The sequence below is a fragment of the Astatotilapia calliptera genome, chromosome 12 (genome assembly GCF_964374335.1).
Source record: "Astatotilapia calliptera chromosome 12, fAstCal68.1, whole genome shotgun sequence".
Classification (NCBI taxonomy): Eukaryota; Metazoa; Chordata; class Actinopteri; order Cichliformes; family Cichlidae; genus Astatotilapia; species Astatotilapia calliptera.
Window position 1 is genome coordinate 12469219 of NC_137433.1, and position 144179 is coordinate 12613397.

A 144179-nucleotide genomic window follows, 5' to 3' on the forward strand; every position below is an offset into this window, starting at 1 on the left:
CGGGCGTTTTTCATACATATTTCTAATAATATTTAATGTTTGTCATGTATTATTATATTGTTGGAATTACCTCTTTATTTTATTTAATCAATTGAGGTACTTAAACTGCAACACAGAAGTACTGTAGACGGTGTATCGCTTGTGTCTTGTCTCCAGCTGTGCAATGCAAAGAGCGCAGTATGAGAGTTGGTGCTGCTGTGGAAGGCAGCGAGAGCCGGGAATCGACCAGACCTAATTGTCCTGCATCAAGATGAAAAGTAACTACCGGAATTCCGTCTATTTGACTTTCAAAATTAAAGTTGAATGACGTTTTTGGGAGGCTTTTTAATGCGCAGAAACCTAGCATAAACGTTGAACGAAGATATGTAGAGAATATAAGCTGAACATGTCATGTGAAAAAAGTGAATGACTCAATAAAATCCACAATTTTTCCAGGTGAAGACAAGGTGCGCCCCCCCCCCCCCCCCCCACACACACACACAAATGCATTGAAGCTCAGCTAAAAGTCTAGGTATAAGCGTAGTCAAAGCTATGCATAGTACCTGCCCTGAACATAACAACGTGACGTTTGCTCCCCGCTGTTGCTGCACTAGCACCCCGCTCCCAACTCCTCTTTTTATCATTTCTAAGAGGTCTCAAAGGGGGTCTTAGTCGACCTTCCTGGGTAATAACCAGCAGTAATAACGATCCCTGTTTAGTGTAGTCCAGTAAATGTACCCAGCACATCTTTTTGATACCAGTACCAAGCAACCGCATCTACTTTATGTGAAACGTTGCCGCTTTGGGCTTTTAGTTTCTCAACAGCAGACCGGAAGTTCTTAGTGTACTGTGTGCAGTTTTGACAATGTTCCGGAGGATACGCATATTCTCTGATTTAAGGGGGGAGGTGTGGAACTGCTCGGACTCTCGTTGTTTAGCCGTACCTCTCCGCCGGGAACGGTCGAAATACTTTCTAGGATTGATTTAAGCGCCGTTCTTTTGTATAAAAATAAATATATGTATAAGACTGGAGGATATTTCGTGTTCGGATATTGTGTTAGAGCGAGTTGAACAACTTTAGGACAGTTTTCTGAAGTGGGGAGACTGAATTTCATCGCAAGCGAAGCCTTTTGGGATAAAGGGACTGCTGGAAACTGCTGCATAGCCTGCGCTCTCGTAGTTTCTTCGGACGTGTTTACCCAGGTAAGAAAGGGAGAAAAGACGTTAGAAGTTAAAACTTCACAATTTAACACCATTTAAGAAGTTTTTCCGCTCAATTGATTATCTTTCTCTCTCTCTTTCTTCTTTTTTTTAGTTGAACTTTTTTCCCCTTCTTCTGTCGGAAAGTTTGTTTAAAAGAAGAAGAAGGGCGCAAAATATGCGCAAACCTGTTAGCTAAACGTCGAGCTTCGTTAGTGGGATAAGTCTGGATAAACAGTTTTCGGGGAGGTTTTCCTCCATCCAATCTCAGCTCATGAGTCTTCCTTATCTCACCGAGGCTGGCTGTTTCACGGCTCCCCGCCAGTAAGGTGAGCTGGTCGTTTTATTCCTTCACTCCTTGATTTAGCTTCATTTTACTACTTGTTTACGTGCTAAAAGGGGGCTTAGCTGTTGTTTGCTATTGCGCTGTTTTAACGTTATTGGAGGACCCTGAGTGGAAGTTAATTAAAGAACTGGGCAAGCAGACATTTAACCACATGTTACACTTGAGTAAATGGTCTTTGGGCAATAATTTAGTGTTTTGTGTTTTGTTTTTTGTAGGCATGTTTCTCTTTGGTTTTCATGGGGTGCGACACCCACAAAATCTCCAACCATGCTTTAAAATGTGAGAGTACAAGCGTTAAAAGAGCCAAAACGTTGCCTAGAGGCCTGCTAAAACTGGTTTGGGTTTCTGTCTACAGCCACAGCAGGCGCCTTTAATCACATTAGATAAGTTTCTTGGATAAATTCTAACTACATCAAGGAGAACCCTTAAAAAAACAACAACAGCAAATGCTCAAACTACATGTGATGCTATTATTCCTATTTAACGCGTCGAGTTTGGTTTAGCGGATACATCATAACACTTCAGTGTAATCTCCAACATTTGTTTGTTTCTTTCCTTTATTGAAAAAAGGTGTGACTTATTTAGAAATGTTGTTTGATTACTTTTTATTGTTTTATTTCATTTTTTTTAAATTTTAAGGTTTTGCCCGTCATTACTTTTTCTGTCATGAAGGCTGGATCTGAAGGGGCCAATTAGATGCAGCGTGGTGCTCGAAATGTTATAAAAGCAGAGGGAGAAGATGGATGGTTTAGTCCACAGGGACTTCACCAGGGTGGAAAAGTTTTTTTTTGTTTTTTTTTTTCCAGAGCCCTTTAATTTACTAGGCTGCTGCTCTCCCTGGCAGAATTATTGTCACCTGAGCTGTATGTTTGTATTTGCCATAAATAAATTTGGTTGAGGGATTGCAGTGTTTACCTTGAAACATTTTTTTTTAAACAGTGACTTGCTCAACATCTTGTGTGGAATCTGTTGTACTCATGCTGCCATGGTTAGGAGTTTTGTTTCTTAAAATGTGTGTATGTGGAGGGGGTGGCAGAGAAGATAAACAGTCACACATACTGAGCAGCCCTGAGAAGCAGTTTGGGTTAAAGTGTTAACCAAATGGCAGTGTCAGATTCAAATGGTCTTTACTTTTGACTGTAATCTCGTGACACCTGATCTCTCGCCATGGTGGAGAACCTGTGAGTCAGATTGCATGGCTGCACAGAAAATGACGACGACGACAACAACAACAACAGCAAAAAAAAGGCAGTCTGTGTTTTTGTGAAAACGGTAGCTTTAGGGTAATGGTCTGATGCTCGTCTTCCCCTGAATTTGCGACCATGTGCAGACTGGCCTGCTGCTGACTGGAAGTGCACACTAAACTGGAAGGGGGGCTACAGAATTTGGGAGCTGAGGAATTTTCTGCATGGATGGACAGTGAAATGTAATTATGGTGTGGGTCATGTTTTTAGGTTTGCCTGAAACCTTTGTCTTAATATAATGAGAAAAGCTGTCTCGTGTGTGTTTTTAATTTGTTTAGTGTAAGTTCTCTCTGCGCTGCCAGTGTTCAGGGAAATGCTTTTATCTTTTAAGAGTGGATAAATCAGTTGGTGAACAAACATTTGGATATGTGCCTTTTCTGTAATGCCAGTTCTCTGGCTGTATTTATTTCCCAAGCAGTCCTTGTTTACAAGCTAAATGTCTTTCTGCACTCCTTTTGAATTTTGGCCTCAAAAGGTATAAAAACTGGTTATTGAATTAAAAGGACCTATGTAAAACCAAATTATTAGACAAGTACTGGTCTTTGCGTGTCAGTTAAATGCTGCTACTACCAAAGAGTGGAGATTTGCATTTCAATCTTGATGTAAGATTTTAAAAAGATGTTTATACACTTTCATCCACCCCAACTATTAGGCGAGTTTTAGTTGCAACAGTACAGGACTTTAGTGTTTGAGAGTTAGTTATTTGATAGGTGTTTTCTTCATTTAGCCCATTGTGCCATCATTAAGATGGAGTTCTTCATTTTTATTTATTAAATGGGGGAATAATTGACATGAATACACTCAATGTGTTCAAATCAACTTTATTTTTACCTGGAAATGATAATTTCTTCATTTTCAAATGTAAATGACATGGGCTGCTTTTTTTCTTTTTTTTTTCTCTTTGTAGACAAATGTCATGTTTTTCATTCTAGTGTGCACTCTAATATGTAACTAGCTCTTTTAAAATATTCACATACCAGATACAAAGTTTATTATTTGTGCTATTTATAAAATATAGTACCAGATGAATTGAAAAAGCACAAAATTGATGGATGAAATTTTTCAAAGGAGGAAAAAAAAATGAGGTGGCATATTTTCCTATTGAGTAATAAACTGAAAATGGTGACTTTGAGTCATTATTGTCAGGCTGCCAGTGTGTGGTTCAGTCTCAAATCGCAAGTTCAAGACCAGCATGCCTTCGGTGTGCGTAGTAAGACAGTGCATGTCTGACTAGTGCTCCCAAGGGCACGGACTATGACAAAGTGTCCTGTCACACTTTGAAAAAGCGATTTCCTCCTCCTTCCAAATATTGTCGTAGTGACGAGGGGGCTGGGGAACATGGTCGGCTGCTTGTTGCGGTTCCTTCTGTCCGGCAGCAGAAGCATTTTCTTGGAGGCATCCCAAACACTGACTCACAGCTTGGAGTAGAGATGACCAAGCTTCTTTATCCCTCTTGGACCCCCCCCTGACCCAGCTCAGCTGCTGGAACACTAGGCCATTCTTGGAAAGTGAAATTGAATTGGTTTTAGGAGAACACAATGACTGCTTCAGTCAGGGAACACTCATACAAGTGATTACCCCTTAAAGAAAATCACAGCTGCTTCTGTGCTGGACTTTGTGAAAATATTAACCAAGCTTCTTTTTCTCTTTTTTCATCTCTTTGTGTTTTTACAGAACGATTGGTTTTTAAAGTTGGCAAAGTCTGTCATCCAAGTCTTGTCTTTGACACTTATTAGCAGGTTATGCGAGCAAATTGCTGTAGCGGGTGTCATTCCGGGTTTGGGAAATAAAACCAACTGTTGGGTGATAGATCTTCTGTTTCCCTCTCTGGAAATGATGGCCTGACAGTCTTTCTCAATAAGGGTGTCACATAACAGGCTGTAGTATGTTGGATCTTTTTTTTTTTTCTTCTCCCTGTTGTCTTTAACAAATTCTGTGAAGCTGATTATGAGCAAGTGTTAATCTGTGTGGCCAGATGCTGCAGAGGCAATGATTTAAGCAGATGTGCATAAAGGGGGTACAATACAAGCACCTAAAATGACAAACCTTGCTATGGTGTTGTCGGGGTGCAATGACAATCTTTAAGATTTCAAGACTTAAATTGCTACTTCGAATTGAAAACATCAAAGGCATTACATTCCTGTGAACTGAGCATGACACATCCAACATTTAAGTTATCAGTGGGAGTCTGGAGCACTGCAGTTTCTTATCATGGTTTTCTGCAAGCAGGCCTAAATACTGAATTATCTACCTCAAACCTCTTAAACATACAGAATATTCTCTACTTTTTTTTTTTTTTTTTTTCTTTGTGGTCATGGAAATTCCTTGTCAACAAACATTTAATGTGTTAGTTTATTTTGCTGTTCTCACATCAGGTTTTGCTAGTTCAGTTTAGCTTCCTGAATTGTTTTACACTGAAATATCTTGGACAATGAACTGATTTTGATACATTTAAAATAAATAAATATTATTACTGAGAACAAACTTGTGAAGAGTTAAAGCTTGATAATGTCATAAATTTATATATGTATTTAATTATTATTAATTTTATTTTTTTAAGCTGTGGACTGTGGATGCACTGCTGCTGATGTCCCAAACACCTGAATGGAGTTCCAGTCGCACAAAAGCCAACAGTCGTAGCTCCCTCAGCAGGATGCTGATGAGGCCAAGTATACTTCTGTTTCTGGCTTTATTTGCTCAAGTTTTAAGGACCCAGTGCCGGCCTGCCAGCACTGATGAAGGTAAGATGCCTTACTAAATTAAAGCTAGTTAGTCTTGGGTTTTCTGAAGTTCTGGGTGTAGTATTATTAAAGATTGTGTAACTGTTTGAACTTTATAAACTTATTAAGTGTGACTTTTCCTGACTCTTGGCTTGAGAAGCAGTTCATTGATAAGCCAAAGCTTTGTTCTTTGTACAGGAATGTAATCCTAACACACTCCAGACTTTTGTGAAGCCTGTCCTTTACAGCGTCAGTGCTCCCTCACCACCCCCGTTTGCCTGAGTTTGAGTTGTTTAATCGCTCTCTACTGCGTCATGTGTAATACAACTGTTTCTTACTAATTTATTACTAATGCCTTTTTCTGCCTATTCAAACCAGTTCCTTCAATGTTTTTAGAAGTGGATTCACAAAAAAAAATCTTACACACCACACTTAAAATGGCACACACAAAAACAATCTAAACTGGAAACTATTACCATGAGACTTTCTGTGAAGAATTTAGCCCAGTCTTGCGGTTACACAAGCTCTGTTCTGAAAAGGGGAAAGAGGCACTGAAATCAAATCCTTAAAAATGTGTTTCTTGGACACAGTCCAGCGGTGTAATAGCTGCCTCGACTTGTGGGTAAATGGGTTTGGATGTTTACACTCTGAAGTCGGAAGTAGAGAGCAGCAAAAGAATATGATAAAGCCTAGCATTATAATGGAAGTAATTACGCACAAGGGTCTCTTTGGGGTTTTAAGCCCTAAAATAAACCTGGTGTTTCTATGTTTAAGCTAGCAATGGGACAGTGAGGACTAAATGACTTCCATCTGTATTCCAAGGGCAGCTCTACTACCTAGCAGTCCTCCTTTGTAATGAAAAGGTATTTGTTGTCACTGAAAGAGGAGTTAACTGCCAGGGAACTATAAATTAGCCTGTTTTTGAAAAAAGATGCTATGCTACATGAAACCCTTAAGGATGGGCTTTTGGGGAGCATGTTTTTCTTCCAAGGTGAGCCATAAATTTCCACCAGGGTGTGGGGGGTTTGTCTTTCATTTACACTCCACCCATTCTTGATCACCAAATGGCCAGGTACTATCTATGCACCGCATTGCTTCTCCTCTTGCTCACCCACTGACTTTTGCTTGGGTTTGCCCCCCCCCCCCCCCCCCCCCCCCCCCCCCCCGTTTCCCTGCTGGGTTAGGGATGGCTTCAGCTGTCGACGAACAATCACAGCAGAGGCATTTGGTTGCATTCCTCTTGTCTGGGGTGGAGAAACAAAATAGTTATATGGAAATGTTCTGTTTTTTTTTTTTTTTTTGTTTTGTTTTGTTTTTTTTAAATGTATGCTCCATTGTTTGTCTTATTGTGTTTTGCTGGGTGTTGTTCACATAAGAATAGAGTATTCCCTGAACAAACTAAGTTCCTTGAATTTCTCAGGAGGTCATGTGAAGGACTTAAACTTTCCTTCATTTTGAGCACTTGAAGCAACTTTTACTGTTTTGTTTATGTTTTTACACCATCTTTAAAATCATTTGGATCTTATGTTTGTTTAATTGCTCTCTTTCTGACAGTTCACTGTCTGGAAGTTATGTCTTTCTCTGTGGATTTGTTTGACTCCATCTTGTGCTGTCTGTCAGAGTAGAAAAGCACTGACTCTTTAGCTTTTATAAACCAGAGCTGCCACAGTCTTGAGTAAGACTCTTTTCAGACAGAAATGAAAGCCCAGAGGAGCAAAGCTCTGCTGACGCTAGAGTAAGACTAAAGACCAGTTTTCGTGTGAAGTCGCTTTGCATTCATATCAGACTTTTTAGGTATTCTGTTGAGACTGCTGTTCACACAGGAAGTTTAAGGCTACTTCCACACTTGGCACCATTTTCAGTTGAATGTGTATATTTTGTTTGTTAAATAAAGAGCACTTGTACTGTTTCAGAAATGATCTGGCTCCATACTAAGAAGCCTCAAAAAGATCACGTGGTTGTTCATGTACATGCCTCTTGCTCATATAGACAATAGTAGCATGGTCAAATGCTGGATTTAAACAGCACAACAGCCACTAGCATACACTAATCCTGCCAGGCTTTGCCATCCATGTGTCATTAACCAATTTAGGTTGGTTTAGAAACTTGCCAATTACAACTAACATCAATAAAGCTGTGTTGGAAAAAATTAAACCTGTACTAACATTTACAAAATGTTCTGACTAAAAGTATACCTTCATTCAGCTTTCTTCCATAGAGCACTGCTGTGTGTAATGCAGATAAATTTAGGATGGTGTGATTTACCGGGGAAAATAACTATGTAGGGCTGCTCAATTAATCGAATTTTAATCACGATTACGATCTGGGCTTTCAACGATCATTAGAAATGACTGAGCCGATTATTAGCCCCTCCCTCATTTATCCGCGACACCTTAAAGGCCGGTCCGTGAAAATATTGTCGGGCATAAACCGGTCCGTGGCGCAAAAAAGGTTGGAGACCGCTGATTAAGAGGACCCGAGGGAAGCTCGGAAAGCTAAGCAGAAGTTATTTGGAGAGGAGAGTGACTGCCGTTGGCTGAAAAGAGAGGTAAAAAAAAACTTCAGTGGTGTTGCACACTATTTTATATAATTTTTTTAAAGTCATTGTTAACCCTTTAAAGCCGGTCAGAGCAGCACGCTCCATTTTGTGTAACTATTTTTAAATCCCTGTAGAACCTGAACCGTGTAAGCTAGCGCAATAATTTGTTTTGCATATGAAACCGGAGGAGTTGTACTTACATCTTATGCCATCAGCTTGTCCTCGGCCACGGTTTCCTTCCACATAAAGCTTTGCAAATATTGCATAAAAAGTGCTTGCAGGAACAAAAACATAATATTCCAGAAACACGCTTTGCCGATCCGATCAGCTGTTTGTAGCACTTCCCACAGTGAAACAGACGTCAGCGCGAACTATCACATGTCTGCAATTTGCTGGCCGAAACCGGAAGTGACTCATTTTCACGGAAATGTAGTTTTTTACTTGTAGGCCTTAAAAACAAAAACCTATACTGGTCATGTTTGACTTTTCTGAATAGTTGCTGGGATGCTTAGAACTCGAATTGCACTGCTGGAAATAGTTTATTTTGATGCACCTGCTGTTTTCTTTGCAAATTTGCATCATATGATTGGTTTTGTTTTTTTTTTTTTTTCCTGCAGTATATAAAAATTGGTGTATCTCCTCCAAAATAAAACTATGAAGACACTCAAAATAAATTTCCTGTTGTTGTAAACTATTTTTTGCAACTTTTTTTGTATTTAAAGTTTTGAGGGATAAACCTCTTAAATTTCTCCAAGTAGAAATATATATGTTAAAAAAACGATTTTCAATTGTTTTGTAGTTTATTGCACTTTTTTGCAATTAATGTAGTTACTATGGACTTAATGCATACATATTATTAAAATATGGGCTATAACAGTTGTATAGCAACTTGAAATGCTCCCACAAATGGCACTACAACATGTAAAAAAAATAATATAAGCTCTGGCGGACTTGGTTCTATGGTACGTCTTAAAGGGTTAAATAAATATCGTCAAACAATCGAGATCTCAATTTCAGTGAAAATAATCGTGATTATCATTTTTGCCATAATCGAGCAGCCCTAGAACTATGTAACTAAATAACTGGACTTAAAATTGGCACCACTCAGTTTGTTTTATACAGTTGGATTTGGTAACTGGAATTTCAATGTAAAATGAGAAAAATGGATAAAAGCATGATCTTATTTCTATGTAAAGATGGTAACTGTTAAATAGCCCAGTCCAACTTACCCTAATAAACCTCACATAAGAAATGTTTGTGGCCTTCAATACTTGACTGAAGTGTAATAAATAATTTTTCTATTCAGTATTGTATCTTGATCTGCTTGTTTGGGTTTTGTTTTTCTCTCTCCCAGTTGGGATTTAAAAAACTTGAGCTTTCTTATTACATGAAGTTGGGGAAAATGCCAGGGCAGTTAAGTTCACATGCAGCATCTACTGGAAACCCTAAAAGTTGATTCTTTTCATCTGGATGTAGCATTTTCAGTGGATGAGTGACGAAACGTTTCTCCCACTGAAAATGCTACGTCCAGACAGTAATTTTGGGAATACTTGCCTGGATTAAGCATGCATCAAGACATCTACTGGAAATACTAGAATTATAGTTTAGGAGAGGGTACTGACTGTGTAGCACGCGCAGTGGCTGTCCACTCACTAGCAGTGAATTTTTCAGATTGTCAGCTGTGCTATAGATGGACATCACACACACTGGGGAGCTGGCAGGTTAAACAATGTCTGAGCTTAATGTCAGACATTACCTCTGTAGGGTAATGTCTGAGGAAAGCAGTGATTCTGTGAGATTGCTTTTGACCTGAGTAAATTCATAGTGTTTTTTGTTTGGTTTTGTTTTTCCTACCAAGAGGAATTTTTGCTTCCCCCAAAAAGGCTTCAGCCACCCCCATTTTCTGACACAAATTATTCGTTGAGAATATAAAATAAGCCAGTCATATCCTCTCCAGCAGTTTATCAAGCAAGTACTGAGCATATAAAACACTGACACAAATAAAAATTTTTTGACTTCTAGCAGTAAGTTCCCCCTCTCATCCACAGCTACTATATTTTAGCCACAAGATATGATATACTTGATAAGCTGCATTATTTTCTCAAGGCCTGAACTGTGAAGTTGGCGCCTGTGGAGTCTTTTATAATCCAACGTGAGGCAGTGCTGGAATTTCCCTGCGGTTTCAAAGGCAATCTCTTAATTGTAGTTTTCTTTCTGAGCTAAAACATTTGACTTCTTTGCTGATGTTTGGTGATAATGGTTTTGGATTAGATGCTAAAACAACAATGTCAGTCTTTTAGTCTCTTTTGCCTGCATGTACCCCCAATCCTGTTTTATCATGTAGAACTTGTGTAGTCTAGTTAATCAGTCAAGCATGAAAGGAAAATGAATAGATCTCTCCAATGGGGGGGGGGAGAGAAAAGTTATGAAACCAGGGCTGAGTTGTTTTCTTTTTTTTCTTTTTTCTTTTTCTTTTTTTAAAGGAAAATGGTTAAATCCAAACCACTGATAAAAGACAGAACTGTGATATAGGAGAAAAGTAATACTCCTACAAATGGGGGAACACAGCCTCCTTGCGTTTACTGTACATGGACTAATCATGCTCACTTGTTTTGCATGGTCACCCCCCAAAAGGCCCCTTTTAGAGCTATGGAAAGCCCCGCAAAATCTTTCAACACCAATAGTAAAACACAGAACATAGCTAGGTTCTTTTGAGATCTTGGGGTTTTGTGTTTTTCTCCTTTAAAGACAATATGAGGCTAAATGTAGCTGAACTAATTTGAATGACACTGCACCAACTTTGCTTTGCACACAGTAACCCTTGTAGCCCCCCACCGTCAATCCATGCTGATTGCCAATGGTTCATTTAAGAATGAAGAGGTCCTCCACTGGAGTGCTTTAAGGAAGGACACTCACTCTTTGGGAGCTTGCTAATGGGCATTGTCCTATTCTTTTGCTTCCTGCCAGAGCTACTATTGTCTCTTATCAGTTCCCTCTCTACATCACCCACCCTTTCGCTCTGGTGTGGTCAAATCAGCAAAGGAAACTTACATAGCCATTTCTGTCTGCCACTGCAGAACCTCAACTAGTCTGACTTTCCTGCATTCAACCATCACTTCAGTGAGAGCAGGAAATCCCAGAAGTCATTCACGCGGCATATTGCTTCCTATGTTGTAGTCAGAGAAAGTTCCACAGACTGGCGCCAACTCGCCCCTTTTAGTTAGTTTTGCATGTTCGGGCTAGTGAGCTTTCCGCCCCTTGTTTAAACGCCTCTCACTATGTTCTTCTTGACCAGAATTCCTTTCATAATTTGTGTAATTAGGCTGATTTTAAATGATGTCAGTCAATTTTTCCAGTTGGGTAAAAGAACCCATGGATGTCTTTTCCAGGTGGGTTGCTTTCTGAAACTATGGCGCTTGATCCTTTTTAATCCAATCATAGTTGCAGGCAGATTAACTGAGATGAAACATCTGCAAATCCAGAGGTACTTACCTCTGCATGAAGAATTGAAACAATATTTTGTGATAGAAGTTCAGCTATGTGGCAGCAAGGCATTTACACAGGAAAATAATGTTGGCTCTGACTTTATTCTTAGAAAACGATTGGGTTCGTTTGCTAAAAACGCGTTTACATGATTAGTTTTGAGATGGTTGGCAAAGAAGCACACACTGTCCTGACCGTGCCCTACAATAAAACGAGTAAATTTTACAGCTTTATGGGTGTTTTACGATGTCTGCAGTCACATTAACAACTGGGATGTTGACAGTCTTATCAGTGGCATCTCCGTTTGGAGGGCAGGGACAGAAACGTCACTGTGCAGAAACATTGTGTCCATGTGCAAAGCTATAGCTGGTCACTATCACTGTGTCCATATCAAACAGTTTCCTCAGCTTTAATCTTTTATGCAACCTAAACATCAAAATCTGTCTGTTTACAACACTGAATATTTTTCAAACATCAAAGACAACTTTCTGCCTGTTTCTTGGTGCACGAGCATACACATAACGTTCATTTAAACTGACTGGGACACGGCATCTAGAGATGCTTTTCTTTTTCTCTCGCCATTTTAGATTTATAGAAGGTAAACAGCTGGTGCCAATAACCTGGATTATAAAATCTGTATTGCATCAGTACTGTAGTGTCCTAACATGTCATGTTTCTGGTCTGTAATCTGGCTTTATACTTTTTCAGAAAAATGTGATCAAATTTGTTTGTAAAACACAGGACTGTGGTTGAAAAGCAGAGGAGCACACTTAACATAGGTGCAGTGGACTCTTGGCAGAGTAATGCACTGTGTGATGTTGGGTCTCAGACAGGCATTAGATAATGACAGTGGTAAAGCGTAGCTGCACACATATTTGTGTTGGTTTTTATCAGGCAACCTCCCAATTATGAAATGATTATGTTAGCTGTGCCCTAATACATACTTGCTATGATGCAGTTTAAGATAAGAAGTGCTATTTGTCCATGTTCAGTTTTGTCACTATAGAGAGGAGTCTCTACAGATCAACCTCAAATCACTTAAGGCAGGGCTCCAGCACATGAAAACGTGCATAAACGTGCTTCTTTCCAATGTTGCAGTTGCTGAGTTTTCAGTAAGTTAGACATGTGACTTTCTTGTGTATAGATGGCTGAAAACAAGATGGTTTATAACCAGATGTTGTTTAGCTAATATTATGCAACACTTGCCAGCGGAAAAGTTCTGGAAATCCTCAAGTCTCCTTAGTGTTTCTGTCATTTTTGAGTGAGCTTTATTTCATTGATTTGTCTCCTTTCACAAAGTTTTACAGTCTCCTTCAGAATAAGTAGTTGTGGACGCCTTACACCCAGCATTATGAGCTAAATGGTGATCTGACAGCCTATCCTCAATAGATGAATGCTGGTTAACATATTTTATTCCTGATTTATTGCTAAATGTCTTTGTTAAAATATACTGTGTACACAAACTAGTTATGGTGTAAAGAGGGTTAAAGGTCATTTTCTAAACTAGGCAGTTTATGAAGAAGAAAAAGTTAGCTACTTTGGGGTCGTTCACATGACTCGTTGAGTGCGTGCCACCATTGACTAGCCAGTTGTGGCATAAAGTCTGGCGTTAAATTTTCAGATGATCTCAGCTAGCTTGGAACCTCGGCCGAGCAGGTACTTGATAAGTAACTGATACCAGGAACTACCCCTAATAGAAAATGCTAAAAGTTGAGTCAAGCTGAACCGAGTAGGTACCAGTGGAAAAGAGGCATAATTCCTCTAAATCAGGGACAAGCAGTACATTAAAAAAAGATCAAATATTCATCTCACTGCTACTTTCATAAATGACATCACAGTAATTTGCCACATATGACCAAATAAGCAGAAACTATCTTTGTTCTCTCTACTAGCGTTTTGCTCTCTGAGATCTACACTTACATTAACTTGCATCGTTTTTTGTTTGCTCAATCGGATTATGGTCAAAGCTGCACTTATGTCACTGTGAGAGTCTAGATCCCACAATGCAGTGGAAACTGGCTGAAGCAGCTACATCGTTACTGTAGGGGAAATGCGACTAATGTGAAAGCTAATAGTTCTCACATGAAAACAGCATTTTCAGATTTAGCACGAGCTTAATGTGGACGTAATCTAAATTTCTCCTCTGCTTTCCCCACTTCAGTTTTGTTTTTGAGGAGAAAGTTGATCCTACCCCCTGGCCCCTTTTCCTGCTGGGATTAAGAGCCTGTCAGACATATGTGATCCAGGAAATACCTTAACTAGGCCCAAGTGGGGTCACCATAGCAACTGGCACTAGAACCTGCCATTGCAGGCCCTCTCTTGCTCGCTCCTGTGCACATGCTCACTAGCCTGCTCTCTCTGCTCCCTCTTCCCCTTTATTGTTTGGAGTCTTTTGTTATGCTGGGAGGGATTAGTCAGGTTAGCTGATGTTGTCCTGAGGTTATTTTGTGTAGACGTGCTTCCTGTTTTGATCAGTAGGTAGTGTTTATAAAACAGTGTGCATTGAGAGGTGTAGAATCATCACGTCTTGAGGCGGGGGTCTTTCACCACTCTGGGATAATTCAGTTTCTGTCATAATGCGGAAGGGACTATGTAGAAAATGGAGAAGCAGGACAAGCATGATTACTGTCGTTTAAGCTTTTATTCTTCCTTAGATGGAAGGAGATGCTAATTAGAGATGCAGTGATTGGTCAGTTGTTCGATTAGTCAATTTACATGAATTTAAAAGTATTTAAATAACTTAATGATTTTAATTTGTTTCACATAAAGAAAGATGGTAAGATATCATTTTAGGCTTTGAAAAACTGGTATTTACTGACACTGACTCTGTGGATGTGAGAGGCTCAAATAATAAAGTTAACCATTTCACTTAGATAATTTTGCTAGTGTACCTTTTGGCCAGGAAGTGTGATTCTAAAGTACGTTGGTCAGTGACGAGCTTTACCGCTATAACTAGACGGACAACACCACATGATGGACAACATGTCAGCATAATTGGGTTACCTCCCTCCTCCTTGTGTACTATGTAGTCATTTAGAACAGGGGGGCTCAGGTGCCTTGCTTCATGACACCTCCCCTCCCTTCATTCCTCTAATTGAATTTCACCTTCCTCTTCCGAAGTAGCTCCTTGCCTGCCTCAAGATAGGGCCTTGACTGGGATGCAATTTAATTTGGGAGAGCAGTTGCGGAGATGCTATGATGGAAGAAAATCAACTGGTTGTATTTCTGAAGTTTACAGTACAGAGATGGTCCTTTTTTTTTTTTTTTTTTCTTTTTTTTTTTCTCCCCAATCGAAATAAACCATTGTTTTTGATTGGTTTTGGGGGTTTCAGGTGACAGTTTTATTTGTTTTTCCCTCTTTTCCCCTCTGTTCATGAATCTGTATGATTGAATGACTGAAAGCATAAAGTCACAGTGTTGTATAGCTGCTAAGTAGAACTTCCTTCATTCCTCTGTAGTATCTGTGGAAACGCAAGCCGAGCTGTACACCCTTTCCATTGGGGATCGTCTCGATCTCAGTTGCTCTGCCAAGGACTACCTCCATGCTGTCAACTGGACCAAAGACCATGTGGCTGTAGTGGATGGAGAACATACACGTATCCGCAATGGCCAGCTGGAGATCGAGTCTGTGGAGCTTACTGACTCCGGCCTGTACATATGCACCACCTTTGGCAACCACAGCATCTACTTCAACGTGACAGGTAAGGTTACCATTGTTCTGTGCAGAACGATGGAATAAATGCCCCCTTGATATGATAGTACTTTGGTGGCTATGTCACAACAGCTAAATGACCAGCAAGCAATTAATCTGTTTTTGCAATATTTTGTTTCAAGAGTTTTGTGCTGTTACATTTTACTACAGTGTAACATGTAGTGTTGAGTCACAGAGCAACAAAGCCAGGTTTCATTTGCTATGACTAGCAGATGATGTGTGACTTATGTCTTCATTAGGAACCCCTGGTGTTTATTCGGCATATGGCACTTTCACATGCTTTTACAATGTATGATATTAATACTATATATTAAAATTACAATCAAATCACAAGAAAGAACTGATTTTATAACAAAGTGAAGTGTTGTACCACTTACTGATGCTACTTGGCATATGCTTTGTTTAGTGTAAACTGTACCCATCATTCCCTCGGTCTGTTAATTCATAAATGTGACATTTTTGAAAAATGTTTTAAATGTTTAATTGCTGCTGAAGTGTTGTGATTAAGAATAAATTGAGTTGTTCTTAAATTACTTCCTGTTTAATAGTTCATATCTCGGCTTCATCTGAGGACGATGACGATGGTGAAGAGTCCTCATCGGAGGAAAACAAACTGCTGGGCAGTCAAAAGCTGATGCGTAAGTGTGCTGAGCTCTTTAGGTGAATCAGCAGTGACCATTTGTTGCAGCAGCATTAGCTACATAAAGTCACAAGCGTATGAGTAATCACCTGAAATGGTCAGTGATTTGAGAGCTTTAAAATTCAATTATCGTACCGCCATGTGTGTGGGTCACATCTGGGCAAATGATTTCACTCTGAATCAGAGGGTTTTTACTACCTCAGTGACAGCTTTTACACAAAAAATAGTCTCTGGTGACTAATCTTGGTTAACCTCAGATGTCCTCCAATTTGTCTATAGAGTAATTAAGACACTCTGGCTTCATTTTTTTGCTGCTGCTGCTTGCTCTGCCCACAAAGAATGCAGCAGCCTCGAAGCGTGACAAGCATGCTGACCTTATTTTGTACTCTTGTCTCCAAGAGCTTTATCTCCCAATGCAATTTGCACATTGTGGTGTAACAGAGGCAAGAAAAATCATTTAGGATTAAGAGTATCAAGACTATTTTTAGATAATTTTTCAAATAATACAATTCCTGCTAACTTTTTTCTCCTCCTTTTTTGTCTTAGCAATGGCTCCACAATGGGCTCATCCAGAAAAAATGGAAAAGAAGCTTCATGCTGTTCCAGCCAGCAAAACTGTAAAGTTTAAATGCCAGGCCAGTGGCAACCCAACTCCAACTTTGAAATGGTACAAGAATGGGAAGGAGTTCAAAAGGGACCATCGTATTGGAGGGTTCAAGGTTAGTAATTAAAGAATTTGGTGAATAGCTATTTCATGTCGATACTGCTCTACACAGTCCTTAATATTTCTTAATTTCTGCATACTCACTCAATACAAATGGAGGTTTCTTTAATTTTTTTTTTCCAGTGATATCATCTTCACATTAGATCACCACCCTGTCCCTTGTACTTAAGCTTTTTCTGCTAGTAAAAAGGAGAGACAGGTTTTCATATCTTGACCCGAGAAACAATACAGGATGAAACCTTATGCTACAATAGGAACTTTTTGTCATAGCAATACTTGGTGGGGAATCCTAGACACCCGTTAGGATATAGGAAAACATTGCCTGTCCTAATTCTGGGTATCATGATCTCAGACTGGCAAAAAAAAAGTTCTTCTTATAAAACATCACTGAAAATAGTTTTAATTACAAACTATGGTATTATTTAATTACATGTCTTGCCTGATATGATTTCATTTTAAATATTTTCATGGTAAATTGTAATTTTATGGGATTACAGTTCCTTTTTAGATTACAGTGTTGGATTCTCTGTGAATAACTGCATTCAGTGGCAGTTTCCCTCACAGGTGTGGAATGTGTGCATGTTCAGACACTAAGAAACAGCCCTCCTCCTGTCCTACATCTGCTCTTCCCATCAAGGTGTGGGCTAGTCCAGCCTTGTCTTGTGCTTCCCTTGCACATCTCCCTCTCCAGCTGGGGCACATTTAGGAGTTTCCTCTCAGCTGCCTGCTGCCATGGTCAGCCCCACCCCAAGTCCCCCACCTAGCCAAGCAGCACATTTAACCATAGGACTGCCATGCTGGGTTTTTTTTTGTGTGTTTTGGGGTTTTTTTTTTTGTTTCCCCCCCCCCCCCCCCCTCCTTTCTTCCTTTTCAGTCAAGGTGCAAAGGTCTGCATCTGCGATTGGGGACGTCTACCATATCTCCCACACTTCTTAATTTTATGGTCGGGCTTCTATTGTTCATATCGTCTGCATGGCGACGTGCAGGAGGGAGGAAATAATGTAGACCACATGTGTATGAACCCAAGCACAACACATCTGGCAGCAGGCAGCTGGACTCCCTCACCACTTTTTTTTTTTTTTTTTTTTTTTTTTTTTTTTTTTTGCTAAATAGGGGAAACAGTCTGTATACATGCATGTTTGATGTTGCCATTGCCTTAGAGGTTTGTTGGCTAATCACACACTGCCGGTCTTGGCAGATTTATGTAGGGAAAAATTATAACACGTCTAAGGAAAAAAAGGAGCCAGACATCATTTGGCGCTAATAAGACATGTTGGGGCAAAAAATATACACACAACCATTTCCAATGGCAGCTGTTGGGTAGGACAAAGATCTGCTGCATTAAAACTTTGTCACAGGAAGAGGGTGTAGTGTTATCTTATTATCATCACATCACACCTCATTATTAGCTATTGCTTTAAAATGAAAAAAAAAAAAAGTGATTTATGATCATTCATATTGGGAGAGAACAGATGGGGATTCAGATGAATGTTTTCCTGATCAACATCTCTGTTGCCTCATTTGTAATAACATTTTATTGAATATTTGAGTTTTGAAGTCACATCTTAGAAATTGTGGGATATCACATTATTTTAAGGTATTTTATGGTGGGCTGAAACTAAATCAAGCATTTACTGCAAATTAAAGAATCGCCACCCAGATCTAATGTTTCAGTTACTGACTCATAAAGTTACTACTTCCTTCAGATTTACATTTTAGCCATCAAGTGCTATTTTATAGACATTAAACTAACTTCTTTTTTTTCTCTAAATCACTTTTAGGTCCGTGACCATATGTGGACCATCATCATGGAATCTGTAGTGCCCTCTGACAAGGGAAACTATACCTGTGTGGTGGAAAACAAGTATGGCAGCATTAATCACACCTATCAGCTAGATGTAGTCGGTAAGATTCGTAGAAATTGTTAATTGTATGTAACTTTCCAGTAAAACTGCAATTGTTGTTTTAGTCACCTGTTGAACATTTGTGAATCTCAAGTTGGTGAGCACTTAGTTTTCTAACTACTTATCTGGACCGTATTCCACTTGACATTGGGTGTTCCCTGGACTCGTTGCCCAGTCCGTCAAACCACCAGGCACAAGGAGATCATGCAAACTTAACAATTGTTGTCTCAATATAAAAATAAAAAATAAAAAAAATCATAGGACTCATGAATGGCAGCAGGGTCTACAAATATTCCCTGCAGAAGTCTAAAACAGGCATTACTTGTGGCAGAAGTGATGGGTACAAGTAGAAGAGAGAAGTGATTACTCCTCTAGGGCCTACTCTTTGACTCGCTCTTGCACCATTGGGCTTTATAAATCATGGTTCCACTTCCTCCACCACTGGTGTCCCCTGGGCTTTTCCTAGCCTCAGGCATCTGAGCCTGATGAACATTAAGATTGTTCTACAGTGTGGAGAAAGCACTGTCACAAGTGCTTTCAAAGTCCCCCATGGATGTCTCGGTAAGGAAATCCTCCACAGCTGATATCCTGCCAGGTTCTTGGCCTGCAAGTTTACTTTGGAGAGTTATTAGTCATCAAAATGGGTCTGCAAGAACATTTCACTTCACCGTAACTGCACCAGAGGAGGCATTTAACTTGCTTTCCTGCCTGATAACTCTTAATAATTACACAACCAGCATATAGCTGAGGATGCACTCACATTAAATCTCCATTATGGTGTGTAATTTAGAAAGTGTAGCCTGAAAATACAGCGTCAAACCAAATGAGTGAGCCTTCAGTCCCAGTCATTTTCCAGTAATAAAGCAGGTGACAGTAGTTATCAGCTTTTGTTTGAAAATCAGTCACATTTTTGTACACACAGCTTTTTTATATTATGCGCTTGCTTTACTGATGACCAAATGTCAAAGTAACATTTGTCTGTTTTTTCCGGTTTTGTTGCAGAGCGCTCTCCACACAGGCCCATCCTGCAGGCTGGCCTGCCAGCTAATCGCACTGCAGTAGTAGGAAGTGATGTGGAGTTTGAGTGCAAGGTGTTCAGCGACCCTCAGCCCCACATTCAGTGGTTAAAACACATCGAGGTCAATGGGAGCCGTACTGGTCCAGATGGGTTACCTTACGTCCGCGTCCTCAAGGTAGGAGATTAGTCTGTCATCCTGAAGCAACAGGCCAAATTCATCACTTAAAAAATAAAAAGTGAAGTTCCTTAGCGTGGAGTAATTTGTATGTTACTTTCTGTAATACTTTTTTATTTCCTCCAGTCGTTTTCTATAACTGTTAAGAACTGTCTGTGAAGTTTTATTGTTTGCCATTTTAACTGTGAAATAACCCACACAAACCCCTCAGATATCCTGTGTCGACCTCCTTTTATTCTGTGTTGCACATAACTTGTTTTTGTTTCCAGCATTCTGGGGTCAATAGCTCGGACGCTCAGGTGCTGACCCTCTACAATGTGACAGAGGAGGAGAGCGGAGAGTATATATGTAAAGTGTCCAATTATATAGGAGGGGTCAGTCAGTCGGCCTGGCTGACTGTCATCAGATATGAACCCACAGGTAACCACCACGCTGTAGCACAGGACGACACAGTGGAGGCGCTTCTAGGACCACCTGGAAAAACTAGACCCGCATAACTTGAGACAACCTCAGCTGTTTCTCTCCTCCCTCCCTTCCTCTATCCTTGGTGCTCCTGACTGTAAATGACGCTATGGAAAATTCCCAGCAGAACAGTTGAAAGTGTTTAGTCTCAGGTTTATGTTGGACCAATTCTCATTCCTGCCCCAATCCTGTGCTATGCCCTCCTAATAAGGGCCTCTCTTGCCATCTTCCATTACTCTTGCTCCCTTGCCCTTCAAAGTCCTCCGTACATGGTTCACCCCCTCCCCACCCCACCCCCAAATGTTTATAGTTTGTGTGACTGTGAATTTGTAGCTTGATTTATAGTCCTCTTTTAAATCTACGCTGTCTCTGCAGTGTAGTAGAAAACCATATTGTTATCCTGCAGGCACTGCCACATAATGTAACTACATGTTGGGGTAATGTAGTTCATAATATCTGTGATTGGTATGCTTGGCAGCAATGCACTTTGTAAACACAGCGTATTGATCTGCAACAAGATACTGCTGTGAAGCAGACTATATGTAATGGGCTGTAGCTATATCTGGCAATCAGTTCTGATGACTTTTCCGTACTGCAGTAATTTCAGTTAAAGTACCATTGTTATTTTTATTAGTGCCAAATTGAGCACTAGTTTTGGCAGTTGTAGAGTAAAGCAGTCGCACCAGTCAACAGGTATATATTCCCACAATGTTGCTGCAGCGAAGTAAACTATAACATAACATGGATTCAACACAGGGCTATAAATACATTGTAAGTGTGGTCTGTTCTGCTGTGGAGTTTCCATGCCCATCTCTTGCATGTAGAGATGAGACTAAGGTATTTGATGTGGTGATGGTGTGGCCCTGTGTGGGGTTCCACAGTACAAACTTAACATAACCGTCTTTCCACTAACAGATACAGGAGGGCTCTCTCTGAGCAGTCCTCTGCAGGGGCTTTAGGTGTTACCTTTTTGGGCAGATGGTGTTGGATCAAGGAGGAGAACGCTCCTCCATCCACTTTCGCTTTCAGAATCCTTTACTCGTGGTCCCTTTTTCCTTCTTGGGCCTCTTATTGGGTGTGCTTCCTTTGTTATTTTCTAGACCGCTGGCGTTAACACCACGGACAAGGAAATGGAAGTCCTTCAACTGAGAAATGTGTCTTTTGATGACGCTGGGGAGTATACCTGCTTGGCAGGCAATTCTATCGGGTTCTCTCATCACTCTGCATGGTTGACCGTTTTTGAAGGTACCAGTGGTTCTGTCTCTCCTCTATATTCCCATTCCTTCCCTTTTTCAACGCAAGCCTGGCTGTCCACCTTCACATTTTTACCAGTTCTGGTAAAAGTGTAAGGGGAAGCCAGGGCACATTACAAATACTAAAAAAAAAAAAACTTTGCTCTCTCTCTGTGCTCAGCATGGTTCCTGCTCCATCTAAATTCTTTAGATGGGCGAATATGAATCATGCTCTGTTTCTTAAATGATATCAGAACATGCCAAACAATCAAAGCACTGTCCAGGGCCAAAGGTTTTTTGTTTTTTCGTCTTCCAGGCAGGAATACATTTAATGATCACTTTTTTTTTTTTTTTTTTTTTTTTTTTTTAAAAGAAGGGTTGTTTGGCAGCTCTGATAAGATTTCACTTCAAACTGTCTCTTCCGTTCTTCCCTTTAATTGGTGTTTGCATTTGGTTTGCTGTTAAGCTGATTTTCTTTGACAAGCTCTACAAATGACATGTTTTGCTGATGTCATTTCCTGCTGTGAGCGCAGCAGCTGGTTTTGATAATTGGCTGTAGTGGATGGTCTCATTCCTAAGGACTGGAATGGACATTTGTCCAATTATCAAGCTGCTTGTCAGTCAACTTCTTCACACAAGTGTAGCTCTCTTGTGTTGCTGGTGTTGGCTAGGGATGTAACTGTACACTTCAGTCGGTATGGCATCTTTGGTTTGAGATGTACGGTTTAACATATGGCGCAGATTATTTGGAGTGGGGTTTTTTTGTTTTGTTTTCCCCTCCTCCTAGCTAGGCAGGAGGCGGCATTTTTCATAGGTAATTCTTAACTTATCCGAATATAAATATTCATCTAAAATACAAAATTAAGCAATTTGGGTAGACGATGGGAAACTAGAGTAAGTCTTTCATGAATTTATATCCACTATGATGAAGCTCTTATTTTGAAAAAATAAAATCTGACATTAAATTGGCCCTTATTTTTATATTTATATTTCTGTTCTTTTATTCTACTAGAGCAACTTTTCGTGCTGTAGCCCCTGAGTTCATCCTCTGCCTTAATCAAGCTATTTTAGCTTTCCCTTTAAAGGCCACCACTATTTTAAGCCAGCTGTATTTTGATTGGCTGTCCTCTGCAAATATCAGCCAACGCTGCATGCCTGAGGTGACCATAGTAAGGATATCCCTCAAATATAAAGAGCCAAAGCAGTTTGAAGCGCAGGTTTTGGCTCCTAGAATTTTCTCCTATAAGAAAAACAAACTCGGAACAAATATCCCTAATGTCCAGCTCCTAACTATAAAGCTACATTCCAAACCAATGTATGATCAAACCGTTTTTTTCTCCTACTAAAACTGGAATCCATTACACCCCTATTTACTGGTATGACTAAAAGTTGGTGTTTTCACAGTTTGGGAGGAAAAAAACAAGATCTGAACCATAAAATTTGTTTAGGTTTTGCCTTTTATCTATTTATTTGCAATGTTTTTCTTTTCTTTTTTTCTGTAAAAAAGTTGTCACAAATACATTTTGTATCGATCAAGTGAAGCAGTTAAATTACCGCACTGAGCTCATGCTTTGTGGTTTGCTGCTTTAAGCCTACAAATAGAAACAGACTTTTTGATGTCGAAATGTTCTGAAACATTATGTGTGAAGTGCTCTACTCTGTGTGAAAGTCCGAGTCTTTGTCACCGTTACTCTTACATAGTCATTAATACAAAATGGTTCCCAGCTAAATTTCTGCACTGCAATTTATGGTATATCCTCAATACACAAAGTATTTAAAGTAACACCCTGAGTTTGGGGGCGTTCAATTCCCATATGCCTTGGTGTGTAAGGCTCTGACTTTTAGACATAGACGTGTGGGTGGGTGGGTGGGTGCGTGTTTGAGTAGACTGTTTTTAATTTGTGATAAATGGGTGTGTTTGAGTATGCAGTCAGTTTATTGATGACAGCTGACCTTTTCCCTCCCTGCTCCTTGTCACCCTGCCCCCTTAAACCTAGCGCCCCCACATTACTCTCCAGCCAGCCACACCTACCTGGAGGTGGTCATCTACTGTGTGGGCTTCTTTTTCATAGCCGTTATGATTGCAATTGCAATTATTGTCAAGATTCGCACCACCTCCTCAAAGAAGAGTGACTTCAACAGTCAGCTAGCCGTCCACAAGCTGGCCAAAAGCATCCCTCTGCGCAGACAGGTAACAGAAAGTAGATAGGGGGTTTGGAATATTTATACTTAGCCACCGTATATGTGTGTATGTGTGTATGGATGGATGGATGGATGGATGGATCGATCGATGGATGGATGGATCATTGTAGATCCTTGACTTCCTGTACATCAGGTAAGTTTATTTATTTAAGGAGTGCTTAGACTCTGGACCTGGCATGGTACACAATGCCTGGACCACAAGGGTGGTTTTTACATGGTACCTTTTATTGTTTGTTTGTGTTTTTTTTTTTTTTTATCCTGTTCTCTGCTATACAAACTCCTAAAAGTGTTGGTTCCACTGTGAGAGGAGTAATGTCTCTGTTTCTTACCTCAGGTGTCTGTGGACTCAAGTTCTTCCATCCACTCTGGAGTGATGCTAGTCCGTCCCTCCCGCCTCTCTTCCAGTGGCTCTCCGATGTTGTCTGGAGTGTCCGAGTGTGAGCTGCCGCAAGATCCTCGCTGGGAGCTTCCTCGGGACAGGTACGTCTAGGGCTAAACATTCAAAGATCAGGAACATGGAGTAAAGTAAAGTTGCAGCATTCACATGGATAGGGATGGGTACCGGTGTTCTGACATAAACGGTAGTAACCAGACCGAAAAGCAGCGCACATTTCGGTGCTTTATTTCGGTGCTTTTTTTTCCTGAGCTGTGATAGACTTCTAGCCAATCATTTTACGTTTCCCAGGATAGTAGGCGGGGCCAGGTACGTACATTCAGTTAGAGCAGAGCTACAGATTAAAAATGCCCAAGGCGAAGCGGTCAAAAGTCTGGTTGTACTTCACAGCAAAATATGCAAACTCAGCAGCCTGCAACAAGTGCTTTAAGCTGATACTGTGATACTGTCAAAGGAGGTAACACCTCGAAACTGATGAAACACCTGGCGACGCATAGCGTTTTTTTTTAAAAGCCGAGAAATGCGCTGTATTTGATAGCTTGCTGCGAGATCTCACACTGTGCACGTTGGGTGGGTTGCCAGTTATCGGACCCGGAGCAACATCCCCCAAAAACCCGAAGAATAGAGTCCTGGCCCCTAGCCCTGCCAGTGTAGCAGAAATGATGAGGATGCAGCAGCAGCCGTTCTTCTCTGCGTGAGTCGCTTAATGTTGTTCGAGTGTAATTTACGTTGAGTAGGCTAACCACGTTATTACATTAATGCATGTAAGGTGAACTAGCAAACATCATCATAGCTACATGCGGCTATCTTCTTGTTTGATGGCAGATACTCCCTTCACCCTGGCCAAAAAGGCTAAAATGACCAAAGAAAAAGTGGGAAACAGCTGAACATGAGAGGTTTTTGGACAAAGTTTGTGTTCTCCATTCTTTAAGCACCGGTTCGAGCACCGTTTAAGCACCGGCACCGTTTCAAAAGTACCGATTTGGCACCGGTATCGGATAAAACCTAAACGATACCCATCCCTACACATGGACAAAAAAAAAGTTGCTGTCAAGGTAATCTTATGCAACACACTTAAACTGCAGGCCTCAGTTGAGGCAAGAGTTTATCTCACACACAGTCGATTTGGAGGCAAACTGCACTGTGTGTGAAAAACTGTCTGGTGCCTCTTCTCCCCGTAGACTTGTTCTTGGGAAGCCACTGGGAGAAGGATGCTTTGGCCAGGTGGTAATGGGGGAAGCGGTTGGTCTGGACAAAGAAAAGCCAAACCGTGTTACCAAGGTTGCAGTCAAAATGTTGAAAGGTAAGTAAATTGTTCTTCAGTGGGTACACAGTAGCTTGAGGAGAGTGATTTGCTCAACTGGAATAAGTTCTTCACTGTAGAGTTATCAATTTAACTCAAGTCCAGGCAACAGGAATGAGAAGGCTTGAACAAAGTGATTAACAGATTCTGCCACTGGATTCCAGCCATTGTACAAATTGGAAAGTGAAGTAAAAAATTTATTAGGACCCTTGACATCCTATATAAAATAGTGTGAAGATTCAGAGAAAGTATTGTTTATTCTCTCGCACTTTAAGTGCTTTTCCCCAGGGAGTATTTCACAGGCGGCAGCCAACTCCTTACGAGCTCCAGTGTTGGTGTATATACTTTGCAAGGTGATTATTGTGAGGCCTTTTTGGCCTTTTCGCAAACAGAACATGGACTAATCATTGAAATTTATTTCCCTCATCTTACAGCTGATGCAACAGAGAAAGATTTGTCAGACCTTATTTCAGAGATGGAGATGATGAAGATCATTGGGAAGCACAAGAACATCATTAATCTGCTGGGAGCCTGCACACAGGATGGTAGGTCCAGTTAGGGGGCTGCAGCCAACCTGCCCTGTTCTGCTCACACTCACCCCTCAGATAACAATGTTGCTGTGAACCTTACTCTGAGGGATGTGTAGAAAAGCATGCATAAATGATTCTGACACCAGCTTCCGAGCTCACAGTTTGAATCGACCGCAGCTGCTGTCATTTCTGTCCAATCATCCCTGACGAAAAACTAAAGGAAACTAGTCTCTAATGACCATGCTGTGCACATCGCTCTGTTGCCTTCACACTGCTACACAAAGCTCTTTGTTCATTTTACTCAACTTATCTCATGCTATAAATACACACTCTTGCGCATGTAGTTTATATTGTCCTTACTGCCCTTGCTGTCGTTAGTGTCGCTATAATTTCTGTTGTGAAATCTTCGTCTATAATTGAATAATGCATGGCATCGTTTTATGAATTTAATGATTATGTTTCCTTGTACAGGGAAGCTGTATGAACTGACCCTGCATAAAATCTGACTTGCGCTTGGATTTCTTCCAATCATTTTAGGTCCTCTATATGTGATAGTTGAATATGCATCCAAGGGCAACTTGCGTGAGTATCTACGAGCTCGCCGACCGCCGGGTATGGAGTACTGCTACAACCCTGACCAAGTTCCTGTGGAGAATGTGTCTATCAAAGATCTGGTGTCCTTTGCTTACCAAGTGGCCCGGGGCATGGAGTATTTGGCTTCCAAAAAGGTAACCACAACTATTAATGCTCACCTTTTCAGAAATGAATAAATCTATTTAAAAATATTTATTGTCTACTTTTATCATTGCAGTGCATCCACAGAGACCTTGCAGCTCGCAATGTTTTGGTAACTGATGACAATGTGATGAAAATAGCTGACTTTGGCCTAGCAAGAGATATCCACCACATCGACTATTATAAGAAGACCACCAATGTGAGTGGCCTTATTTGTTTCATGTTATATGCACATTACTTTGCCATTTACAAAAACAAATATGTTCATATGTGAATGTTTCCTAAAGGGTCGTTTGCCAGTGAAGTGGATGGCTCCAGAGGCTCTGTTTGACCGAATATACACACACCAAAGTGATGTGTGAGTATCTTGTGCCATACTCTGCTAATTCAACCTTGATGGAAAGTGAAGTTAACATTTAGTTGTGCAGAAAACTAAAATGGCCCCGCCTATTTCCTCCTCCAGCTGGTCATTTGGGGTGCTGCTTTGGGAAATCTTCACACTAGGAGGCTCTCCATATCCTGGCGTTCCAGTGGAAGAGCTGTTCAAGCTGCTGAAGGAAGGTCACCGTATGGACAAGCCTTCAACATGTACACATGAGCTGTAAGGAATCACCACACACAGAAAACCAGAATGTTCTGCAGACTTTTCTAGCATTTTCATATTTGAAAAGGTAAACCAAACAGGGAAATGTGAAATGGCACATTTATTTTATTTTCTTTAAATTAATAAATCTAAACTATAAAAATCACTACCTTCTTCCAGATTATAGCCCATAAATGTAACAAGGATCTGAGCTACGCTGTATCTGATCAATGTTATTCATGTATCAGTAGCGTAGCGACTGAGGACTGTGGGTTGTTTGCATTGCATTTTGTCCAATTTGCTTTGTCATTTAAAAGTCAAAGCCACTGATAAGTAATGCCTTTTAGTACAGGAAGGTGGGTGTTTAACATGTCTCTCTCACAGCGACTATACCTGCCACAGTCGCCCAAGTGCATTTTGCAGTTTTTATTTTTATCCACATTAAATAATAATAATAATAATTTAATAAACTAGTGGATGATTCCCTCACTCTTATTTTGAAATTTCAGTCATAGCTAACCAGCCAGCACTGGCCCTTCCCATCTCATGTTTCCCTACCGGTGGATGCATTTAGTACCCAATTAGACTCTCTCCCCACGATCGAACAGAAAACCCCAACATTGTAAGCTACTGTTGGTCACAATAGTCTACATTCTGCTTTTCTAGAACCCACAGAACGTGGAACTGATTCATAGCAGAAAGAATGCTGTTTGGTATTTGGTAAAGTGGCGCAAAAGTGCCTCCTTTTGCATGTAAGTAACAGTGCATATAAATGGACAAATGTAGTGTAATTGTGTGGGAAATGATGTTTAAAATAAACACCCTCTAACACTTTCCATGCTTGGTTTAAACAGTTAGGATTTATATTTACATTACCCACATTTTTGTATATCGGAAAAATCCTGGCGTGCCGTTTGCAATGATGCTTTGTGACTTTTTATTTATTCTTTTGCTGTGCTGGTGAAATGAAACTCTTAAACACTGAATTATCTCCAGCTAAAACATGTTGTCCAGCTGCGATGGACTGTCAGCTGCAGCTGAGTTTCAGTTAAATTGAATGAATTTTCAGTCCTTAAAGGTTTAAAATTCAATCTCTGATTTGGAGTTTAAGAATGTAAGGAGAAATGACAGACGGCTAGAACGATAAAACCAAGCGGTGTCATTTTTAAAATGTATATATTTTGCTGATTTCCACAGGTATATGATGATGAGGGATTGCTGGCATGCTGTGCCTTCTCAGAGACCCACATTCAAACAACTAGTAGAGGACCTGGATCGTGCTCTAGCTATGACATCCAACCAGGTCAGTAGTGGTCCTCCCCTCAGCAAGCACTGAACCAGTAGATATGTCTGGGGGGGGGGGGAGTGCAATGCTTAATTTTTTTTATTTTTTTCCTCCCTCTTACTGCAGGAGTATTTGGAGCTTTCAGTACCTTTGGACCAATATTCGCCCAGCTACCCGGACACCCGGAGCTCCACCTGCTCGTCTGGAGAGGACTCGGTTTTCTCGCATGATGCCGGAGTGGAGGAGCCATGCCTGCCCAAGTTCCCTCCTCACTCCAATGGGGCAGCCATCAAGAAACGCTGATACCTCCTGTTCTTTCAGACCAACACTGACACTTTCTCCACTCCCTGCCTCACGGGGTTGGACTCCTCCCCATATTCCCAGAGATGAAGCTAAAAAGAAAAGAAATAATTTTTTTTTTTTTTTTTTTTTTTTTTTTAAACCCACTGGTGCTTTGCGGAGAGGGAGTTCGGAGACACCTTGTTGAACTTGCTTGGATCACATGAACTGCAGATTGCAGCCATTTCCCACTTCTTGTTGGTGACTGTGTTCATGAGCACTTTGTATTACTGGCTCACAGCACCAGAAAAGAGACTGACTTTTCTCATCACTCTGGGCATTCTGAAGTCGGGCAGGAGGATTGAAGGGACCGATTATGTTGGGGTTTTATATGTTTGGGTTTATTTGTTTGTCAATGTGTGTTTGATCAGAGGTGAAGGGCAGCACTCTGCTTTTCAGACCAAATCAGAGAAGATGCTACAGAGAGATGTGCAGCACCGTGGTCCACTGCACCACTCATTATCATCTTGTACATACAGTTAGGAATTTATGAATACAAATATATATTTACACTGTATTCTTATTTTTATTACCATAATTGATGTACTTTATTTTGTACAAGGATGCTTCTGCTTGATCCATTTTTGACTTTAGTCTTTAGGGGCAGTTGTTCCATGAGGGTATTTTAAAAATTGATAACAATTACATGGCCATTTTTCTTGCTCACTGTGTCACAGCTCTGAGTTACACACACTGTGTGTGTGTGTGTGTGTGTGTGTGTGTGTGTGTGTGTGTGTGTGTGTGTGTGTGTGTGTGTGTGTGTGTGTGTGTGTGTGAGAGAGAGAATGGTCTTTTCATTTAACTTCAAGGATGGTCACAACTGTAAATATTTCTGGTTGTATGCCATGCTTGTTAATATCAGAACAGTTTGCTTCAGTCATGGACTTCCACCGTGCGTACCTTCTCATGTGATGAACTTGTTTCCTACTGTAAATGTTTTAACAGGGGTTACATTTGCTGCCATATAACTTCTGACAAAAGGGTTGCAGAACACGTATGTCATCGTAAAAAAGAATTACATTAAATAAAAATGCTGTTGATAAACAAACTAGCGGTGCTTTCAGTGGTTGAACTCTACTCCATAAAGTGCTCTATAAATATCAACATTTTTATGCTGGTGATGTAAATTATGTTTACAGAGATGGAACGATGGCCACTTCAATCTCCCACCCAGTTAACACGGGTTGCTAAGGTCTGATTAGATATGATAATGCGCTGCTGACATCAGAAGAAATGTTGGAAAGTGCAGAGAGCCCACAGCCAGCAGTAAACATGTTATTTATGGCGGTGTGAATGGCTTGGCAAGTGCTGTTGCTGGTCTTCCATCCATCAGCCACACCAACCTTGGTGCCCGTGTCTGCCTCTGGCTTCCTGCCACTGGCTGATGCATCACCTGGATTGCAGTCTCCATGCAACAGGCTAAAATCGGCAGCACGGCACGGCTCATTCGAGCCTTTTTAAAAGCCTGCTCTTACAGCTCGGGTCACTGCTGTTAGCCTCCATGGCAATACTGTGCTACTGCAAAAATGTAGAGCAGTTTATTTGGTAATGGATTAAAAATCTATATTAGTTTTATTCAGATGCTTATTAACAGTTGAACTGAAATGCTGCCATTTATGATGGCTTTCAAGGATACCACCTCATCTTCCTGGTGACGAGGTAGTATCCTTGTGCCCACTTCAAGGATTCAAACACCTCATTGTTTTTCTGACAAATTTCATTCACTCCTGGAAACCTGTCCTTGTATCCATGTGCTTTGGCTGAGGTGATCCTGAAGAGCTGCATTTAAGAATATAAAGAACGTGCAAGGATTGTCATTATAACCTTCTAATGGTGCTGAGTAAGGAGCAGGGGTGCCATTAGGTGAAGGGCATTATCGCGTTCTAACAGATGGCACAGGAAGAGTTTTGGTAAATCATCCATACTCTGGTAAAGCAACAGTTAAACTCTTCAGCGGATGACTGTGATTTACGATCGCCATTAGAGCGTGTCCATATTTTGCTCTAATGACACACGGGAAGATGTTTACCGCTAGTGTCACATTCTCCAGTCATAACAGCTAACATCTAATTAAATGGCTTCTGAGATGAGTGAAGAAGGGGTTTGCTATATCCTGTGTTTGCCTTCGCGGACTGATTTGGGGGGGGGCAATACAAACTGATTTGGGAATACCGGAATTTAAACCATCCGAGCACTGCCCAGCTGGAACTGGCATGTTAAAACTCCAGCAACACTGTTGCACAATTCTGGACAGCCTGATGAAATGCCTCCAGTTACACCAGCTGCTTATTTTGAAGACTTTTTGCTGCAAACATCCTGTCCTTCCAAAAACAGGTTAAGTACTCATTTACACTAACTGCCCTCCTCATTAGGTATACCTGCTCGGTCACTGATTAACACAAATGTTTAGCCAATCACATGACAGCAACTCGATGCATTTAGCCACGTAGGTCAAGACAACCTGGTAAAATTCAAACAAAGCATTTGAATGAGGAAGAAAGGTGATGTAAGCGACTCTTACATCACCTTAGCCAATTTTTCCTGCACAACCTCTCAATCTCTATGGTTTATAAAGGATGGTCCGAAAAAGAGAAAATATCCCAACTCTGGGAGAAAATGCTTTGATGAGGTCAGAGGAGAATAGCCAGACTGCTCCAAGGTGGAAGGTAACAGTAGCTTAAATAACCACTACATACAGCCAAGGTATGAAGAAGAGCATCTCTGAATACACAACATGTGGGCTACAGCAGAAGAAGACCACACGGTGTCTGGTAAGAACGGGCAGCTACGGCTACATTTCACACAGGTTCACCAGAATTGTACTATAGAAGATTCAAAAAAATATTGGCTGCTAGAATAAATCTTGATTTCTACTGCAAGATGGGGATGTTAGGGTCAGAATTTACCCTAAATGATATGAAATCATGGATCCATCCTGCCACGTATCAGTGGTTTAGGCTGGTGGTTGTGGTGTAGTGGGGTGTTTTCTTGGCACACCTTGGGCCCCTTAGTACCAAATGACCATCATTTAAACACCACAGCCCTATCTGAGTATTGTTGCTGACCATAACCATCCCCTTATGAGGACAGTGTACCCATCTTCTGATGGCTGATGCCATAACGCACCTTGCCACAAAGGTCAAATAATCTCAAACTGGTTTCTCGAACGTGACAGTGAGTTCTTTGTGCTCACGTGGCCTCCACAGTCACCATATCTCAGTCCAATAGAGAGCCTTTGAGATGGTGAGCGGGAGATTCGCAAGTCAAGTCTGCTGCAACTGTGTCATGTCAATATAGACCAAAATCTCTGACAAAATGTTTTCAATGCCAAGTATTAGCACTACCACCCATTAGCCATGTGTTAGTCGAGTTACTAAACTAAAACAAGATTTAACCCATTAGCCTTATAAGGTAAATCTAACTTTTTAAAACTGTGAACTTTAAATTTGATTCATTTTTAAAAACTGCAGACTCTGTCTGCTCAGAACCTCTTTGGAACATTACATTTCTTTTACTTAGCTGAATACTTCAGTTAACAGCATACAGACACAATAATGTGTGGGCCTTTGTGAACATAGCCATCACATCTTGAAACTGTATACATTCTCTGAAAGTCAGTAATATAAGCAAGATGACTTTTGCGCATATTCCCTTGGTGGCCTGTTAGATGAATTGCACCGCGCTCTTGTTTACCAGAGACGGTTTGATTTATTCCAGCTCGGGATTATCATCAGCAGGAGTGGGGGGGGGCGGGGGGGAGTCTGATCATCGCCATTAATCTCCACCCTGTGTGTCCCTTCAGCAGAGACAGATGACCTGCCCTTCACCTCTCCGCCACCTTTGCGGAAGAGGAGATGCCATGTCGATCAGATCATTTCTCAGCTTTGCAGGGTTGGGTAAGAGGGTCCTGGGACTCATGGCCCTGATGATGCATGTGTGTGTTTCTGCTTTCTTAAGCCTCTGGGAAACAAGGGACTGTGACACATCAGGTTCTTCTCAAATGAATTGATTATTTATGGGAGCTGTCAATGCACACGAAAAAAAAAGACTGATAGAGGGGTTGAGCAGTACAGTACTGGAACTCATGAATATCATTCTGGCCAGCATCCATATGCAAGGTGAAGGAGACGTGTCTCTTGTCCTGACATTCCTCCTTATGCCAAGTACATAAAAAAAGGAGCTAAGACAGTTCAGGCACTAAGTGTGTGGGTAACCGCAGCAGACAGGCTTAGCTCCAGAGCACCACAGATTGATTTCAACATGGACATGGATTTTAAATTTTCTTGTTGTTTGCTCGCTGTGACAGATTCCCCACCCTTGGAAACAATAGTGAAGATGGTGTACAGCTGTTTTGGGTCTTTATGTGACCGCTGTGGTTTCGGGTGTTGTTTGCTTTTTTCTGCAGAATCAGAAATCTAATATTGATGTAAATATTTTGTCAACAGATTGTGAAAGCACGTAAGCCTTCTGCTGGCCTTCTCAAGTAGAAATGACAGTCAGAGTCCTCATCCGTGCACTTTGGTTGTTGATGTTCCAGTATCCACGGAGGATCGGGGCCTCTGTTTGTGAGAAGACTTGTCTTTATGACAGGTCCCCGGTGCCCCAGCCGCTCTCGGGGACAGACATGACAGACGGGGGTGAGCCCAGGGCACGCCCTGTCACTCACTGCGTGTTTCACTATTTTCTGTCTCTACATCATAAAAAACATTAGGAAAAAAAAGGTTCATGGGGAAGTATCTGTTTCCTATGTGGTAATTACAGTTATAATTATGTACTGCAAGGTATCATTAAAAAACTATTTCTCATCTGGTATAATAAACACAGGGAGAATGTCTAAAGGCTGTTTTTGTGTTTTGACTTTTCATTTAGTAACTAAGCATTCCTACTAGTACTAAAAAAGAAGGAAAACTGGGATAATATTTAGACAGGGCTTTTTAATAGCATCAGTTATTATTTAAATACTGTTACACTTGAAATACTTAAATGTTGGCTAAATGGATGAATGGATTGATAGATGGACAGAGAAGGAAATGATAAAAATAATAATATAATAAGAAAAATAAGTTAGAACAAAAAAAAAATGCTGGAAAGTTTTCAAATGTCAATAAAATGGCTTAATGATTTGTACTATGTACAAATGGTACCATATACACAGAAAGACACAGCATAGAGATGTTTTATATGTAAATGAAGTGAGAATGATGATATGTATTTCATAGCTGGTATTTATCATATGTGGATATTTTACAGTCTGAACAGGTACACCCATTTAACTGCTTGTTAACACAGTCCTCTAATTCGCCATGTACAGCATTTCGGTGCATTTAGGCATGCAAACACATCAAGACAGCCTGCTGAAGCTCAAACAGAGCATCAGAATATTGAATGTGTATCCTAAAACTGTGAAACGTCCTTTCAAACCCAGATTAAGACTATTTGAAATACTAGCACCTTTGGGATGTGGTGGAAAGGAAGATTTGCATCATGGATGTGCAGCCAGCAAACCTGCAGCAACTGTGGGAAATCTCTGAGGAATGTTTCCAGCTCAATGTTGAATTTTTGCCACAAAGAATTAAGACAGCTCTGGAGGCAAAAGACAGTCCAACCCAGCACTAGCACTAAAGTGTCTGGTGATTGTAGGTCTGTTGCCTCCTGCTCTTTAAGTATCTAAATGTCCTGATAACTCTGGAGAAATACGCCTATAACAGCACTTTCCTGCAATTTCCAGTCTGACCTTTTGAACCAGCATTGTTTACATAAATGACCCAACATACACACTGCTGCATGTAAAATGACAGCAACACACTGTATTTAAACAAAAAATGTAAAACACTGACAGTATTCATTTAGGATCTGCTACAGTGTTTTTACTATATCTATATATTTCATCTATTTTTAACAGCTTCCTGATATTATTTTTAACTGCACACAGGCTGTAAAATAAAACCAGTCTCCTGTTAGCCCATTTTTCAAAGCAGTTATAAAGTGCTCCGTGTGTGGGCTACAGCACTTTATAATAATGCCGGTGATTTACAGTATCACTTTGATGTATGGATCGGGTACTTACTTAGTCCTTGGCGGTTGTTACTGGTACTTAAATGTAGGTGCAGAGGATCACAACAAGACTAATGGCAACAAGTGGATGAGCGCAGGGTTTTAAAGGTAAGGAGAGAGAATGTTGTACACTCAAAAAAATAACTCTTCAAATGAACATAAAAAAATCATGGAAAGAATTTCCACGTGATTAAATTGCTTTATTTTAGCACTATGCAATTCTGTTACTCCAACTTAATGCACTCATGTTGGACCAACTTAATTAAAGATTGATGAATCAACGTATTTACTGCATTTTGATCCAATATATTTCAATAGTGTTGATCCAACTTGAAGAGTTTTGTTCCAACTCAATTCAGTAGGTTTTCTCCAACTAATTTACTAAATTTGGTCCCAGCTTAAGTTAATTGAGTTGAACCAACTCATACAAATTAAGTTATTCCAACACAAGTCTTTAATGCTAATAGAAAGCAATTTAAGCACATGGAAATTCTTTCCATGATTATTTTAAGTTAATTTAAAGAGTAATTTTTTGGAGCATTTAACAAAGTCTAGAGTCTGGTTAACATAGATTTCACTATTACATCTAAAAATTTGTCATACACATCTTTTTGTTTTCTCCAATTTATTGAATTTAGAGCAAATTTCACATAACGTATAGTTCGTGTGCATCTAATTCCATAAGAATCTTCTGCAGGACCTCAAAGGTGTACCTGAGTTCCAGAGGGTAGCTCAGGTTCAGTGAATAGACCAGACCAAGCAACATTGTCACTGCAAAAACTACATTGCCCAACTCACCCATCACTTCCACCCCCTCTAGAACAATGATAACATCCTGAGGGTCATCGCCAGGCTCCGCACCCTCTGATCGAAAGACACAGATGCTAAAGACTGTCTCTGCTATGGCAGTGGCGATGCTTTTATCAACTTCCTGTAACAATAAAACAAACAAAAAAAAAAGATAAGGATTTCTCACTAATATCCATTGCAAACCGTTTTAAAAGTACATATCTGTTTTACATTAATGTAAAATACCTAAAAGCTTTATTCATTCAAGCTTTATAATAATGTAAATGTAATCAAAAATGACTGCCCGATATTTTTCCTGACTCAAGAGAAGTTCATTCAATACCTCAACAATGCCCTGTCTTTCAAAATCTTGTGATAGGGGTGACTGTGGCACAGGAGATAGAGCAAGTTGTCTACTGGTTTAATCCCTGGCTTCTCTAATCTGATACTAAAACTATCAATGGGTAACATACTGAACCCCAAGTTGCTCCTGATACATCCATTGAAGTGTAAATGTTACATAAAAATCTTGTATGAATGTGTGTATGAATGAGGTTATTATAATGATATTATAATAAGGTTAGTATAAAACACTCAAGAATGGTGCGTGTAGTATCCAGTGAGAAACATAAAGCTCTTACTTTTCCTATTTTAAAAGGTCATTTTTTACAGCCACCGGTAATTTACAGGAAAACCCCATCCCCTGAAACTTTTTGTATGTAGTTCAAGCTTATCTTTGATCGTCTCCTTAGTTAAGGATACAGGCAAGTTAACATACCAGGTAATCCTTCACCAGCTTCTCAGGATCTTCATTCAGGTACACGCAAAGACCTTTGGCGATGTATTCTCTTCTGATTTCAACAGCATCAGTCTTTATACACAGAGGGGGAAAAAAACAAATATATACGGAAATCCATCTCAACGACCTAGCAGTGGGATTAAAGAACTTTTAGTTGAATTACCAGGAATTTGTGAGAAATACAGAGGCTATTGTTTTACAGTCTTAATCTTTTCAAATAGTATTTATGCATTTTAGACAAGTCTGTCATTTTAATATTGTTTTTTACTTTGTGTATTAATTTAATCAAGCCATACCCCCAATTCAAGAAAGTTTAGATGATGTGTACATAAAATCAGAATGCAATGTTTTCTTGGTCTCAAAACTACATGTCACTTACAAATGAATACATTTGTAAGTGACATAACATGGGAATGTGATCATTTTTAAGAAAAATATTAGCTCACCTTGAATTTGATGAACTGGCCTGCCAGCTCTCCAGACCTTTCACCACCTGATAAGATTAAACATTTATTATCTTTACAGGAGGGAACTGCAAGTCTGCAAGTTTATTAAGTAGAAAAATATTTAATTTCAAAAAAATTAAAAAACAGGAAAACATATCTGTTCATGTTTTGTCTTTCCTCCTCAGTGTACTAAAAACACATAAATTGTTAAATAAACCACTGTCCATCAGTTGCAACTTACAAACTTACAAATTTCAACAACCCACACGTAAAATGTAAATTTATCACAACAGTCTCTGTGGTAGAGCCAAACTAGCTTATGTGCAGAGGTTAAGTTATAAACAATATCTATATTTGGAGTAGCTAAGTCTTTCATATTAGGCTATCATGCTAGCATGACATTGTGCTATATTCTTCCAATAACGTGTTAGCTAGCTAGAATGGCATAAACGAACAGATATTTGTTGTTGTTTTTTAAAAACAAAAAAACAAATGTGAATAAATAGAACTGAAAAGAATCGACAAACTAATGATACCTTTGTGCAAAAAGTATTTTCATCAAGATGGATGAAGATAGATTCACTCTTACCTTTCCAAGATGACCACGAAGCAAACCATGTGCTTTCCTGCCTCTTGTTGTTTAGAATCTCACATCGCAAGTCTTTAAGGCAGCTAACCACTCTTGTTAGATTTTATCATGTCATATCAACAAGAATAAATTTAAGAGGTGCTAAGTTGGTAAATTTCATGTAGATCCTATATGATTTTATTACGTTCACCTTAGAAACATAAATTCATTGTGTTTAAATTACATGTTAGAGTCTTGTAAATGCAATAACCACCAAATTTCATTTTTTTGAGTGTAAGTACCAGGTATGCCTGCACTATGTGACAGAAAGCTGGGAAGCATTATTAGTAGTTTTTCAAGTGTAAGCGTTAAAGTCACTATGATTTGAGTGACTTTAGTCATAGTGTATACTTTACCAAATAAAGCCTGCATTAAAAAAAACTGAAAACAAACAAACAAAATGCAGTCTTTTGTATGTCTGTCATGATTTGTCCAAAGAATATTCATGGCGTCTTGAGGCACAGGTGTGGTCAGGTAAATGAGATGGGTGAGTGTGTTTGTTTGGTGTTAAGCTTGCAGAGGGGTGGAGAGGGGGTAGTGGCAGTGGTGCCTGCCTGACAAGGTGTGTGTGTGTGTGTTGGCGTCCATAGAAAAACTGACGCCTACAGGCATGGTCCCGCCTCTTTCCCACCAGATCGACTTTCTTCAGCACAGGAATGAGACACAGACACCTCCTCCAGGCTGAGACATATAATCTGGGCCTGTCAGGGCCTTTATCAAGCGAGATCAACTGGCGTGCCGGGTCTTCCTCCACAGTCCCCACAGGCGGCAGGATACCTGCACACGCATTCCTCCGACACATCCCTGTCCCAAGAGGCGTATCGCTTGTCTTTTATGGCAGCTCCGCTCGAAGGGCGGGGGTACGGGGTACAGTTGCTCCTCTGCATTGTGAGGAATGGAAACCAAGACAGTAGCACAGTCTTGAGTTTAAGAGGATTTTCCTGACGCTCAAGGTCTCAATATGACAGACTGATGATAAACTGAAAAATATGTAGCATTTTCTTGTCTGCAGCCGGTTTCCAGTGAGAAGACAATGACAACATGACGAGCTGATTGTAGGAGGTTAGCTCAGCAAGCCTTTTACGGGTCCACCTGGGAGAGCTTAGTTGTTTCAGCACCAAATACCCCCCCCCACACACACACACACACTCACACTGTGAGTGACCAAATGAAAGAGGGTATGAATCAAAGCTGCGGCGTCCTCGTGCAGAAGACTCTAATCATATCACTTGCCCCTGAGCCATATGTCTTTGTACTCTCTTTAATTGAATTGAGCCTAGGATGAGATGGGCTGACATACCTTCCAGCGACTGTGCCTCACTTAGAGATAGCAGGGCAAGGAATTAGAGCAATTTGGAATGGTTGTTTTCTTGGCACAGTTTGGGAGGAAACCTTGAAAGTATCCAGCCTGCTTGTGCTCTGTCCCTTGCTTTCCATTTCACTGGCTTAGTTGGAGTAGTAACACCTGACTGAGAGCTCTAGCTTTATTGTCTTATATAAAATGATTATCAGTTTTACTGGCATGTTTGCGACTCTGCGATTGGCCGTCGAAGACAGGTTCAAACGTGATATATTCGTGTGGCCTGTTGTGACAGACACTTACTAACTTATTGAATTTTTGGTCACGTGTGAATGCATCAATGGCTCCTGACTCACCAGGCCTGACGTCAGCTTGTCCTCAAATTCAGCCAACTCAGTTACTGGCATGAATCGGCCGACGGCCTCATGGAGACACCTGAAGATGAAGTTAATGATTTAATGCCTCAGAATCCCCTGTTTATTTGTGCCCTTGTCTATCTCTGTTAATCAACTCGTGTAAAGAATTCCAGAGGAAGTGCACACGCTGCGCCGTGTCTGCGTGTGCGCACGTTTGACTGAAGCCTTGACAGTTTTGTGAATCCGCTGCCTGGAGCGGCTCTGATTTTCCCTGAAAAGAACTGAGGTGAAGCAAATTTCACCTCTCCTCCTACTCAGTTTTTTTTCTCTTTGCCTTTTCCTGAACAGTCACCATGCCAAACTATGAAAACCAAACAGAAATTGAAACAGAGTGACAGAGAGGTCTTTTCAGGCTGCTTGGCACATAATCAGAATGGGATGTGGGTTTGAAACGGAGGAGAACGGGGACGCTGTTCAAGTTGTGACGTAAAGTTCCAGTTGTCCAAATAGGGTTGATTCCCGGTAAGGCAGGGCTTTGGGGAGAAGAGGTGAAAAGTCTGGACTTTAGAACACCTTCGTGCCAGACAGCAGAGGATATAATGGGATGGTGAGAGTTTGGCAGACGAGAACACTTGTAATGTTCAATGACTAATTTTTGCCAAACTCAGCAAGTGTTCCTCTTAATGTTGAGCTCTCAGAGTGAGTGGTAACTTGGCTGAACTTTCCTTGATTGCCCGAAGGGCTGATATGAAACAAAGCAGTTCAAAAGGCACAGCTGTTAATTCCATATAATTCCTGACTGAGAGATGTGCTAAGGGTGCACTGCCTGTAGAAGCACAGTCCTCGAAGTTTATCCTCGGGGCTGTTAATGCAGTTACAGAATAAGCCTTGGATTATTCATGTTCTACTCGTCTTATGAGAAAAAATATCAAATTATTTATTTCTGCTGGCTATAACTAACTAATTGAAACAAAACTATGAAGAATTAAAAGTGAAAATGATGCGACAGTGTGCAACTTTTTTCTGTTTAATAGTGTTTTATAGACAGTTTTTGCTCAGTGTTTGCTATATAGGCCACAAATGTTATGCACAGCTTCATTTGAACTGCTTTAATCGCAGCCAGAAACAAGCAGACAGGGATATATTCCTCTGGAATAGGCAGAGACCAAAAGGAGGGCTAAAAATGGGTAGAGATGTGATATTAAACAAATGATGACACACACACAAAAGCTGTAGTATTATTTGCTTCTTGTTGAGATTCACAGTGCTGTGTAACACTCTTGACCCACCCCTCGTTTCTTTATATTTTGCTAGGGAAATAGGAAGTAGGTGCGGCAGTTTACTGAAACATGCAAACATACACGGATTTCCATGTATGTATACAGTATATATGTGAAAAAACAGAGTTTGCAAAGTTCTAATAAGCTTGAAAGTCAATATTAGGTATGACCACAGTTATTCTTCAACACAGCCACACTGCTTCAATAATACGTGTGTGTATTTTTCTATAGGTATGCTTTTCCTGCATTAGCAGTATGTTGGGATGATTAGCATGCTGAAGGATGAAATCACTGCCAATCTGACACTTATTGGTACTACATGGTTACCGGTAATCAAAATCTGACTGCACAAACTATGACAGAGCCTCCACTGTGTTTTACATATGGCTGTAGACACTGCTGTACCTCTCCCCTGACCTCCTCTGTAAATACTGCTGACAATTTGAATGTTTTAAAAACACACTGCACTCCACCCTAAAATCCCGAGCCACGTTTCTGGCTAATATGTCCTCGTGAGTAATCTTGTTGATAAGAAAATAATATTTTAAAGCTGTCAGACTGTGTTATCTTTGGCATTTTTTTCATGGATTAAACTAAAGAATTTGGAATAAATAATTTAGTCTGCTAACAACAAAGATACAATTTAAATTAGCTTCTTTGCCAATCCCTTGATTTAGGTGCCTTTTTTAAATGCTTGATTGAGCCACAGGTCAGTGTTAAGTGGCTTGACAAACAAAAAAGATTCCTTTGAGAAAGGGTCAGATACAAGGACTGGACTCACAATGAGTGAAAAAGCAGCCAATATCCAAAGATCAACTTTGCAGTACACCTGGAGAACTATTGCTCAACATCACTTCTCAAAGCAAAATATAAAGAAATGAGGGGCGACATTTTTTTTTGCACAGTACTGTAGATTGTAAGCTCGGTGCCACTTTGATGCACTTCTAAAACTGAGTGATACTTTGTTCTAAGCCGAACTAAAAGCCTGCTGTGGGTACACTCACATCATGACTAAAGCTGACTGGAAGACTTCTCATCTATGTCTTGGCAAACAAAGCAATTCAGTGTTTAATTTTTTAAGGGTTCATTGTTTAAGACACTGAAATCATGCATGCTCTGATGTCATGATCGACTGAATTCACACAGCACATTTTTCCAAAACAGTATTTAAAACCGAGACCTATGATTTACTAAGTACACTTGTATGGGGAGAATTTTGTGGATTAAGCTCAGCGGCATTTCAGATTCCTCCGCATGGGCCATGTTAGGGTTTCCAGCTGCTGTTTCATGCTCCCTTCTTTATGCCATGCAATTATGCTGGTTCCCACCGGAGGTTTCGGATTGGGTGGAGCTCTGCAAGGACTTAACTGCTCCTGACTTGGCATAACTTGCATAAATCTACAAATACAGTTAGCACAAAAAAAATGAGACAAGTGCAAACACGCCACATGGAGTACAAAAGAAAATAAACAATAAAAATAGCTAATGTACAGGAAATGGCATTCCTAAACTGGATGAGGCACAAAAGAGACACCACCCAACTTTGTAACTGCTTCTCGAAAGCTGTTGCTGCAGCTTCACAAGTTTGAAGATTTTCAAAAACACTACACTCTTTAGAAGCTGCTCATAGATATGAATCAGACTGTCCCAAGGCAAAACAAATATATGCCCCATTCAGACATTTTTTGGTATTTTCTGCTTTTGGACATCAAGTAATGGGTTTGATTGTGTTTCACACAGTAAATCAGAAGAGAATATGGGACTGAAAAAACAAAAGCAAAATCACACTTTTGGTTACATGTGTCTGTTAAGAGTTACCCTCTACTTAAAAAAAAAAGTACAAAGAGCTGCTGCTTTGAATCAGATGATTAAAACCACATGCTGTGCGTCTGGGTTGGGAACAATGTGCTGAGACCTGGACAGACAGCACGTCGCAGGGTCTCTGCACTTGTGACAACAGAGTCGTTGTGCAGGAAAGCTGGTAATGCCTGGCACTGAGGTTGCAGCCCCTGCCACCAGCTACTTGGCCACAGTGCAGCTGACAGCCCTAAACATGCTGTACATTTTATTGACAACAGCACCACCTGGTGTCTGGAGGCAGTACTGCGTTTGACAGGGATTGCGTCTAATTCACGCTGGCAATCTGATGTTTATCAGATATTAGATGATTATCTTCATAATCCTGTTGCTACTTCTTTTGATAAACAAAATGAAAATATTCTAGAGAAAAAAATATTTGTTTTTGTAGAAAGGCACAAAGAGAGACTCTTACAGCTCCCATTGTGCATTTTATTGCATTTAGCAGCATGTGTTTTACAACATTTAAGCAATCAAGATTTCAATTTATTATTTAATTGAAAACGCTTTTTTGAACATCTAAAGCTCACCTAAAAAATTAGGTGATGGAACTTACTTTTAGGGTAATTGCTGTGTAGACAGTGGTTTTAGTTGTGTCAACACAAATAAATAGTACACTTTTCTTATATTTGTAATTGCACATTTGTTTATTCTGATCCCCATTACCTGCATTATGTATTTGAATATATTAAAGCAACGTGTATCACCATATAAACAATCTGTAGCAATAACACACAAAAAACAAGGGTTTGTTTTTCAGCCATTGTTGTTACTGATTACACTTTTTCCTGTTTACTTACACATTTGACTGCCGAGATTGAGAAACTCATTTCAGATTATTTCATAACATAATAATACACTTCTGTATATTGGGTAGCATTCATATTCTCCTTCTCACTTTTTTCTTCCTTCTTTTTGAGTCATGTTTATTTTAATACCTTCAAAATAAGAGAAATCTCAGCACTGGCTGCTGTTTAGAAGCAGACAGAATAAAAACACCCTCCCACACATACAACCACTGACACATGAAGTCATGCACGCACATATTGCCTGTGTCTTTGATGCCTCCTTGTCTGCTCTCCTGACTGCAGAAGCTTGACAGGATTCTGCACCTGATGAGACGTCTTCTACAAGACCCTCTCATCTTTATCCCGTCTCTCCCTGCTGCTGCCGCTGTTTTAGAGGTTTTCTGCATGCGTAATAGTAAATAATTCACTGTCAGCGGCACTGCAAACAGGTCCTGGTGGAGAGAAAGCAGCCTCGCTCATCATTCCTGCAGTGTGCATCCTGGCAGCAGCTCCTGACAGAGACACAGAAAAAGACTGCACAGATCCAGGGAGGCTGCAGAGCACCCACGCCCACCGAGGATACACAGGCTTACCCTTATTCGCCCTCCTTTCTACCTTCCTTTCCTCTCTCACCCACATCCCATCTTATCTCTCTCTCTCTCTTTCTCTGTCTTTTGTGCGCTTGTGTTGTAGGCAGGCTGACCACCGCCTCTCAAACACGCCACTTGCTACTGATCTAAAACTTTAAGAAGAAGCTCACTCAGACAGCTCCCCTTTCCTCCCGACCAACGATGCTGGAAATCGGACCAAGATGGGTGAGGCTAGCCTGCTTGTCGGTTCTGTGTCTGTTTCTCTGCCTGCCGGGGCAGTCAGACAGCAGGAGAGCCCCAAAGATACCCCGCTGCCCTGCAACCTGTTCCTGCACCAAAGACAGTGCCTTCTGTGTGGATACCAAGGCTATCCCCAAGAGTTTCCCCCCTGGAATCATCTCTCTGTGAGTTCTCTGTTTATATGTTTCCCTCTCGCTCAGCAGAAGCATCTTTATCTTAACCTGTGTGAAATCTCGGCAGTCTGCAGGCTGGCACCGACGGCTACATCACTGATGTCACCCTGCGTTATGTAATGATGCATGAAAAACCCCTCGCTTGCCTTTTAGTTACTTTAAAGTGAACAAAGGTGCGTCTCCTGCTGATGTTTTCACAATGCAGCTCGCCTCTGCATTGGCAGTATTATGTAACAGTGACAATAATGTCCCTTTACGGCGAAGGCATGGTAAACTTAGTTGAGGGAGCATGGCAGTAAAAATCCTATCAAGCTCCAGGGAGGAATACTAACAATAGCTCCCCTCTCTCACTGCAGGAGACCTGCTTCTCCTCTGAGAGATTTAATCTTGAAGAGGGCACAGAGAGCTGCTCGGTAAATGGAGCACAAATAATGAGGAGTGAAAGCTTGACTGGGGCAAGGTTATGTTTCACCGAAAAGGTTACAAGGCGCTGATGATGTTAACCCCCATCACTGGTGTTTGACTGTTGGGTCAAGGGAATTGAAGAGCACGGGCTGGTGGTGGTGCCCTCATTTAGTAAGAGAAAAAAGTAAAGTTCTGTTGGCCTATCGAATGATGCAGCCACGACTGCAATTCAAGCTGCAAGCACATGACAGGCAAAGATGACAGGCTTATAAAATGACAAAGAAATATTAAAAATCTGGTGTTTTCAACCCTTAGACACAAACATGGCGTGTGACACATCTGATGACATCTGCTGTTGTTTGTCTACACAGGACAATGGTGAACGCAGCCTTCACTACGATCCCTGAGGGAGCCTTCTCACACCTTCACTTGCTGCAGTTCCTGTGAGTTGCCTGACCACGCTACACCCTTAAAACTGCACAACATTGCAAACTTTTGACTCACAAGCTCTCAAGCAACCAGTGTACAGCTATTACCCCCTTTATAAAACGCACACACGCTGTCACGGCGCTTTGTCACACAGGTACGCTTTCATACAGCACGCGGGCATCTTTTGTTTAGCAGGGACAATGAAAGGACTTGAGCCACTGTACTAGAAATGAATGGTTATTGAAAACAGTGGTGACAGCGCAAGTAATAAGGGTTAAGTGGCTCTGTATCAGTGTCATTGCCAATGACTGACTCCCTTCACTTGTGCTCTTCTAAACAAAAGGGCCTTTATGTCCTCAGATGCAATCATAAGTAAGGCGCTCGTGTGCACATCTGCATTTGTGCGTCTCCTTATAGTCCTAATGTGTTATTGTTCAAAACATTTGCCTTGCATTGAGATTTACACACTGAAATTGTGACAAATCGTTTTAGGATAGCAGGACATTGGCTTTTTTTGGTTGTTTTTTTTTAACACTTTAAATGGCAACCAGCTGCTTTGTGTCTTCTGTTGTTGGACATGTAGAACTCTAACAGTAAGGTGATTTAACTTTTCCTTCTTTGCGCAGACTCTTGAATTCCAACACCTTCACTACTATAGCTGATGATGCTTTTGCTGGTCTGGCTCACCTGCAGTACCTGTGAGTGTCTCACTTTCCTCATTTGCAAATTACTTTTATTTTATTAATTTAGTCTTTAAAGCAATAAAATTCATTGTAGTATCATATTTCAGTTTACTGTCTTATATGCACTGATAACAAAAATGGTATCTTTGGTTTTTGTTTTAAAACAAGAGTTTGTATAGTAAAATCTCCAGTCACCCCTCATTTCTGTATATTTTGCTTCCAGATTTTCTTGTGATTTCCCAAAGTGGTCTTGATCAATAGTTCTCCAGGCTTTCTGAAAGTCTTTTGAAAGTTTCTTTGTTTTTTTTGGACATTGGCTGCTTTTTCTCTCATTTTCAGTTCAGTCCTTGTACCTGAAATATTTTGTTTTCTTTGTTTAGTGTTTTATTACCAAACTCACTAAACAATTTTGCTGACCTATATGTAGTTACTCACAGATATAATTTTAATATTAATCTTAATAAAGCTATTGATGCTTCTGGACAAGATTTTATTTTCACCCTGGATAGCTTCAATCTTTGTTAGATCTGTTTGAAAATGTGTTCATCTTCCTGCCCACATTAAGGGCTATATGCTCGATTTAGTCTGCCGTTCTGGGGTCACACCTTTTCATTTTAATGCTGTGGAGTTTCCCATCTCAGATCAAAGCTTACCCTCTGTGACAATATTTTGCCTCTAAAAAATCTCAACAGAAACATGACACTTCCCCCTCAAAAGCATTAATCTCACCACACTCACCAGTTTAATTATTTCCTCACCCTTTATTTCTGCTGCTGCTTTGGTAAATGACTATGATTACAGTTTAACCTGTGCATTCAACTCGCTGGATCTATTTAAAACCCGCACTGTCAGAGTCTTCTTCATGATCAACCTCTGAGCTCTGCCAGCCTAAACCAGTAGGATGACTCAAAAGGCTGTCTAAGAAAATTGAATTGCCTGTGCATGTAGATTGGCTCAATACTTACAGATACTGCCTAATCAACAAATTACTCAGCTTGGATGAGACAAATGGAATAACCTTATATTCAATAACCTCAAACAGCTCTTGTTAAAATCACTGGTGACCTCTTTTTTGGATTAGATCCCATGCTTCTCATCATCCTCATCCTCCTTGACATTCAGTCCCAATTTTGATATAATTCTCCATCCTCTGTTAGAATGACTGCCAGCATTGGAATCCAGGACACAGGACTACAATGGTTCACATCCTACTTTTCTAACAGGAAACAGTTTGTTCAAGGCTCTCTATCAGCCTCATTCACACATGGTGTCCCTCAGAGATGCTGGGACTCATAATTTGTAATACTTTCATAATTTATTCAGAATTTATTTATAATTTATTATTTCTAATTTTGGAATACAGTTTTATTTCTATGCTGATGAAACACAACTTTATGTTTCCAAAAACCCAACACATACGTTCCCCCTTTTATCCCCACCACCTGCCTATAAGCCATCACCACTTGGATGGCAATCAATCAGGTCAAACTAAATGGCAATAAAAGTGAAGTTATCCTTATTGGCTCAAAGTAATCTCTTTCAAAAATCTACCCTTTTGTTGTCTCTATAGATAGTTGTTGGGTCCACACTTGTGCAAGTGTCAAAAGTCTTGGATTCATCTTGGACAATACTCTCTCGTTTGCTGCCCACCTCAGTGATTATTTACTGTCAGCCTTCTTCCACCTGTGTGACATTTCCAGACTACGCCTTTTTCTTTGGATTATTTTTAATGCCATTCTCGTCGGTCTACTTAAAAAACTCATTCATCAGCTCCAAATGGTACACAACTCTGCAGAACAGATCATCACTAAGTCTAAATTTAATGGATTGCCATTGAACTAAGCGAAAAAAAATATTTTGCTCATTACTTTCAAAGCTCACAGTCAGTTGGTATCCCAAAATCTCTCAGACCTCCTTTTTCTCACAAACCTTTCTATATTCTACTTTCCTGACTGGTCCCTGTGTCAGTCATAACACTGTGTGTTTCCAGTCATAGCAGACAGTTCAGAAAAGAATTAATTTCAAAATATGACACTTCCAATGCAGTGAAAACATACCTGGACAGGTAAAAGATACTGCAACAGTATCGGTCATGGATTGGCCACCACTGAACCTCAACCTTATTGAATCAGCATGGGATCATGGTGACAGAGATCAGAACAAAAGGCAGCAAACATCCAAAGAAGAACTTTGAATGTCTTTCAAGAAGCCTGGAGAACTATTATCATACCAAATATTGATTTTTCATTGTATAAATATATATTGTGTTTTCCTTATATACTCCATTTCCATATTTCTTTTATGTTTGCCCATTTCAATAAATCGCTGCCCCTCCCATTTCTTGGTAAAACATAAAGAAATGAGGAGTTTTGCACAGCGCTGTATTTTTTAAATAGAAATAACATATTTTCCAAACTAATAAACTGAATCTTACTGTGCTACTGTTACATTATGTTTAAAAATAATTATTTCATTGGAGCTGTCAGGGATTCATTAAACTATGTCTATAAAGTAAGTCTTTTATATGGAGGACCACAACGGCAAAACTAACAAATAAATAAATAATTTTAAAAACCCAACATAAAATGTAGGAGACATTAGCAGGTTTGTTTCAGTTTGTGTCTATATTTCTTTATATTTGTATTCATTTCCATATTTATTTTCACACTTTGATTAAAGAATTCATTTTTCTCTTTAGATAGCAAAGCAAAAGTGTAAAAATAAAACACAGAAATACGTTTTATTAACAGTTTTGGGGAAATAAAAAGGCAATGTGAAAATAGTACTTAAGTAGCTACGTAAACAAATTACTTTTAGATAATAATTTGATGGATAAAAGTCAATGGAAAAAAATATATAGCTAAATAAATACAGAAGCAGTTTCAATGTTATACAATAATTAACTAATTCAATCCCAAATATATTCATTTAGTCAGTAACGGTCCTCCATAGAGGGCATCTTATTTCTCAGTGAAGTGCATAACAGTAATCTGCACAGAATTCCGCAGTATTGCAAAGAATGCCAAAAGTAAACCAGAAAATAAATTTGCCCGCGACAGCAAGTGTTTTGCTTCTGCAGTGTGATCAAGCTGAATATGCCATCTGTGAATCGATGAGCTTTAGAGAGTCGTTAGCTGATGCTCTGGGGTGTGCAGCTTTCCATGATGGCTATGCCTCAGGCTGCTGGCCTGCATCAGTGCCAGTACCATCGCTACCCGCTGTGAATTCTAATAAAGTAATAATATCATATCCAGCCAGAGAGTCTGCATATGATGTACAGCATGTCCTCGGATATCAATAGACAAAGACAGAACAGGATCAAATGATGCTGAACACAGAGCTCTCTGTAAGACTGTGGGTTTTAATCAGATAAAGCTAAGACGGAAATATATTTTTTAACATTTAGTGTTTCAATTCCTTGCAGTTAATACAAGGACCATTCAATAAGAATACATCCAATACAAAAAATACAACACAAAAGAAAAAGTCAGCCCTTGAAAAAAATTGACTAATCCCTGAAAACCCTGCTGCTGCTACAGCCTCCGTCCAATGACGAATGGCTGAATTTCAGAGTTTAACATCACTGTGTGACATATGAATAATTTGTTCCCTCCTCAGGTTCATTGAGAACAACGACATCCAGGCTCTCTCGAAGCATACCTTCAGAGGACTCAAATCTCTGACTCATCTGTGAGTACTTTTCTGGTAACGCTTTCCAATAAAGAACCTGTTACTTAGCAACACGACCGAGCTAATAATCTATGCATTTATGCAACTAACGCAGCCAACTGCTTACTACAAATCACGACACGATGACAACTGTTTTTTCAGCTCTCTCTCAAACAACAACCTGCAGCAGCTGCCCAGAGATCTCTTCAAACATCTAGACATCCTCACAGATCTGTAAGTGCGCCCACACTGAAATCTGCCTCAACATCTCGAGTGCTTTGACCCTACAGTCTGTCACTATGAACAGTGGTTTGCTCAGATTCCCCCAAGGCCTCAGTGGAGCGCCACACTGCAGCCAAATGGTCCACAGAGCTGTCTGACTGGAGCATGAGCTTTGTTTCTATTTCGGTTCTTGTTTGAAACACACACGTGTTTTTAAAAAATGAACTGTTTGATTTGCACTCTTTGCTGAAAGATTTAAGTTTGAGCTTTCAAGACTGAACTTCACATGTTTTCCCTGATCCCCACCTGCTACTTAGAGACCTGCGTGGGAACTCTTTCCGCTGTGACTGTAAAATCAAGTGGCTTGTAGACTGGATGGAGAAGACCAACACTTCTGTTCCCGCCATCTACTGCGCCAGCCCCTTTGAATTCCAAGGACGCAGAATCCGCGACCTTACACCACGAGACTTCAACTGCATCAGTGCAGGTTTAACCTTAATCTTTTATTAGACTACTAAGACTGAACTCCTGACTGACTACTTAGACTTCTCTTATGTCTCTGGCCATGACGCTGCCTCTGGTTTCTCCTCCTACAGATTTTGCAGTGTACGAAACCTTCCCTTTCCACTCTGTGTCAGTTGAGTCCTATGAGTTCAATGGAGATCAGTTTGTGGCCTTTGCTCAGCCTGATTCGGGGTTCTGCACCCTGTATATATGGGATCACGTGGAAATGGTTTTCAGGAGGTTTCACAACATTACCTGTAAGTTGCTGAGGATGAAGGCATATGAGTGTGTACAGCGCTGTGTTAAGGAACGGGTCCTGATGTTTTTTGACTTCCGTGTGTCTCTCTTGAAGCTCGTTCCGCCGTGTACTGCAAACCCGTGGTGATTAACAACACACTTTACATGGTCGTGGCTCAACTTTTCGGTGGATCTCACATATACAAGTAAGATTTGTTAGTTATTTCTCACATACCACTGGTGACCTGTAAAATGTCTCCAGTATATTAAATATGAGCAGCTAAGTACATAGTGCCTTATTTCCCTTTATTTTTGAGAGAGTAACTCCACTCTAATATCTGCTGGGTAAATTTGAAGCTTGAGTAAATACAGGGAAACAGGGAGAATCAGTGGAGCTTTAAATAGTGCAGGAACGCCACAGATCCACACACACAGGTCAATATTGTCTTTAGAACTTTATGCCAGGTTTTTCTGACACTTGGTTAAGAGTGTGAATGGGGTCTGTTTTAGCCCAAACAATGATTCTTTCTTAACCCTAACCAATAGTTTTGTTGCCTAAACTTATCCAAGTACTTTTGGTTCTTAAACTGTGTCTGAAAACTGAAACACAGATCTTTTGAAAAAAAAATCAACACTAAATTTAGGTTTACTGTGGAATTCAAACCCGCATTTGCCATTTATCCACTATTATGTCATTCTAATGTGGGCACGTTTGTCTCTTTATGTACTACCTCTCCTGTCTTGGCAAAGCCTTTCTGGCAGAAAGCCTTCACACAAGTGAAAAAGATTTCTGAGAGGTAGGTACAAGGATGAAGCTTGACCAAGTTCAGAGTGCAAATGGAGTAGCTCAGGCTCCATTCATTAGACTCTGCAGTCCGCAACACTTGCCAAGAGGAGCAAACAGCTGACCCACCTCTCAATAGCCACACTGCACCCTAGCTAAGGCTGCGGTTAGTGGCTTGTGGCAAGAAGCAGTCGTGTTAGCAGTAAGCTGTCAGTTACAGTGAGCGTTCAGCAGTACAAGCTGCAGTTTGTTTGAAAAATAAATACTGCTTGGCAGGTGTATTTTTACCTTTATAATGTAAAACAGACTCGTCAGATCTGTGATCTGCTGCCAGATGAAGCAACCAGTCACACAAGGTTTTATCAAAATATTTTCACCTCATAGCCTAAAATTACTGATGCTTTGCAGCTTTTCTGCAAGGCTAAGCTGACCTGCTGCTCTTACCTTTATCAAAGATGTGATAAAAGAGTCAGTGAACCACTCATCTAACTTTTTGAGCTAATTGTTTAAAGTTTTGGGAATGCACTGACAGCATTTCTGCTAACACAGGTGGGAAGAGGACCCGCAGCGCTTTGTAAAGATCCAAGACATTGACACCAGTCGAGTAAGGAAGCCCAACTTTGTGGAGACCTTCCAGCTGGACGGCGAATGGTACTTTGTGGTAGCAGACAGCTCCAAGGCGGGCTCCACTAGCATTTATCGGTGGTACAGCAACGGTTTCTACTCCCACCAGTCCCTCCATCCCTGGCATCGAGACACCCACGTCGAGTTCCTTGACGTTGGGGGAAAGCCTCATCTCATCCTCTCCAGCGCCTCTCAACCACCGGTGGTTTACCAGTGGAACCGAAGCCAAAAACAGTTTGCTTTCCACTCGCAGATCACAGAGCTGGCCGATGTACAGATGGTTAAGCACTTCTGGGTGAGGAAAGTTCTTTACCTCTGTCTAACACGCTTCATCGGTGACTCCAAGATCCTCCGCTGGGAAGGGCAGCGTTTTGTGGAAATCCAGACTCTCCCCTCCAGGGGCTCAATGGCAGTGTACCCTTTCATCGTGGGCCTTCGCCAGTACCTCATTCTTGGAAGCGATTTCTCCTTCTCCAGGGTATACCTGTGGGATGACCTCACTCAGCGCTTTCAGCCCTTCCAAGAGCTCAACATGAGAGCCCCAAGGGGGTTCAATTTGGTGTCCGTGGACAACAAGGATATCCTGCTTGCCGCCAGCTTCAAAGGCAACACCCTAGCCTACCAGCACCTGGTGGTGGATCTCAGTGCCAAGTAGACACGTTCGAGCAACAAGAGGTGTTCCTGGATATGTGTCAAACGTGCCAAACGAGTAAAAGACTGTTTTTGCCATGGAAATAAAAGTCTGCTGTTTCCTCTGATGTTTTAAGCGAGGCAATTAATTAAAAGAGTATTTAAACTATTTTTATGCACTATCCCTTGATATCTGAAAGAATAACATGTTCTTTGACTTAATAACACAAGTGTCATGTCATTGCTGCATCACTGCTCCAGGTAATGTTGTTTTTGGATTACGTTGTATATCATACTAATGTGACAATGAGATGCATGTGCATCTACTGGATCATTCACTGGTAATTGTACAATTGACAGTAAATCTTCATCAGTTTTCTAACTTCCAACATCTTGGCTAGCTGATCTGAGTAGCTACTTGCATGACATTGTATATCTCTATAAAACAATGCAATAACATAAATCCTTGACTATCTTTATCTTTACAAATGAGATATTCATGGATCTGTTTTGGATCTGCATTTCTAACAAAGTGTCAGAGCAGATCTGAGGACGCATGAGAAACAAACTAAACACAGAAACTACGTAGACCTACTTGAGCATTGGGCAGTTCGGTTTTCTTATGATGTTTATAAGATGAGTTTACACAGACATTCACTGATTTTATTATGCTGCAGATTTCCCTGCTTTTCATGGCTGAGTTGGAGGTCATGTACAAAACTTTGGGATTTGTGGGAGCAATACCATACCGTCTCTCTTTCTTCAACTTTGGGATTTGTGGGAGCAATACCATACCGTCTCTCTTTCTTCTTCTTTTGGCTGCTCCCGTCACAAAAGCAGCTCATCTGCCTCCATTTCATCCCATCCCTAGGATTCCCCTCTGTCACACCAACCCTCTGTTTTTTTCCTCTTTCACTACCTCTGTGAATCTTCTCTGCGGTCTGAACCTTTCCTCCTGGCCGGCAGCTCCATCTTCAACATCTTTGTCCAGTATACCCACTATCTCTACTCTGCACATGTCCCAACCAGCGTCGCCTTTCTAACTCTGTCTCCACGTATTCATTTCTAATTCTGACAGCTTGCGCTCCTGTCTTTCTGTCATTTCTTGTCTCCAAACTAACTGCCTCTCACACCTCCACCCGCTCCACCCTGCCTTCACTCTCTTCTTTACCTCTCTTGTGCATTGTCTGTTGCTTTGGATGGTAGATCCCAGGTATTTAAACTCCTTTCACGTTTCCCAACTATCCGACACTCTCTATGGAACTATAACAAAATCACTGAATTATAAGACAAGGTCAAGATCCTGTCGCAGTCTATGCTTTGAACAGTCACAAACTGTATTAATTCTTGCTGTGTACATCTGCACATGACTGGGATGGCTGTATAATTAAATCCTATAATTAATTAAATATGGGCTCCAAATAGTCTTGTGTCTTGTATTTTATGTGGTTATGCGTTGGGACACACCTTCATTTACACTGTGAAATCTGGTCCATGATGGGTAATGTCCATAGACTCCATTAAGAGACGTTGCGTACCTCTCGTATGCTCATAAGCGGCGCAACCGTAGCATTCATGAGCAAGTTGAAGGGGCGCTTGCTTTGTTGTTCGGGGTGTCCCTGTGGGTCACCCCGACGTTTTTACGCAGTGGAACGACTGTTGCCGCCTCTCCGTACGGCTGAGAATTGTGAACTCATGTTACCACACATTGTTGTTGTTGGAATGTGAAACGATAGCTCGCGTTAGCGAGATATTTTATTAATGGTTAAGCAGCTCAGTTTGCTGTGGCAGGTGGCATGTGAATGGTAGGATTAACCCAGCAGGTGACATCTGGACTTACATGTTATTAAACGTTAAGCGGTGATATTCTGGCTCTTTTTAAAGGGCTCCTGGTGGATGTTGCTAGCTAACCAAACGCTGCTTCGGTTTTAAGCTAGCTGCTTCAGCTGTCCGATTGGCAAAAACAGCAAGCTAGCCGATAAACAGGTTTACTGAAACTTTAGCTTTGTGTGTTACAAATGTCGAACTCCGCTGAAATTACGCTCCCCCTCGAATGGGACGACGATGAGCGGATGAATTTTATGTTCTCCGACTTCAAGGAGAACCGAGACGTCAACACTACGGACTGGGACAGTAAGATGGACTTCTGGACGGCTCTGATCGTGAAGAGCTGCAAGGACCGCCGCACCGTCTGTGTCAATCTGCAGGAACTGAACAAAATCTTCAAGAGAAAAGAAAAGTCACCGCTTGGCTTGGCTACTGTCATCCAGTCCATGGCCACGTAAGTGAATCTCTGCCCCCCCCCCCCTCCCCTCACTCCCCCTCCCCTCCCCTCACTAAGCCTGCCAGTCTGGGTCAGTCTACTTAGATTGTCTGTATTTTTCTTTTTCGGCGGACAGATGCGGGAAGATCCAGAGGGAGTCGGAGTTTGCTGCTAATGTGGACTGTGGCTGGTTGTCCTGGGGTGTGGGTCTGCTGCTAGTGAAGCCTCTAAAGTGGACCTTCTCGGCTCTTTTGGGTAGCAGCCGGGTGCATTTGGAGGAGTCTTTTGTCATCATTGAACTAGTAAAGGTTTGTTGTTCTCATTAAAGTTCACATATTCATAGCAGCTGACATCCATACATTCAAGCCACTGAGATCTTTACATTTTTAGTTATACTGTCAATAACTTCTCTAAGTTATTACTGTGCGCATTTCTTATCTTGATCTCCCATAATGCACTTTAAGTTTCATATTGCAGTAGATGTCAAGCCCTGATGCTGCATATTAGTGAGCCAAATTAAATGCATCTTGCATATTTTGAATTGCAGCTAGGATGAGGGATTTCTCTTTCCATTTCTCCAGTATTTTGCAGCCATTAAAATACAAAATTCTCTTTTTGTTCCCCAGGAGAAAGCAGCAGAATTACTCAGGGTCTATCGCAGCAGTGAATTTTCAAGCTGCTCCATTGTGTCATTTCAAGATCTCTGCACCCTCTCCTCTAACATCTGTGCTGATGAGGGCACCCTATGCATGGCGCTCCTGCAGCTGCAGAGGGACAAGCAAGTCATGGTTTCGTTGCACGAAGGCGAGAAGGTAAGTCTGCCCACCATTAACAATCTGCACATTTAACATTTTCAGCGACATCTTTATGTAAGGAATCTCTCTGTCCTTGTGTGTTTTCTCTTACAGATTGTTAAGTTTTGTCTACCTGGACAGGACCGCGTGTCTGCGGTTAGTGACGTGGACATAGGCATCTATCAGCTGCAGCGCAGTGAGAAACTGCTTGGAGAGCGAGTTGAGAAATTGGGCCTCGAGGCTGACAAGTAACTCACATTTTATAATAAACGATTGATTTGGTTTGTGTGCTACTCGTGTCATCAGATTTCTTTAAATTTTATTTTATTTTTTAGGAACAGTGATTCAGAAAGACAGATTGTTGCTGAAATTGCTTTACGTGATATAATTGCAGGTGCAAAGAGGAAGCAAGGATTCTGCTGCGGGAAGGGAAGAAATCACAGGTTATTACTAATGTTGACTGTTTAAAAAAACCAAAAAAAAGTCATTTAAGCACTTGCAACCAAATATGCGATGGCAGTCACAGCACCTATTTATGTTTGCTGTCAATCCAAAAAGGCACTGAGGTGTTTGAGAGGTCGCAAGAGGGTAGAAAAGAGAGCAGACAACTTATTTGCCAAGCTGGAGTCCATCAGGGAAATCCTGGATCGAATAGCCCAGTCACAGAGTGATAAGATGGTAAGGGCAACACTAACAGGAGCTGCCACAGCCTTATTGTACAGCTGTTTATAACCAAGCTGGTTGTTGTCTCATGTCTTTAGGTTATGCAAGCATATCAGGCTGGAGTGGCTGCCCTGAGGCTCTCTCTCAAAGACGTGACTGTGGAGCGCGCTGAGAGCCTTGTGGATCAAATCCAGGAGGTACACAACTTCTTTTTATGTTCAACTTAATTGCATGTTTTATTATTTTTAAGTAGGACTCATTATGATGTGTTCAGAATTTGCAAACTGATGATGACACACAGCTCTCCCCTACATAAGCTGCCTTTTATAGGTTAAAAGTAGTGGTATCAGTGCTGATATTAGATATACTTAGGGATGGGAATTGATAAGAATTTAGCAACTCTGATAACATTATCATTTCTCATTGGCTCCACTTTGACAGTCACCACCATCTCTAAAGCAGCATAACAAAGCACCTAAAAAGGGAACTGCTTCAAAAAAAACTCCAACAAAGCACAATTCCTGCTAAATATGAAAACAACAAGTAAATGTGTTTTCACTGTACAAAAAACATCACTGAGTACAAACAGGCCATGGCGGAGGAGATGATAGCAACTAGGAATGTGCAACTCTGAAAAATTACTGATGTGATCACATCCCAGGTAGAAAATACTTTTCAGTGTTATTATATGACAGCATGGTTAAGTTACTTTAATTATTGTTGGACTAAAGTCTTAAGTGGTTATTTTATACTTTTTCTTAAAATGTACATGTGGACTGACCTCATAACTTGAAACTTTAGTCATAATTAATATGAGAATGCATCACTCTAACAATATATGAATGACAAAAACATAAGGAGAAGGCATAATAGATCCACTTTAGTTAACTCCAGCATTTAACGATCTTCATGTATCCTCTCTGTAAACAGTTATGTGACACTCAAGATGAGGTGAACCAGACTATATCCAGCGGTGTGACTGCTGCAGGTAAGTCATTCTGTTTGAGCTGTATCTACAAGATGCTTTATATCTGATTTTAATAGAGCTCTAAGTTAATCATGTCTTTTTGTGTTTTTGTTCTGTAGATGAAGACATGGATGAGCTGGAGGAAGAACTGAAATCTTTGTTGAATGATTCAAAGCCAGATTCCGTCTCCGGTTTACCCACAGTCCCAGCAACCAATCTGCAGCCCTCTGCTGAGTCCATCCTCAGTTCTCTGCCCGACATACCTCAACGCCCCTTGAATATTAGCACCGAGCAGCTGGAGGAAGAATTAAATCAGTTGACTCTTACAGATTCAGGTTTGCACTTTGAGTTTTGTTCTCTATCCAGCTTTGTTGTAAGTCTTTTGAAATAAAACACAGTCATTTCTCTGTCCAGGCTTTCAAAAGAAGAAATTGACATCGCCAGCCAAGATATTAGATCCTGCACAGTGACGGAGCAGGCAAGACGTGGCAAGCCTGAAGGTCTTCATCGCATATCAAGACAAAGTGAAGCTCTTAGAAATTAAAGCGAGTTCGTACAAGTTAAAATAATACTCAGTAGTGATTTGAGGGATTGTGAAGCCAATACCACGTTGACAACAAAGCACTTTCTGTCATTTGTCGTTGAAAAAAAAAAATTTCCTTATTGTGGGGGCATGCCAAAAAGGACTTTAAAAATATATATATTTCCCCCTCTGTGCACTTTTTAACTTGAGCGCTTTCAAATGCTCTCAAGTCAGGAGTGAACGTTTTAACCCCTTGAAACTGGTTCTTTGGTATGTCACCACTAGGACATCATTTTATGCTATTTTTGAGAAGAGTAAGAAAACAAACTGTATTTGTTGTTTATTGTGTGTTTATTATTGTGTGTAAATGTCCATCAATAGCAGTCCTGTAAAGTGCATTAAGTGGCCTTTTGGATTGTAAATATGAACCTAAAAGGAAAGAGAATGTTATGCCAAATGATTTATAAAAACTGCATTTAGTCTCAATACAGAGTACCTGTAAAGACTGAGAAAAGCCTACCTTAAGTGAGTTTAACCAAATATGCCATATCAAAAATAAAATTTATTTTAATCACTCATCTGTGGTGCTCATGCGTCGGTCCCTGTGCTCAGGCTGTGCAAAGGAGACAGTTAGTAGTTGTTTGGAGCCGCCTCTGGAATAAACGGAGAATAAACAAGTGTAATTTGAATTGGGCAGACATAAAGCATTTTTCTATTAGAATTGACCACAAAAGCACTCTGGACTGGGTAGGGAAGCCCGCACAGGAAGGCCCACTAGGAAATTTACTTCTTGCATCAAATATGACCCTAAATATAGTTGTACTGTAAATATTTAGGAAATTACTAGCTTTTCCAAAACTTCTGTCACACAGTATCCACTCGTCAGCCACTTTAACAGGACCTCCTTTGAGTACAGTGAACCTGCTGGAGGCAGCCATCAGACTATAGGTACACTGTGGTCCTGGTCAGCAACAATACTAAGGATAGGCTGTGGCACTTAAAGGATGCTCAGCTAGTACTAACAGGCCTAAGTGTGTCAGTAAATATCCTGCACATTTTCACACCACCACAGGCTCAATGGATATATTCATGCTTTCATGTCTTTGTGCCAAATTCTGATCCTATTATCATGTTACAGCAAAACTCGAGACTCGTAAGACTAAGTATACATTTAATCTTAAAGTAACATTTTTGCCCTAAGAACTGGTTCTTACAACCAAATCATTGAAGTAAAATATTATGTTTTACAAATGTTTTTTTGGTCTATGACTTATGTTTTTAAGGTATTGTTTACATGTAATGCAGTCTTTGTTTTCATACAGTGACTAATATCCCTTCAGTGACATTTTCTTTTAAAAATTGGGACACCTAGTGTCTGGTAGAAGTACATACACAGGTAAGTATAAAAAGGCAGATTTTTTCCTGATGTGATTCAGTTTTTATTTTTGTTTAAATCTAAGAACAACAGACTGTAAATGGGTCTAGCATAACAATGGTATTGTGAGTTATAGTCATGTGACTGCATGGCTGCTGGTGTAGACAGGTGTGCAAAACAGCCACAGTTTGGATCATGGAGAACACTTTCAGTGTGGCCCATCAGCCACTAACAGAAACCCAGTAACCCTTTGAAAAAAATCATTTATTGTTTATTGTACTGTTTTGTATAGTACACCTTACAGTGAAAAGCAGATTATTTAGTGATTTTAATTACCGTCACATTGGTGGTGTAACTACAGTGAATATCTGAGGTGTTGTTGTACTTTCTATTGAGTCCTACAATCAATAATAAATAAAAAAAAAGGAATTCATTACAAATGTACAGCTTTTATAAAGTACAATTAATAATATCACAAAAATCCTATTACAGCAGTGTTTTTGAAAAAAATGCCCTTGCATGACAACATCAATGGATAAATGTTGAAACTAAAATTTAGCTGTCACAGTGGCTTACACTGTCTCTCAGAAACACGCACTCGCTGTCGCTCTCTCTCTCACGCCTATTGCTGTTTTTCCCAGTCAGCAAAGGAAAAGATGAGAGTCCAGTTTTCACCTTCGCAACTGCCAATCGTCTAATTGCATATTACACAGCTCATACCTACAGGGCTGTTATTATACTGATATCACAAGCAGATGAAAGACATTCAGGGAGTAATAGTTTAATTATTTCAGCTCTATCCTAAGCAGCTGCACACAGCTTGTTATACAGTTTGTTGATATGTCCAGAGAAGATGAAGAAGACAGAGATATGTAAATATAACTATTAGCCATGACTACATTATGGAGCTCGTGTATGGTAAAACTGGTTCAGCAGGCACTGATGCAGATATTTGGCTAAGAATTTGTTGTGTGCACCATGTAAGACAGAATGAAGTGAAAGCCTAAGCAAAAAGTCAATGTGTGATAGTACAAGGACTCACTGGGGTGTACAGTAAATAAACATTTGGCATGCTTTATAGTAGTCCATTTCTACTGTATATGAAAAAAAACAAAAGTCCTAATGGAATACCATCACCAAATCATAATATACTTTCATAGTTTCTTTTTTAATATTGCAGTGTTGCGTCAAAAGCAGGCTACAAAGTGGTTCAGGCTGCTTCTTGTTCTTGCAGTGTGGTGTGTATACAGTAGATGTGCATTTAAGGTGCAGGTTTGCAGTGCAGTGTTAAACTGTCCTGTCGGCTCCCGAGCGCTTCCGAACAACCTTCTCCTCGTTGACCTGGTCCACTGCCAGAGTCTCCACATCCGCCTGTGGCGGAGCCAAGGGAGGAGTGCCATGTGGAATGCGGTGTGCCACGCCCACGTGAGCCCTGTACTGACGGTCCCGTGCGGGGCTGTGTCGCGGACTTGCCGTAGCGCCCAGTGGAGGAGCATGTGAGCGCTCAGGGGCAATGGGAGGGATGACAGCAGGCCGCTCACGAACTACCTGTGGTTCAGGAGACTCTCTGCCTGCCTGCAAGAAGGGTGTTGGGTCAGGCATGGCATCCACTGTCTCCCGCAGCACCATCCGTCTACCGTCCGCTCCAAGGCGATACACCTCTGTCAACTCTGGATGTAGAGGCTGGGAGAGGCTCTTCTTCATGCGGCGACGTGGGGTTTCAGGCTGCCTGTCCTTGGCCGGTGGAGGCGTGGGCTTGTACGAGGTGACAGGACTGGCGTTAGGGCTGGCCTCAGAGGAACTGCTGGCTAACAGCTTTTTCTTAGTGGCATGTAGTTGTGAGGTAAGGTAAGCAATGGTACTGGCTCTCTGCTCTAACTCCCCAGACAAAACAGCCAGTTTATGGCTCTTCATCTTAAGCTCCTCCAGGTACTTCTTTTCTCTCTCTTTGATGGTGTTTTCCAGGACAGAAATCATGGCGTTCTTTTGCTCCAGGTCCCTGAGAAGCTCTGTGTTCTCCTCCTCTTTCTTCTTCAACTGGGCCTCCAGCTCCTCACACCTCCTTTGCAGCTCCCTGCATCGGGCCTCGCTGCTGTCTGCACACACAGAAAAAAACCCAACAGCTCTTACATGGAGTACTGTGCAAAAGTCTCAAGCCACCCAACATTCCTTTATATGTTGACAGGAAAATAGGAAATAGTGCAGCAATTACTGAAAGATGCAAACATACATGTAAATACAGAATAAAAGGAAAAATAGTTTGATAATTCTAACATGAAAGTCAATATTTGATATGACCACCTTTATTCTTCAACACAGCCTGAACTCTCTTAGACAAGCTTTCTTGAAATTTTCTTTAAGCAGTCTTAATAATGTTGAGGTCTGAGCTCTAATGAGGCCAATCCATTCTATGTTTTTCTATCCAACTATGCTTTGACTGCATTAGCAATCTGTTTGGGATCTGAAAAATAAAGAAAATAAAGCTGTTGCTAGTACGTTGTTACTCCAGATGGTGCTGCAATGGTATTCTACTTTTCTGCTTTCATAATTGCATCAATTTTGATGAGATCCCGAACTCCACTTGCTGAAATGCAGCCCCAAACCATGACAGAGCCCCCACTGTGTTTTACGGCTGTAGACAATTTCTGTTGTCCCTCTATCCTGAATACCTCCGTACATACCGACAATCATTTGAACAAAAATAAATAAAATAAATTTTAAAGAAATTTCAAGTTTGGAATCATCACTCTGTAAAGACCTGTTGCCACTGACTATCAGTCCAATTCTTCAGCCTTTTGTCCTCATTTCCCTTGCTTAATAACAGCTTCTTGACAGACGCACTTCCACTGACATCATTTCTGATGAGGCTTCAGTGAACAGAAGATGAATCAAATGAAGAGTCAGATGCATCTCTCAGGTCTCAAGACAGGTCTTTCTGTTGGAAACGACTTTCAGATACTGTTTATTTAGTGTAGATCATTTTTAAAACCTAACATTTCTTCTATCTGTCCTCTGCTTGTTCAGTTTTAAGGACACTGCACACCATGCTGAGACATGCCAAGTTTTCAGCTAACAGCTCTTTGGGAATCACTTTGTTGGTGCAAAAATACTCATGTAAATCTTAACTCTCTTAAACTGTGTAGTCTTTGGCATTTTTCATTTACACAACTAAAGAAACTGGAAGAAATTTTGTGTTGTTGTGACTGCTAGTAACAAAGTGCCTAAAGATACAATTTAAAATAGCTTCTTTGCTGGTTCATCCCTTGACTTAGCTACCATTTTTATGCTTGAATGATTAATGACAAAATAAACAAACAAAAAATAACAACAAACCACCACTTTAAAAAACTACAAGAAAGTCTGGCTCCTTGGCAGCAAAATATTAAAAATGACTTAAGAGTATATATATATATATATATATATATATATATATATATATATATATATATATATATATATATATATATATATATATATATATAAAAACAAAGACCACCGGACTAATCATTAGTGCATTAAGTGCAGACGCTGACTATAGGCTGACAGAGATGGTATGATCCTACAGAGACTCATCTGCAGTGGGCAGAGAGCTCCTGTTTCACATTACATCTCTGGTAGACAGAGTACTCCCATGTGATCTCCATCACTGCTGCCCCCACCCAGCCTTGCCCCACCCAGGTGCAATCAATGTATAGCTATGTTTGTATATGTGCAAAAAATATGGAATGAAGCACATTTGTGTATTTTTTATTCAGTAGAAATCCTCAATCCTTTGCAATTCCTTCATTTAGTCTAATCAAATACAGGGGTGGTTACAGCAATGTTATATCATTTTTTTCACTTTCTGAAGGAGTGGCTGGTACATGTTTGCTACAGCTAGAACAGCTGGGCCCTGCTAAAGTGAGCATTTAGCAGTGTGTGCATTAGTGCTGTGACACATAATCTCATTTCCTGCACTCCAATCTCTGAGATGTCCCCCACTAACATGATAGTGCTTCTGACTGGAGGCCTTGACAATACTGATTGAGGCTGGGCCTTTAAGGACACCAACTACGTAATGTGCTCCTGGTGACATACTCACTTGCACACATCAGTGTGGCCATCAATAGTTTGTACATAAATTAAATTGTATTCCGCCTATCAGGTGCCTTTGAGGCTGAGCTGTGGAGCAGCATGTGATTCAGACCATGTCATGGCCCTGGTTTTATGGGGGAGGGGCAGGTGGCAATGAGCAATGGGAGCTGCAATAAACAGCAGGGAGGCCCACACTGCAATACTTCTTGGGTGGGAACAGGGAGAGTGCTGTGCTCCCAGGCCTGTCCACTGACACAGACCTCTATTTCAAAGGAAAAAACACTGATTTACAGCCTTTACTGCTGTGGGGGTTTTGTGCTGCACAGTTTGAAGTAGTTACAGAAAATGTAATATATCATTCTAAAACCCAAAAGACAAAGAATAAAAAAATATTTTACCTGGGGGAAGTGAGTATAATTTGAAACAGTTTTTTTAGCTTCTCTTGTCAGAATACCAGTGTCATGTCAGAAGATTGAACTAATAAGACTGACTGGTCTAAAAAGAAAAGGGCTAGACCAAAGGGCTCACACTGGGAAAAACAGTGTGTAAAGCATTAGCAGTAATCACCTTTCCACAACAAATTAATGGCATCGCTAACTCATGACAACAACGCTGAATGCCAGTGGTATAACTGGTGCTTGTGTACTACAAATGATGCTTACCTGAGGGATCGGAGCTTCTGATAGTGAGCTCATACGTCAGGTCTATGAAAGAAAAAGAAGAGGGTTATTTACAATGCCTGCGCTACATGAGGCTAGAACAGGGCAGCTATCTAACAGCATGCTCCTCACATACTAATTAACAGCAAAGCAAGTTTGGGGAAAACATGTCTGTGCTTTCCATATGGCAGTGTCCATTTAATAAGATTAGTGAGAGCTCATCGTCAGCTTTAGTAAACAGGTTAGCCCTGGATACAGGAAGTCAGGGGCAGATCATGCTGTTTTCTCCTTTTCCTGGGCGACCATATTTATGTCTGCTGCGTGTATCTATTACTGCCAGTAAGTCTCCATATTTTTTCAGACATATTTAGCACTGGAAACGCATCATCTTGCTGACCTTTAGTTCCAGGCATAAGCTTAGGTTCAGCAAAAGCCTCTGTTTTAAATTCATGAGCACTCCCTACCACAGTTGAGATTAAATGTGTTGGTCTTCCACAGCAGCGTGAAGTCCTACTTGTGGCCCTTCTCACCTGTGCACTGCTGCTGTAATCTGCGGATCTCTGCATGCAGCCCCTTTAGCGTGTTGGCGTGGTCCTGCTGGAGGAAGAGCAGGTTTTTCTGTGCACTCTGCAACTGATTTTCCAGTGTTACATTTGCTGACGCCATGGTGGATTTTGTTCGGACACACAACTGGCCTCGCAACCTCCAGGCGGACATGACAGAAAGGAGACGAGGTAGAGACAGAGAGAGTAAAAAAAAAAGAGAGACAGAGAAGAAGACCATAAAAAAAGTAATCACATCAATTCTCACCCATTTGGCTGTAAACGTGAGATTTAGGATACGGTCTAACTTTGCTTTCTAAGCAAACCAGCCAATACGGGATGATACCATTAACCCCATTTACAAAGAAGGGCATTTTACATTTAAACTGATCATCCAAAGGCAAAAACGGCAACTCTGTTTGTTGTTTGTTATGCACAGTAGCTGTGTCGGATATCATTATTGCCTGGGTCAATGCTAGAATAAGACTATAGCAGAGAAAGGCCAGTAATGGCTTGCTGTACTTAACGACCAATCACTGAAATTAGGCTATTGATTTATAATACAGAGTGGGCCCTGCTGGCCTTAAAAAAGGCATCTGAAAGGTAACACTAATCTAATACATACTAATCCAATTTACATATTATCTTGTAATTTGATAAAGCGACGCAGTGGAAATGTTTTTCCTCTGTGAGAGTCTTTCAAATTCAGAATATCTAACAGACCCCAACAGTGAAACAGCATAACATATGTCTCTATTACATAATGCTCTCATTAAGTGTCCATAACACCATCAGTCATAACACTAAATCAAAGCTGAACACATTAACAGATGTCACGGTGAGTGACACTGGGTGTGGCTTGCCCCACCTTCTTCCACACTCTCTTCACTGAACATCCTTGTCTCCAGAGGCGAGTCTCAATATCTCCACCCTCTGTTAAACTGTGCTGAGGCTTCAGAGAACACTGATCTCCGCTAAAATCCCCTCCTGTATACAGAGGCAGCCTCTGACTGCAATCATAAGTGTGTTTCAATAAAACATCTCTGAGCTTCCCACTCTTACATCATCTAACTTATATGAATAATACATCCCATGCACCTGACCTAACATGCTCCCTAGTTTTAGCTCTCACGCGCCTGTGTGTTTTTGCCATGAAAACATGTGATAACCAAAACACAGCCTGGCACATACAGCTGGGGGTGTGTCACAAAGGCTGAGGAGATAATCTATTATTGATGAGTAATGTGCGGTCCTTCCGGTAGACCCTGCGCTGCAAGCATATCTCTCATCCCATCTCCTTCCTAGAATAGCTTTGATAGCTTTCCGCTTGCAAAGACGTGACCTCTGCCAACTTTAGTAATATGGCTCATGCCATAGCATGGAGGTGATTCAAAAAGTGTATGGATGCTCAGTGAATTAAAGAAAGACAGTTCCTCTAAGATGTAAATCCTTGCCATTTGAACGTGTTTACTTGACTCTCTTTTCCTAATGTAGCAACCAGTATTTCCCCACACAGAGAATATAAATAATCAATGAACTGCAGCAGCAGAACGAAACATTAGCAAATAGCTACTATCCTCAGCCATAACTCCTTCGCTGTCACGCCCTGTAATGATGCTGAAACTGCACGCAAACGTGCATCCTTCAACCTTGGATTCCACACTGTAAACAGAAGCTTCCCTTCCAGCATCTTCTCTAAATCTGTTGCTTGTATTTTATGGAAAGATGCAGTCTGGGTTACTCTCCACAATAATCACGTCCTCACATAGAGTCATGTTTATGTCATCAACAAAAGAATTAAAAGGAAAACAGAGGCAGCTAAAGCTTAAGTGGTCTAACTACAAACAACGCCTGCAACTGCAACAGGACAGATAACGCTACGTGTTATTAGACTGCGCTCCACGACACTTTTTCAATTTCAGCACCTGCATTGCGGACAGCACCCCGAAATGAAGCCTCCGCTGGTCCTGGCGGTAGCTGCCAGAGGATCATTGTTTTAACGTTAATCTTCATCCAGAGACTTAATTCTCGACTTGACCTTCTTTATCTGTACCGAAGAATAAGAGAAAGTCGTAAATCAGGCCTGGCGAACGGTGGAAGTGAAAGGCTTCAAAACACCCCACTTTATGTGGTCTTTTTGACTCCGCGTGCTGTTGGATGCCATTGCTGCGTTTCAAGGGGTCATTACAAAGGCTGTCTTGCAACCAATGCTATGTGCGACTGTGGTCCAGGGAGGAGCTGACCAGTGTCCAGCAAACAGTACATTTTCTTTCTCTGGTGGGTCACACCAAACCACACTTTACAATCACCCAAAAACAGCCTGCTGCACGCACAAAGCAACCGACCAATCCTAGCATGAAGATGGGGTTTTATTTAGCTTTGTGGAGGTGGTCAGGTAAATTCGGGATACACTGAATACATCCAACAGGGCTTATCCGTACTTTCGATGAAAGTCCTGCAGCAATGCGCACACATTAGCAGGTGCCATGCCATTATTAACGACATTAAGGCTTTTTCTGACGTGGAATAGACAAAACAATTTAAAAGTTAAAATGTAGTTTTATTGAGTGTGTTTAGATTAATCCCAAATAAAACTGAAGCACACAAAAATTAGCTTCAGATAAACGAAACATATATTTTAATGTGCCGATAGCCTCCTTCGAATAAAACGGGGTAACTACGTAAGCTATGAGGCTTTCATTGATGCTAGCCTAGCTTAACTGCTAACAAGGCTACAACAGTACCTTGACGTTATATGGCGGAGAGCTTACCTTACAGCTAAAAATACTCGGCCGTCGAATATCTTCTAAAATATCGGGAAATGTGGATAAACAGACTAGCCACACCGGCTAAGCGCAGTCCGCCTTGTGGGGCATGTCAAGGATGCTGCTGTCAAGGGTTCGCCTCCGCTGGGTTAAAGAGAGGGGTGGCTGTGTCAGTTTCCTATCATCTCCCCGAGCTACTAGACAAAATAAAGCGGTGCATCATGGGAAACCTGAACGTTAAGCGATACAACCATAAAATGTTCCAGACCAGTGACTTTTGACCAGTTACATTAAAGTTAAAGGTTAGAATCACAGCTTGAATTTACGTGAGCTGAAACTAAGCAGCTCACGTAAAAGTAGAATAGAGTCTACTAACCTTTAAACGTCATTAAATGTGGAAGTAGCAGCTCTTACGGACGTGCCACCGTTTACGGGGAGAGCGTCGTCACCATAGCAACAGAAACTGTCACTTGTTAAGGGGTGAGGCGTACACGCCATCTAGTGATAGAGTCGAAGTAAGTAGTTGTTATGTCAGGTGTGACGTGTCATAACTTCTTGATGCTTATGATAGTTTATTCAGGCGCTAGGTTTGATTTTTAGTTATGTCAAAGCGCCTGGAATGCGTGAAAAAATAAAAATGAACGAAAGTTGTTGGACAGTACAGCTGCAGGGCAGCAGGGGGCAGTATTGCCCCTCAATTACTGTGTAGGCGGTAAAACAACAGCAACAGTTTTTTCCTTCCACTTTTCACATGTTTTGACATTCCACTCTCTCTATCTCGTTTTGGCTGCACTAACAGAGTCACACTCTCTAATCAACAATTAAAATGATCACTACCAAGTTCATCACATTAACACATAAAAACAGAATAAAGGTAAATTAACAAATATCTGTTCAAATTAGGAGAGAGCCAGTTGAGATTAAATGTGTTGGTCTTCCGCAGCAGCGTGAAGTCCTACTTGTGGCCCTTCTCAGCACTGCTGCTGTAATCTGCGGATCTCTGCATGCAGCCCCTTCAGTGTGTTGGCGTGGTCCTGCTGGAGGAAGAGCAGGTTTTTCTGTGCACTCTGCAACTGATTTTCCAGTGTTACATTTGCTGACGCCATGGTGGATTTTGTTCGGACACACAACTGGCCTCGCAACCTCCAGGCGGACATGACAGAAAGGAGACGAGGTAGAGACAAAATGATCACTACCCAGTTCATCACATTAACAAATAAAAACAGAATAAAGGTAAATTAACAAATATCTGTTCAAATTAGGAGAGAGCCATCAATATCAGATCTGATATAATGATTATCAAAGTCAAAGTCAGTGCTTCATGTAGCTTTGTCTGTCAGAAATTTTGTCAATGAATACAATGAAACAAACATAAAAAAGTATTGATAATTCTATAAAATATATTAAATAATAGTTAAATAATAATCTCTTTTTATCCTCAAAATTGAGATCATGTGCATTCCTGTTTCTGATCATCTCTCAGATGTTTGTAAAACTTGATAGTGGTAAATTCAGTTAATTAGACATGATTTGGAAAGGCACACACTTGTCTATCTATGGTCCCATAGTTGACAGCGCATGTCAGAGGGCAAACCAAGCCATGAAGTCCAAGCAGTTGTCTACAGACATCTGAGTGTATCAAGGCACAGATTTGGAGAATGATACAGAAAAGGCCCCAGTCAGCACAGTAGCCTCCATTATCTCTAAGTGGAAGAAGTTTCAAACCACTAGGACTCTTCCTAGAGCTTGGCTGCCCGGCCAATCTGAGTGATCAGGGTAGAAGGACCTTAGTCAGGGAGGTGAACAAGAACCCAGTGGTCATTTTGACATTATTCCAGCATCTGTGGAAAGAGGAAAATCTTCCAGAAGGACATCTAGTTCTGCAGCACTCCACCAATCAGGTCTGTGAGGTCGAGTAGCCAGACTGAAGCTCCTCCTCAGTTAAAGGCACATGACAGCCTGCCAGGAGTTTGCCAGAAGACACCCAAAACACTCTCAGACCATGGTCACCAAATTTGTCTGGTCTGATTAAACAAAGATTAAACTCTTTGGCCTGAGTGCCAATCATATTTGGAGGAAATTTGGAGGCAGCACTATCATCTGGCCAATGCAATCCCTACAGTGAAGCATGGTGGTGGCAGCATCATGCCATGATGTTTTTCAACAGCAGGAACTGAGAGTCTAGTCAGGGTTGAGGGAGAGATGAATGCAGGTTCAGCAAGACAACAACCCTACAAGCTGCTGCAGTGTGGGATTTTCATGAGCTATTTTTTTTATTATAATAATAATAATAATAATAATAATAATAATAATAATAATAATAATAATAATGGATTGCATTTATATAGCGCTTTTCGGGACCCCTCAAAGCGCTTTACAATACCACTATTCATTCACTCTCACATTCATACACTGGTGAAGGCAAGCTACAGTTGTAGCCACAGCTGCCCTGGGGCAGACTGACAGAGGCAAGGCTGCCATATCGTGCCATCGGCCCCTCTGGCCATCACCAGTAGGCGGTAGCTAACATTCTCTCGTCTCCCCAGCAGGCAGGCATGATTTGGGTTTATTTTCTTTCTTTGAAAGGTCTAACCCACTGTGCATTTATCTGTGCAGACTCCACCAAACCCCTTCTATTGTCTGAACTTTGAGTCAGTTCATGACACCCACTTTGACTGATGTTTCTACTCTCACTAGCCACTTTATTAGGTACAGTTGTTCGGCTGCTTGTTAACGCAAATGTCTAATCAGCCAATCACATGTCAGCAACTCTAAATATGCAGACATGGTTAGAATGTGGAAGAAAAATCATTTAAGTGACTTTGATTGTGGTATGGTTGCTGGTGCCAGAAGGCTGAGTGTTTCAGAAACTGCTGAACTACTGGGATTTTCACACTCAATTGTCTCTAGGGTTTGCAGAGAATGGTACAAAAAACAGAAAATATTCAGTAAGTGGCAAGTCTCCAGGGGAAAATGCCTTGTTTCCAGACTGGTCAGACTGCTTTAAACTGCAGTAACACAAATAACCACTCGTTTGCAGAAGAGCATCTCTGAATGCACAATCTGTTGAACCGTGAAGCATCAGCAGCAGAAGATCACACCTGGTGCTACTCCTTTCAGCTAAGAACAGGAAACGGAGAATACAGGCAGCAACTTGTTGAATCTATGGAAGCAGTGCTGAAGCTAAAAATCCAGCCCAGTCCTGGTAAGGTGTACCTAATAAAGTGGTCAACAAGTCTATATTATATTGGCAGAACTGGCAGAATTTCCATCAACCTAACTGCATTTCAATGGTATGATATGTATGTTTATTTACAGTGCTATACCGATAGAAAGTGTGGTTGGTTTGTCTGAAAGAACTAACTGTGGAAACTGTTGTACCAAGTGTGAAATAAATGAAATGAAATTTAATGTATTTTGTTTCATTCGTTAAAATATAATTTTCCAGAGGAATAAATGAACCTTGTCTAATCCCACGTGATATCAGCAAGTTTGACTTAACTTTGCCCAGGGTGTAGTGGGGAAACAGTAGCCTTTTCATTAGTGACCCCAAATATCACTTTAAATTATTTCTGGCTGGGTAAATTCCTCAGTGACACAGCTACTGAGTGAAATGATACAAAACAAAAGCAACAATTTTCATTCCCGACCTGAGAATGAGTCTCGCATGTACAAAAACAAAATATCGTGTGGTATAACTGAAATTATTGTCCAATCTCCAGGAATGTTATTTTTTCGGAAGCGGCCTTTAATATCTCCCTGGCTTTGGCGTGTTTGCGATAGGGATTAAATTTTTCTCATTTCTTTATTTTTAGTGAGTTTGGCACGCTTCCCAGCTTCCCACAGAAAGTAACCAATTTAAAAGAAGCAAAGTTATCCTCGCACCAGCAAAAATAATGTGAAAAATAATTCCCCAACAGAGACCCCTATACCTTCTATGTGATTTGTTTTACTTGCACATTGCCTGAGGCCTCCATACATCATAACTGGTAGTTAAAGAATCTCGTTGAGAGAAACTAACCAAATAAAACATGCAGGATTGACTCGGGACTCTTGCAATTCTAACCGCTGTTTTTCTTTTTGGCCTTTGCCTGCGGGGGATCCACTGACCAAGGCGTCTCTCCCACTTGAGGCGTCCACAGTGGCTTTTCCTTTAACAATCATCAGCTGCAATTTCATTTTTTATTGATCATCTGTTTTGTTTTTTAATGACAAAACCTAGGAAATGCATTCTTTCGAACACAGTAATATTTCCAAGTGATGGTGCACAGACAGTACTGGAAGGTACCCAGGCCCAAAATGGCATACTGATGGAAAAGCAATGAACTTCTTAGCACCAATCACACTTATGCTATTTTTTATACAGCGGACAAAGAAATGATACCATTCCTCATTCTTACACGTGTGTTGTTGGTAATGCCTCTGGATTATTAACAGATTGCGCCGCTTCTCATCAGAGAAATACAAATGAAACGTCAACCTGTCTCAAATGGCACTGTTTTACTGCCCCTGCTCTGACAAGCTGCCAACACCAACACTTCTCAGTTTGTAATAGTTTTACAGTTATTATATTGAGGTTGGCAAGGCAAAACGCAAAGCTCTGAAAACCTAATTTGATTTTCCAGGACCCTTTTTTTTCTTTTTCTTTCTTTTTTTTTTTGCCTGCTTAAAAGAAGACAGTCATGAAAGTGTGATTTATGTAAATGCTTCCAAATGTGCCAACTGCACTTTTATAATGCTACATTTAACGCTTGAGATAACAGCATCTGAACGTAAAATGCAACCACGCTTATAGTCAAAAACTAGTCTGCATACAGATATATGTAGCCTTACAAAAGCAGTGGTGCAGGCCTTTTTATGGGGCAGATCCCTGTGTTTTACTCATCTATTCAGTCATTTAAAGATATTTGCACTGTTTTTTTTTTTAATCACTCGGTCATAGTGGACCCAGAGGTTTTCCTGCTCATACAGAATGTACAGTGTGAAAGTGCTGGTAGCATCTGGACTTTATATGAGGCCATTTGAAAATAAAGTGGCAGAATATGTGAAATGAGCACTTAAAGTAAAGGTTATTTCAACAGCAATCAGCTTCTCTGACAAGTTTAACCGTCCAATTTGTTCATGACAAATTTACTAGCTGACAAAACACAGGTGAACACAGAGAGGAAATTACAGCCAGCATGTTACATAGGACCCTCATGGAAAGCCCTGCTATAGAATCATTACACAGCCACTGCCAAAATGTCACCGCATTCATTCTAGTAATGAGGCTGGACTTCATAAAACTATGTTTTCTATGCAACCTTTTTTTTTCCTTTTATAGTCCAGAGAGAGCAGCGTACTCAGTGCCATTTAAAGTGATACTTCAATTACCAATGGTTAATAGACCCTTACACCAGACTTTGAAGTGGCTGTAACTCACAGTGCCAACTTCAGCAGGAAAAACGTGGGCCATGCATGGTTTACTCCTCCCACTCACACACACACACTCACACACACACTAGTACGAGACAGTGTGATAAGATACAGATGTGACTAAAATGAACTAATGAGATTGCGAGGGCTCACTGGAAAAATCAGAGGGACGCAGTTATGGAAAATGCCCCCCGGGAGTTTTGATGTTTTTTTAACAGTTAAATTAATACACAATATAGGAGTATTTAAAGTTAAGGAAGTTTATTGTTTATAAAGCCACTTTATGGTCATATTTTGTAATGAATGATGTACTGTATTCCAAAGTTAGAATAAACTTCTTTTTTCTCAGACAGGTCACAGTTATGCAGTGATTCTCTGTGAAAACACAGAATCGGTAGCTTCTGAAGAGTCTGTGGTTTTGTAGATAAAATTTAGGCCCCAGAAACTTTCTGGTTTATAGTCATAGTTTGTTCGTAAAGCATTCATATTCGGGTAGACTTTGGCCGAGTGCAGATTAACAAACAGATGACGACAAAAGCATGAAGGGACTGCATTACCATGAGAAATCATCTAACGATGATGTAGTTCTTTTTTAGCCTTCATTTTATTCAGTGGTTTCAAACATCAGGCCCAGAAGTCAAAACTGATCCAACAAAGACTCCATTTGAGCCCACTGGACAGCTTTATGCTTGTATGAATGGGTGAATTACGCATGTTGTGTGAAGTGTTTTGAGTGCACAGGTAGAGTAGAAAAGTTTTACAAAAACCATTTACCATTACCATCTCTCGACAACCATTCATATCGACCATATAAATGTATGGATCCTATATGTTACACCTTTGTGATGGGAATCTAGAAATGGAAATCATGGCCTGAATATCCATTAGCTACAATGAAAGCTTCAGAATGCTGCACTGTGTTATAAAGTAAAAACAACAACAACAAAAAATTAGAGTACTTAAATAAAGCTTTATCAAACATAGAATTTATTTGCTTTGTCACATATGAAGTAGCTATTTAGAAAAAATATAAGCAGTCTATAGGCTAACTTTTGTGGTGAGGTTATGTGCAAACCCTTTGTTTGTGGTGGGTACACACTGCTCAGATTATCGCAGTTTGAGTCAACAACCAAAAGAGAAGCAGAAGCACACATGTGTTTCCTGTATTCAGAGCATGTAAAAAAAAATCCCCCAAGCTCCTATTTCGACCACCTCAGTCATTCACTGTACCACCATAATCACTGCTCTGAGATAGAGCTCAGAGATTCTGTTTTTCCAGAGACATAGGAGACTGGCTGTAGGTTTTTCCTGTTTTCAATAGAAACTTTTTATCCTGGTCTTTAGTCACAATAAGGATGAGAATTGTGCTGACTTCTTCATTTCATGTGCCCACTTCTATTCATCCTCAAACCACTGCTGGGGTACGCCAAAGGAGCTCTTACAACACTGGACGTTTATATGCAAACATCCAAATCTTTACCAGGACTCAACTAAACACATCCCCAACACCTCAAAGAGTGATTTCACATGTTGGAAAGTGCATTTATTTGCTCCCTTGCTAAAATTTCTAGAGGTCCACTAAGGTCAGCTGGGGAAGAAAAGACTGTTCCTTTTCTTGGCACCCAAATTCAGGTGCGTATACGTGGTTTTGAAAACAACTTTCCTCAGACAGCTGACATAAAAGGAATGACTGCAAAACAAAAGCGTAATTAATGTGAAAAGACATATGCAGACCAGAACAAAGCGTTAAATCCATAAAAATGGATAAAATGGATTTCACTGGCCCATTGTCTCACCAATAAATATCCACTCCTTCTTCTAGTGACATATTTTAGCACCTACAAGGTCCGCTACTTTAACTGTTAATTCAACTCAAAATTAAGAGAAAGAAATGACAACTTAAGCCAAGCTCAGGCAACAGTTTTGTAATTTTGTTGACCGACTCTGTCTTTGTCATCCTCCACTTTTCCAACAATTTTCATGAAACGAAAATGTTTGTTTTTGCACACAAACAGCAGTGATCCCACAGAATACTGGGTGAATAATCCTCTTTTTAAACCTACATGTGCCATACATATCAGGAGCTTTAATTATATCAGTAAAATCACTCTCATGCTCCCTGAGTCTTGGTTTGAGTTTCTGTTTCTTTATTCTCTTCTGGTTCTTTGTGAAGGGAATTATGTTCAACTTTTGTTTGTATTTTTGTTCCATTTTTCTTTAAACTTAGTGTCATATTTTTCCTGGTGTTATCTATCATTACCTTTCCAATGCCCTGTTTGTATTTTCTCAGTTCCCTGGACACTTTATAAGTCAGCTTCAGAATAGACAATGGTGAAAACTTAGCAGCACCAACATAATGGCTAATTTGCAACCTTTGTTATACATTACAAAAATACAATCTAGGAAATGTCCATTCATCTTCTTCCACTTATCCAGTTTAGGGTCTTGGGAGGGGTGGAGGGCTACACCCCGGACAGGTCACCAGTCTGTCACAGGGTTAACACAGCGACACAACCATTCGCATGTTTGGAGCCCGTTGGAGGAAACTCACAAAGATAGAGGTAGAACATACATACTCCACACAGGAAGGCCCCAGACTGGATTATAAAACCCAGGACCTTCTTGCTGTGAGACACCAGTATCAACCACAACAGTGCCGCCAATAAGAAAACTTTTTCTAAAAATATCTAAGGCAATAATTAGGACATCCAGCTGCTGAATTTGTTTTCCTTTTAGATCAACACTAAACGATTTTAAACGTTTTCAAAATTTTATGTTACTCTGGTAATCTAAGGATCTTGGAAAGAAAAGCATCTGGACTCCACCTGGTTTGAAAGAGGAGTGAAAGAAGCCATTTATGTCCACTGTGAGCGACCATCTTTGAACAGAGGCGGTGGTTTACGACACCAACTGTCTGCCATCTATAATCCAGTTTTGAGATCCCTTCCCAGACGCCTAAACACCTACTCACATGCTGGGCCATCTGACCTCAGGAAATCACATGATAGGGTGGGGCCAGGTTTCACAATTAGCTCACTCGAAACCCTGGCTGATTTTGACCCACACCCATTTTCACACCTTGGCTCATGTGATTAGGTAGAGGATCATCAGGGGGTCCTTTGTCCCTCTTTGGGGGGAAACTCCCACTGGGTTTAGATCTGGGACTCTCCACCATTTGACCCTTAAAACTGAAGAAGCTTCTCGGATGAGAGGTGAAACGTCTTCAAGCAACTTAAGGAAGTCCAAGCTCCTTACGATGACCTGGATGACTGAGAACCTTCACAGACATGTTACTCTGGTAACCACTGCATAAAATAGCCTAGCGCTCAACTTTAACCAAATAAGGAACAGGTGCCTTGCTTGCTGCAGTGCACAGCTCATGCAATTGCTAGATGCTGTGGACTCGTTGCATAAAGGCTTGAAATGCAAAAAGACAGTTAGTCTAGCTCTACTCAAACATAACAAAATCCACCTAACCACACCTCTAATGTTAACTATTTACAAATATTGCTTGTCTAATCCAGTGAAGACCTCCATAAAAAAAAGGTTCGTTAGTTTAACAGGTTAGTCTGACTACCTCTCCTTGAGGTTTGTACTAAGCGAGGCAAAGCAGCTGCTAGTTGTAACATTATTAACCTGACATTCATGTGTGATAGTGAGCAAATGAGCACATTTGCCAAATTGTCAAACATTCCTTTAATCTCCACGGACCCGGATGTTGGCCAGAACCTGGCTGCTTGACGTGCTTACATCCTATAACCTCAAAATCTGCAGTAAAATAAGAAGAGCGTGATCAATTATATTCTGGGGAAGTAAAATGACTAAAATGGCAGTGATGTCTGTAAACCTTGCCCCAGCTTATGGTTTCTGCATGTGTTTCTTTACATTACAAAGCCTAGATATGTCAACTCCTCTTTCCAGAGTGTGGCGCTAAGCATGAGACACATGCTGAAAGATCAAATGCTGTAAATAAACACTGTCTGCTGTTTATACATCTCACATATGGATTTTAGTGCCTATGTGATCTCAAAAGGCCTTGGGCTCTCTCCAGTCAAGCTGGGCTACTCATCCTTTAGTGCAGGACTCCAAATAAAACAGAGCTGCTTAGCCAAGCAAAACCCACTACAGAGCTATTTTCCACCATCTGTGTGGCCAGGCAAAATACGAGGAAACCATTTACCCAGGCCTTCTCAGATCAAGGAACGCTAGATCAGTCGGATTGACAAAAAGGCCCAATCAACGCACTGTCAAGGCCCTTCCTAAAGTTGTCCACTTCCTCTGTGGGGGTAAATGAAAAGCTTCGCCTATTCCTGTGCCTCTCCCAACAGGACAGCTGCTTCACCACGTCTGAGTAACCCTTCTGAACTAAGAATATTTGCTTTTGAACCAACGTCTTTTATTTCTTCCCACCATTTGAGTCAGACGCATTTCACCAATATTGACGACATCCTGAGTTCCCACGTTGGGTCAAGATGTTCCAGTCCACTTGCCAGATATTTCCCTTCATACTGGTCCTGCATTCACCTGCTGCCAACATCCCCACGAGTCTCCCAGAGTCCCTTTCTGCAGGCCTGTTTTTACATCCTTGCAACAAGGACATCTCTCCTCAGTGAGGCTGCAGTGGGTGTATTCTCAGGGACTCACAGAGGGACTAAACTTGACTATCCTCTTTCAAAGAGGGCTGAAGGAGACCACAGAACACCCTAGCCCAGCTGCTTGGATGGAAACTCAACAACAGCTGGCCTCTGTGAGACTAGTAAGCACAGGAAAGCCATGGATTACAGCCTCCACTGCCACCACCGTCTTTACGAACGTCGCTGTCATCCGTGGCTATCAGTCCACTTGAACTCAACAATGGAAAATTTCAAGGTCTAAGTCAATATAAACTGGGGGAAAAAATGTAATTTTGCATTGCATGTAAGTAAACTATCTACTGAACAGAGCTGCCCTGTATAATTCTGATTGTGCCTCCACTATTCTACAGAATTGCTTTTAATAAGCCCCTCCAATCCAAGACTTTGCAGATGATTCCTCCAGTGCATAGTCTGCTGTTTAGTGGCAAAAGTGATTGAGTTTCATTTCAGGAAATTCTTTCCATTCTGTATTTTCATTCAGGCAGGGGCACAGCTCTGCCTTCAAACTCTGTGACTGCCCTGCTCCAGTGCCCCAGAGAGTGCAATGAAAAGAGTCTTTATGTGCCACTCACTCAGACTCATTACCATAAGTGACAACATGTCAGCAACGCTCAGGCAAACAAATGAATAGAGCATCTCTTTGGCTTCACAAATAAACGCCTTTAACGCCGTTTGAAAGCATTTAAATGAGTCTTTAAAAAATTGGCTGTGATTTTAAATCTGATGACGCAAGCAGCTGCTATACACGGACAATAATTTTAGAATTCCATTCGATTTTTCCTGGAGCAATATTCCTGATAAACACACCTTAACATAAATCAATCCGTTAACTGTTATGTTTTGTTTTTCTTGGAGGAAGAGCACTCTTAATGAATCAAATGCTTGGCAGCGTCTCCTGGCTTCGATAACAGCACCATCAGATGGCTCAGTGTTCTGACTTGCCTCTCTAAATACCAAAACATGAATATGCCAGGGTGACATTGCTGCAGATCTGTATTGGAAAGAAAAACTTCAGTAAGGTTGACTTAGCACATGGTGCAAGCACAACAGGATCTGTTATGTGGTGTGAAGCAACTGTGGACTAAACCGTACAAATCACTCCACAGAGGTGTGGAACTGTGACCATCTGTGACCAGAGGTCTACTGGTGTGGTGTGTGCTGAAGGAAATTACACTGACATGGGTGACACGCATGAAATAAACTGCACAAACGTGATGCAGGGAGAAATTGGAAGTGGGGGTTTGTGTAAACAAAACTGGAGGTTGCGCTGTCAACTCAGTGCCGGCTGAGCAGCTGGTAGGCCATCAAGGTGAAGTGAACAAGGCAGGAGCAACAACATGCTGCCAACCCAGGTCCTGCCCCAGGAGAGGCAATTACCAACAGAGCAAGGTTAGACCAAAAGTTTGGAGAACAAATTTTAAACATTTACTGTTTTTAATAATATATTTATTAACAATAAATTATTGTCAATATGAGTCTTAAGAGTATGGTGAAACTCTAAAGAGTTAACTTGAGTTTCTGTTGTTGGTCCAAATTCTGTAGGAAGAGAGTACAAATAGGTTTTTCCTGCCCACTGTCACCAAAGCACTTAATCACAGGGGGTCAAATGATTGGTGGGGTTTTCTCTGTTTTCTCTGTATTATTGTAGGGCCCTTACCTTACAATATAAAGAGCCTTGAGGCAGCTGTTGCTGTGATTTGGTGCTATATAAATAAAAGTGATCTGGTGTCAAGATCCTGTGGCTGCAAAACAAGCCCAAATCAATCCCTCTCCACCACCATGCTTGACAGCGGGTTTGAGATGTTTGTGCTGATATGCCGTGTTTGATTTTCTCTAAACATCTCCACTTTGCTCTCATCTGTCCGAACACAGTTCCAGAAGTCTTGATGTTTGTTCAGATGCAATTTTTTAAATCTAAGCTGTGCTGCCATGTTCCTTTCGGAGAGAAGAGACTTTCTCTGGGCAACGCTTCTGAACAAGCCACACTTGTTCAGTCTTTTTCTAGTTGTAATTGTCCTGAACGTTAACATGCTACCTGGGGCCTGTAGAGTCTGCTATGTGGCTGTTGGGTTCTTTGCTGTGTCTCTGAGCATAGCATGGTCTGACCTCAGGGTAAATTTGTTGTCTTTTTGTTTGTAGACTCTTCCAAGTTTATTCAAATTTGATTAATTTAAAATACTTTAAAGACTGAATAAAGAGAGTCGAGTGTGAGAGCGTTTTTCAGCTCAGAGATTAACTGACCGGCACAAAAGTATCATTTCACTTAAATTACTTTCTTTTTTGTTTCTGTGTCTATTAAAATTTGTGAACTTGAAAGGTGCTTCTGACTGATCCAGACTAAGCTATACTAGGACAAACTAAACAACAGCTGGTTACTTTAAGTCTTAAAAAGAAACCCGACGCATGTATTTCTCCAAATGCTGAACTTTTCATGCAAACATCTTAGCACTAAATATTTGCATGCAACATTTTTCAACTCAGAAATATTAGTTTCATCTGTCAAATGTCTGCAAGCTGCAGGTAAGACAAATGCATTGAGAAAATGGGAAGAATCGGATGATACTGAGAACCAAAGCGAGGCGGAGTGTTTGTGCACATTCCTGAAAGCCACAACTCCTGTTGGCAGGTTGTCCTCCTGTGCCGGTTAGCCCTCCCTGACCCACATGTTTATGTCTAGGGTTTCTCTCCTTCTCCCATAGTTTCCAAATATTTTCTGATGCCACTGAGGAATGCTCTGATGTTATTGAAGCTCAAACTCAATGAGCAGGATCCTTGTTTTTATTTCAGAGGACTCTTTATAAAGAGGCCGCACTTATCTTTTCTAAATCTAAGGACCAAAAGCTCGTGTGAAGAGGTTCTTTTTTTCTTTTAAACTGATGAAACACACACACCAGTGCAAGACTGTACAGTAGCACAGATGTCAATATGTGACATGGTTTATTTCTATAGCTCTCTGAGAAATATTTGCTTTTGGATTAACCTGAATGTCTTCTTTGTTGAGTTGAAGAATGCTTGCTAAAAATAAAACTGTGGTGTAATGGAGGTTTCTGAGGCCCAGTTGGTTCTCCAGCCAGTGGGCTCACAGTGGGTCTGCAAGACCTCTCTAATTCAGCCCACATATATTTCTGCATTTTTCATACATAAATAAACAGAAATCACGCAGTCTGGCAGCGGTGTGACAGGGGAGGTGTAAACTACACAACCACAATATAGGGGCTAGCCTCACAGAACTTTACCATGCCACTCAAGTTAGACTTGGTGGTAGCTGTATTTGCAGCCTGTAGAGGGTAATTACAGGTAAAGGAATATTTTCACATTGTGGAAAGAAAACACATACACTCTGCCACTGAAATTTAGCAGATCTATACCACTCTTTTATCTGTGCATTAAGCCATAAACTGAAGCCACAGATGCATTTAGCTTGGCACAAAGCAGAGGCTGGAGTCATTCACACATGTGCAACTCACAAGTCATAACCTGACAGTTAGAGAGTCTAGCTGAGCTGCTGGAGCGCTTTCTCCTCCAATTTCCATACAACACAACTGAAATCTCAGTTATCCTTCCAGGTGTATGTATTTGATCTCAGATGATTTGTTCTGATCAAAATATCTTATTTTCATGCATTTCTGCAGTCCCGCCTTTTCAGGCAAGTAGTCATGTATTTGATAGGGCACAATCCTAATAACTCAAGAAATGGAGGAAAAGCTTCAAACATAATGCAATGTGATGTTCCCGTGTCGAAAAGGTAATAAATCAGGGTGCACTTTATTGCATTAAATTTTGCTTTGATATGAGCATGTACTGTTTTTGGTTTCTCAGTCTCAGTTATATATAGCCAGTGATAATAAGCACATTTTTAATAAATCAGTTAAACTTCATTAAAAGCAAATGTTCTTCAAGATTATTTGAAAAGTTTTGGAGGCTGTTCACATCTTTTGATATATACATGAACGTGCACATTATTGTGGCATCTAATGACGTGAATGATAAGTGATGGCTTACAGGTGCAGTACATAAATAGCCACAGCTATGCTTGCAGCAGTGGGAACAAGTTTTAATATGCAAACAGGGCAAATCAGGTAATTCTGTTCATGGCAAGTTGCCTCTGCTTAAGTCTGTTTGCTGTGTTTTTAAACAGGACAACATGCTGGTGACATCTGCCCGCTACTCTATCACATTATGTGTGTGCACACAACATACATAGCCGTACCACCCAATCCACTTTCTTCCACTTTTCCTTTTCAGAGTCGCCAGAGACTTTCACAGCTTTCGCAGGTTACACCCTGGACAGATTGCCAGTCTACTGCAGGGCTAACACAGAGAGACAGACAATCATTCTCACTCATAGCCAACTTAGAATCACCAATAACCATAACCCCGTGCATGTCTTTGGACTTTTGGGATCACCTGAGAGATCCCACGCAAGCAAAAAACATGTGCGCTGTACATGGTTGGTGGAGTCAAACCTTGGTACTTCTTAATGTGAGGCAACAGCGCTAACCACTGCACCACCGTGCAGCCCATGCTGCTCCATAATGGGAATGTTAAGTCTTTTAAAAAAGACTTCGTTGAATCCACAGATTTGGGAATGTTCCCATTCCCCATTCAGTGGAATAGGTACATTACAACATTTGATCACGTCTGACTCATCCATTTGATTGAAGTTTACGGTCACTGAAAGTCATGATTTAACTAAATAAAAAGAATTATGAGCTTTTCATTCCAGATGTTTTTCTTTATGAGTAACAGCTGTAATATCTGAAAAATTCAGATGATCTATTCTCCATAATACATTCAATAATCTACTTAAAGTTTCAGTTTTCTCTCTGGATGTGTTACTGGATGTTATTTAAAAGACCCAGCAGATTTGCCTGCTTCAAACAAGCTTCTCCCTTTCCCACAGTAACTCTGTCTCCCCTAAACCAGCAGAGACGGAGAGGACACATCTGCTGCAGCTGTGCAGATACAAAGCTGCCTATTACGGCAGGTAAACTCGCTCATTACAGCACCGAAATTGAAGGGCTGTGGCTGCCAACTACAATATTTCAACACTGCACAGTAGTTTCATCACTTGTGATAAACAACATAAAAATGTTCCAAAGGGATAATATATTGAGATATATAAACTGTGCATTTGAGGTTGATTGTATGATTTGTGTTCGCAGCTGGCAGAGTATATTTAGACCTATATGCTTGGCAAATTGTACCAAAGGGTGTCTGCTCTGGAGTGTTTCAGGTGCACTTGGATATTTACCTTTCACCCTTAAGTCGTGGAGGAGAAAGCTTCCACCCAGAACAAGCTTCTTTAATCAGGAGCTGTTTGGTCAGGTGAACTAGCCCCGACTGAGATGTTTTCTGTGTAATCAGTGAACTACTAATAAAGAGCTGTAAGCCTTTGAAGGCTAGTACAAAACAGACGGTGCAAAGAAAATCATACCTATAATGTTTTGTATGTGCAGGAAAATTTGATCTCTCCAGCATTAGCAAGAAATATAAGTTACATTTGATTTATTTACAGCATTTATAGTTGCATCTCATTTATCCTTTGTTGATGCAACATAATGACCTGTATTTTTAAATTAAAGCTCCCTAATTAACCAGCAGTTTTAAGACTTTTAATTAACCTCTTTACGGGAGCTTTTCTTTACGACTTTCTCTTAGTGAGAAGAGATGTTGAGACCGGCTCACAGGTCCAAGCACTTAAAAAAATCCCACAGAATTAAAGAAATGTTTTATGAGAACAAGCAGATTCATAACAGGCAAGCAGTCAGGGAGTTTTTCCACTCGGGGCATGAGCAACGCAGGAAACTGCAATGAGCAACAAAACAGCTGTTAAAGTTTATGGGCTTGGAGCAATTTATTCATACTGTGCATTAAAAGAGCAAAACTTTGAAGAGGGTGTTTACTTGCGGTCATAGAGGACAGCCCATGCGGTAAGAAAAAGACAGACATGGGGGAGAAATAGCGGGGAACCCACCTTTTCATTTTTGAGATCACAAAGATTCAGACAGTGTGAGTAAACATGTAAAATCATTTACTTTTACTAAGGTAAAGGTTTTAAAATCCTAACAAACTAGTGCCAGTCAAGATGCTGGCATACAATGCTACACTTACCAGTGAGTGACTTAGTTTCCTTCCACGTTTTAAATACAGGTAAAAAGAAAGAAAGAAAGAAAAAAAAGCCATAATTCTTTTGCCAAAAGAAAAATGAGGCCCAAATTGAGATTTTCTGAACTTAAAATTTGTACATGCCACACATCGGCTATTTACATCCACTCTTGTAACACCAGGGTTTCTGCGGATTGACCCCAGGTATGAATATGACCATTCCCCTGGTATGATACTTTCCAGACCAGCAGACTTGTCTGTGACACCCACTGGTCTGAACCATTTGTTATAGTTCCCTCAGCGGTCTGGAATTCATCAGGCACTGTCCTGGAGTGTCTATCATCTATACTTACTTGTGACATTTAATAAACAAGCATTAGTCTTGCACCACAAGCAAGCCAAAATGTTTGATTTATCCAGTGGCACAACTTCACATCTACAAAACAGACTGGTACAAATTTTTTGGATGGACATTCACAGTTTCCAGAATATGACTCTATAACTGCCTCGAGTACAATCATTTGTTCAGGAATTTAATTTCCACAATTCTTTTTGTATTTCTTTTAAATAAAACACATGCTGAACTAATGACATTAATATCACAGACTGTATAAAAAAGATGGACATAGATTTCAAAACAAAAACGATGCATAGGGACACTCTCGTTTTGAAGCCTCAAGTGGAGTTCTTTTACATTCTCGGTGGTTTAAAGGTGAATCCATAGACCATAGACCAAGTGTGTCACGGTCCTGGGTCGGATTGACCCAGCATTTTGAATTCCTTATGTTTTGGTTTATTTTTGAATGATGGATTGTTCTTTATGTTTCTCTGGTGCTTTGTTGATTTTTATTATGAATCTGTGTTTCAGTTATTCTGGTATGCTTCTGCATTATGATTAAGGTTCGGGTTGTATTTGGTTATTTTTGCCGGTTTAGTTCAGCGTCTTGTCTGTCTCACTCTGTCGAGTCCGTGTCCTAGTTAAGTGTGTCTTGTTTCCTGTTTTACTCTGAAGGTTCATGTTCCTGTCATATGTCAGTGTTTCTAGCTTTGTTCCCCCCGTCTCATTAGGTCTTATTCCTCCCAGCTGTGTTCCCCTTCTGTCTCTAATTCCTTGATGACTTCCTCAGTGAATTTAAGCCCAGTGTTTCTTCGTGTCAGTGTTGCATTGTACCCTCACTTCCTCTGTGTTCTGGTTGCCAGCCTGCCAACCTGTCTAGTTATTCTGTACTCCCAGTTTAGTTAGTGTTTTTCCTGTTCTGCTTCATCCCAGCAATAAAGCTGTTTATTTTGAGTTTCTTCCGCCTCCGTGAGTCCTGCATTTTGGGTCCTCTCTTCCTGCCTGCCTACACAGAGACATGACAAAGTGCTGTTTTTTTTTTCAAATGAATCAAATCAAAAGAACCAAAAGTCAACAAAAGACAGGGACAGACTGCAACAGCTGTGTGAGCATTTACTTACCAGTAAAGCAGCTACACACTTAACTTAAGCGTATATAATATTTTAACAGGTAAATTATATTAAAAATATTAACCTTGGTATAGCTGTCATGAATGGGGGATTAGCTATGGAGAGAAAAACAGTTTTTATGTGCTCTAAACAGTTGTCTTCCATCGGGGCAAGCACAGCAAATACTGCTTGCCCAGTGAAATCTAAAAATAGAAATCTAAAAATCAATTAATCCCAGAGTGAAACCTCTCTTTCCATCTCAACAGTATTCTGTGCCATTAGCATCTTTCACTGCGTCCTTTTAATTGCTGCTATCATGTGGCCACAGTTGGATATTGTCTGAGAAAGCAGGGTTAATTCTGCTTGCCTCCAGTTCCACTGAAATCTGCAGTGAAGGTTGATTTCATGGGCGCATCCATTTCCTTTTAACAATGGCTTGAGGACTGAGCAAAGTATACAAGCTTGTTTACTAGCACAAGCAAGTAAACAAGAACATTGTGCTACAAATTATTACCTTTATTTTTTATCATTTATATACAATTTGCCAGTAATCCATATGTGTGCTGAGGCATTCCCATAGTGTTTTATGGTGCCTTTAAAATGAACAATTAAGTAAAATTCCTCTAGGCTAATAGCAAATATTATAAAAGTAAATTATAATTGTTCAGTCAGGAAGCATGTGGATGTTACTGTTTAGCTCGAGGCAACTGCTGTGCTTAAGCACAGTCTCACAAAGAAGCAACACAAATATTTTCTTCAAAGCAAGTTATATCTTGTTGCTCTTTAGAAAGACGTCTTTCATCGTCATAATTATCCTGTTTTTTCTTTGTGTTTTCTTTTGATAAAAGTGAAATGACTGCATGCTTTTCTTAACCAGTTGATGAAGACTCCTGCTTTGAGTCTTTTATCCTAACCAGACATTTGACATAAAATAGCATCCTGCTCCTTATCTATCTATCTATCTATCTATCTATCTATCTATCTATCTATCTATCTATCTATCTATCTATCTATCTATCTATCTATCTATCTATCTATCTATCTATCTATCTATCTATATATATATATATATATATATATATATATATATATATATCTTTTCTGCATTCATTAGTTGCAGATTGCTGAATCACATACAGCTATAGTCTCTGAACTATAAAGAGCTATAGCTGAGAACATAAATGCAAATAAGGCAATAAAATATACTACCACTGCGGTCTTGGCTTTGATGCAGGCAAGATCCTTCTTCTGTCTGACAAACAGGGCGGTTACTGCAGACTTTACCAAGTTCGCCAGTGCAAAATTACAAACATAGAGGCTTTACTCATACAGCTTTCATATTTGGTATACTATTTTATAAGTTCATCATTTTGTGTAGCTAAACGTGTAGCCTTGTGCTTAAAAATGTCCTTAAAATGTGTTTTGAATTGAATGTGGACTCTCCTCTGCTTTCCCTCTCTCTGTATGTTTGTACAGGTGCACGCGTGATGTATGCGTTGCAGCCACTGTGTGACTGTGCACTGACCCACTTCCAGCATTTGGCACACTGGCACTACTGCCTCTGTCCTGAGTGGAGAGACGTTGAGGCCCAGCAACAAACAGCCCTCTGTCACTGGGAAGAAGTCGTACTTAGTTTTAATGGCCCTAAATTCTGCTCCTAAATTTATAATTACTCCAAGATTTCTGAAGTTACTGTTCTGCTGGTGTGCACATGTATAAATTTGCACACATGCACAGAAGCTATAAATCTGCACTGTAAGTGTCCTACAGAACTACCGTTGTTATAATTAACACCTGCAGCTCTGCTGATGACCCACCATCACTTTTACAAACCCTTTTACAGATTAAAAAAACCCAGCTAGAGTAAGGTTTGACAAATATAATCAGCATGGCAGTCATCAGCATGATGGGATCTGCGAGGTGAGTGGGGTGCATAGTCTGGCAGTAATGTTATTATAAAACTTGAACTCTGGGGTTGGGTAACATTAACTCCTGAGCCAATTAAAGCACATTAAATGCTGGAGACTCATCGGGCAAATGTACCCCTGTGTGTCCCATACTCTGGCTGTTATTCTTCAATGCTCCCCTGCAAAGTCTCTTTGCTGTTGGGGTTAACGGATATTAAGACATCTAAAAACGTTGAAGAGAAGAGAAGAGAAGAGAAGAGAAGAGAAGAGAAGAGAAGAGAAGAGAAGATGACGAAGATGTGTTTTCAGCTGTGATGTTAATATGGGCTATGGTTAATATGGGTTTTGTATTAAATCCAAACAGGCCACTAGGTGTCTCCTGTCACTGCTGGCAAACACACTCAACCTCTGGCGCTACATAAATACATGGTGAGTTTCTAACAAAGGTACGCCCAGGGCTAGTTTTACATTTCCCTCAATTCACAGACCTTGAAAGTATTGTTTGCTTTTGTTAAAATATATTTGCCAACCTTTTTTCCATTTTCTGGAACTTTATCCATGTCTCGCTGTGCCTCAGTGAGACAATTTTAGGGTTCATGGGTAGGCTTTATGAGACTTACACCACAAATCCAGTCACACAGTGTCATTTCTGGAAGAACCAACAAGTCTGACATGGGTGATACTGGCAGACATGGCAAAGTGACAAGTAAAAACGCAATAAAATATACGAATGCAAATAGATCATCTAATTAGTTGGCCCACTGTATTGCTGTCTGAGTGAAGTGGAATCTGTTAGGAAGTCCAGCCCATCAGGCTGTCTTCACTGAAGCATCAGCCCACCTCAAAGCCTTGACTCTTTCATGCTGGGAGCAGTGTGTGAATCTGTCCCCCTGCCAGTTCCCTCTACAAGAACTCTACTGCATCTTAATGCTCTGAATTACAGTCATGCATTCGATGGCTGTCTGGCAGAGAGGGGGTTCCCACACCTGGAAGCTGACAGGGCAGCAAAGCCGATTGCTCCTGGCAGAGGTTAGGCTGCCACTACAAGGAACAGTCAGTTCTGTCATAGCTCGGGAGCTTTTTATTCAAGGTCATCTCTTCTCTTTTCTGGAATTAGACCAAGGATTTTGGGTGTGTGCCTGTTTTCATTACTTGAAAAAGCAATATTCTCTCAAGCTGGCATGCCTGTCCGAAACACAAATGACAGCTGGGCTCACACAAAGTTTGGTGGGGCTGCAGGTCTTTTGGTTCACTCCCTTTGACCTTAAACTGCAGGCATGTAGTAAAGCAGGTAAAGTTTCCCATCAGTTCTGGGTGTTCGCAGAATGTGAGGGTGCATGACATGATTTTATTAGCAAAATTCAAATACGTTTGCATTTTAAAAATAGTCCCCTTAAACTAAAACTTCAGCTCGAAACAACAGCAGATGTTGCATTTCATGAGGCAATCACAAGTTCTGAGAACGTGTCCAGTGGCTGAGATAGAGCGCTGCCGCTGGACATTAGCACATTTTGATGTGCACGGACTCTTGATCCCAGCTTCACAGATCCTGACTGCGCATTTGTATGAGCTAAAGAAAACTCTGCACTGGCACCCAAATTCTTGATCTGCATGCGGCTCGTCAGTGCAGCTACCAAAACCACCACCACCAGCTCTCCAGCAGATGGAGGTTCTGGATTGTCTTCGCTGAAGCACGGGTGAGCCTATCCAAAAGAAGCTCAGGGAAATTAGTAACAGCTGTTGAGATCCTTGCAGATTTGAGATGCATCTTTGAGGACTGATTTTAATTTGTTTAATCTACATTTCTGTGTATTTGCTTCAGTCTGACAAGAACAGTGTGAGAAGTAACACAGTAGCAAAGGTTTTTCTGAAGGTTTCTGGAGCACAGATTTTGTGTCTGGGGCTGCAGTATGAGCAGAGCTCCTTCCTGTCTCTCACAGGATGTGGGGTGTCCTGTCTGGCAGCAGCAGAGAAGGCCGCCCGGCTTCAAAGCCATGAGGAAGTGGTCAGGAGATGAGAAGAGGTAGGGAGGACGGGGGAGGAGGCGCCAGAGAGCCCTAGCACTGCTCCGATGAATACCTCCAAAGCCCTCTGATTTGAATTCAGTATATTTCCACATGAACTCAATAAAGACACAGTATAAACTTCATGGAGAGGCTGATATATATGGACGTATAATTTATTTTGCACACAGATGTTTAGCTTTTGCGATACTACTTGTAATGAAGACACACGTCCAACCTGCAGTCTAACAGTTCAGATATTCATGCGGCAGATACACACTGTATTCTACTGAATGCTGTTAATAGCTCTAAGTGGAGTTCAGTTTCCTTCCTACAGACCCTAGTTCTGTTTACAAGTGAGGGGGCTGTCTGAAAGACTCTTGCAAATCTTGACTTCAGAAGTATGTGCAGTTGGCTCTGGGAGACGCACCCTGTTCCACTGGCATCTCAGTCAGGCCATAGTCAGCAGCGAATGTGTCGAGAGGCATGCGTGCTGCACACACAAACACAAAGCAAGCAAGTAGGAGATAAACCCGGAGTGTCAAGATTTTTCTTGACACTCCGGGTTCATCAAAGAAGAGAGGAGAGGAGATTGAGAGTGAGATTTAAAAAATAGCAGCAAGAAGGGAAGGAGAGAGATGTCCTAATTAGACACATAACAGTAGGGTTTTTAACATCATTACACTCTCTTGTAATTTTATGCTTGTCTTGCAAGCTGACTTGCGTGAGATCAAAGGCTAATGCCAAGAAAAGCAGAATAGGAATCAAGTAATTATCACTTAAAAGATGAAGCATTTTTTCCCTCTCTCTGTAAAGCCTTTCCCTCTCCACACGTGTTTGACATTAGCCGTTCTGTGCCCCATATTGGTAAAGACATTCTGACACGACCATCGGGACCTGACTAAAAGGAGGCCCGAGGCACAGGAAAGACTATTTATAGACCTTGGTCGAAACATGCTGCCACTAATTAGTCAGGTCCATCGTGGGACGGGAATATAGCGAAACACAGTGGGGGGATACGCGCTGTAAGGAAGTTTGTTTACAATGTTGGACTGAATTTCAATACACAAAAGATAAATATCATGGCAGAGACTCTTAAATTGAAAATTTACCATTTATTTATTCATTCATATTGTCAGTAATCAAGAAAGTGGTAAAAAACAATATTCAGAGTATACTGTAGGTATAAGTATGTTTTGAGCAACCCTTCATTTCTTTGTATTTTGTTAAGAAAATGGGAAATTGATTTACGGGTGACCGTGCTTCAGGGGGTTGGGAAAGCTCATCTTGTAACCGAAGGTTGCCGGTTCGATCCCCAGCTCTGTCTGTTTTGGTCGTTGTGTCCTTGGGCAAGACACTTCACCTACTGCCTACTGGTGATGTGAATGAATAGTGGAATTGTAAAGTGCTTTGGGGGTCTCGAAAAGTGCCATATAAATGCAATCCATTATTATTATTTATGGAAACAAGCAAACGTATAAAATACAGTGTATAAAGCGAAAAGAGGTTAATATTTGCTATGAACACCTTTATTCTTCAACACAGCCTGAAATTTACGAGCTACGTAGTCTTTAGGGATACTTCTCCAGGCTTCTTTAAGGACTTTCAAGGCTCATCTTTGGATATTTTCTTTTGATTTTTTCCCTGTCAAGATGATCCCACACTGCTTCAGTGATGTTGAGGCCCATCCATGAATGACTGTGTTCCATTGTGGGATTTTCTATCCAGGTATTCTTTACTGCATTGAGATCATTGTCATGTTGAAAAATGAAACTTTCCAGACGGTTTCTGTGAGAGTCTTCACCACGTTCTAAAGAAGGCTGTAGACACTCAATTTTGCACCCCTCTCTTGACTTCCTCTGCACATTTTGACAGTCTGAACAAAAAAATGTCCAATTTGGGTTCATCGCTGCATTGTTGGCACTGACTTTCAGTACAGTTCTTGTGCAATTTGGCGTACCTCAGCGTTTTCTTCCTGTTTTCCTTCATTAAGAACAGCTTCTTGACAGATAACCTTCCACTGACACCATTTCTGATGAGGCCCCAGTGAACAGTAGACAGACTAGCTGAAGGTCTGGGTGCATCTCTCAGGTCCTATGTCATGGGCGATTGTGGCTCAAGAGTTGGGAGTTCGCCTTGTAATCGGAAGGTTGCCGGTTCGAGCCCCGGCTTGGACAGTCTCGGTCGTTGTGTCCTTGGGCAAGACACTTCACCCATTGCCTACTGGTGGTGGTCAGAGGGCCCGGTGGCGCCAGTGTCCGGCAGCCTCGCCTCTGTCAGTGCGCCCCAGGGTGGCTGTGGCTACAATGTAGCTTGCTATCGCCAGTGTGTGAATGTGTGTGTGAATGGGTGGATGACTGGATATGTAAAGCGCTTTGGGGTCCTTAGGGACTAGTAAAGCGCTATATAAATACAGGCCATTTACCATTTACCATGTCAAGTTTTCAACTAATAGCTAATCACTTTCTTGGTGCAACAATATTATTAAAATGGAAAAATATTTATGTGTTTTGATTTTTGGTTTTTCAACAAGCTTCCAGTAGCCTGGATGCTAACATTCAGATGCTAACATTCAGATGTTAACATCTGAGTGAAAACATCTGTATATTATCATATTTTGGCACATGTATGAGCAGATAAATGTCCAAGGTTGCTTATCTGCTATATTCTGCATACCTGTCAAAAGAATAATGCTTGCTGTCCACGCTATCTTGGCTACATGAGCTATAAGTTGATACTCGATTACCTTTAACTGCATTTAGCATGTGTGAATGCACTGTGAGAGTGAATTTGCTTGTCTTTGTGACTTACAGGGTATTTCAGTCAGTCCTCGCTGGAAATTTGCCATACACAGTCTGCACTGCAGAGATCTGTACCACAGCGAGGCTTTAGGCATAAATATAAAGAATACATTGGGTAATAAACTTGACTGAGCCGGAAAAGTAATAATATACGTCCTTTCACTAGCAGTTCCAAAATCCACTAATGTCATGTGGTGCGACTGAAATACTTGGCTGATTTCTTATTTGGTCTGTGGCTCTGAGATGGAGAAGTTAGTATTCACAAGAGCAAAAACGTTGGAATAACAAAATGCCGCTGATGCCAGAACCTCCTCATAGATCCTGCCAGGGTGTCAACATGCCCCGCAAAAATGTGCTGAGCTCTACTTTCACCAGGGGTAAGTAGAGTCTGTGTGTGTGTGTGTGTGTGTGTGTGTGTGTGTGTGTGTGTGTGTGTGTGTGTGTGTGTGTGTGTGTGTGTGTGTGTAGCACTTGTATGTGGATATATTTCTATCTGTGGGATTCACTATCTGTGCGTAAGCATGTGTGAGAGGGGTTTAGGATGAGTCAGCTGGACCGCTATTTGAAGAGAGGCTGCAGACGGGAGACGAGCAGCTCAAGTTTAAGAGGGTGTTGGAGGACAACCGCTGACCAACAGTAACCAATACAGTCAGTTGCACTTTAATGCAACATTGTAGCAGCTGTCACTACATTACAGGGTGAGTTTTGTGTCAGTAGGCACCCGTGCCGCTGAAGTGTCCTCGAGAAAGCAATAAATCTCTCTCAGCTCCAAATCTGAGCTTTGACCTTCCTGTGGATGGGGAACATTTTCCAATTATTGTCAATAAAAACTTGCGGTTGAATGCTGAAGAATATAATCATCTCTAATGTGGGCATTTCAAGCTCCCAGATGCACCCTTTGTGGGTTCTTTAGGCATGCTAATTGTAGTTAAGTATTGTGCAAGCATGCACACATGTATCTGAAACACACTTGCCCTTCAGTAAGGTGTATAATTTTCTTCTTGTCTCACAATATGTAAATCACATCTTAGTCCTGTTTATGGGAATGGGGAGGTGGAATTTTTCATCTCCATTTTGTTCGGCATCTGTTGCCCAAAGCAGCAGTCGCGTCTGATTGCAGTGTCTCCGCAGGCCAACCTGGCCCACACACTGTGTGGATAAGAAATGGCATAGTGAACTCGCTGGACTATCCCATAATCCCCCTTGGTAACAAGGATCAGTCACAGTAGAGGCAGGAAAGGTAGAGGGATAACCTCTATTCTTTGTGTTTTAATGTCTTAATGCCTGTGTCCGAAGTTTTCATTGCTGGGGAAATTCTCCCACAGAGTGAATTTTAGGTTCCCACTGGAGTATTTGCACCCATTTTGCACCAATGCGGGGAGGGGAGGGGGTTGTTAAGGTGCTTTCAGTCAGATGGAGAGGTGGACAAGGTCAGTGTTTGTCACAAAGGGGGAAATACAGTTAACTGCTGTCAAGGATGCTGCTCAGAGACACAAAGACTGCTTTACAGGCCTAATGGGAACATGTGTGCAACACATGGTGAAGTTTGAACAGAGCGAGAGCCACGGGCTTGAGAGGCCCACAGAGACCTGGCTACAAACAACCACCGCACACGCACACACAAACGCGTGCACAAATAACCATGTTCTTGTACATTCTCTACTTTTACAGCGGGTCGAAGGTTCATCTTATTACTTTAGCTTCTAGGTAGGACTCGGTGTGAGTGCGTGTGTGGGATGTGGTGATGAGAGATATCCGGTGCCAGCGTGTGAAAGTATTGTAGAACACCCAGGGAGCTCAGAGGGGCTGATTACAGCTAATTGCCTAGGAAAAAGCACAACAGCAGGATGTACGCTGTCATTCAAAGACAATCACGCACAGACCTTACCTCTCCTGCACATCAGTGATCTCCCATGGTTTATATTTGGTCAGAAAAGAGCTCCCTCTTTGCACCTCACTCCACATTCACCTGGCTTTCTGACTCTTGGCAAAGATCTGCAGCTCACAGAGAGCTCTGCGAGATGACTGAAAGGTTGTTGGAGTCGATTTGAGCTGGCCACGATTCAGACTGCTGAGCCTGCTTTTTTCAGCTGTGGGGTTTTCCCCCTTGCTGTGGTATTGATGGAATCCTAAAGATGCTTGCAGCCAGATGTCTCAAAGACACAGAGAAAATGGAGAGAACCAATCAGCATGCACCTCACAAGGAGCCTGCAACATGCTTGAGCGCTCTTTGGACTTGCACAGCCAGAAAAACAAAAAAAAGGATCTTCTAGAAAATTAGAATATACACAGTTTTCTAAATGTTATATCATTCTTTCCTTTGACAGACACAAATGCAGCAACAGCCAAGTCTGCTGCCATTGTTTGAATTATAATAATAAATGCTGGAATCGACCTGCATTCTGTTTCTGACAAAGTGTTATTGTTTCAGGAAGATTAGTGGTTCCAAAAAAGATGAAAAGAACAATTTGTTTATCGTAGCTTCAAGCAGATTTGGTTAATGTGTGTAATCACATTACATTTAAGAAAGTGATCACTAGCAAAGTCATACATCACATTCTTCTACACTGCTACGCTATAAACCAACTTTTTTGTTTTCTCTCACATGAACACAATCTCGCTCCACATTTTCATGCCTCATCTACCTCCTCTTTCTGTCTCCCTGACCCCTTCCTGTCAGTCCTCTGGTCTTTCTCCTGTAGAGTAGCCCTGGGCAGACAGGAAGTGTGGCCTCTTCTGGGCTGGGTCCATCACTGCAGTGTTTATTGTTCTAAGCTCAGAGAATTAGCATTGTAGACACCGAGTACAAAGTCAAGGGCATTGGTGCATTGGCTGGTGGACATTGCAGGGGAGGTAGAGGAAACAAAACAGGGCCTGACTGAGTTGTATATTTGTTTAGTGTGGGGTGCAGGGCTGCTAACAGGCTGTGAGATGTTTAGGTGGTTGAGGAGGAGGTGGAATCGTGCAGGAGGGATTGCTCTAATTTAAAAATATCTTAATGAGCTGGGAATTTGTTGCATGCATTTTTCCGATTGCTGCACTCCTGATTTAAAAAAAATGAATTTCCAGGTTCTTAATGACTTTTAAAACAGGACTTTGCATCACTTTACATTATGTGCAAAATAGTCAGTGGACGATAAGAATGAAAAAGCACTTCCTTTGCTACTTTAGTGGAAAGCTAACAAATGAAAGTGCCTGTTCCTCCTTTGTAAAGTGCCAAGTTAAGCCGTTAAAGTTCTTCGCCTCCTTATCAGCAGAGAGTAAAAGGCAACAGGAATGTGCTCTGTTCACACAAAGGGAAGAAAGAAATACGCAATACAGTGAAGGAGAAACCTGTAAGGAGATACCAGCTTCCACCTACCCAAAGAGTGTAATAGAATTCCTTCAATTCTCTTTTCTAAAGTCAAACATATGTTTAATATAGCCTGAACTGATTCATATGCAATTAAAAAAAACTACCCAATATATATAATTAACTCATTTAATTACCCTTAAAATTTTACAGTTAATCAAATAAAATTTCGTTGGTACACTACATTCAGTTTATACCAATTACATTTTTCTTAATGACTGATTATTTGAATAAATAAACATTTGATTATACATATTTCAGTTGTATTGTACTCTGAATTTTGTTTCTTCTTTTTTGGGGGGTACACAGCTAGTCATAAGGCAAGACTGTTGTTTCACAGGCTGACAGTGTTGGTGTAAGACATTTCAAAGCAAAGCATTACTGTAATCACATGACATTTTTCAATTACAGAGTAATATAATGGTTTATTGTACTAAATTCAGTAATTACATTACATTTACAATTATGTCACAAGCTATCTGTAACATGAGTGGTAACATGCCTTTCCTCTGATGCACTTGTTCTGCAACCAGCTGATTTCAATTTGTGTGCAGGGAGGAGGAAAATAGTGGAGTGGTGTACAACCTTTGAGAAGTGGAGATTTGGACACGACTTTTATTTTTATTACACAAAAGAAAAAGATGGTCAAGTGCAAACTGTGTCCAGGACAGAAACATCTGCATTATGCTGCTAAAATAACATCAACTTTTTGCAGCCATCCACACAGACAGCATGCTAACACAGAGTTAGCCAAGAACCCAGATTAAGTGTATGCAGACCCCAGCACAGCAGCCAGAGCCTGAACTTTAACAGGTAACAAAGACAGTTAGGCTTGTTGCCTTTCTACTTATTCATGTTACTAAAGTAGAATCTCCATTGCAATAGTGCATTACAGGTCATGTTACAAAGTAATGCAAAAGTAATGAGTAGTGTAACAAAATATCTTCTGTAAAGAGTAATTATGTGAGGCAATGCATTTCATTTAAGAAAAGTAACAAGTATTGTGTAATGCATTAATTTTTTGAGTAACAAATCCAACACTGCAGGTTGAATATCTACAATTTCTGACTTACACAATTTTAGCCCAATAGCTAACAATATTTGGCTAAAATAATATAAAAAATATATTTCAACATAAAGCAGTCTCTGAATAACTAGCAGTTGCACATGCATTCTGATTCACTGATACAATGTGTACGCACTGTATATGTTTTATGTTATCTCCTATCTTATTATTATAATCTTATTATTTGACATGTATTTTAATAAATGCACTATGTGGGTATTTGCATGTCCAGATGCAGACACAGACACATAAACAAACAAACAAAAGAAAATGGTCAGCCACAAGGGCTGGACTGAAAGAGAGTGAAGAGCTGCTAATCTAAACAAAGCCCTTCAGAAAGCCTCAAGAACTATTGCCCAAGACCTCTTTTCACCAAAGTCTGGCTCACTGAAAGCAAAATTTAAAGAAAAACTTTCGGACAGTATTGTTTACAGTTATATTGTTTGTTTTGTACATACATATTATTAATACTAATAGTTAATAGCTAAGCCATAATAATAAAGCGCGAATTATTAACTAGAAAAAATTAGAAATCAGAGTAAATATTTTTATCAGAAAAACATTTGTCTATTCGGGTTCTTTCGGGTTCTGTTTAGCCTTCACAGTTTCCACCATGCATTACATTTACTTTCATCATATCATACAGAGATTATTTTGGTTTTACCTGCTGGGGACATGTAAGAAGCTAGCAAAAAGCACTGTCATATGGTTTGTGTTGGCATATAGTATGTATTTTGTTACTTTCAGCAGACCTGGAACAAGATTTGCATACAGTGACACTCATATTTCTGGCCACCTGATCAACTTTCACTCTGCTTTTACAATAAAAACCTTCATTTTGTTCAACAGCTATTTATTAACTCTGCGCAGCTCGTGGTTTTTTATTTTTTGTTTTCTGCTGGGCATGATGTGTGCGTCACTTTATCACAATCCAGCTATTGACAATGGTTAAAAAATGAAATGCAAAATAAAAAAGAACTGTGAAAGGGTGCAGTAAAATAAACGGAGCTGAAAAATGCAGTGCTGGGTCACAAAGTCCCTGTGGGCTTATTAGTATGAACAGAACTAATGAAGATAATAATATAAAAAACTGGTTAGTGCATCCTTAAATTTTCGGTTTGCTTTAAAAAATTGATTTCGTGCTTTAAATGTCACATTCATTAATATATAACAGGATTGGCTTAAATATACACTTTTTTGTTTATTTACCTCGATGAGAAGCATGTGGAGGATCTTTTTGTTGAGATACTGCCGATTCACACCGAACAGAGAAGCAAAGGAACTTCTGTGGCATTTTATAAACCAAGTCAAATGTCAATGGCTTATGCAGTTAAAGCTAATACCCATAGTTTGTGGTACTGAAAAAACGCCAAACGTATGAAGCCAAAGTGGCCAATAAGACAGAGTTATCCACATTTCAGTGTGATCCAAGAAATTATCTGTCTCATTAGATGAAGAAAACTTGTAATGACTTGCAGAGGAAAAACTCAGTCGACCAAGCTCCTCTCTGGTGAAATAGAAAGACATTTTTCTCCCTGCAAAAATCCAAATGGAGAGTAAGCGACAGTGTAAAGAAGCAAAACACCGGCTATTAGTTACGCTGTGAGCAGCCAAAGGGAAAGAAAGTTGGACGTACCATAAGAAATTAAGTGAGTTACAAATAAAAACCAGTGGGGTAATATAGAGGTAATGGGATAATAGATTTGTCACCTGTTTCCAAAGTAAGGTGGTTAATGAGGTGAGTTCAAAACACACAGCAGTAGTTTGGAGGCTCACTTGCGCCTGCTTCCATTCAGCCAGCTATGAAGGGAATGTGTAAGTAGATGAATTCTTTAGAGGTGATTGGGAAGTTGTCCTAATCAGATGTCACACAGAGTTTATGCGTGTGCCTTTGTCAGGAAGGGAAAAAAATCACAGGGTGCGCCACATCACTCCAGTGTAATCAGACTCTAAGGAAATGAACGGACACACAGTGTGACTTTGGGAGAGACTTGTTTTGGCAGGATTAAAGCTGCAGTTGTTTTGCTTCAGGTTAGGACCACAGCTCAGTCAGCCATGCATGACAAATCCTATAGATGTAGCTGATAGAAAGGATTTAGCCGCATGGGGACCGAAGGTCTGGTAGTTGGTTAAAGCAGGAAAGCCTTGGCGATTTCAGTCACTGTGCTCTCTGATGCTAATCAGGAAAATTTTGATTTATTTACACAGCACCACATCACAACAACAGTAGCCTCAAGGTGCTTTATTTTAGGGAAAGACCCTACAGTTTTCTGGAGGTAACCCCACCAATCAAGCAACACTCTGTGAGCAAGCAGTTTGAAGCCATGTTTGTGCCATGACTGGTTGAGTGTGAGGAGTAAGAGAAAAAAGAGTGCACACAGGGAGACTGGATAAAACCCACACTAATGGAGAGAGAAGACAAAAATGTAATGACATGCTGCAGTGGTATATAAACACATGTGGAGGTGAGTGGAGAGCTCTCAGTGCATCACAAGTCCTGGAGCAGTCGCAGCCTATTGCAGCACAACTGAGAGATAGTTCAGGGTCACCTGCTACAGCCACAGGATGGAAAGTTAAATTTCTCCCCAAAGTAGAGAAATTAAGAAAAGAAAACACAAAATGTTTGAATGACTTGACTCCACAGTGAGAGCTGCTGTAAGGTAAGATATGGCAAACTGCCCCGAGCTTAATCTTGAAAGCAGAAACGGTTATGAGGGAGTGCCTGAGATAAAGGCGCTGATTATTGTAAATATAGGCTCCGGTGTCTGATGAATCAGCCCGTCTGGCTTTCAAAACACATTTCTACGCCTGGGAAAAAGAAAAATCTGGTGGTGGAGAACAATAACTCAGGACCTTTAAGCATGTGTGGTTCTGTAACTTTTCCCTCAGCTCTCCTACCATTTTCAAATCCCTTTGGGTTGAACTGGCGAGAGCATGCTTTAAAACTGCAGCTTGGGAGCTTGAGTCGAGGCATTAAAACAATTCAAGGCATGATTCTAATTTATTTAAACTCATCTGTTTCCCATAAGGGAAAGCTAATTAATGAGCACGGCTGGTGGAAATGCTAGGTTGCACAAATGAGAGGCAGAGAGAGAAAGAGGGGAAAAGAAATGATTGTGTGGCTTGGGGAATTAGAGGACACGGAGATGCTATACATTACTCACTGTCCCATGTGTCAAATAGGATTACTTCTTAAGTTAGACAAAACGGCTGCATTCAAAAACCATTTGCACTTTCACAATGTTTTGATTTAGACCAATTTGGCGCCTTTGTTTGGCGACTGGGAAAGCAAGGTAAACAAAAAGAGGCCGAGCTTCACTTGTGTTTACTTTAACGTTGCGGTGAACAGCGTGTGTCTGCGTACCACTCATGACAGCAATTTTCTCAATCCCTGCAAGACGCATGGAAATGATTAAAGGAGAAATTTGCACTGTGGTGGCCACAGTTATTCTGGCAACAAGCACTTGGCAAAAGCCTCAGCTGGTTGTTCTTGACTTTTTTCTTGCACCTGCACGGATCCTGTTTAATAAAGAGACGCTGAAGATTTTCCCTTTCTTCGTTCTTATTTCAATAATCACATCCAAGTGGAAAGAAATGCAAAATCCATCAGCTTCACATGAAAGCATAGAGTACCTGGAGATTTCCCATTCAGACAACCATCAGCCTGTTCTCATATCATGACAGGAGGAAGTCTTCTTGATCCCATGTAAGATTAAATCTGCAGCTAAAGTCTGCAGAAGGACAGAGTCAGCAGTGCAAAGAAATTCAGGTAGTGAAAAAGACTCACACCCCACCTGCTGCAGGCTGTTCGAATTCTTGTTTGCACAGCTGCAGCTTTTAGACTTTCTCATACTAAACTATTTCATGCACTCCTATTGCATAAGAAGAGCATTACAGAAGCCTTCCCACAAGTAACCGAGCTCCTGGATGACCATAGCCTGACCGACCCACCGGACGTCCGCTCTCACATTTGCACCGGACAGGCTGGTGTTGACAAAGAAATATGAGGACATCTTAACTGGAAATGTGGTTGTTTTTTTCCACCAATCTAATAAAAGGCTCAGATTCCTAGAAAAGCACTAAGTCTTGGTTGACTACACAGCTGTCAGCACTTGATTTCTTACCACCCACCAGCTGAAGCATTATATATATAAAACCTCTACAAATAGACAGTTTTTGATAGATGTGATGTACCGCATGAGATAAGACAGGATTTTAAATAGAGAAGATTTTAAATAGAGAAGAAGTTAGTTAAGTAGAAATCCATTTAGATTAACCCGTGTTTGATTACCTGCCTGTGCAAGTCTCTGAGGATGAAGTTCTTTTAATTGAGTACCATGAGGTTTCAGTTTAAATATGCTGGACCCCATCCCAGATGTCAGTTTTGGTCTCCATCCATTCATCCGTTTCCTTCTCTTATCCAATTCAGGGTGGAGGCTAACAGCTAGGCTATCGTAGTGGTTAGTTTGGGTCTGTCTATAGCTAATTTCCCAGTTAGATTATTTTTATAAGTCAAAATGTACAAAGGAATGAAGTTCGAGCATGTGTAGTGTGAATGACAGTTAGGCGTTTGTAATCATCAACTCGCTGAACTGGATCTTTCAACCTCATTTGCTGTGTCGGTGCTTTTTTAAAGCAGTTATTTTTCCAAAAATCACGATTTTACGTGTGGAAGCTTACATCTACTAACAGCATATAGAAGAAGTCTGTTCTGTGCGGGTGAAGTTTGTTGACCATGAGGGTCTTTTTGATGTTAACATGTAATTATGTAAAAATCCAAATGCTGAGTTGGCTCAGACGCATCAAGTTGGAATCCTGTACACAAACACACTGGATAAGAGTGGGAGTGATCTGAACCCATTAAGATCATGCTTTTTCCATTAGATAGGTCATCTGCTGCAGGGTGAGATGGTAATGCCGAAGATAAGACATATTGACATAAAATGTGCCAAATCTGATTTAAGGGTGTGTTTGTTGACTCTGGGTTTTTTTAACACGGCTGTGCCACACCAGTTCAAGGTCATGGTGAGGTTAGGTTTCCTCTCAGTCAACACTGTTGATAAGCCTGGGACATATAAACACAGTTTCACTCCCACCCTCACTTTTGTCTTTCTCAAACAAAAGAACGCTGATGCTATCGCAACAGACACAAAGGGCAAATATACGAATACAAAAAACACAAAATGTGCCAGTGTTTTGTAGCGCTGTTGAAATCTATGTTTGATTTATCTGTGCGAGATTTCCACATTTTACCAGGAAAAAATAGTTTTGGCAGTTTTACTGAACCTGTTAATAAACTAGAAGTAATCACATACCCACCCAAACATCAGCCGCATATTGTGCACTATGTATTTTTGGACAGTGCCACTGTTCCTATAGTTGGTGGTGTCTCAGGATATTTTCAGGGCAAGTCCCTTTAAGTATTTTTTTCTATCTCATATTCACCGGGTGTGTCCCATTGCCTTTTTTTTTTTTTTTTTTTTTGCCTCACTAGCAGTCAGTTACAGTCTACAGTAAAAGGCGGCAACACTAGCTATTACGGCCGTAATAAAGGTCCAAACTTCACAATTGGCAGTGAGCTAATTTTAGCCCACATGTGCTAGCAACAACCAGGGAGGCCCAGCAACAAACATATAGAGGGAAATGAATGTGACAGGGCGAGCCAGAAAATGTCTCTGTATGAGAGTCAGAGACGTAGATTTGTCATCTAATCTGTCACCAGCCGACAGCCAGCAGTGCTGTGCCACGCTATCACGTCTCAGTTTCTTTCTTTGCTGTTTAAAAGTGGTACATGTGACTAATATGCACTTCTGTCACTGTCTAGACACATTAGAGTACAATGTTCTGTGTCTGCGAGTGAAAACTGAGCCTGTGTTTTATTTTAGTTCAGTGCAAACACATTTCAAATGGCACAAGAGAGCGTGAAGCCTGTGAAGTATGGTTTCAGTTCAAGTACATGCAGTTCATATGTTATTCTGCCATTTCTAGCCCACTGTAGTTCACTCAGTCACTCTGTCTGTCAACCCACCACTAAGATATTATCTCAGCACTGTACTGTGCTGAAGTTTGTGATGGTCTTACACAGCTAATCTAAGTTTGCACATTTTTATTTTTGCCAGTATTTAGTTGGATTGCTGCTTTGTTTGGGGCAGATATTTATAGAGCCTGGTGTCGGTAACATGTCTGAGATTATTTATGAAGCGCACGACTCTATGTCTTATACGTGTCCTCACTGTTCTTCTAGTGTAAAGTTGACATTTGTGGTTTTGACTGGTTATCACATACAGCACTCACATTCACACCTAAGACCAATTTAGATTCATCAATTAACCCAACCACATCTTACTCGGACAGAACCCACGCAAACGCATTGAAATGCAAACTCCACACAGAAAGACCCTGACAAGGTGGTGAAGTCAAAGTCAGGACCTTCTTGCTGTGAGGCAACAGTGCAACTGTGCTGTTCTCTCACCCTATCGGTCTTTAAGTGATGACGTGATAAACCCTGCTTCTAGGTCCAAAATACTCTGTGTTTATTGAGGCTGTTGTGTTTTTAACACGTTTTAATGCTTTGTAACTTGTTTTTTAAAATCTGAACAAGCCCCTAAAAAACAGTCAGTGGTCACTTTTGATCTCTCTCGGTTTTTATTACCACTGTCATTTAAAATCTCAGTTTTTAAAACCTTACAATGTAACTACAGCCCAGCCCATGCAGCAGTATATTAATGCCTAACCTCGTATTGTGGATAGATTATCTCAGGTGTTTTCCTGACTGAAGTTTGGTCCGTTTACAGCATCCTGCCATGCAACTACATGTTCTCCTAACCTTCAGGAACCCTCGGGTTAACTTTTATCAAGTGGAAAAAAGTTAGCATTCATCCTTGCGCTTTGTGTGTTTATATTATGCTAACCATAGCTGTGTAGCCAGCCACCACATAGCACATCATTATATACCAGCTAGCCCAACATCAGTAACCCTACAAACGTTATTACTGTTTAGTTTTCTGTCTTTGTTTATGTCAGAAGCGATGGCAGAGCTCTACAATTCAATTTTTTCAGAAATCCCTCAGTCATAACATGCTATATTATGTTTAGGTGGAAACTAGCGAGCTAACTTCCTGCTAACTTCTAACTGTGTTAAATTTCATAAATTCTGTTTTCATGGATGCCTGGATGTTAAACTTAATTGTTACACCTGGTAGAGCAGCAGCACTGATCATCATTTTATTAAACATGAAAGAATTTAGACAGTTTTTAACTCTCAGTGATGCCGCAGTGTTACTTTGAATTTGGGACCTGAAGCAGAGGTTGGAACCAGAAACGACTAATGACGTCAGACTTAAAGACAGTAACGGACAAGGTCTAGCACTCTCCCCTCCCCCCAGCCACCCTTGACCCAGATAAGGATAAGTGGAAGAGATTGGATGTATGGTAGGAACACATACAGTTTGCCATGATCCTTGTTCCAGACATTCATATCAGCCTTGTGATAACTTGGAATAATTTTCGTGATCCTCTAACAACTTTATCCTCATGCCAATAGAGAAGTTTATCTGTGGTGGACTCATTTCATGTTTTTGTGTCAAACTTTTGCATCTGGCACCAGACACATGCATGTGTTCTAAGCTGTAGGTTGGACTTCTATCCATCATCCACATTTTATTTGCACAGACCAACCATCTGGGATCCTGAGTCACATTTACAGCCTCAGTCAGAGAGATACCGGTGTTATGGAAAATATCCTGGACAGTTCCTGTACCGAATAAGTCAATGCCATCAGAGCTTAATGACTTAATGACCAGTTACCCTCACGTCACATGTGATGAGGTGCTGGAGAGAATAATTTCTTGACCATCTCATCCAATGTGTACATAAACCAAATCTGGAAGTGGATGATGCCATAACCTCGAGATTGCACATAGTTTGCTCCCATCTAGATAGCAACACCTTAACCATGAGGTCCATCCAAAGCAGAAAGTCAATACATTTCTTTAATAATGCAAAAGTAAGAAAATTCAAGCCTGAGTAGCACTAAACAACATTTTATCTGATTCTGGAGTCCTTCCTGGCCTGCACTGTTTTGTTAAGTATCCTCCTCAAAACATCCACCTCCTCCTCCGGGTTTGTCTTCAGTCTTTTCACCTTCTCTTCCTTGCCAAACTCAGACATGCCAGGAATAAAAGAAAGCATTTATCGAAGCAGCACTCACAGCAATGGATGAATGAAAAATATCACACAGAAATAAATCACTGGCTCAAAAATGTGGAAAAGAATTAAAAACTTTGACTCTATCCTTACATGCAACTGTAATGAAAGTTTGTCAAGCTTTAAATGCATTAGTCATTAAAGATAACAGTAAAAATGATTGTCTGTAACAAGACTATTTAGATGAAATGCTCATTTTGGTTGCTTTAACCCTTTCATGCATGGTGTTCCCTAAACTTCAAGTAAAACCACATTATTTAAAATAACGTCTCTAAATTAGCAGAAAATGTGATCCCAAAGGTTCTCTGAGATTTTTCTAAAGGGTGCTTGTTTTACTCATTACATCATTTTTCACAGATGTCTAATTTTAAAATAGGAAAACTTCACATAAATTAGTTCTTGAGAGTCTCTAGTTTTACAACCAGGATCCAAAAACATTCCAGCTGTATCTTATCAGTTTGTGTTGTAAAAATGTTACTCACACCCAATAAGTGATTCACCAGAATTGTGCTGTCAGTGTTGGTGGGGATGGTGAGTTGTTATGAAGGTGCGGTTTCTCTTTCTTAAATTTTCTATTTCAAACTCTTTGTCACTCTGCTTCTCTCCCTACATCCCGCTGTCTGGCCCGAGAGCAGCAGTGCATGGTCTCTGCTTCCAACTTTGCGGGTCGAGTCTGAAACCCAACACTGGCACCAGGAGTCACCTTCCACATGGCTCAAATGCCCACCACCATCTTTGTGCCCCACAGTCACAAGACTGAGGTGGAACAGGAGGTCACACACACACACACACACCCAACCACCCCACCACCCTTGTGGCGCTTGCATAACTTTAGAACTTGTTGGAGGTCGCTGGATGGGGGACCACCTCAAGGCATATGATCAAAGTACACCATGTTTGCATGTGTGATCAGTGCTGGGCCCGACCGTTAGGTGAGCTCTGCTGTGACCTTCCATAAACCTGCATGACCTCCCTCAAGCAGTCTGCTCAGTCTCCCACTCCCATTCTGAGGATTCAGTTTCAGCACAACCATGCTTCAGATTCCTGCTATCCACACAGGGGCAAACTGGAGAAGCAGTGAGTTTTAGAAAGGGAATAGATGCAGTGACGAAGTGACTGAGTAAGTCTGAGAGAGCAGAGGTAAAAAGGTGTAAATAGGCGGATGAAGTGGCAGCAAAGACATCACACAAGCTGGTGCTTTTCCTGGAAGTCAGTGCTCCCAATTAAGTTACTGGTGCTCACAAGGGGCTGTCTTTAGGTAATGTGGTGTCAGTGTGGGCAGAGGGTGTTGGGCTTGCTGACTTTGCAAGAGGACATTAGAACCTGAGCCTTGTCAGACCACCCACACTACCTCCAGCCTGTCAAAATGCTGGCCTTTAACAGAGTTGTGCTGCTACAGGTGGTCCCTTGAGCATTTCCAACCATGCCATACTTGCCCTAAAATGGTTTCTTTGTAACTGGGATTTATAATAAATTCCTTATTACCAATGTTTATGAGTGTACTTAACAAAATAGCTGCTGACATAAGAACTTGCTACAGTTAGGCCTGACCATGGAGGAAAAACAAATGTCACATTATCGGATAACTGCAAAAAGCAGTTTACTTTATATTACCTAAATAACCTAATTTGGAGGTCCCCCTGCAACTACACCAAATTACTAAATGAGTAAGTAATTCTATCATCTTTATGCTTGAGTTTACACCAGAAAGTCTGATCCAAATATCAGCAGTTTTGATACGAACCCTGGTATTGGATTGATACTAGCACGATTTGTTGCTATCAGTATGCAACCCACTGAACTGTGTTATATATATATATATATATATATATATATATATATATATATATATATATATATATATATATATATATATATATAACACAGTTCAGTGGGTTGCATACATCTTATCTTATATATTTGTAAATGTAACAACCTCAAAGATTGCAGTATGAAAAATGTCTGAACCTTTTTGTGCCGAATATCATATCTACTTTATATTTTTAGTCTTTACCACAAAGCTGACCCAAAGTGCTTTAAAGGTCAGGTCTCCAAAATTCCCAGCTACAAAATACATGAAAAATTAAAAGTTGTGTTGTAAAAGTTAAAAAAAAAAAAAATCACAGTGATGTAGTGGTCCTTAGAAGTGTTCAGAATTTGCAAATTGATAATGATTCATGTCATAAATCATGACACACTGCTCTTCCCTAAATAAGCTGCCTTTACAGGTTAAATGTATCTGTATCAGTGGGATGGATTATCTCAATATAGCAGATGTGCCCACTACCACACATTTGGACTGATTTGTGACCACTGTTTGGGAGGGATGGTTATATTGTGTATCTGGAATGAATTTTAGGTCTCTACGTCCATCCCATGGGGAATGGGAGCAGTAACAAAGGTGTTGCGTTTATATTTTTGTTGAGTGTATATTTTTTAACTAATTTCCTCTATAAACCTGACAGTAACTCACTTTTCATATATGGCTCACATAAACTGCTTTTATGCATGCACCCTAAACCTGCACCCTCTGTGACCTTGCAGCCAGTAAAGGTGACACACGCTGTCACAACATGAGATTGCACTTAGTCACAAACTCGAGCGAGTGGCCTCTGATGTAAGCTCGCGCACATTAAATTCTTGGTAACCAAATGCCTTGGGCAGCCATGCAGGAGCCAGCCTCCGTGAACCCGCAGAGAGTTATAAAAAGAGCAGAGTGCAAGCAACAGGGCCCGCCCTCTTTGCTTTGTTTGTTTGTTTGTTTGTTTGTTTGTTTGTTTGTTTTCATTGTTTCATCTCATGTTTGTCTGTTTTGTTTTGTTGGGTGAGTGTGTTTGTGGGAGTGGGGGTACGTTTGTTTCTTTCCTGGGCACATCAGCTTCCTCCACTCAGTTAATTATGATAACTGCTTACACATCTGTTTAAATAAATGTGTCATATCACATTACAGTACATGTATGTTTGAAAAGTTATCATTAACACTGTATCGCCACGTGTGCAGGAATAATTTGCAACAAAAAATATAATTTTGGGTTCAAGCTATATTTTTAATCTAGCTGAATAAATAATTAGAGCCACCCATCTTTTGCCCTTGGATCATCTTCCTCTGGTACACTGTAACACCTCTTTTTGGTCCCTTTGTATACATGAACATTATGCTTATTGTCTCAGTTATAACGGTTATTTTCTGAGAGTGCACAGATTTAACCTGCACTCTTTGTAATGGCCAGCAGGGGAAGACACTGTAGTTTCAAAAAGAAGTCAGGTTGCATAGATGTCCAACAGAAAATAACCCTTTTTCTTACTTGATCCATGATCTGAGTGAACACTTTTCCAATATGTTTATGGTCTCAGTCGCTGGTTTCAAGGCTTGTGTTATAGAGCAACTGTGTTTATGTGACATATGTGTATCCATCCCTCACCAAAACATTCAGCTGAAAGGTGAGAAAATGTTTAGGGTTTTTATGCAGTTTATATAACATAGATTTACTATCTAAGCTTTTGGTTTCTTGACAACAAATTTCCTTTTTAAAAAACAACAACAACAACAATTTTCTTGTACTGAATGCACAAAATCATCATGTGTTACACTTAGCTTTTAGCCAGACCTGATCAAACATAAACAGCTGTACTTCAAAACACAGACACAGGGTAAAAGAATGTATAGCGCAGCTTTAGCGAGGTGTTAGCAGTCCTGTTGGGATAGAGTGTCGAGGTGCTGAAACGGCCCATTGAGCCAGAATGTTAGCTATACAGAGCCGATAGGATGGAGCACTAGTCTGTCAACAGCTTAGAGCTGCTGCACTGCTCTGCACCCCCCTCCACCCGCTGACAAATCAGGGTCAGTGGAAAATTTTGCAGTGCGCGTACAAAATGCACATACATGCAACAATTCTGCAAAGAGGAAGGAAACAGATAAGTATTTAGTTAAAAGCTTGTAAAGAAGATCAGTATACGTATACTGTTTAACTGAGTTTTGAGCGTGTTATACCTTTGAAGGCCCATTTTGCAAACAACCCACACTTTGAAACACAAAAATCCACTGCCATTGTGACACATTCAAAGGAATCTGTTTCTCTGAAATGCCACGTCCCTAACAGAAAACTCATGGAAACCCTTCACAAAGCCAACATTGTTTCTCAGGCCTGTTAGAAATGCACATGGAGACAATGCTGAAGGAAAAGCACCCCCGATGCAGCGCTCTGGGTAAAAGTACGGGCCACTGACTGATCTCTGGAAGTGGGTGCACAACAATCCACTTTTATGTATGAGTTATAGTATTAGCACATACTTTAACAAAGTGACACTGTTGTATGTTGTTTGTAAAATAAATACAAATAAACTACTAAATAAAAATTACCTGAATAATCACTGGCATAATATAAAAACTTTGTAAGTTATAAAACAAACCAGTTGACAGAGGATTTAACAGGAAAAAAATTACTTAAGATAAGATGATAAGACAGAGCAGCACACACAAACTGACACATTACTCAACCTCAAGGGTTGTGTAACAAGTAAAACAGCCCAGGAGAAAGAATCCAAAGCCAGATATGAATGCTCTACTTAGCATTCCCCAATCATAGGTTGTGACATGATTTCTGGGTAAACAGAGATAACACGTAAAGACAAAAGAGCTATCTGAGAGCTATCAACAGAGCAACTATCTCTCAATCAGTGAGTGAATGCATCACCTAAGCTCATCATTAGGTCCTGTGGGTCACTTAAGGCAGAAAGAAAAAAAACTTTGGGCAAAGCCCGGGTCCTGACTGTAAAGAAATGTAGCCAGTGCTTCAGAAAGACGATAACAGCTCCTCCCATGCTGGTTGAGTTTGTGGTGTGTCAGACCCCCACGGGTGTGAGCCCCCCACCCCCACCGGCACCATCCTCCCATCGGGAGACACGGACACGTCGACAGAGTTCACCTCCCTTTCAGTGCATTGGCAGAACAAACACAGGAACCACATCAAAGCAGCTGAGCCAGGCCACAGTGCCCCTGTGGACTGGTTTGTTATTCTCCTCCAAAGGTTAATTACAGTGGGGGATTCAAAGGCCTGGCTTGGCCATCTGTAAGGGATCTGAAAGTTAAAGTATGAAATTCCTGTCAGGCAAAATGAAAAAATAAACAGACCGATCAATCAGCACAGTGCTTACTCACACCCTCTTCCACTGTGGTCAGTGGTGGTGGTAATGATAAGTTAATGTCTTACTGAGAAAATAGCTTGCAACTATTAGGGGGAGCTCTGACACCTTTACCATCCAATCTGTAGAGAGGTTCACGTGACAGAGTTACATAAGACCAAATCAGTGTGCACAAGCACCGGAAGAAGCAAAATACTGATGGAAAGCATCTTTGTCTACGTGAAAACCCCTTTCTTATTCAGGTTGTGGCACTGATGGCCGGAGCAAAGTTTGTGTGAGGGGAAATTACAGGGTGGAGGAACAAAACAGAGTGTTTCTCTTTTCACAAAGAGAAGCAAATACCTTTAAAAAAAAAAGAAGAAGAGGAAGAAGAAGAAGAACAAGAACAAGAAGAACAAGAAGGGGAGACAAAAACTAAAACTCAATGGAAAGGAGAAGTTGTAAACAAATGCCTTTGTTTACCTTGCACTTCAGGCAGCCTCAGTTCCTACCCTGTCATAACTCCACAAGTGGCGATAGTGCATTTCAAGGCCCTCTGGTGTCCCTGGAAGCTCTCATTGGGGCTATGAATAGTCAGCTATTTGTGTTTATGCAACTGAATCCTGGGTTATTTTATGACTGTTTACCATGGAGGGAGTCATCCGCGCTGTTGGTTGTCACAAATAAATGATACCCACTGCCAGGAACGAGTGAGACTGTTGTTAAAATAAGCTTTTGTTTTACCCCCTCTAAAGAAGACCACATTGGTGGGGTGGGGGTTGTTATTGTATTGGCACTTTTAAAATAGGGGCTGGTCAATCACAGGCGAGCAAACCAAAGTCAATTTAAAATGCACCAAACTTTCTCACGCTGATTGTACCGCCAGGCACACTCACACTGTACAAACTGCTCCTGTGGTCAGCTTAAACAAACCACGAGATGTATGTGAGCTCGCCTACAACCCTTTGGTCTGTTTGCCACTCGTCAACTTTTTGCCAAACCTGCACGCCACTTCTGTTTATTCTAATAAGGTACGGAGAGCTAAAAGAGATGCATTAACTGGGTATAGTGGGGCAGTACCCCTCAGTCTGTATTTATTATTCCAACATGGAGAACAGGCGTGCCTAATTGCTTGAACAGCTGTGTGTGTGTGTGTGTGTGTGTGTGTGTGTGTGTGTGTGTGTGTGTGTGTGTGTGTGTGTGTGTGTGTGTGTGTGTGTGTGTGTGTGTGTGTCCCTTTTTTGGGCTGGGAGCACACAGGCTGAATTGAGAAGTGGGTCCCTTGCAGAGCGAGCGAAGCCAGGCTCACATGGTTTTAATGCTTCCTGCTTGTTGTTTTATGTGTCTGCATTAAATGGAGCCACATGCTATCAATAAACTTATACACATGTGGATGAAATATTCATCCTTAAAAAAAAGGTGGGCCCATTTATTTCAACACATTTCTCAGGGTAATCAATAGATGAATCAATGGAAACTTGCCGGTGCAGCCATAAAATTACATTTAAAAAAACAAAACAAAACTCGTAGGCCTACAAGGTCTTTCTGTGCCTCGAGGGGCGGACAGGCAGGATTCATTTTCATTCATTTTCATTTGCCTCGTTTGCGTCAGAAGCTGAGTTTTTTTGTGCGCAAGCAGGGTGTGTCTCGGTGACATGCGATGGCCCGGACAGTGCGGGTGTCATGTTCACGGTGTGAGTCACAGTCTGCATCCCTTACTGCACAGTCACTCTAACCCAGCGGCTCAGGTGTGTGTAGGTGTGTGCGCGTGTGTTTGTGTCTGTGTGGCTCAGCACCCGCTAATAATATCAGACCTGCTTGGCCCGCCACACTCCCTCCGTGCCTGTGCGAGCACGTTCAAATACGCATACTCACACGCCATCAGTGAGCAACCACAAAAGATGACTGTTACACAGTGTTTGTGTGTTTTCCGTTGAATAATGTGTCATATTTTGAAATAACCAGACAACAAAAACGACTGTGCACATGCTGTGGTGTCAAAGGATCAAATTATATGTTATTACTTCCTGCTGGATAGAAGCCTGTGCCTGCTAACATACTGTATATGATCAGTTTTTCTTTATAGCCAGCAATGATTTGTTAACAAGACAAATGTCTCCTTGTAGTTAAGAAAGCACTGATAAATGTTCTATAAATGTTCGATCTGAGGAAGCAGAGATGTCACCTTCTTTTATAGACCTCCAAATACTAGTGACACCTATTTTTATAAGATAGAAAGAATGAAAGTATCCTATTTTTCTTCTGATCTCAACTTGATATATGTATATTTAACATGTGGATTCTCAGTGAAGGTGCAGAAAGAATCACACAAGGAATAGGTTGTAGCCAAGCTCTTATCAGCACAGCCTGTTCATACACGTGAGTAGGGGAGACCGGGGATAGTTGTAACGTGGGTCAGTTGTAACACTTCCAATTTCTCCAATCAGGGTAAGTTTCAAATGATGTGACTCATCCTGTGCATGCCCATCTCAGTTCTGCTATCACATGTGAAAAATCAGCACATTTTGTCAAACACAGACAATTTAACATGAAAAAAAGTAATTTGTATACCAAAAAGTAATTTTTTCTACTTTATTTCAATTTCTAATAGCATTATCTGCTTTGCAGTTAAAGTCATCAAACTTAAATTATGTTATTTGTATGTCTGTGGGGATATATTCTGTGTAGGTCTTTAGTGCTAATGTTTTAGCCATTGCCTGTAATGTTAGCGAGTTCATGGCTATAGGAGTCTGGGTCAGTTGTAACAGCAACAGTCTGGGTTAGTTGTAACAATAATGCAGATGTTACAACTTACCACACTATTACTTTAACTTATATTAAACAAGTTGGGGCAACGACATCAGCAGAGAGAGATTCACTGGTCGCTTTTGTATATGCGGTTAATGCCATTGGCAACACAATTCCTCCACTGTTTGTGTTCCCACACATACATTATGCAGACCACTGTGTCAGAGATGGACCAGTAGGAAGTACTGGTAGTGGAAATAAATCAGGATGGGTGCAAGAAACAGATTTCCTCATCTTTCTGAAGCACTTTGCAAACCACACCAAGGTAAGCCATGATAAAAAGTAATGGAATTGCGATGCTGGTGAACAACTACATTTTTTCAGCTTCATTGTTATGTTCAAAGTTGGTGCAAGAGCTGTAGGTTATAATGCCCACTGAGCCAATGAGGCCAAACGCAAGGAAGACCAACCAAAATTAATGAAATATTCAGTTGCAGAAAATTCCATAATTTGTCTTTTTTGGGGGGTTGGAATATGTTCAAAAGCTAGATTTCTGCATTCTGTCACACACACACACAGCTACATAAATGGCTCTAAGTGCATTCATGTGTTAAATAAACAAAGATTACATGTTAATGTTTTGTTAGTACCCTTATTTCATTGTGTTACATTTCACCCCAGGATATGTTACAACTAACCCAGACTATGGGGTTAATTGTAACATTTCACTCTTTGTGTTTGAGACCATACCATGCAATGGGTAATTGTGCTGCAGAGAAAATAGCTGCACGATTTAATAGCAGAGACATGTAAATACTTTGCATTACATTTTGAATCCACTACCTTAAACGAGCTCCAAATTACAGACAGAAATGTCAAAAATGTTACAACTATCCCCGGTCTCCCCTACGTAACGATGCCATTTACACATAAAGAGCCAGGAGTGATGGAGCCTCAGTATGAACAGGAACACCATATGTGCACACAGTGCTATACAGTAATATTTTGACTCACTATTTTCCCTTCTGCGCAGCTTTGAAAATGGTTAAAGTGCTTTTGCAAAATATTATGATATCCAACTGAAAATGACCTTTGACCTTTCAGATGTAAAAATGCCTTCACTTCCTGCTTGAATCCTTTGAGACATTTGTGTGAAATTTTGCAATAATCATTGCATGGATTTGTGAGTTACAGCTAAAGATGTGTTTTGTGTGGTCATCCCAAGTTCCTCTCAGTTTTTAAAAAAAAGTTACCTCAGGGTGGATTTAAGAAACAAAACAAAGAAAAATAAACTGAATGGATAAAGGGCAATCTAAAAGCACGATGCCTCCAGCTACACCCGTCGCCCGTGTGGCGTAAAATCCCTCTGCTCTCTGCTAGACTTCCTGTCAGTTATCACATCATCAGCTGAGTTTAGATAAATCCCTGTATGACATCCAACCCAAACATCATGTCACTCGGCCCATGGAAGAACCTTCACGATGAGTTGGCAATGAAAGAGTGATGGTTTTAAATATATCTGTCAGCGACGTTGGTGGCAAATCTTCTTCATCGGGGATTTTTGCCTCCCAGTGCTGAGAGAGTAAAGAAGGAGTGTTTTGGGGAAACTGTAACGTGACGGATCAGATGCAGAAGTTCATTCTGTAAAAACTAAAACCAACACATGAAGTCTGAGAGCCAACTACCCCCAAAGCTATTTTTTACTTGACTATATGGGATATGTACAGCAATAAAGTTGTGGCAGTCAAAATTTTCAGCATTGTGGCAAATTTTATATATGTATAGCTCTAAGTGCAATATCTATGGCAACGGTCCACATCAGGCAACGGTAATAATCGGCACACTCAGGGCAGTAACCACCAAAATGGGATCCCAGGAACAACACCTGAGATCTCTGTCCAGAAGATTGCAGTCCTAGGAACAGCAAAGATACTGCACTGGACCCTCAAGCTCCCAGGCCTCCGGTCAAGCACCAGAGCCTAAATGATCAAGTAAAATAAGAGCAACAAGCTTTACAATACATATAAAGGTCTGAGGTTGAGGTGGGACCACCTCTGATGATAAGTGGCACCACTTTCCTTACAGCTGTCCACAAAAATTTTCACAAAGACTCAAAATTACAAAGCGGATGCAAATGACGTGCTCCAAAAGTAAAAAAAAAAAAGGTGCCATTTTCAGTGAATAGTAAATAATTACATGCAGCAGGCAGGTTGAACCTTTCCAACCAGCAGCTGCAGACTTTTAGACTCACATTAGCAGAAACGTGTGTTTAAATCTTCCTTCTTAATCTTCATGTAACTCCCTTTGAACTTGATGCATTTTTTTAAGCTGAGGAACATTTCTCTAAAAGAAAACTGCAAAATAATTGGAAATAAAATGAACTCCACAGACCTCTCATCTTAAACCTTATGCACTATACAATGATAGCTCTCGGTCTATCAGCCTGAAATTACAACTGAAGAGCAATATTTCCCTACCAGCCTGTATGTAAAATGGTAAACACAGTCTGATGCAGTGGTGACGCAGACAAGGGAAACTAAAAAAGTGTAATAAGACGCCCGCAGGACCAAACAACCCAGAGTTTTCCCTGCAGCTATAAATCACTCGTACGTTTTGATCAGCCAAAAAAGCAAAATGAACATCCTATGCCAAAAACTGCACATTAAATTCATTAGCGGAGTCCTTACAGTAGGGCAGCACATACAGAGTGGCATTTAAAAAGTCATTTCTAATTCGTCTCAACATAAAACTTTTGAGCTGTCGTTTGAACTCCGCCCCGTCCCATTTTCCTTGCGGTATTTGGGCTTTGTGAAGGATAAAAGCAGCCTGTGAAAGTGGATCGGGGAAAATGGACCAGTTGGCTCAGAGCTCAGAGCAACGAATAGAAACACATCTCTCCAAATCCGTCCTATCCAACGCAAATACTGCTCCTGGTTTAGAGGCAGGCAGAGCTGCACTTGCCCCACCACTCACTGCTCTTTATAGCTTACATATGCACAAATCGCAGATCCCTGTTTTGGATGCTCAGGGGCTAATGGATGCCGTAAATGTGAAAATAAACCATTGTGGAGGGAAATGGTCCGTGACTGTCTGACTGAACAAAAATAAATAAACCTTTGTCACGTTTGTCTGACCTGCTGTTCCTGCTTGACGGCCTTGCAGGTCAGCTTAGGGAAGCCCGAGAGGCAGCTGCATGCTGTGCTGCTGTTGGCTGCATGTTGGTCGGTTAGGGTGAACGTGGACTGGTGGGACAAGCGAGTCTTCAGTCCAGCCCCGCACAGCTGAACAAACTCACTGCCAAAACCAGGCTGAAGCTCAAGTTTGAACCATCGTATCCTGTGTAAAAATGGGTCACGTAAAAACAGAGAAGCATCTCCAAGTTTTAATCACTGCAGGTGGAGTTCTAGGAAACTAAATTGCAGCGGCCTGTCTAGACAGGACACCAGAATATTTTGGGCTTTTCTTAAATCGGTGTACCAAATGATTTGCCACTGTTTGTGCACAATATACTGTACTACAGCAAAGGGCGTACATTTGCATGAATGCTTGTGTAGAATATGTCTGACACTTGTTGAAACCACCTGTTGCCAGCAGGTTAAAAAAATGCATTGTTTCTACACTGAATCACAGTATCAGGGGTTGTGCTTAGACGATATCAGAAGCTTTGAGTGGCTCCTTTTAGGAAATAACATTGTGGAATGTGGCCCGCCTCTCTGACTGATCACGTCCTCCTGACAAAGTGTAGACACTTACAGGAAAGAAGCCGCCATGTTCTGTAATTGTATTAACCAGAACTGAGTGGAAAGTGATTACAGTGATAAAGGAAGATATTTTGAGGTGGCAGCATAGTGCTACATGTGTTCAGGAAACTTGTTCAGTTTTGCAGGGAGTTCCTTTCTTTGTTTTTTCTACTTCACCTACTGACTTCCATTGTGTTACCCTGTTTTTGCTGGATATACATTGTGATGATGTACTGAATTATGTCTGGATGGACGTGGCAGTAGTTATAATTCCCTCGAAGCACAGGCAGACGCAAGTGGTTTTCTGTCACTGGTTTATTTGAAGACTTCATACAATATCATCATGCCAACAGTTACAGTAGTGGTGTGCGATACTACATATTTTGGTATCGATCCAATACCAAGTAAATAGGGGCCAGTATCGCCGATACCGATACTTTTCAATAAATACGGTGGATGCCTCATTGAATTGCTAAATCTCAATTTTCATGACCTTAATTATTTTTTGTGATGTTTCCTTTTTTATTATTAAATAGCTGAAACTCAGGACACTAAATACAAAATGCTTATAGAAAATGAATGTTATCAATTTTTTTAGAAAAATCTTAATTAAAAAGTGCACGCAAACTAGTTAACAAATTAAAAACAAACAAGTACTGTTGAGAAACTATTATACAAAAAGTACAATTAAAATTCTCAACAACAAAAACAACAACTGGTGAAAATATAAATAATATGTAAACATATTACATAAATAATATGTAAACAACTAAACACAAGAGGGGGGAGGGGTAGCAAAGTATGGGATACACTCCAGGGACATCCTGAGCTAGATGAGTAGTTAAGAAGATGGATGGATGTATTTTCACCTCCCCAATAATGAGTCAAAAAACAATATTTGCTCCAGTTTAGGTTTTTAATAGCTGCTTGTTAATCTTCAGTGTGATATCAGCCTATGATGTGAGTAATGACAGAGTCACTGACTGTGATTAGAGCTGTCTGTAGGTAACATACTCAGTTGTGGTCTGTTAATATGATGGTCGATGTTAATATGTTTTAATTTGGTGGAATTATACATGGAAAGACACACACCTTGTTTTAAAGGAAAATTTTGATATTTTGATTTAATAGGAGGTCACTGTAAAGCGTTTTCAGATATGCTAATTATCTTTAATGCAATTATTTTTACAGACTGTTCTGCAATGGCACAGTTTCTGTAAAAGTATGAAACAGACATTTCTTTTTCCCCTGTGTACAGTATTGCCTTTCAGTGAGTTATCCCCCACAAAAACGTCCTTAAATGATGTTTACTTTTTCCGCTTTCTGACAATGAGCTCTTTTAGCGAAACCGGCTTCAGATTACATACCACTCAGGATTAAACGCTGTTACTTTCCCTGCTTAGAAGCCCTACATCTCTCTGCAGTGTGCAAAAGATGCGTGCATGTTATGCTCTATAGGTGTGCAAGAGTACAATTTCATTCAGTCTAACAAGTTGTGGCAAGAGTTTTTGGTGTGGCACTTCGAGCACACCCACTCTGTATCGGTTTGTGCGCCTCTGCGTCCTCGCGTGTCTACAGGTTGAGACACGGGCATCTAAACACAGCCTGTTTACCCACAGCTGTGTTAAGCAACAGCTCAGAGATGTACCCTCCCTGAGGCCAGAAGCCAGACAGGGGCTGCAGAAAAAAACAACCTCAGTCAGCATGTGTCACTATAGACAAGTCTGATTCCAGTCTACCATTAACCGGAGTCTTGAGGCACTTCCAGCTTTGATCAATTATCTAATAATTTTACAGCCTGCGTCTGGTTTTTCTAAAGAATTCCATTTAATGATGAAGCGCTGTTATTGGACTGGATGGTAAGTTGACCATTTGGCTCTTTGGCAGGGTAAATTCTCCCAGGTGTTCAAATGGTTTTTACTTTGGATCTCGGTGCTGAAAATGTAACGGGGGGAAAATATGAGGAATTTGCTTCTCTTTCATGTTGGCAAGGCTTTTCCAGATACCTCCAGCCCCGCATGCAACTGTAAACCATCTCCGCACTCTGCCACTGTCAGACAACAAAGGAGAATTTCAACACGTGCTGTAAACCACAGGCTGACATATGAACAGTAATTCACAAGACTATCTCCAAACACAGCCGCACACTTCTCAAGTCATGACCTGGCCAGGAAGGTGGAGAGGGAAGGAAGAGGCAGGCAGTGGAATGAAATCAGAGAGTTCAAAGGTCAGCGCTTTGTTGACGAGGTAATGCCAGACTGGAGAGGGGAAAACAAAAAAGATGTGAGGGAGTTCAAGCATGCCAGAAAGAAAGTGCATGAGTAAGTGAGTGATTAACTGAATGGGTGAAACTGGGTGACTTTGAGTGAAGGAGAAAGAATGTAAGCAAAGGTAAAAGAAACTGACAGAGACGAGTGAGTAAGAGCAACAGACGCAGATTCAACTCACCCCTCTGTGTACAAATAGTGGCACATTAACATCCGTGTATGTCAGCAGTATGATGGTAGGCGCTTTCTTAATTCTGACTAAAATTTTCATCTAAAAAGCCTATTTGGATTTTTTTTTGTGCTTTTCTTACTGAAAGGTTGTCATTACTTTGAGAAGCTCTCTGAGTTACCTCTGCTATTCACTGAATGTTTATGCCCGTTGCTTCCAGTCCTAAATTACCACTTAACCTTGTGTTTAGATTTGTGTTCAGTACACCGTCATCGCTTATTTCCTGTTTTTCATCTTCATATCCATTTTAGTGCCAGTTTACCTGCCCAGTATTAATGTGGTCCAAAGTCCAGATGAATGTTCTACCTGTCCAAGTCTTATAAGACTCACCAGCTTTGTCAGCTACACCTTACCAGGACTGGGTTGGACACCACGTTTGCCTTCAGAACTGCTTTAATTCTTTATGGCACCGATTCAACAAGGTGCTGGAAACATTCGATCTGCGTCCAGCAGACATTTGGGTACTCGACATCACAACAACATTATTGGTCAGTTGTAATGTTAATTCTGGACAAGACAACCTCATTTCTACTAAGAAAGGGAAGGTTTACAAGGTTTGCAGATGGTGGCAGTGACAAAAAGAGAGTAGGTGGTGTTGGAAACTTTGAGACTTTCATTGGGAGTGACCAGAATGTATAGATGAGTACAAGAGAGGGGCAGCTCATATTGAGCATTTTGAAGACAAAGTTAAAGAGGCAGGGTGGAGATGGTTTGGACATGTGCAGAGGAGGGATAGGACAAAGGATGCTGAAGATTGTGCAGCCAGGCAGGAGGAAAAGAAGAAGACCACACCGAAGGTTCATGGATGTAGTGAAGGAGGACATGTGGAGGGTTGGTGTGACAGTGGAGGAATCCAACGAGGGGGTGAGATGGAGGTGTATGATCTGCTGTGGTGATCCATAAAGGGAGCAGCCAAAAGAAGAAGAAGAAGACAATGCATATTGCTACTGAAAAGATTACAGTGTTCCCTAATAATAAACCATAGGTGACAAGAGAACACAGCCAAACCTTCAAGAAGAAAAAGAGTTTTCTTCTCTGGTTTACGAGCTGATAAAAAAGGAGAACAGAGAGGCCAGGCGTGCTTTAAGAAATCTGCCAAACATAAATGCAGCGATAAAGTGGAGCAAAAATTTAAGAGCAGAATTCTTCGCTCTGCCTGACTGGATTTGAAGAATTTGGCACCTGTGAATACAACCTAGTCCTCCCACGAGTTTATTCAGGTTGAAGGCAGTAGTCCAGCATCAAATCTTAATGACCTTTCACATCAGATTTGAGCAAGATAGTAATTGCCACTAAAATGTTACCATCTCCCCACTTAAACCTGGAGACGCAGCCCTTGCAATAACTACAGAAGCACTCAAGAAGACCTAAGATAACTCAGCACCTGGGCCAGATAACAAGAACTGTTTAAAGATTGTACTGAGCAGCTAGGAAGAGGCGTTCCTGCTCTTGTTCCTGAATTCTATCAATGGCTCCACTGTACCATCGATGTATCAGCTATGGCAGCAATCCCTGATTATTCCCATTCCAAAGAAGAGCAGCAGAGGGGCTGAAGATTCTTGTGGATAGACACCATTCACAAGTCCCTGGAAACCTCTAACACAACAACCAGGCTCCTGTTTGCAGATCTGTCTTTTTTTCATTTAACACATGTAGCCACATATTCTTCCCCAGAAAGTCTTCATTCTGTTTCATCTATGTAACCAACAACTCAGCTTGTTCCCCACAGACTTGTGTTCTCTCACCCTTTCTTTTTATTCTATTTATTGTAGGGCCAAATTCCTTAATGTGAACAAAGAGATGGTCTTGATGTTGTTGTTTTTAAAAAAAAAAAAAAAAAAAAAGAGGCAAGTGGCTGATATAATCATAAACACCATCCAAGGGGAACAGGTAGAACTGGTAAATGAGTAAAAGTATTTGGGGCCAAACTTTGAAAAACAACTAAAATTCAACACCAACACAGAGAAGACTCAGGAAATGCCAGCAATGGGAGTGTATCCTGAGAAAACTCTTTAAACAACATCCTTGCAATGCTCTACTATTCCTTCATAGAGCGCTTTATGAAGTTCTCTCCTATTATTGGATTCCCAGTCAGAGTCCTCTCTTTGTGAGCAGTAGATCAAAATAAAGCTGTCAGAATCACGCATGACCTCTCCCATGTGCTGTGGCCCGTTCATTGGATACTTTTTAGACGCCGGCTTCGCTGCCCAGCCTGCAGGTCTCAGGTGACACCTCCATGCCCAGCTTTTTAAAGCATAATCATTCCTCACCCAGTCCTTCTGTGTGTTCACTCTGTCTGTGAGAGTTATGCATTATGCTAACAGGTGAGTCTAAATTGACTATATGTGAATGTGAGTATGAATTGCTGTCTTTCTCTATGTGTGAGTTCAGTCACAGACTGCCACCTGTCAAAGGTGTACCCTGCCTAGATAGATGAATGGATACTTAATAATCCTTTATAATAACTGAGCTCCACAGCATGTGAAAAGCATGTCACTATAAATGAGATTTCTTTACCCTCTTTCCAGGATGCTTGAAGCTAGAAACCCATGTGAGTCATTCAGCAGACAGATACACATGGAGAACAGTTTGTACCCCAACAATGAAGCCAAGTCAAGATGTGTGTTTTTTTTGTCACCAGAGAGCAGCAAACCGTTCTGCACAGCAGGTCCTCTGACCTCTGGAGAATGGGCAGCTCATGAATAACTCTCTGCCCGAACTTTACAGGGAAGTCCTGTTACTGGTGCTCGGTTCTGGCCCTCCTTAAGGCTCAGAGAGAAAAGGAGAGAAAGAGTAATGGTAATGCTGATTGCATTTGACAGAGGCAATGAGAAATATTATACATTACAATGCAGCACACAGTGTTAAGTAGGAAAAATCTGGCAAGGGTCTGTCAAATCATGCTGTCCGCTCCAAGCCACGTGTTCAAAAAAGGGAACATTTAACTGTCACTTACAAACAAACAGGTTATTGTTAAACTCGAGCAGTGCCGCATCATTTAAGCGAGCATTTTGAGAAGATTAAAAGTAAACCGATGAAGCCAAAAACGATTGGCTCTAACTTTCCCAGAACAACAGCGTATTTACACCACCTGTCAAATAAGTGTTTGCTTTATGTAATGAAAAAGAAAAGAGTCAATTATCAGTTATTACGGTGTGATCTCTTTAAGTCTTCATGTCAGCCTTTCAAAATAAAGGGTCATGATGCTGCCCAGGGTGCAAGCATGCAAACATAAACGAGGGATTATGGTTTCAAAGACACATGCGCGCACGCACAAACTCAAACTGGGGAACAGTAAGGCAAAAGCACACATGGGTGGTCCTCGCTTGTCATTTCACTCCTGCAGGCTAGAAGGCAAACACAAAGCACCATGGGAAGCGCAGCCATGCTCTGATGGCAGAGGGGCTGTCAGCCTGCAGGAGACGAGTCATGAGAAGTGACTGGAGCACAAATCACTCTGAGATGAGAGTTTAAACTATCCCCCAAGGCAGCAGAGGAAAAGAAGCTCTCTGGAGAAAATGAACTGTAGAGAATAAATCCCTGCGTCACTGAAGAGGAAGTCCCAGATTGTTTCTTCTTCCTACAACCTGGGCTAAATTGCTTTGTTCTAATTGTGTGGTAATAAATATCATGTTACTGTGGTGAGCTGCTTGTCGTTGACATCAGTCTCAAATTGTTGCGTTTGATTCGTTACTTATGCACAGCTTACGCTCGAACCCAAACCGCAGCCCTGTGCAAACATGTTGAGCAAATAGGCAAGGCTCCTGTCACGGCCCGGGAGCGGGGCTTGTTTATGCCTCCAGAGCACAGAGCGCAGGGCCGGGTGTAGAGATGAATGGAGATGAATGGGACAGGAAACATAAACAGCTGTTATCGCTCTGTCCTTTACACATGCCGTGACCTTTTCTTGTCTTCTTTGGCTCACTCACTTGGCTGTGTTTGCTCCCCCGCTGAGCCCAGCTCTCCCTGTGACCACTGCACACCTTGTTCGGTCAATAAATGCCACTGAAAATCAATAGAGTGTCACAAAGCTCAGATTGTATCTCTGTTCGCATTTCTTTTTTCTGAGGGTGGATACCACTGACACTCCTGCTCCCTGCTATTTGTCTTACAGAGTTTTGTGACTCACGTGGACCATGTGCATGTCATATCTATAAGCCAGAGACTGACTATCGACTGTCTGCGCACAATGTCAATTTTTTATGACGTTACACGTGTTTAAATTGTCACTATGCAATTACCTCAGCAGAACATAGATCCGCATGTGTGCTGATAAAAGACAATGCTCTAAGTCTGCATCATGGAGTATATCGATAAACACAGTTAGCCGCTGTAACTGACACGTTAAACAAAAGTCAGCTCGTGTGTTTACCTACTTACTGTTCACACAAAGCAAAGATGTCAGAGGAAGAAGAGTGCAGGTGAATCACTGATTACAGCTGAGAGTGGATGAGCTGCTAACATGCAAGGCCAACAGCTGTGGAGCGCCGGGGAAGTCCAAGTAAGGGGGTAGCAGAATGTGCAAGACTGCACAGAGCAACACAAACACTAATCAGCTCAGTCCAAGATCAAGTCAAGACATATTCATGTAGCTTCCTCTAAAAACAAGACTCTCCAATGGACAGAGCTCAAGGCAATATATGTATATATGGATAGATCGATACAATACATCAGGGTATGATTTAGGGTCCTGCGTACATTCAACATTTGTACCGGCAGCAGATTGATGAAAGCATCCTTTAGATCGAGGATGTCATACACATTTTGCATTGTGGGCCTTACAGCTCACTTTGATGTGGGGATGTGAAATGGGTTGGACTCATGAATCCGCCCTCTCTCTCAATGTGAAATTTAATTACAACCCGAATACCACAGATATCTGAATATAAGGAGAAGTGCAATTTCAACAGTAAGTCTGTAGTACATGAGACATCTGTCAGCACGACTCTTTGTGCTTCAATAGTAAGAAAAGGGAGCTGATTGGCCACACTGTCCTGGAATTATACACAAGAAAGCTTTTGTTAGCTCACAAAAAAACTACAAGCATTTTTATAGTAACTACTCTGGTGTCGTATGATTGACCATGGGGGAGGTCATTATCAATAGGGAAAATGGTAAAACCTATAAAGCATACAGTAAAAAGTCCAAAATGTATGTAGGTCATTTACCAAAGCCACCCAGTGGGCTGAACTGAAGTTTTTGCCAGGCCAATTCTGGCCCCATTGGCCTTGTGTTTGACACCCATGCTTTAGCTCAGGGGTAGGCAACTCCAGGGCTCAAGGGCCGGTGTCCTCCAGGTTTTAGATGTGTCCTTGCTCTAACATGGCTAATTTAAATGGCTAAATTACCTCCTCAATATGTCTTGAATTTCTCCAGAGACCTGGTAATGAGCTAATCATTTGATCCAGGTGTGTTGACCCAGGGTGAGATCTAAAACCTGGAGGACACCGGACTTTGAGGCCTGGAGTTCCCCACCTCTGCTCTAGCTGTTAATACAGTGACTCATAACTGCGGAACCGATAGCTTGCTTCTACGTATTGAGCCATTGTGTTGAACTTTTGCTTCCTCCTTTTAGAGTTGACAGGAATTTTACACTAAATGCTTTTACTTTAGACATGTTCCCTGGGGGTCCAGACACCATTTAAAGGTTCCAGGAGAGACCATGGGTTAAGAGAGTGTGGTGAATCTTTTTGTGCTTGGGTTTTTGGGTTTTTATAAAATTGGGTTTGGTGCAAAATTAAAGTGTGAAATATTTATTAATATAAAAATGTGAAATGTATTTATTTATTCAAATTGGTATATTGTATACTGTGGTGGAAGGCTGGCATTTAAGAATTTACCTGAGAGTGGAATAATAGTTTAGTGTGTGAACGCTGAACATATTTAAGGCTGCTGGTTGTCATTAGAGAAGGTTGATTGTGCTGTGAAGAAGCTCGACGAGTGAATTGTTTGTAAGGAGAACTGTATGGCAAATAAATGCTTTCTGTTCCACTACATTTGCCTTGGTCCATCTCACTGTGTTTCCAGCCGCTAAGGGCCACCCTGTTACATCAAGTCAACATGAAATTGTGGGGGGAAAATCCACACAGAGCTAGACTGACGCTCCAGATTTGAACCTCTTGTTTACATTTTTCTGTAGCTTTATGAGGTATCTTTGAGTTGACCCCTAGTAAAGAAATATTCCAATTTCAGACCATCTATATAGAAAAAGAGTTTAGAAAGAATGGAAGGAGAAGAGATTTAGTGGAGATAGAGGAAGTCTCTGTACATTAATAAAACCAGATGCAGCCAGGCTCCTGAGAAGTGCATTTCACATTGAACTCTGTGGTTTGGATGGCACACTGAAAGTCAGCCAGGCTCATCAATCATCATGTCAAAAACTGTTTCTTTTCAAACGGGCAGGGGTAAGGCTATCAGAGGAGAGGTGCAGCGGGGCCACATGAGTCTGCTGAACGAGCAGCCGCCGTTTACGTCTATACTGTGTGAAAGGCAAACTGGAGAAATGGTCACCTATCTGCAACATGGAGAAGATTCACAGCTGAGTCTGTGTGTGGAAACAACTCTGACGTCCCCGTCAGCTCAAAATATTCGTCCTGCTGGGAACTGCCCCTCTGTGCCTTGTTTACACTGAGGGCTGCGCCGAAGCAGGCACACACCCCGTCACGAACAGTGAGCTGCACACATTCGAGACAATATGCGTCTCAAAGGTGTCACAGTGAAAATGTGAAAAATTGGTCACGGGGGCTAAATGCCTGTTGCTCTGTTGTTGCATGCAAACAAACTCGCACAGACACACCTACACCAACCCCCCTCCTCGTCCTGCTGTTACTCTGGTGCAGTTCGTACAGCTGGCTTGGCAGGGTTGTGTGACTGCGGAGAGAATGCCAGAGATTTCTGCAGATCAGGAATGTGTAAGAGAGCGAGCCTCTGACTCTATGCAAACATGTTTGTGTTCTCCCATGTGTGTGTGTGTGTGTGTGTGTGTGTGTGTGTGTGTGTGTGTGTGTGTGTGTGTGTGTGTGTGTGTGTGTGTGTGTGTGTGTGTGTGTGGCAGGATGTGAGGAATGATTGCCCTGTGAGGGGGAAGGATGATGGAGTACTTAAAAAAATGAATCATCAGCCGACAGCTTGACTTTCCTCCCCCACTGTGTCTGTATCAACGCCTCCTGGGATCTCCAAGCACTCAGAAACTCAGGAAGAATATTGATTGCAGAACTCTTCAATCAGCTCCAACAGAATTGGGTCAAAATGGTAAAGGTGCCTGTTAAATAACATTTACTGAATAAATTGAAAGGATAAAACAGGTATGCAAATTGCCGTCCCAAACATAATAATGGAGTTAATCATCTCCCTGAACATGTGATGAAGGACATGGAAAATACATTCAGTTTGGTCATAAAGTAACCTCCTTCTTGTCAGCTGAACTAACTTCCTCTTTGTAAAACCTGTAAAACCAAACAATGGGCACTGAAATATGCCGGGGAAATGAGCTCTGATGTTGTGTTTGCATGTTAGAAATGAAGCTAAACTGTGTCAAACTGTCTCAGATTTATTTGTAACATAGATACACAAAACAACATTAATGTAATAGTCATAAAAGTCTATAAGAACCTAATCAATATGTTTCTAAAGAGGATGTTTAATAACTTTGCAATCAGTTCATCCAAATAACAACAAGGTTTTCTGGTTGCTATTTAGTTATACTATTATTATCTCACAGTTTATGCCTTTGCAACGACTTACAAACTTGAATTTGAACAAACCACAAGACTTCTGTCTGACCATAAACACCTTGTTATGCCATGCACAGCAAATTAGCATAAACACTTTATATCAACTGTCAAGCACGGTGGTGAAGGGATGATGATTTGGGCTTGTTTGCAGCCACAGAACCTGGACACCTTGTAGTCATTGACTTTACAATGAATTCCTCTGAATACAAAAGTATTATAATCAAAGATAAGGTCATCTGTCTGACAGCTAAAGATTTTCCAAGACTGTCATGCAACCGGCACTGCAGCAAATCTACAGCATTGACCCAAAGTCCATACCTCAACCTGAGAACCCAGTTCTCATGAAACTATTCGATTCCACATTTCTATATGTAAGACAGCTTCAGATATTCACTTGCAGACTAGAATTAGATAGGCTGATTGTGGGTTTGAACTGATCTATCAATGCGTCCACGTGCAGCATGGAGAAACCGACCCATGTGTAAAATACCAAGATAAAATTCCACCATGCTCACTCCTGTTATTTTCACAGTTCTCTGGGTTATCCTTCGCTGAGGTTGCAATTGAGCAACTCCTCCTTTCGGCATGCTCACAGACATGCCTGCACCCACGAAAGTGCTCATCATCTGGGTCCCAGTGTTTTACGGCTAATCTGTACCAGATCTCCACACTAATCCATGGAATGTCTGAGGATCAGCATCACTGGGCTCTTAAGGATGGACACGATGATACAAAAAAACACCTGATGCGGGGAATGCTAGTAAAAACCTCTCTCCACGGTTTCCTGCTGCGGCTTCCAAACAGAATACATGGAGGAGGGAAAACAGTTCTCAGCAAACAAGATTACAGCTGTGCAGGCTTAACAGGCATGCCATTAAATATATCTTCCAGACAACAAAGGCAAACACAGAGTTATCTCAGTTTTTATGAGAACTGAAAAAACAAACAAGGAGGGGGAAAAAAACATCATGCATGATTTCCTGGAAATCTGTGGTAATCACCATGAAGAGCTGCTGGACCATCAAAGATACAATCAGCCACTTAAGAGTCTGTGCAGTTCTACACTGGCTGTTATTTATGCTCTGATTTCCCTTTTGGCAGAGCTGCTGTTTGTAAGAGTATGAACAGAGAGTGCAGATGTTAGTCGAGGGAATGATCAACAAGGATTCAATTCAGTCTCCTCTGTCTGACACAGTGACTGCTGCCTGTTCACTCAGGTCTGCTTTGTTTGTGTCTGTGTGTGTGTGTGAGAGCAACTCATTTGGTTGCTGCTGGATGGAGAGTTACCACCCGTCTCCACCCAGTCCTGAAATATACCAGGAAGGATAGCTACAGACACGCAGACACACAGATCTCCTGAAAAATAATGAATCACTCTTTTCCTCACTAAATGCTTTCCAAACAAAAGCAAACTGCTTAAACAAAGCAGCTGACTGAGCATTTCTTCACTTAACTAAACACGACTGGCACAAGGATGCTTCTTGACGGGACAGGATTATCTTTGAATATATCTGGGGAACTTTTGAATAGCTTTGTGTGAAAAGCTTTCCATATTTGGAGGTTTCAGGTCTTATCAGAGCATGTTTTCAAAACAGATTGTGTCAAAAACGATGGTAGATAACTCTATTTTGTTTAGCTGTCCGACTTCTTTCTTCTTCCTTTTTGCAAATGCATGCCTACACATGTCTACATCCACAAAATACTTTGTTAGATACATCGCTTGGACCCCCTGTTGATTTCAGAACTGCTGAAATTCTTCATGGCATAGATGTAGTAAAGTGCTGGAAACATACCTCAGAGATTTTGGTCCATAGTGATATGGTAGAGTCTCACAGTTGATGCAGATTTGTCAGCTGCACGCCCACAACACAACTCTCGTATTCCACCTCGTCTCAAAGGTGCTCTATTGGCCGTTTGAGTACAGGGAGCTCATTTTTATGTTCAAGAAACCAGTTTGAGAGGATCTGAATTTTGTGACATGGACTGTCATCCTGCAGTAAGTAGGTATCAGAAGATGGGTACACTATCCTCATAAAGAGATAGACATGGTCAGCAACAATACTCAGGTAGAGTGTGGCTTTTAAATGGTCCTCAGTTATTAGTAAGGTTCCAAAGAGTTGCAAAAATATATCCCACATTCTTACCCCACCATCATTCCTCTCTCCAAGGTTGTCTTTAAGATTGCACTGATGTGTTTCACATGAAGAGGGTTTTATTCATCTTCAACCTAACTGGGACTTAAAATTCAGAGAGGTCTTTCTTTTCTAAAGCTATAAAGGATACTAAACATTATATGCAAGTCTCAAAGGCTAAAAGTCGGCGTTGTGGTTGGTTTAAAAAGTTTATAAAGCTTTAGCATGAAAGTATTTAGAAAGTTTCACAGTGAAAAACAAGATTATGGGGAAAAATATTGTAACAATACCGGCATTGTGTGTTTGAAAAGGGTTGGAGTGGGAAAAAAAGACTTTTGAAGTTATCTAAAATACACTTGGAAAAAATATCTTTTCATGTTGGTGAAATTGCAAGAAAATGTCAGCAATACAAGTTTCAACCTGATGAATCACAGCAGTAACACAAAAAATGGATAACACCCAGTATACTAACATTGCTAACAGCAAACTAAACTACAGTGCTGACTGCTCAGTGCACAGACAGGATTTACACCAGTTACTCTTTATGTATGAATGGCTACTGGGCCCTGCAGAGGCCTGTGACAAAATAAGCTGGCAATGGTGCAGATGATGAAGGAGAATTTCTAAACGCATTTTTATTTAACTTCAGTCATAAATCAATGAGTGATTTATTGATTTGCAAAATATGAGTAGCATGTATTAATTGTAAATGACCAATTCACAAGTACATATTATCCAAATACAACTTAATCTCCAAAAAATGATCTAAAATAGTGTTGAAATTTTATATATTTATTCGTTTCTAATGACACTTTTGAACTTTTTTCATGACATGAATGCCCAGAGACAGGAAGCGAGGCCTCGTGGGGAAATGAATGGGAAAGAATTTACTGTCAGAAATTCTTCCATTTTATTCTTATGCTTACATTTTTTTCACTCTCTCTTTGGTTAGGGTGAGGCAACAAAACTATTTGGGTGAGGTCTCCAAAAAATACAAACATGCTTCCAACCGAAACAGTCCTGCTGAATATCCATGCATCCTCATAGACGCACAAAATCGCATTTTGTGACTACTACATGAATTGCCACGAAACGGTGCTAATAATTAATAAAAGGGTTGCTTTGCTGAAGTCGTATATCATTAACTTACAATTAATTATTAGTTATAACCAAGTGCAAACGCTGAACAAGTGCCAGAACAATTTGCTTATTATACTTATTTGTTTTTAATTTTTTCTTCTTCGCCAACATTATAAAACGACTCCATCACAGCATCTGTTCTCGTTACTAGCGGATGATTAATTACTTGTCCCTACCTACTAATTATAATATATCTAAGCAGATCGGCGACTGCAGCAGTCAGGAAATTAGATAATTTGCTTAAATGCGCGTCAGCAGGTTCGCAAAACACACCAGCCAAAGTGTACGGGAGGAGCAGGGAGGATGTGCTCGCCCCTGTCGGTTGTACATGGAAGTGATCCAGATCATGAGGGCTGGACTAGATCCAGGTACGAAGGGGGGGCCGAAAAAAGCCTGGCAGGATCATTAAGAGGGAGCTCTCCAGTGAAGAGCGCGCACACACAGGGCGCACACATACTGGAACACACGGTCAGAGCAGAGGAGCTCTCATGCAGCTCGGTGCCAGACGCGCTGTCGACTCTTTGTTTTTTTGCGCGAGTTTTACTACATAGTTTTTTTTTGTTTGTTTATTTGGTTGGTTTTTTTAAATTATAAATCACATAATATTTCACGTTGGAGCTGAGTCCGTGGCTACCGTGTGTTTGTTTCGGACTTCTTCGCGCATATTTGGAATATCTTTCCGGATTAAAGTGGATACTTGACACCGAGCAGGTACAGTAAAGTTTGAAGCTGAGCTGATATCAATCTGAGGGTTTTGTCCAAAGCCTGTGGCCAGTGGTTAAATGTCATTCCCTGATTTTTTTTCTTTTCCTCACTTGCAGAAGTCTTCTTGAGAGAGTTCGCACAGGATTGTTTCTGCTCGACTCAGGAGCGCTTCAAGGAAAGAAAAAAGTATTGTGAGTGCGACTGGGCTTCCTTTTTTTTAAATAACTGAGCCGTCCCAGAAATGGTGGGGCACCTACATTTACAAGCGATGGATGACAGCCTCAAAGGAAAGAACCGGGAAGGTCTGCTCGACAGTCCAGATTCGGGTTTGCCCCCCAGTCCAAGTCCGCCCTTCTGCTCGCTTTCTCCGGCTCTGATCGAGTCGCGCTCGGGCAGCTGCACGACGCCCGTCGAAAGCCATCATGGATATTATAAGAAGGAAAGCAGAGAAGGGAAACTGGTAAGAAACAAACTGTTGCACTTTATTGTTTTAATACCGCCGTGTGAGCGGAGAGCGGACACTTATTCCTGCTCTTTGTGCCCAATTTTGCACTCAGATGCTTCAGTGACACAATGAATTAAAGGACAAAGGAGTTCATCTTCAGTAATGACGCTGAAGGAAGAGAAACTGAAAACCTGAAAGTCATTTTAGCTTTTGGCCAGGAACAGATTTCACATCAGTCCCCCTCACACAACATCTGGAAGCTCTCTCTCGCTTTCTCTATGAGTGCGTGTGTGTGTTTCTGGAATTCAGTTGCAAACTTATGAATTTGCACTCTTGCTACTGGGCCCTCCACAATACAGTAAAACGTTTTTATTTTTTCAGCCTCGTGCATCAGCTGGGCCCTGAGTCTAACCCTGTTACGAAATTAGGGCCCAGGGACTCCCAGGGGTCCTTTCCAGAATTCACTCAGAACGATGACACTTATTAACACTGTTACTTCATCAGCATGAATGAAGGTGGCAGGCTGAGCAAATCAGTAAATAGTCAAATGTGATCAAAATAATAATGGTATTTGAGGATTTGCATATGAAAAACCTTGGATCAGGCTTTTACTCAGAGTCTGCTGTTGCTACAGGATCGCGACTGTGAACTTGTAGACAGAAAACCAGACTTTTAATCCTGTAAATTAACCGTCAGCAGCAGGTCAGTGCCCTCTTTTTGAAACCTGCTGGTTCAAATTAGTTGATTTTTAGGGCAGTACTTCAACCTGTTTTGCTTGTTATCCTAAAGCTATGTGCAGTATTAGCCTTCACAGTCTGTCATGTTGCATTCTCATGGGGGGTGGGGGATTTAGAAAAGTCAGTAGCACAAATATGTACAGACAGTCCCCTACAGGTGCAAAACTATCCATTTCAAACACTCATTTATTTGGCTATTTTACTCTGACTTTGATCTCTTGCTTAATATTAATATTTTTGTCCATATCTTGCTAGTCCTGCTCAATCTCTGAACACTCACAAGCCCAGCTCCTTAAAAAGAATAGAATTAGAAGCATCAAAATGAAGTTGCAGGGTATCCAAGAACCTCAAAAATCACCAAAAAGATCACTGAAGTCTAAAAAAAAACATCTGGACATCTGGAAGCCAGCATCTTTCTGCATTAAATGCTGTTCACAATGAGTTTAAATGTGGAAGTAATAAAAACTCTGTCTTTATATAGCCTTTTTGATCTTTGCTGTTTCTTGTCTTATCTGAAAATCCTAAATAGCTTCCTGCCTATATGATAAACAAATGTGCAAAATGAGTCAGACATTGCAGTTTAAGGCAATACTTTGTTTTTTGTTTTGTTTTTTTGCTGGGTAAGCAACATAACATGAGACATTGTCTCTTCTTTCAAGGCAAACACTTTTCATTGGCACGTCCTGCAGTGAATCACATGACGAGACTGATTTGATTGAAAATCATTTCCAGGTCACTCCCAGTTCCAAAAGTCTTAAGAACATGTCTGCACAGGCTGAGGTGGCTTTTAAAGTGTTTCAAAAGAGGCCTCAGAAATGCAGCGCTGCATCCTGGGAGGTGCACGAAACTGGTGTGTGCTGGGACGTGAAGCAAAAAAAAACGATCATCTAATCCTCTGGAGGTTTGGATTAGAGTGACTCCTCCGCTTTGTGGTTTTTTCCCTCTTCTTTTTCTTTTTTTAAAGAAAGGAGCTGCTCCCGCTTCTGTATGTGGGCCTGTTTGAATTAAAAGAGTCAAATATTTCTATCTAAAAAACAGTTTCCCCAAGTTTACTGAGTATAAATCTGCTGGCAGGATGAAAGGAGGTGTAACTATGCGCCGAATTTTGTTTGTTTGTTGTCTTTTTACTCCTTCCAAATCTATTTCTGTGTTGTTTTTGTATGCTACCTAAGAATAATCCTCTGGCAGGGGGGGCTCGCTAAAGCGACCTCAGGCCATTGCACAAGTGTTTGATGACCTCTCACTTCTCAAATTAAACACAGATAAATGCTCAGCCAGCTTCGTCCGTTTTCAAACGTGGTTCAAATTCATGCAGATGCAGGATAATTATTCCTATATCTGCATCTTTTTATGTGTGAAGAGATTTACAGGAGCGACAGGATGCATGAAAAGCACATGCGTGGTCGTGTAATCGCGTGTATTTCAGAGGCTGTGGACGTGTCCAGCTCAAGGAGGTGGCTCCAGCTGCTGGTGGATTAGACAGGAAGGACAGGAAGGAGACAGATGACTTTTTCTTACATTTGGCTTGCTGTGGGACACTGATGAGCCTGGCTCTGCCTCTAATGCCTCTACTGCTGTGCAATTCAGCAAATTTTGGTATCGATCAGATAGCAAGTGAATACAGGGTCAGTGTCGATACTAATACCAATACTTCAAATCTATAAAGGTAGCTTATGTAAAGGAGAGCAGCGTGTCATGATTTTAGGACAATGCAGTTATTTACGTTTCATAATAATTAGTTTAGACAACATGCATTTTGAAACTGGATGTTTTTGGAGACTACTCGGCTGTCAGCTCTCCAGCTGTCCGTGTCTGTGTCTGCAGCCAAGTAGAATCTGGGCTTCAGAAAGTAGAAACAAAGTATCGATCCTACCGGGCTAGTATCAGTCCGATACCAATACCAGCACTGGTATCAATACTATTGATATTTGGATAACATCCACACAAACACAGACTTTGCTGCAACAAACAGCCTACAGTTGGAAGTCTGTGTTTGGGTTGGCGTTTCTCTCCATAGCTCGGCATTGTGTGGGTTACTCAGTTGCACACTATTTCTTCTTACGTGGATATGTGCTTCCAGTGGGGTGGTGGTGGTGGGGGTGCTGTGCTGTGTGTACATGCTCGGGGATACGGCGCCTGGAGGAGGCCTCCCCTCCATTCACAACTGTTTGCTTTGCAGACCTTGCCAGAGCGCACCGTCTGCGGCGAAATACCTGGAATGCTCTCCACGCTGGAGCAGCGGTGGAAAGACAATCAGACCCTCGCGCGCTGTTTCCAAGTCACAGAGCAGAAAAACGAACCAGGCTGAGGTTCGGCTTTTTGTTCGCTGCTGCGTGGCAGCTGTTGAAGCGCGGCGCCGTCGTACAGACAGCCCCGCGCGGCAATGATGGTAGGCTGTAGGTAAGACGAGCTTCTCGCGGTGATCTGCAGCGCCCTTGGCCTTCTCTTGCTCGTCCCCTGTAGCGGCATGTGCAGTCCAAACCGCAGCATGTGACAGCTTCTCCTGTGTAATGTGAGAGGGAGCAGAGCTGCGGTTGTGGAGTGGTTTGATTCAGACGGGGTTAGAGTTTTAATCGCACGTGTACAGAAAAGGGTTCGTTGCATTGTTGCTGTACCAGCTTTTGTGTCCACTGAAGGCTCCAGAGGGGGCCAGTCTTGTAGGTCAGAGGTCAAGTCACAATCAGAGCTTCAACAGACAAATTATACAACAAAACCAAATAATGGGGGTGTGCTTAAAACAATACTTCAAATTTGTATTGCGTGATATTTGGAAGAGAAGTGTTGTAATCCACATGTCATAACAACGTGAACAACCCTGTGTAGTAACATATAGCCAATAAACTGTACAGGTATTGATTGGAGCGTTTTTGACTTCAGTAAGAAGTCAGCTTTAGCTTCAGGAGGATATGGGGACAAATTTGTTAATGGATTAAAAGAAAATGTCTTCAATCAACATAATTAATGCATGTGAGGTAGTGCAGCTAACCTTTTGTAATCTAAACTCATTTTTTAAAAAGCACATTGAGTAACACGCTGCATCTCTACCAGCAGTGGTGTGGGTGTGTTAACCTCCTTAGAGCTGGGATGTTGGAACATAAGGGCAGGAAAAGGAGGGCTACGTTTTTGAACTTTTAAATGTATTTTAACACGTTTTACAGCTTTTCCTGTTGATAAAGACAGGCTGGAGAGTGAAAGTGTTGTTGTCGTCTTTCTGGTCTAATTGTTGTAGTACTGGCCTGTACCTTTTAAAAGGAGAGTTGTTGCGAGGTTGAGAAGAAACAGGGTGGGGACTCCAGTGATTTGAACTGGCTCTTTTGGGATTTCTTATCTGGGATGATTGTTTGCTTATATGTGAGATTGTAACCTGTGTTTTCTCTGCACAGCTGCCCTACCTGCTGCTGAACTCCACGGGAACCGACCCCAAGACTCGCATGCACCCCGTGTTCTTTGGAGAAAGCATCGAGGTCAACCCCAAACCAGAGAAGGAAATCAAGTAAGGGCGCATGTAAAGATGTGGCACTGTTTTTGCATCCTCTTTCATCTCTTTATTGATCCACTTCACGTGAGTTTCTTAACAGCCACTTTGTCGTTTTCAGGTGTAACTCTGAGGTCAAGTACGACTCCGACAAGCACTACCGCGACCGGGTGTTTTGCACCCCCGTTCCCACGGCTACGTCCTTCAGCGAGACGGTGGTGGCGGTGCGGAACTGCACCTGGAGGAGCTACAAAACCCAGGTGTACCTGGAGCCCCGGCAGAGGCCCGTCAGCTACCAGAGCACCACCATAATCTACCCAAAACATGCCAAGAACACTTACCGCACCACGCTCAACTACAACGCCACAGGCTCCCGCCGTTGGTATGTCTCCACAGTGAAACTGGAGTCAAGTGAGGATACTAGTCCCTGCATCATCTACACAGAGGACCTGTAGGGTCTGGACTGCATCAGCCTGCACAGGAACAAAAGCTATTTGGTGATTGTCCTGGTTCTTTTCTCTTTTTTTCTTCTTTTTTTATTTCAAGGACAAAAAAACTCACAAAGGCCCACACTGAGAGGGAAATACTTCAAGCAATATCTGGACTCCATGAAAACCCTGCTCTGTTCACCTTTACTGGCCATGGAAGAAACTGCAGTGGCATTTAATAACCTGATTATATTTAGATTTTCTACTGTTGCAGTCTCTAAAAGGAAGGGCGCTGGGTTTCTGGCAGCTCAAAGCTGCGCTTCGGTGGTTAATGTCTTATTTAATTACAACGCTGACAAGTGGCCTTCGCACTACTTCGGGTTCCTTTGCAACCTCAGTGATGGCAATGATCAGAATGTAGATATCTGTGTATATAGAGAAAAATCAAGAATGACTCGTGTTTTGGATTTCAGCCGAGCCTTTGAAAAATCAGTCACACACAATGTAAAGCTTTCTAAATAATGGCTTTATTGCACTTGTTTTCTATATATCACAGTTCTCTCCAAGGGCTTTTGGCACAGCACGGGGGAATTTCAGGACTGCGTATGAAAATTTGGACCAAAGAGCATTTTGAGTGAGACTGCACACTGAGGCAGCGCACTCGCTTATCATTGGACACTTTCAATTCAAGCTTGTGCAGTTTGATCGAGAGAGCTAAGGCTTTTATCAAAACAACACAGTTAGAGAGGATATATGAGGAGACATGGGATCTCCGTAAAAACTCTCTGTAGCATTATATTTAACTGTGTCGGACCACGACAGCTGTTCATATAAAACAAACGCGCTGGTGAGTGCAGTCAACGATGCAGTTTTGGTGACTGGTCCTTGTTTGCTCTCTAGGAGGTGCTGAAGGGCTGCAAAACAAAAATGAATAAATAAATTAGCAATAAATTAAGAGTTTAATGCTTAAAAAGTGAATTAAAGTGTGGGTAAAGGACCACATCATCTGTAGTTCCAGTATAACTGAGATCAGGACCTTCAACAGTAATTCCCTTTTTTCCCCTGTCTTTTTCAAACAGTTCACTTTTAACAATCAGATTGAAGTATGTAACACTCCCTCGTCATAATTCTCAGTACAGAACAAACTGTACAGTGGCGCTCACTCATCTGCTTCTCTGTTAGGCCTACAAAACAAGAAGCTTTTCCAAATTCACTCTGTGCAGTGATCTTACATCTGTTTTAACTGTTCCTCGTGTTATTGCCAACACTGCTCCACATTCAGTGGCAGCGGACACTATGAAAGAAAACTCGTTAAGTGATTTCATTTAAAGATTGAGGAATACCTTAGCGAGTAAAACCGTCCATACTTTTAAGTGATAATAAGAATAATAATCGATTTAATCTCTGATGTCGAATCACAACTTGTAGCATACCTTCCAAAAAGCCAGTCTTACACAACAAGCTAAACTAGAGTCCTGCCAATACTGTCAGCTGATATTAGCAGACTTATCTGTGATAAACACATTTGAAAAGCAAGGAAGAAAGGGGAGAAACGCTCTTAAATTGAACTCATGTTGTGGTTGTTGTTGCACAGTTTGTCCACCAGAGGGCAAACTATGTCTGCAGCTTTCCTCCAGGCAGGGCACTGGATCAAACTCCACAACCAGCTGATGTGAGCAGTCAGCAGACAAGTAAATAAATAACTACACAGGAAAAATGTGAAAAGTTGGGGGGGAAAGGAAATCTGCGAATTTTGAGAAAGTTCTGTGTCTGAGAAGAAAAAAAATATTGGTCGATAAATCGGGATATCTGATATTTAAATCACCCGATACTGGTATCAGTCTTAAAAATCCGGTATCAGTCGGGCTCTAAGCTAAAGTAACATTTAATTAAGAAAACAGAGCACTGTTTCTGTTTATCAGATATTTAGTAAAAACTAGCCTGTGAAATCAAACCTCTGTCACCGATGTGCAGACTTTATTTAATAAAATCTAATTAACTAGGCGAGTCTAGAATAAACTGAGCATTTCCTTTTTTCAGATCCATGGTAGCACAAAAACTCACAAAAGTGAAGCAGTGAACCCACGCCACATTTCTCCATTGAGGGTTTCATCTATTTCTTTATGTGTGTCTAATATAAATATATGTACATGTTTTAATTATTGAACATGGCAAATATTGAAACTTCAGACTTTACCTCAAATTTTCTTAGGTATCAATTTTAAGTCATTGCCAGTGTGTGTTGTTGATTGTCAGTTTAGGTTTTCTTGTATTTTCACAGTTTGAAATAGCCTCCGGGTTAAGTGTCAAACGGAAAAGTAAGGCGTGCACGAAGCCGAGGCAGTGCATCAGTACTGTAAGATGGGGGTATTTTTAGAGAGGAAGAAACAAATATAAAGGGCGAGAAGAGACGAGACAAGCAGATCTGCTCTTTTCAAAGTAAAAAAATAGAGAGCGGCTGAGGAAATTGTTCAGGAGACGGTTTTTTTTCTACAAAACAAAGCTCCTCGGGAAGATGTTACGAGTTTTGCAACGTGCAGATGGTGCGAGAAATGTCAGAGACAGCCTGTGAAATGTCAGAGGATAATGAGAGACAGTCGACCAGTGTCGAGTGTAATACTTTGGTGGCTTTATGTGAGATCCTTTGTGTGTTTTCTAACACTTGATTTTTGTTACTGTAAAATATTTTCCTGTTGTATATGTGGTATTGAGGCACTTCGCAATTCTCTTTCTATTTTTGTACGCCAATCATTGTTGTTATTCTGATCGAAGAAAGTAATTTAAAACAAAAGATGATTATCCTGATGGAATAAAAGACAAGCAGTTCCCAAACCTTACTTCTGTTGTTTTTGTTGCTCGTCTGTGATCACGGGAAACAGAAACAGGTGTTTCTATTTGACAGACTGTACCCCATTAAAATAGAGTCGAGGCCTGTCCATCAGGCAGAGTGTAATGTTAATGTTTTTAAAGCGTTGTCCAAGAGCAGAGGCTGTAAATCAAGGTGGCGATCGTTCCGCATGTTCATCCTCGGCTGGTTTTAAATATCAGACTGCAGCAAAAATAACATAAGCTGCTGCTGGCAGTGTTGGTGCAGGTTTTTGGATGGGAGTCTGCTGCAGCCCACATCATCATTCGGCGCCTCATCCGTCTCTCCCGTGGCGAGGCAGCAAACGGGGCCTGACCGCACTTTCACATTTAGGACCTCATCTATAAAAAGCTTTTTCTTTTAGTGTGTTAATCCAAACTGTACATTTATTATTTTTAAACAAACCACCAAAAGGGAAGGCTCACCCCAAAATTAATGTTAGAATACAGTTTTTCCTCTATTTGTTTCTAGCAGGGTTTTAATAGTTTTGCAATTTTCATTAGTTTTTATTTTTATTTAGTTTTGACTTCAGATTTTCAATTTTATATCAGTTTTAATTAGTTTTTACCAATTGTTTGCTAGTTTAGTTTTTATTTTTTTGAAAATCCTTAGTTTCAGTTTAGTTTTGATTAGTTTCAGTTGTGTTTGCAATAATTAAGTGCAACAAAATCCCAGTTTCGTCATATCAGTCATGCTCTTCTGCTTATCCTTGGGTATGTTGCTATTCCAGCTACCATACCCTGCACCCTGGACAGGTCGCCTGTCTGTCGCAGGGCTAACACGCAGAGACAGACAACTCACATTCCCACCTATGGGTTCTTTAAATAAATAAATAAAGGCAGATGAACAACCATTGATACCAGGCAACTATAAAATGTATATCTTGGCCCCAATGAGACTATTAACTCTTGCAGCACCGGGTGTTCGTAATTTTGGTTCAAGTGAATTGATAAACTTTTTGAAGGCAATTGACTCACACAGTTATGTAGATATCCCAGTCCTGTTGTCTCGGGATGCATCACGCTGCCTTGCCTGGGGTTAGCTTCTGTTTTCTGGGGATGAGGGTTGAGTGTGCTCCCTTACCTTCTCAAGGTAAGCTAGGTTAGCCTTCTTGTGTGAGCTTTTCAAGAGCACTTTAAGGTTTGTGGGATTTTTTTCCCCTTTAGAAATGTCCCTCATAATTTGTCTCTTTCCACTACAAGACACTTGCTTTATCCAAAACACAGTCATATTCAAAGTAATCCCAAATTGGACTCTGGCGCTTTGTCTTGACTTTTCCTGACATGATTCTGCGCGTGGACGGAGCAGCAACACAGACGACTCGACTAACGTACTGCCACCTGCTGGCATAATGAGACACAGCAAGACAAAAATCTGGAAACTAAACTTCATTTTCTCCCTTGACTATTGTATGACACGCACACATCTACGAAAACTAAACACATTTTTGCTATAAATTCAGTTAATTTTAGTTTTGTGAACACTCATTACAGTTTTCCTTTTTTATTTTTATTTCCGTTAACGAAAATGTTTTTTCACTTCTAGTTTTCGTTATTTCGTTAGTTTTCGTTAACGATAATAACCTTGGTTTCTAGTGTGTGTTCTACTTTTGTAGACATCAATAGTTGTGGAAATGTCTGCTTCCTCTTGAATATAATGTAATTATTATCAGCTGGCTTCATGGTGCTTACAACCTTTTAGTGTCAGCTTCCTGTAGGAACTACTTTATAGCTGCATCTCAGTAAAAGAAAAACTATCATTGTGACTAGAGGCTTGTTGTAGTGAGAGCATGCCCCACCATATCTGAGCCATTTTGGACGGCTGACAAAATAGGAAAACCACAAGCAGGTAAATATACTCTCACTTTATTGTGAAACTTCAAACTTCACCTCAAATTTGATTTGTTATCAATTTTAAGTCTCCCAATGAGGTGCTGGAAACATTCCTCAGAGATTTAGTTCATTTTGACGTGACGGCATCACACAGTTGGAGATTTTTCGGCTGCACATCCACGATGAGAATCCCCTGCCACACCCACATCCCAAAGGTGGGTTGAAATCTAATTGGAGAGGCCATTTCAGTAAAGTGAGCTTGTTCTCACATTCAAGAAACCAGTTTGAGATGATGCGAGCTTTGACAAAAGAAGATGTGCACACTGTGGTCATAAAGGGATGGGAACGGCCAGCAATGCTCAGGATGGCTGTGCTGTGTGGTGTAAAAGAAGTGATTTATCGCATCTTAACACCACCAGCAGCAGCACCAGCCTGAGCTGCAGATGCAAGGCAGAACGGATCCAGCCTTCAGAGATGCTCTTCTGCATACATTCTGGGTCTAACAGTGGTTATCGGAGTTACCGGTGCCTTCCTATCAGCTCAAAGCAGTCTGCCAGTTCTAACCTCAGACACCAACGATGCATTTGTGACCACAGTCTCTTCTGTCAGTCCTAATAATTATATAGCAGACTGAACTGGAACTGTGCTGCTGATGCTTACCGACTCTCAAATCTTATATATCATATGATTACAAAGTGAAATTGCATTCTACTGGTCGGTTGATTTTAGGTTTTATCAGGGGTTTGTTGAATTCGGCAAAATCTCCGCAGAGCACATGAAGCAGCTTTACTTTGTAGCTGCAAACTTAAATTTAAAATGCAGCTCGACCCATTTTCTTCAATTCTTCTGTTTAAGAAAGAAGAAGAAAAAAAAAAACCTCACAACAAGACATTCAACATGCAACTGAAATATTTGCTTGTACCGCCCCCTGCTGTAAATCAACCGCCATTACTTTAGGCTCCAGTAATAAGTACAAATGGAAAATGGCAGCCCCTCAATCAAAGCCCCTGCCAATAAATAACAAGACTGAGACCATGAATGGCAATAAGCTTTTTATTTAAACATTAAGGCAGTGTCTCTTTTGTTTTTCATTTTTACACTGCTATCCACAAAGCTTGCTGGTGGGCATGTAGAATTTAACCATGTGAATATGTCTTCTTTCTTTTCTTGTAATACCAACCTTGAAGCAAGCCACATAAATATTTACATCTCTTCAGTTGTATATACAATCCTTGCTATTATACAGTGGGTTATAATAAAAAAAAAAATGCACAAAATGGTTGAACAATGTGTTGTTTGTCAATCCCCCACCCCTCCCTATCCCACCCCCCCCCCACTGGACAGTCCAGGGAACACCATCAGCAATCACCTTTGTCCTTTTAGGTTTGAATGATTAATCTGGTTTCCAAATGAAACAGGCGTGCACTGAACAAACAGTGAGAACAAAAAACAAACTGGATACATGTTAAAATTCATTTTTAGTATACTTAAAAAAACAAAAAAACATATTAGTCAGGGAACAGCTGGATATGGCTTAGTCTGTTTAGCGTCACATTCTTAAATTTCATCAGTGGATAAGTGATATACACGCAGAAACTGTTTCTGCCGTGCCTGATCAAATAAACCATCCATCAGTCTTGACAGAAAAAAAACTTTAAAATAAAAACTAAAAGAAAGAAAAGAAAGAGACCTCAAACACAGCTGAGATGAGCTTTTTGCAGGTAAGGCCAGCTAGATGCTTCACCGTCAACAAGGTAGGATGAAGGAGGGAGAGGAGGTAGTCCTATAACAGTCATGTTTGTGTTGCGAGTATTACGAGCTTACTGCCGCTGCTTCCCAGTCCCAGGCAGGGAAGGAAAAACAGAAGCTTTTCACATCAATTTACAGAGTTAGGGTGACCTTTAAAACGCTGCACGAAAATGTGCTAAAATTGTGAGAAATCGTCGTGTAAAAACTACCAGGATGCTTCTGAACGCCTCGCCCCTCCACCTCCTCTGACTCGTACAAACTCAGGAGCTGCAATGAAGTACACTTGAATTAATTTGTCATAGGTCTGTTGTTTAAGAAAGCGTCTGATGCAGGCCCAGGTAAGCAGTCGTTTGACACAGTTTTGTCTTGTTTAGTGTACAAATCGAATGAGTGAAACATTTAAAAGCTAAGGCAGTGATGGATTGGGAAGGGAGGCAAAAAAGATGTTTCATTTGTTTATTTATTTGTTTGTTTCTTGTTTTACATTTCCCTGTGTGGACAGTATAAATCCCGGCATGTGGGGGCTAAAAAGAAAAATTGTGCGTCACTTGAGTACTGTATATTGTAAAATAAATGGCACTTAACACTAAGAATATCTCATAACTGTACAAAATCTGCCTGGATGAGGAGTCGAGTCTCAGTGCCTCTTCTGGGCAGCAAAAGGTCAGAGGTCAGATCGGGATTCTAGCAGGCCAGAGGAACCCGACACTGCCATGGACCAAGAGTCATAGAAGGATGGCTTCTTTTTTAATTCTTTAAAGTCAACTTTTTTAATGCAAGGAAACTCGAGTGATGCTGTGGAATTCGCCTTTAAGCAGCTTTAAGTTTGGTCTGCAAACTGGCTCGAAGCGGCTTAAGTCATCGATCACCGAAATGTGATTGTCGCTTTGAGTGCGGGGGAGCTACACAATAGAGGTGGCAAGACCAAAGAACAAAATGAGCAGATGTTGAAGGAGACCTCCACAGTGGGATTTTCTACGCAGTTCTTGGGTCCATTATTTTTTCCCACCTGACACAGGAAACAATTTCTTAAATGCCATTGTGAACAGATTGACAACTAAGTGCTTAATATCCAAAAAACCGTTTCAACAAACACAGACATGGTTAATATATATAAAAAAAATAAAATAAAAAAAAACAGTGAGAGTGTCACTTGTCTCAGTGCCATCCATCTGGCAAATCATCTCTCCGCACATGGATTCCTGAAGTCAAACTAGGGCTTTGCCTTTTCTCCAGGGCCCTCCCCACTATGTGACGACATCAGCAACGAACAGCATGTTTACCCTGTAAACCAATGATATGACCCACCCACATAACAATCTCTGCCTGCCCCCCCCCCCCCGCAAAAAAGATACATCCTTACAACAAAATGACACCATCAAAAGTTCACCATCAAATTGTACTAAAGGTCTCAGCTCACCAAACACAGGACTGGACTGACAGAATTTAAAGTAAAAAAAAACACAAAACCAACAAAAAAGAAAAAAACCCAAGGAAAAAACAAACACGTCGATTCTCCTCCTGTCCACCCTCGCCTGTGTTCTTGTAGTGGTAGCAGTGCTCAAGCCACGTACACCTGGAGTTCACCATGAAGAAATACGAGAGGGTCATCCGTGTGCATGCCGCTGCTCTCAGGTCAAATCATCTGTCACTAGAGCAGCAGTCATCGGCCTCCTGACCGGACCAACGACACAATCTCAGTCCCCTCCACACAAGTGTAAAAACATTAGACCAGGATACCCGCAAAGGGTGGAGGTCCATGTGTGTATATCGATAAGGCCAGTGAGGAAAAGTAGTAAATTAAGAAGAAAAAAGAAAAAAAAAAAGAAAAAGTGATTTGTCCTTTGGAGCAGTCCTGGAGTGAATGCATAACATGTAAGCGCAAACATACATACACGTGCGTGCACACATGCATGCACGGGGGGTGCAGCAGTGCTCCACTTCGTCGCTGTTTGGCATATCAGGTGCATGAGAGGAGGACGCGATCCATTCTCGATGACTGATGGAGGAAATACGTGTTGGAATGGTGTGGGAAGGTCTGCGGATGCCGTGTTTGTGGAGGTGAGTGACCGTACGCAGGTCCTGTTTAATCTGCCGTTTCCAGTCACTCGCTGTCGGACAGGGTCTCGTATTGAGACACAAGCAGAGGTTTGTGCTCCTCCTCCCCCCAGGAGGGGCGACCCTGTCCGGGTCCGGACCCTGGTCCCTGGCTCCCTTGTTGGCCAGAGGAGGGTGAATGAGCAGGCATCGGTCCGCTGGGGTAACGCATGATCAGCGGGTTGCATGGAAACGGAGTTGGTGTTGAACCTGCAGAGAGCAAAACCAAAGAGTTGTTAGCAAGTATTCACACTGCACCTACAGGATCTCATATGAAATCAGTGTCACAAAGGTTTATACCTGCAGACAAAGGCCGGTCCTCCCAGACACGGTTGGTGAGCGGGGTTCGCCTGTTGCAGTCTCCCTCTGAGTGGACCGAGGACACTGAGGAAGGTCTCTCACCTCCTGAAAGCCCTGGTCCTGGAGACTTTGCCTTGCGCCCATTAGAGCGTCCACTACCCTTCGAGGACTTTGTGCCTCCTGCAAACAAAGGAGATCAAGCGCCGATCTGAGTCTACAGTATACTCCGTTTAAAGATGCTTATTCTGAGCCACCTTTGGCCACATAAACTATAGCTTCCAACATTAATGTTTACGTGTATGGTTCTGTTTGTCACAGCAACACATCAGTAACGCCTAACGTACTCAGGAGCAGGTTTAATCAATGTAAACAAGATTACAGACAGAGCTAAACCGTGTCATTTCAGGAAAATTACCAAGCACCGCTGCTCTATTCTTGGGTTGCAATCAGTGTATTGATAATGACAAGAGCATCGACATGTGTGATGTGTATGCTGAATCAGCCAGTTGATTTCGTAACTTTTAGGCAACAAACAGAGAACTCCATAGTGCTTCCTTTATGACTTAAAACTTGCTTTAACCCAAAAATACACTTCGGTACGGTTGCACAACAGATCATATAATTCAGCTAACTGATA

The 144179-nt window shown here is 41.1% G+C and overlaps 6 protein-coding genes and 2 long non-coding RNA genes across 18 annotated transcripts in view; 5 read left to right on the plus strand and 3 right to left on the minus strand.

The window, feature by feature from the left end:
* Positions 1-911: 911 nt before the first annotated feature.
* Positions 912-29797, plus strand: fgfr1a (fibroblast growth factor receptor 1a). 5 transcript variants are annotated; one of them, XM_026186509.2, is made up of 19 exons: positions 912-1182; positions 1295-1508; positions 5330-5510; positions 14970-15212; positions 15772-15861; positions 16410-16582; positions 18369-18492; positions 19494-19684; positions 19954-20104; positions 23376-23575; positions 23915-24060; positions 25156-25277; positions 25712-25822; positions 26345-26535; positions 26619-26741; positions 26830-26900; positions 27006-27143; positions 28323-28428; positions 28537-29797. In XM_026186509.2, the coding sequence occupies exons 3-19, from the start codon at positions 5357-5359 to the stop codon at positions 28711-28713; spliced, it is 2511 nt and encodes an 836-aa protein (XP_026042294.1). In that variant the 5' UTR covers positions 912-1182; positions 1295-1508; positions 5330-5356; the 3' UTR covers positions 28714-29797. The 5 variants fall into 5 exon arrangements, with proteins under 5 accessions (XP_026042294.1, XP_026042297.1, XP_026042296.1 ...); XM_026186512.2 differs by having other exon boundaries at positions 23376-23569; XM_026186511.2 differs by lacking the exon at positions 19954-20104 and adding an exon at positions 21247-21391.
* Positions 29798-32208: 2411 nt separating this feature from the next.
* Positions 32209-37483, minus strand: LOC113033338 (uncharacterized). The gene is made up of 3 exons (XR_013912718.1): positions 36838-37483; positions 36371-36463; positions 32209-35734 (listed from the first exon to the last, which is right to left on the minus strand). It is a non-coding gene; the product is annotated as an uncharacterized LOC113033338 (long non-coding RNA).
* Positions 37484-43298: 5815 nt separating this feature from the next.
* Positions 43299-53660, plus strand: lgi3 (leucine-rich repeat LGI family, member 3). The gene is made up of 9 exons (XM_026187214.2): positions 43299-44040; positions 44826-44897; positions 45510-45581; positions 49185-49256; positions 49398-49469; positions 49775-49944; positions 50054-50218; positions 50314-50404; positions 51532-53660. The coding sequence occupies exons 1-9, from the start codon at positions 43838-43840 to the stop codon at positions 52259-52261; spliced, it is 1647 nt and encodes a 548-aa protein (XP_026042999.1). The 5' UTR covers positions 43299-43837; the 3' UTR covers positions 52262-53660.
* Positions 53661-53905: 245 nt separating this feature from the next.
* chmp7 (charged multivesicular body protein 7) lies at positions 53906-58024 on the plus strand. Its single transcript, XM_026187215.2, has 10 exons — positions 53906-54517; positions 54636-54807; positions 55126-55311; positions 55408-55541; positions 55688-55736; positions 55852-55971; positions 56055-56153; positions 56887-56944; positions 57043-57258; positions 57338-58024. The coding sequence occupies exons 1-10, from the start codon at positions 54255-54257 to the stop codon at positions 57391-57393; spliced, it is 1353 nt and encodes a 450-aa protein (XP_026043000.1). The 5' UTR covers positions 53906-54254; the 3' UTR covers positions 57394-58024.
* Positions 58025-59070: 1046 nt separating this feature from the next.
* On the minus strand, positions 59071-67377 carry ccdc92 (coiled-coil domain containing 92). 5 transcript variants are annotated; one of them, XM_080308920.1, is made up of 6 exons: positions 67238-67357; positions 66868-67055; positions 66022-66143; positions 64085-64257; positions 63558-63599; positions 59071-60917 (listed from the first exon to the last, which is right to left on the minus strand). In XM_080308920.1, exons 4-6 carry the CDS (start codon positions 64218-64220, stop codon positions 60109-60111), a joined length of 987 nt encoding a protein of 328 aa, XP_080165046.1. In that variant the 5' UTR covers positions 64221-64257; positions 66022-66143; positions 66868-67055; positions 67238-67357; the 3' UTR covers positions 59071-60108. The 5 variants fall into 5 exon arrangements, with proteins under 5 accessions (XP_080165046.1, XP_026043005.1, XP_026043003.1 ...); XM_026187220.2 differs by lacking the exon at positions 66022-66143 and having other exon boundaries at positions 66868-67005; positions 67238-67377; XM_026187218.2 differs by lacking the exon at positions 66022-66143.
* On the plus strand, positions 67247-86984 carry LOC113033434 (uncharacterized). The gene is made up of 3 exons (XR_003274026.2): positions 67247-67376; positions 67805-68035; positions 85941-86984. It is a non-coding gene; the product is annotated as an uncharacterized LOC113033434 (long non-coding RNA).
* A 42335-nt stretch (positions 86985-129319) lies between these two features.
* On the plus strand, positions 129320-137535 carry rflna (refilin A). The gene is made up of 4 exons (XM_026187960.2): positions 129320-129619; positions 129730-130073; positions 134179-134288; positions 134392-137535. The coding sequence occupies exons 2-4, from the start codon at positions 129855-129857 to the stop codon at positions 134723-134725; spliced, it is 663 nt and encodes a 220-aa protein (XP_026043745.1). The 5' UTR covers positions 129320-129619; positions 129730-129854; the 3' UTR covers positions 134726-137535.
* A 4052-nt stretch (positions 137536-141587) lies between these two features.
* ncor2 (nuclear receptor corepressor 2) overlaps positions 141588-144179 on the minus strand; it is a 95080-nt gene continuing 92488 nt past the window's right edge. For all 3 annotated transcript variants that reach the window (XM_026187576.2, XM_026187575.2, XM_026187574.2), the window contains exons 45-46: positions 143543-143722; positions 141588-143452 (exon numbers count right to left, since the gene is read on the minus strand). In XM_026187576.2, coding sequence (XP_026043361.2) covers positions 143250-143452; positions 143543-143722 — 383 coding nt within the window. In that variant the 3' untranslated portion in view covers positions 141588-143249. The remainder of the gene's footprint in view (positions 143453-143542; positions 143723-144179) is intronic.

Bases quoted from the DNA above. Each gene is read 5' to 3' on its own strand.
- fgfr1a (XM_026186509.2), top strand. From the start codon at position 5,357: ATGTCCCAAACACCTGAATGGAGTTCCAGTCGCACAAAAGCCAACAGT. The intron at 15,213-15,771 runs GTAAGGTTACCA...CCTGTTTAATAG, and splicing joins CATCTACTTCAACGTGACAG to TTCATATCTCGGCTTCATCT. The intron at 26,742-26,829 runs GTGAGTGGCCTT...TGTTTCCTAAAG, and splicing joins ATTATAAGAAGACCACCAAT to GGTCGTTTGCCAGTGAAGTG.
- lgi3 (XM_026187214.2), top strand. From the start codon at position 43,838: ATGCTGGAAATCGGACCAAGATGGGTGAGGCTAGCCTGCTTGTCGGTT. The intron at 44,898-45,509 runs GTGAGTTGCCTG...TTCTTTGCGCAG, and splicing joins CTTCACTTGCTGCAGTTCCT to ACTCTTGAATTCCAACACCT. The intron at 49,257-49,397 runs GTGAGTACTTTT...CTGTTTTTTCAG, and splicing joins CTCAAATCTCTGACTCATCT to CTCTCTCTCAAACAACAACC.
- chmp7 (XM_026187215.2), top strand. From the start codon at position 54,255: ATGTCGAACTCCGCTGAAATTACGCTCCCCCTCGAATGGGACGACGAT. The intron at 55,542-55,687 runs GTAACTCACATT...ATATAATTGCAG, and splicing joins TTGGGCCTCGAGGCTGACAA to GTGCAAAGAGGAAGCAAGGA. The intron at 55,972-56,054 runs GTAAGGGCAACA...TCATGTCTTTAG, and splicing joins AGTCACAGAGTGATAAGATG to GTTATGCAAGCATATCAGGC.
- ccdc92 (XM_026187220.2), bottom strand. From the start codon at position 64,220: ATGGCGTCAGCAAATGTAACACTGGAAAATCAGTTGCAGAGTGCACAG. The intron at 63,600-64,084 runs GTGAGAAGGGCC...TTTCTTTCATAG, and splicing joins ATTACAGCAGCAGTGCACAG to ACCTGACGTATGAGCTCACT. The intron at 60,918-63,557 runs GTAAGCATCATT...CTGTGTGTGCAG, and splicing joins CAGAAGCTCCGATCCCTCAG to ACAGCAGCGAGGCCCGATGC.
- rflna (XM_026187960.2), top strand. From the start codon at position 129,855: ATGGTGGGGCACCTACATTTACAAGCGATGGATGACAGCCTCAAAGGA. The intron at 130,074-134,178 runs GTAAGAAACAAA...TTCTCTGCACAG, and splicing joins AAAGCAGAGAAGGGAAACTG to CTGCCCTACCTGCTGCTGAA. The intron at 134,289-134,391 runs GTAAGGGCGCAT...TGTCGTTTTCAG, and splicing joins AAACCAGAGAAGGAAATCAA to GTGTAACTCTGAGGTCAAGT.